The 102,330-nt window shown below is 39.2% G+C and overlaps 3 protein-coding genes across 9 annotated transcripts; 2 read left to right on the top strand and 1 right to left on the bottom strand.

The window, feature by feature from the left end:
• Positions 1–13,849: 13,849 nt before the first annotated feature.
• On the bottom strand, positions 13,850–50,071 carry TOR1AIP1 (torsin 1A interacting protein 1). Of its 4 annotated transcripts, XM_045811485.2 has the most exons (12): positions 49,242–50,065; positions 47,487–47,564; positions 43,821–43,880; positions 42,855–42,899; positions 31,810–31,851; positions 30,920–31,006; positions 28,369–28,425; positions 25,744–25,785; positions 25,162–25,230; positions 19,034–19,078; positions 18,610–18,666; positions 13,850–16,268 (listed from the first exon to the last, which is right to left on the bottom strand). In XM_045811485.2, the coding sequence occupies exons 1-12, from the start codon at positions 49,729–49,731 to the stop codon at positions 15,484–15,486; spliced, it is 1,857 nt and encodes a 618-aa protein (XP_045667441.2). In that variant the 5' UTR covers positions 49,732–50,065; the 3' UTR covers positions 13,850–15,483. The 4 variants fall into 4 exon arrangements, with proteins under 4 accessions (XP_045667441.2, XP_045667442.2, XP_045667443.2 ...); XM_045811486.2 differs by lacking the exon at positions 42,855–42,899 and having other exon boundaries at positions 49,242–50,069; XM_045811487.2 differs by lacking the exon at positions 19,034–19,078 and having other exon boundaries at positions 49,242–50,066.
• Positions 49,277–89,277, top strand: LOC123801456 (torsin-1A-interacting protein 2-like). 4 transcript variants are annotated; one of them, XM_045811492.2, is made up of 5 exons: positions 49,277–49,413; positions 77,125–77,303; positions 79,771–80,247; positions 82,721–82,822; positions 85,551–89,277. In XM_045811492.2, the coding sequence occupies exons 2-5, from the start codon at positions 77,270–77,272 to the stop codon at positions 86,306–86,308; spliced, it is 1,371 nt and encodes a 456-aa protein (XP_045667448.1). In that variant the 5' UTR covers positions 49,277–49,413; positions 77,125–77,269; the 3' UTR covers positions 86,309–89,277. The 4 variants fall into 4 exon arrangements, with proteins under 4 accessions (XP_045667448.1, XP_045667446.1, XP_045667447.1 ...); XM_045811490.2 differs by lacking the exon at positions 49,277–49,413 and adding an exon at positions 53,708–53,846; XM_045811491.2 differs by lacking the exon at positions 49,277–49,413 and adding an exon at positions 53,719–53,842.
• LOC123801457 (torsin-1A-interacting protein 2) lies at positions 66,797–69,092 on the top strand. Its single transcript, XM_045811494.2, has one exon. It carries the CDS (start codon positions 67,302–67,304, stop codon positions 67,695–67,697), a length of 396 nt encoding a protein of 131 aa, XP_045667450.1. The 5' UTR covers positions 66,797–67,301; the 3' UTR covers positions 67,698–69,092.
• Positions 89,278–102,330: the final 13,053 nt, after the last annotated feature.

The raw sequence follows: 102,330 nt of genomic DNA, 5'->3' as shown, positions 1-102,330 counted from the left end.
TGTAAGTTCAAGCCCCATGTTAGGGTAAAAAAAAATAAAAACAAACCTAAAAACCAATTTTTAAAAATGGCAGCCATTTGCCACAACATGGATAAAACTTGAGGACATTATGCTAAGTGAAGTAAATCGGACAGAGAAAGACAAATACTGTGTGATCAAAATATACACATATATCACATCGTTATGCTGTACACCTAAAACTAATACAACGTTATGTCAATTATATCCCCATAAAAAATAATTTAAATTTTTTTTAAATGGTAAGATGTTCTAATCACTAGCAATCAGGGAGAGACAAAATAAAACCATAATGAGAAACCATCTCACTCCCGCCAGATTGGCAAAAATTAAAAGGTCTGATAATACCACGTGTTGGCAATGACATGAAGCAATGGGAATTTTTATGCACTTCTGAGAGCTGTATAAATTGGTCTAATGATTTGGGAGAAGAGTTTGGAAATATGCAGTGAAGTTGAAGATGTGCCTATGACCCCACGATTTCACTGAAAGTGGTCCATGTTCTCAAACTCATTGTTGCTGGACCACAATAAGAAGAAGATCTTGTCCAAGTATATAAATCAAATGCATCACTAAGCACGCTTCAGGTGAGTGGACACTTTTTTTGAGGTAAGATTTTCTTGACCAAGGAGATGATATACTGATTTATATTCTGACCCAAGCTCCTTATCCCATCTCAGATTTGTATTAAATATCTAACTAACATAAAAAACGCAGGTGCACAGGAGATGAATACCAGAATTTTTACGGAAGCATTGTTTATAATAGAAAAAATAGAAAATAATACGTCCATCAGCAGGAGAATGGGTAAGCAAGCAGAGGAAAATTAAACACTGAAACACTAAATAGCAATGAAAATAAGTTAAAGAATAAATCTCGCAAATATAGTTTTAAAAAAGTGAATTGCAGGGGCGCCTGGGTACCTCAGCTGGTTAAGCACCTGCCTTTGGTTCCGGTCATGATCTGGAGTCCCCACAGGTTTAATCATCCTTACAGCCCGAGATGAAAACATGGCAAAAATTTGCCTGTGGTAAGAACACACTGGACCATCTCAGCAGAGTCTACTTGTTATTGGACAAACCTGTAGGTATAAGTCGATGCTTTAAAAACCGTATGTTTCTCATGCTTGGTGCCATTCAGTCAGTCCTGAGACCATGACGCAGTTCGCAGAAATGCCCTGAGATTTTGAGATTCTGTGAGAGAGCACATGATGAAGTCTACTGCTGCCAGAAATACATGATGTGGAATGTACCTGAAAGTTCTTTGAGGATTCAGTCATTCACAGTCACAGATAAAATACAGGAAGACAGCAAGCAGTGTTGGTCTACTCACTGAAAAAGAGGAACTTGGGATTTGAGCTCATTTGTGGCTCAGAATCTTGTTCTTCTTCAGTGTAAAAAGTTACCTGACCCTTGCAAAATGCCATATCTTGGAAGAAAAGAAATTCCAACAAAACAAGGTCTAGTAAAACTAAAACAGAGCCCTTTACTTCACTTCCTTTACTTATAGCCTCCTGAGTAAATATTAAAACAGATTGGTTCTGCTTTACTGCTAGGTAAAAGGTTTATCCTTATCTGGAAAAGTCAAGACATCACTCTTAAGAAAGAGATCAGAGAGATTTTCAATGAATTTAGCAGCAAACAAGCCTAAGTAAGCACAAACATATTTAGATGGTCTGGGAATTTATTTTCTAACATTAAAAAAGATCTTAAAACTCCATTCCGGGGGTGACTGAGTGGCTCAGTTGGTTAAGTGTCCAACTCTTGATTTTGGCTCAGGTTATGATCTGAGTTGTGAGACCTAGTGTCACTTCAGGCTCTGTGCTGAGTGTGGAGCCTGCTTAAGATGCTCTCTCCCCACAAAAAAGTTAAAAAAGAAAAAAAAAAAAACGATTCTCTCTCCCTCTGCCTCTCTTTCCCGTTCCTGCATGCACCCAGTCTCTCTGTCTCAAAAGAGAAAAAGAAAAAAAAAACACTCAAAATAATCTATAAATACAATTAATATTGATTTCGCACAAACCAGTTGTTGAGAATGAAATCCTTATGATAGAACACCTCAGGGTTTGTAAGGGCTTGAAACTCTCATATTGAGTAGAAGGGCATTGTTGATCCAACCTAGATCTGATTCTAAACCCTCTACTCACACTGACTTGCCCGGTGACTCTAGAACAAGGAATTTAACCTGGATGGACCTAATGTTAGTAGGGATTCTGATTTTAGGGTATGTATCTCTTTCTTAAGGTATAGGATATGGCTTAAGGATGTAATGGGACTGTAGGACAAACAGTTAATCATAGGTAGCATCTACACTTTTCTCCCAACCTGTTTTTGAGTTATTCATTCATAGTGGTTGGTAAAGGTAGCTAGAATTTAGGAAGTACATCCTGTATTGTATAACATGAAAAGGATAAACATGTCTTTCACAAAGGGCACGCCCCTTCTTCATGATCACACATAAAACAAACCTGTTTAGAAAACCCAGACTGGGGCGCCTGGGTGGTAGAGTTGGTTAAAGCGTCCCAGCCTTGATTTCAGCTCAGCTCATGATCTCTGAGTCCTGAGATCGAGCCTGCATTGGGTTCTGCACTCATTGTGGAGTCTGCTTGGGATTTTCCCTCCGCCCCTCCCCCTGCTCGTCCCCTCTCTCTCTTTAGTATTAAAAACCAAACCAAACCAAACAAAACCAAGACTCTTAGCTATAGAGAACAAACTGGTGGTTACCAGAGGGGAGGTGGGCAGGGGATGGGTGAAATAGGTGAAGAGATGTGATGTGAGCATTGAATAACTATATTGTACAACCAACTATATATTGTTCAATAACTATATTGTACACCTGACACTAATTTAACACTATGTTAATAGACTGGAATTTAAAAAATAAAAAAAAATAATGTAAATAAATAAAACCTGTTTAATGGAGTACTGCGCATTTAGTTCTAACAGTTAGTGAAAAACTCATAGAACGGATAGATGGATGAATTCATTCTACCAATGAAGTAGACTGGGAGAACTAGGTAAACATTTAAGAAAGAACAAAGTCCATTCCTTAAATATCTGGTTGTTCAGTTCAAAGTAGCTTTTCGGGGATTGAATTATCTGGAAAATTGCTTCAAATCCACACTTCACTTTTGATGGCTAATCCCTCCCTTACAATGAGTACTGAAGTGCTATTGGAATAGAGCCAAGCCATGGGGTTAGTGAGTGTCTTCCTTTTTCTATTTTTGATAAGGTCAAAAGCAAACTAGGATTTAGAACAAATCTGAGGCTGATTTTTTTTTAAATATAGAGGCTTAAAATCATAGATTAATTTGTTGTAGTAATTGTGAGACATCGGAACCAATGGGTATATCTCAAAAAACATTTTTAATAAAAGCGTTGTTGAGCGTAAAAAAGTCACTTGCTTCAACAATGTCTGCAGTCTAACTTTTATGTAAATAAAAATCAAAATAATTCTAGACATTTTCTCTAGGTATATATATATTTATATATTTATATTCAAGTATATAACTACATAAAAATAATAGACTCTGGTGTTTGGGAGTGGGTCTGAATTAGGTGAGGCTGACTTTTGGTCATCTTATTACTATGATTTGCTTTCATCTTCTTAGGATTCCACAACAAGATTTGCAAATGAGACAACCAGTATGCCTAAATCTAAGTCCCAAGTCTTTCCCATTTTCCTCAAATTAAGTTTTATACTTGTTAAGAACAAGAGCACTTCAGAAATGGGTGATTTTGAAATTTTTTAAGCTTTAAAAACTCTGTTTTCCTAATTTACCTCCATACACCTTCAAAGATTAGTCTCTTTTAATGTTGAGTGCCTTCTTTTTAGTATTTTCTCTGTTGGCATTTCTTTTAAACAGCTTAACTAACAAGCATGGTAATCCCTTTACTGTACAAGGGCAATCCCTTTTTCTCAGAACAATCTTAAAGAGAAGAGTGTCTCTTCTGAGAGCATCTCTCTGTTTCAATGCTGTTTTATGGACCAATAATACAAATGAAATAGGCAGTGGAACATCATAGACCAAGACAGCTGCCATTAAAAAAGAAATGCTGAAGAATATGTCAGAATAAGGTTACACGTAACCAAACCAGGTTATATTTTGCAAGGGGTGAACCACCCTATTTACAGGCTGTGGAAAGTTTTAAACTCTTGACAGGAGATTTTCTGCAGCCCTTTCAAAAATAGAAAAAGGCAGCTGGGTGCCCAGTGTGGAAGAAGACCCACAGGTTTTAATGGGGCTTATTGGCCACTAAAAAACACTCCTGGAATCCCAGGATTGGGTGCTCCCCACCTGTTGAAACAAGAAATGAGAACATGTGAGCATTTGGTTACAAATCCTACTGCCTGAACCAAACGTTATAAGGGGGCAAAAGCAGCTGGAGCTGTCTGACAGAAAAACTGACAGGCAGGAATAAATGATGAAGGGAGAGCTGGTTTTGGAATTACAAGTGATTGCATCGGTTAAGCATGAATGGAAAAATTTGCACAAACATACATACTGTTCTAACACATGCTGATAATTATTTTATGTATATAAGTGGTTATAACTAATACATATGCATTTTACATAACTAATTTTATATAACAAATACAACCTTTAGTAACCTCAGCTATTCACACACACTGTCTTGCTTAATGCTCACCAAAACCTGTGGAGTATCACCACAATCCCTCTCTCAGATGACGAAGCTGAAGCCTGGAGCCATGATGTGGCTTGCTTTTGGCCACAGGCTGAAGAGTGGAAGAGCTACGCGTGGAACCTCCATCTTCTGAGTCCAGAAGGCGTGCCTGCTCCACTACACAGTGTGGCTGCTCAAAGCAGTTGGAGTCTCTTTAGAAAGAACCCTGGAAGGGACACCTGGGTGGCTCAGTTGGTTGAGCGGCTGCCCTCGGCTCAGGTCATGATCCTGGGGTCCTGGGTTTGGCTCTTGCTCAACGAGGAAGCCTTTTTCTCCTTCTGCCTGTGGCTCCCTGCTTGTGTTCTCGTGCTCTCACTCTCCCTCTCTCTCTGAAAAAAAAGAGAAAGAAAGAAAGAAAGAAAGAAAGAAAGAAAGAAAGAAAGAAAGAAAGAAAGAAAGAAAGAGAAAGAAAAGAAAAAGAAAGAAAAGAAAAAAATCTTTAAAAAAATTTTAAAAAGAACACTGGGCTGTGGATTTCTGCATGTTGGTAGAACCAAGAAGATAGGAATGACTAAGGGAGAAATAGCTGGGTTTGCTGGGTTCGTGATTCCTCTCTTTGCCCAACTCTCTGGTAACCTTTTAACCATACCACACAAGTGAAAAAAGAAAGGATGTGTATATGTAATGTGTATATCTGTGGATGTTTATGTGCAGCTCTCTGCCCTAAATTAACCTGATCTCCCATCAGTAACCTCAATCCTGAGCTCAGGCCAAAATGAAGGCGAAATTTACAAATTCTCCATTTTGAAATGTAGTTAGAGTTCACATGCAGTTAATATTATCAAACTTTATTTTTGTCCTGTGATTATTAGTTTACTTCTAGCACAAGTATTTGATACTAGTATATATAAATACAAGTTTGTATTTGTGATTTTTAAAAAAGATTTATTTATTTATTTGAGAGAGAGAGAGAGCACAAGTGGGAGGGGCAGGGGGAGAGGGAGAGGGGAGAGAATCTCTTGCTGACTCCATGCTCAGCATGGAGCCCAACATGGACCTCAATCTCACAACAGCTGATATCATCACTTGAGCCAAAACCAAGAGTCAGTCGCTTAACCAATGGAACCACCCAGACCCTCCTGTTTTCGTGACTTTTGTCAGAAGTAGTAATACCAACTCTGCACGGAAAAGTTTGTGTTCATGAAGCAGACTATAAAAGACTTAAAAGATTTTGGAGATTAGGGCTAAAGTCAAAGTAACATTCTTGAAAGGATAACAAACAAGAACCACCCTCTCCCCTCATAATTTGTTCCCACAGAAATTACAGAATTTTCAGGGACAGTTCTGAGTTGAGTGGGAGTAGAAAGTATAGAATAATCCCTAAACCTTTCCTGTTCATGCCCACTTTACCAAAAATGATGTATGACACGCACCCACAGAATAACCATTAGGACACTGGATACTATCTGACATAATTTCGTATGGTTCTGTATTAGATACCTAATATATTTCTACTAAATAACCTAAACCTAATGTGGATACTTTTTTGAATCTGGGATAATTTATTTTTGAATCACCTCTTAAATTTCTCCCATGAAAAGCAACCATGACTTCCAACAAAAGCATTTTCATGTAATTGTTTACAGAAGATAATAACGGTTTTAAAAGTACAGTTAATACAAATTTACACCAATAAATGTCTTTTGGATCTGGAAAGCTGACCTAGTGATACGAATAGAAAAGTAGATTAGATTCCTGAAATAAATTTCTGGTTCCATCACTGACTCACTGTACATGCTTAAGTAAGTTACTTAATCTCTTGGTATCTTAGTTTCTCCACCTATAAAATGGGGGTGATAATGTTTGCTATTAGATAATGTCAGCAAAGTACTTGGAGAACCTCAGATGAAAGGCGCCACAAGTATTTTGCTATCTTAAGCATGACCTCATAGTGTCTGAAAAATGGACTTTACCAGGCTTGCTGATTATCCCAGCCCCTTAATTCCAAACTCTTCCTGTTCAGCTGCTTTCTGGCTTTACACATTTCTGTTTATATTCTTTACATATTTTGACTTCATTGTGCTGTTTGTATTGTTTCAAGGAGAGTTGATGCTTTGAGGAAAACATGATTTGGGTTTTTTGCTTGTTTGAACTCATGCTTATATTTAAGATTTGAAACAAACATAGAGCACCTAAACAACTTTCTAATTATGGGAGACAACCATAGCTATGTGAATTATATTGGCCTTATCCATCCATCCCACTTTGTTATTTATATTTTATTTAATATTAAAAGGTAATTTTTAGGATGCACATATATATTTATATTCCTCCCTGAACACTTTATGAAAGATTTAAGGCAGATGTTGAGACTGCTGTAAATTTTGATGTTTGTGCCACTTTCCTAGAGGAATGAGATAACATGATACAAAGGCAAAAGATTCGTTGCTTAGAACTAAATCTGAGCTCAACCTATAGTCCGATCATCTAATATGCATTGATCTCCTTGGGAAAAATGGCAAAGGTCAAATAGTTCCTTCAAGAATAACCACATGACTCAAAAAGCAGACCTGCTGATTCAATAACGATAGTACTTAGAGGTGAAGTCAGAGATAGAAAGTTGGCTACATTTCCTGAACAGAAAAACACTTCATCTCCTCCGTGTCTATCAACCTGCGTATCCAAGGCTAATACAAATATTTCAGAGGAGCAAAGCTCTGGTCTTTGGAACCTACCATCTAACGATAGGAAATCTAATTCTTTGGGACTCTTTCCAAAGAGAAAGATTTCATTGGAATTTGCCCACAAAGATGTTCTGTTTCAAACAGCAAGTATTGCACTACATAACCACGGTTTGAATCATCTGTTGAACAATGGACAGATCATGGACTGCCAGAGATAAGACTCTTTCAGAGGAGACATTGAACAAAATACTTTGGGCTTTACAATATTTTCAGGTATTAGAACCTTTGCCAATTTTATAGAACTGGCATTGGCAGAGATTTTAAATATCTAGTTCAATGCACATTCAAGTTAGGAAATCAGAGCCGCAGTCTGCCTTTGCTCTTAGAATGGTGTTCTTCCTAACAGAGCTTCAAACCTTTTTGCCAGATTTTGTCTCTATAGAGGGGTGTACATTTCATCAGGTAATGAAGTGATTCTGTAAGTCAGGCACTATGTTTCCCTAAATTATAACCATTATATGTTTATGGTTATAAGATACGGTTTAACATTTCACTTAAAAAGTAGATATTTTGGGGGTGCCTGGCTGGCTCAGTCAGCAGAGCATGTGACTCTTGATCTCAGGGTTGCAGTTTTGAGCCCCGTGTTGGGTGTAAGAGATTACTTAAAAATATATTTTTTTTAAAAAAGTAGATATTATGAGGGGATAGAATGTAGTATGGTGGTTAAGAAGGTAGGTTCTGGAGTCAGATGGTCTGAGCTCAAATTCTACCTCCAAAGTAAAACTTCATGTCTTTGTTTTCTCGTGTATAATAGGGAGATAGTAATAGTGTGTACTTCAAAAGTCTATGAAAATTGAATGAGATACCATATGTATGGTGCCAGTCATGGTGCTTGGCACAAGTTAAGTGCTCAAAAAAAACATTAGCTATCATTCCAAGTTTACAGTGTGGCACGGGTTCGGGTCTTTGAGAAGCAGACTCAGGCAAAATTTCGTGTGCTGGATGTTTACTAGGGAATGCCCTTGGGATGAATTTACACCAATGGAGAGGAGGCAAAGGAAGCAGGATGGGGGTGAGGGGGGAGTCACACTATAATACAGGTCCTATAGCCTCAGCTAACTACATGGGAAAACTCTGGAGTGAAAATGGTCCATCCAAATTGCATTGCGTTGGGCTGAGAAGCTGGAGCCTTTATATTCCCTTTATCAGTCATTGAATGTGTACCACTCTCCCCCTAACCTGGCATGACCTTGGGCAAAATGACTCTCTGCTGCTGAAGTAATCCATAAAGTGGTTGGTAGTGAAGGCTGTTCACTGACTGCATGCCCAGCATTTGGTTCTTTCTTTACGGAGATCTAGGTGGTACATCTTTGTGTTCCACACAGGGTAGTCTGTGCTTCACTTGGAAAAGAATCTCAACCAATTACAATCGCTTGAATAGAAGTGAGGTCTTTAAGGATAAAAGTGGGATAGTGAAGCTGAATAAGCCATGAAAGATCGGAGAAAGAGGTCTCTATGTGTGACAGAAAGCTTTCTCATTCTTTATAATTCCCCAGACTTTTAGAGAGGGTGGATTCTGGTTAATTAGAAGACCTTTAATGAACTGCGATGGGTTGTGGTTTGTGATGGAGATGTAAGCTAGGAACAAGCCCAAGTACTCAGCATGAGGGTCGCTCAGGAGGGTGGAAATAGAAGTCAGCCAGTTGATGTCACAAAGAAGAGAGGAGAATCAATAGTAAGAATTTAAGTGAACAGAAATGGCTTTGGAACCCTTTGGTGTCCTTGGCACTTTCTATGTGCTCTGCACAGATCAACTGACTTAATCCTCACAACACTATAAGATAGTATTTATATTATTTTCCCCATTTTAGAGAAGAGAAAACGGAGTCGGAGAGAAGTTAAGTAATTTGCCAATGTCATTGAATTGAGCTTGAGTAAGGTGTAGAGTTGGGAGTTGGACTCAGGCAGTCAGACTCCAGACTCCAGATTGTAGGGGGTGTGCTCTTAGTAAAACTTTCCCCTCTGTTTCTGTGCAATTACCAATGTTCCTGATGCAAACTCTTTCTCAGCAATTCAAAGAGGTGCCGTTTTGCATCAAGACTGAGAGAGGGCACACAGGCTGTGTGGTATGTAGGGACAGCTAACACCTAGGTTACATATAGGTATTTCGAAAGGATCAACTGTGACTCCACACTGCAGGTCTTTAGTTCCAGAAGCATGATGCAAGTATGAGTCAACAGGTAGGAGTGCATGATGACTGTCTCACCCTACTCAAAATTCTTCAGACTCTTAGTGTGTGCGACATTGAATTCCACAAAGCTGGGCAAGGAGGAAAGAAAGACAGGGGTTTAAAGGAGAGCCACATATTGCATGGAGCCTTGGGTGTTATACACAAACAATGAATCATGGAACACTAGCTCAAAAACCAATGATGTACTGTATGGTGACTAACATAATAAAAATAAATAAATAAAGGAGAGCCACAAATAAGAACCTACAAAATGGAAAACTACTCCAACCTGTATAGATCCTGAATAGATTGGGGGGAAATACCATATTTGTGGGTTCTAGAGACTATATACATAGTGGTTGACAATAGATGCTTTAAAGCCAGACCGCCTAAATGCAAGACTGCCTAAATTCCAATTTCTGTCTCACCACTTTTTCCTTGGGGGTTCTCGAGTGTCACTTTACCTTTCTGTGCTTCAGCTTCCTGTCTATTAAATTGGGATAACAGTACTACCTCACAGAGCTATCATGAGACTTGAACCCGTTAATACCTGTGAAGCACTTGAAATGGTGTTTGGAGCTTTAATAAACACTTAGTAAGTAGCTGACAAAAAATAGGAAAGGGTGATAGACAACTTAATACATATTCAAATATGAAAACCTTCATGTAGATCTTTTCCATCTATATGGTAGATGAAATGAGAAATCCACTTAAACTATGAGAGACTGAGATTTTTAAAAATTGCCTATGAAGAATAACTACTGAGTGAATGTTCTCTGTAAAGGGCTGCATAGCATGGAGAAGATTCTCAAGTTCAGCCTAAGAGTGGTACTCTCTAAAATTGCGGGGGGGGGGGACTTAAAAAATCAAATTTGAATCAGATACATAGTCTCCTACCACCGCACTTGCCCAAGACACAGCCTGAAAACTAAAGAAAGCTCAGTGCTCTTTTGAGGGACTTATAACACATTGATAATAGCCATTATATATTAAGATAGTACCTGAAGTCTTAATAACTGTTCTCTGTTTTCAGCATAAAACACACAGAAGCAATGGGAAGAAATCAGAACACATTTGTAGCAGAGCCACATAAAGGACTTGCTTAGGTCAAATTTATCTAGACACAGCCATGATCAAGACCCAGATTTTAAAATTTTAATAATGTTTCCATCATTTTATTTCATTTTTTAAGGTGAAAATGAAATGAAATAACCAGCATTGTGTCATATAAAAGTCTTTATAAATTTGTAGGTTTTTTTAGTTGTCTCTTAACCCTATCTGCCCACTTGCTGGCCTTCAGGAGAATACCATTCCCCATTCCCAACCCATGGTCCCTGTTAAAGGAGTGACCTAGGCAGCTATGTTTCATTATATACTCTTTTCAGGGATCATCCATACACTGGACTGAGCCAGTTAAATGCACCCTTTTGATGAGGTTAAGCCACAAAGGCGAGGTTACTAAGGTGAAGCAAGCCAGAAGTAGAGAGGCAGAGGGAATGGTGGTTGAGCTGTCCATCAACAGTCCTCTCGTTCCCAGTCTCCGGTCTTGGAGGCTGAAACGCATTCTTACAACACCCACCCCACCCCTCCTTTTCTCTTCTGGTTAGACAGGGTATTTTACAATCAAACAATTCCTGACTAAATACGTGTCTATATCTCTACTTCAAACTGCTAAAAGTCAACAAAGACACACAGAGATAAGAGTTTAGTCTACCACTGTGTACTCAGTATTTGGGGGAGAGAAGATATAGGGGCTAAGTTGAATGAAGAGGTATTTTTAGTACTACAGCACTTTGAAAAGTCCTCTATGAGGTATTTTCTCTAACATTACATTCAATTAACCACACCTTGTCATTTCTACCTAAATATTTTTTCTTCTCCGTCTTCTCTCCACACCTATAGCCATCTCTTATTTGGACTATACTACCCTCTTAGGCAATATGAGAAGATGTAAGGAAACTTGCTTTTAAAAGAAAACTCAAATTCCAAATCTCAGCATAAAGACCTCATGGCCTCCCAGTTTTGTCTCTTACCATTCACCTTCCCCTTGGGGACCCCTCACTAATAATCCTTGCTTCCACCAGAAAAGAACCAGTATCCTATGGCATCGGTCCTCTTCCTTAAATTACCCATAGCACTACTAAACTGGGGCTGAAGTAGTTATACAGCTTTAGAAAAAGGCTCAGGAATAACAGGAAAAAGCAAGTGAAGTGCTAAGATGCAACTTACCAATTTTAGGTAACTAGGTAGGGAGTGCATTTTTTATTCAACAAATATTTGAGCAGGCTGTGGTTACCACTGTGCATGTACTGATGACACTCTCTTGCTCCCAAGAGGCTTATGGTAGTGCAGAGTGTGCTAACTGCTGTGTCAGGTAATATATGATGAATGAGAACATAAAAAAGAGGCACCTAAACCAGGATTGGGGAAAGGAAACTAGTGAAGGTTTCAGTGAAGTTCTGCCTAAAAAACTGAGCCCTGAAGAACAAACAAGTAAGAATTAGCAAAGCATAAAATTGGAGAAAGGGAGAAGGCAAGAAATGAGGAACTATTCCAGATGTGTCTAAGAATGGGCAAGGGGTGCCTGGGTAGCGCAGTTGTTAGGCGTCTGCCTTCGGCTCAGGGCGTGATCCCGGCGTGCCAGGATCGAGTCCCACATTGGGCTCGGGCGCTGGGAGCCTGCTTCTTCCTCTCCCACTCCCCTGCTGTGTTCCCTCTCTCGCTGGCTGGAAAGAAAGAAGAAAGAAAGAAAGAAAGAAAGAAAGAAAGAAAGAAAGAAAGAAAGAAAGAAAGAAAGAAAGAAAGAAAGAAAGAAGAAAGAGAGAGAGAGAGAGAGAGAGAGAGAGAGAGAAAGAAAGAAAGAAAGAAAGAAAGAAAGAAAGAAAGAAAATCTTATATAAAAAAAAAAGAATGGGCAAAAGAGAAGGGTAAAATATGTAAATGGTGAGGGGTTCCTGCCTATTTATGCTCATTACAGACTATCTTCCCTACAATCCCCAAGAGCTTGCAAGCACACCAGGACTTCTCTGAATCCAGGCCAAAGAGAGAAAGATATTCAGGGCAGGACTTTCCTTTTAGTCGATGGCAACCTTCTCAGCTTGTTTTCCAACTCAGCGCTCACGTCTTCTTCCCAGGTGGCTAATGCCAATAGAATCCTCATACTGTTAAGATTTTACTCTATGACCTTGATAGAGACAATATAGCAGAACAGTCCATTACCATTCAATAGAAATGCTTCCTTATGTTGCCAACACAAGGGCCACTTTCCAAAGGGAAACTAGATTTTGTATCTTTAGGCATTAACTAATGGCATGAACTATGCAAACAAGCTACAATTCTCTTCATAGAATAAAAATCAAGTTCAATTCCAAACTTTGTTTTGCAAATTGGAGGTTTAGAAAACTTCCCTAAAGATAATATGAGAGTCACTGAAGGAAGGGAAGCAAATTAAGTTTCTAGAAATCTGTAAGACCAGTACTGTGCTGTGGTTTTCCCTGGGCCAGTGTTGCCACCCAAAGTCACAATGTGCCTAATTTCTAGAAACCCAAGCTCCTATTTTCAAGCGGATGACTTACTAAATTTTCCCTTCCAAAAGGGTAATAACATAAACAGAAAACAGAATGTTTTAGGCAGCATCGAAAATACGCATGTTCTCAGGGTGACTGGGTGGCTCAGTCAGTTAAGCGTCCAACTCGATCTCAGCTCAAGTCTTGATCTCAAGGTTGTGAGTTCAAGCCTGACACTGGGCTCCATGCTGGGCATGGAGTCAATTAATAGATAAATACATAAATAAATACATACATACATACATAAATTAAATTAAATTAAATACAGATGTTCTTGAGTATGCATTCTCAGCGGGGACAACTACTGGTTCTTGGAGGGCAAAAAATCTTACTCTTCTATGCATAAAGAACAAAAATATACAAAGTCCATAAACAGATATAGTATATGTGTGGTATTAGAATTTCAAGGGGATAGACAATTAGGGAAAAAAATATCTAAAAAGGCGCTTTAGTGAGGTGAGAAGGAAAAATTTGAGAAACAATGCTGCAGATACTTTTGTCAAGTCAGGAAAACTTAAATTAATTCCAATATAGTGATAATTCAAATACCTGCATGAAACAGAAAACCATGGTGATTATATTTTTAACCAATATTCTTGTGAATGGCTCTAGTTCTTTGGCCTTTGTTTCTCTTAGCAGAAGTTACTAAAATTGTTCAAGTGTAAAGAAAACTCTAGGATTAACTGGAAAAAAAATGTTTATGAATCATTAAGTTTACAACACACAGAGTACAAACAAAGAAAGTAAATTTATTTAAATTACTAAAATAGCCTCTAAAGTCATTTACAGATCACCTGCTACAATTATTTTTCCTGAAAGATATAAGTAACATTAATGTCTTTAAAATTATTTTGGTCAGTGAAACATTTAATAAAAACATTTTTTTTCTCCATATAATGTATGTGTATAAAATAAGCCTTTTCAAAAACTCTTGTTTTAGAATCCTCTATAAATCAGATGGCCTGACTTCTGACAGTCAGGAGCGAATTTCAATAAAGGGTATAAATTTGTGAATACTGTTTGTCCTAGTTGTAAGAAACCAGACCACACTCCATTACCAGGCATGGGATCCTCAAAAGGTGAATGATAAAGCCAATGACTGCCTCTAGTATTCTAAAAACAGTATTTTCATTCAAAGGTTTGTAGCCAATAAAAAACAAAACAAAACATGGTGGATCCGGAATCTTAAGATTTGAAGAAAAACAAAGCAGTCGACAGATGCGAAAGCTCAGTTACAGAAGCAAAGCGACCCCTGAAATGCAAGGGTAGCACGGGGACACACGATAGCACATTTCAACATTCTTCACATGTGGTACAGTTCCCTTTCTTTTTGGCTTGAGGCACTCTTACAAAATTTATCACGTGCATAGTAAATCTTTCCATTTGTCTTAAGAGTGTCATTAAAGGACTTAGGACTGCACGCAGAAAATCAAATCCTTCTCTGACAGTCCAGGAAAGCTGGCTGACCAATGGTTTACCAATTCCTGCAACTGTATTACTGAATTCAAAACAAAAGCTTCAGGATATGTCCAAAATAATCTGCTCTGAATTGACCACACCCTTCAGAGTCAAATGAACAAATAATGCTAAACCTTATAATATACATGCTTCAAAATCCTTGGGAGGACCAAAAATTTCTTAAAGGAAAAAAAGGACACGTGAAGAACAAACCCCAATAGAATTCACTGAGAATGGAGTTTATATGGCCTTGCCTGAGTGACCGAAGTCTCAGTGGCTTATTTTAAATTTCACCTTGAAGACTCCCCCCCCTTTTCCTTCCTCATTCCACAATTTCTCTTTTCCCTTGCTTCCTTCTCCCGCCCTCCAAAAACAAAGGAAAAAAAAAAAGTCCGAACACACACTCAGGTGACCTTTCATTACTCTTGTTCCTATAAGGGGAAGCTGACTAAGGAACTCGCACCTAAATGACGTAAGAGAACAAAATGGGAAAACCCACAGTTGTGTTTAGAGAGCTGCCTTACTAACAGCAAACTCTGTGAACAATCTAACTTAAAAAATTGAGAGGATTCATAGGAAGGAGCCCAATCCCCCCCAACCTGGTCTGGTCATACCATAGAAATAATGTTTCAACCCCGAATCTAAACAGATCCTCTCGGGACCGCATATAATCTATAGTCCTCAGAGATCATTAACACGGATCTCAATGGAAACAGGGAAATGATTCTCTCAAGGAACAGAGAATTGGGCTGAATAAATGATTCAGATGTTCCACGTTTACATAAGAAGTTAACTTCCTTTAAAAAGAAACCAGTTCTTTCAAAAAGAGCTCTGAGTCCCATCTCTGGCTATGAAGTCTGAAAAATTTTCAGAACTCGAAAAATGATTTTGTCTTCTGTCACCCTTTATAAGCAGATGCCACTTTTCAGGGCATTTTCAGGTTGGACAGGCAGGACCAAGTGAGAAATACGGCTCCAGAGCCCGCTCAATTTGTCTGGGTCCATATGTTTGTAGGAGTTGGGTGTGTCAGAGTTAGTGAACTTGACTTTGAGGAAATCTCTCACTTTTTCTTCAATTTCCTTTAGGCCTAGACTGGTCGAAAGCGTCTCTTCCTCCAACAAGACCGTCAGGACTAAGGCTACATCTTTGAAGGCGGCATTTTCATGGTCACAATACTTGTAGAAGATCAAGGTAGAGCCTGCAGGCAGGGACTCAAAGCGGTGCACCACAGCCGCGTTCTGGCCATTCTTGAATCCATTGCTCAGTTCCCAATCTACCTCCTGTTTGACAACATCACTGTCTTGAGTAGCTTTGCCCGCCCCATCGATCCGGATGGCACGGACGCTACGGAACGAAGAGTAGGCGTCAGCGATCTGTTCGCTTAGGCACCTGAGTGCTTCTTCAGCATCCCGAGCAGCAGTGAGCAGCAGGATAGCAGGCTGAGGCCGAGGCTGGGAGCTATTAAGATGTTTTTCCAGGAAAGTGAGGCTCCTCTTCCACAGCTTCTCATCTTGACCTTGATACTTATTCATAAGTTGTCTCATCTGGTTCTGGAACTCTTGAACAGCAGTGGTTTCTACCTCAGGACTAGGAGTGAACAAAAAACTCCCAACAGCCAAAGAAACTATCAGAACAGGTAGCCACCACCATGTCTTGATAAAAGATGCACTTTTGGGTTGTCCAGTCACTTCTGCTCAGGACAAAAAAAAAAAAAAAAGGAAATGACAGATTCAAATACCTTTTTCTTAGATTCAAGGACAAGTGACTTTTAAAATCAGTATTAATCTTCACAAACACTAGATAAAAGAGGAAGGAATTTAAAGAATAGAGCTAATAATCTACTTTCTTAAAGAAATGTTCATCACATGTATTTAAGAAAACCTCACGCCCAAAGGTTTTAGGTGTATAAGTATGCATGTGTCTCTTCAATGTCAAAATGACAAAAAGCTTTAGAGGAAAAAATAGAATTCAAAGATATGAAATGGCATAAGCAAGTCAGAAATAGTATAATTTATAAAGCAAAACTATTATTACTACTGCTAATATTTGGGAGGCAAACAATAAAAAAGTCACTTGATAAAGTATTTTTATATTTAGACACTCAGACTTCATACATCTTATTATCCAAGGTGGAATGTTCCTGAAGTATATAAAGGGATTAAAAAAGGATGCACTATTAAGTGAACATCTTCCATATATTATAATAGCTAGCTGTCCCTTTAATTACACTGATGCCCACATTTGTGGAATGCAAGTCAATACCAGTAAAATTGAGCCCAAAGTTATTATTGGCAATAATGATATCAATTTACATTTATCTAGTGCTTTTCAGTTTATAAGCACTTTCTCATATACCACTTCATTTAATAGGATAGCAACAGTAATACTTTTACACCTTCTATTTTATTTGTACTATGGACCTTTTAGAGCAATAGTTCTCAAAGTGTGATTTGTGGGTACCTTGAGGTCCTTCCAAGAACCCGTCCTTGAGATTAAAGCTAGTCTCCTGACACTAAGATGTTATGTGAAAATGATATCTTAGCACGGATCCCAGGGCAGTACTAATGCAGTCTTTGTACTCACAGCCATACATTTAAGGCTATCAGTGAAACTGTTTCATAAAGCAGTTAAAATTATTCATCTTATTAAAATTCAACTCGAGTACAAATCTCAATAGAGTATGTGAAGAACTGGGAAATATACATAAAGCACTTCTAATACCTAGCACACTGCAGTAGTTTTCTCAAGGAAAAGAATTTTGTGCAACTGAGTTGAGCTCAACTAGTACTTTTAAGAACAAGTGACAAACTATGGTTAGTCAGACTTGAGTATTTGGCAGACATTTTCTTGAAAATGAACAAAGTGAGTCTGTTGTTTCTAGGAAAATAACTGACAATATTTGTTGCCAATTATAAAATTCACAGTTTAAAGTGAAAATCAGTATTGTGGAAATATTGTATCTGCCACTATAAGCTTGACGGCTCCTGAATCCTTAAAGACTCTGTCTTAAGACTGGTGGTGATACTAACAAATGTGATCTTTTTATACTGTATTAGAAATGTGTCAACATTCAGAAGATCTACGTAACTTAGTGAATCAGTATTTTCCAAATGATCAGTATATGATACTGCATTCAAAGTACAAGAAAGACCAATGGATTTTAATGTAATAGAACACAAAAAGTTCACTAATTTGGTTTCAGATCTCACATTTAAAGTAACTTGTTGAGTTTTGGATAGTATCAAAAGAGAATATCCAAAATTATCTTTAGACTATTAAAAAATCTATATTATCTGTATAAAGCTGGATTTTTGTATATACTGCAACCGAACAATATATTGTAACAGACTGAATACAGAAGCAAATATGAGAATCCAGCTCTGTTTTATTAAGTCAGACATTAAAGAGATTAGAAAATATAAGCAATCTGTCACTATTGTTACTAAATGATTTAGAAATAGGTATTTAAAAAATTTTTCAATTTCAATTTCTAGGTAAATATGGGTAAGTATAGCCCATATTAAAATAAAAAAAGGCTCTTTAAGGTACTAATTTTGCTAGTAGAAAGTGATATTGAGACCAAAGTGAGAGTCACTGTGAAGTTATTTTCTTAGTACTCATTCGGGATAATAAATAGGCTTAGAGAATTAAAGAAACTTGCTGCAAGGCTGTAATAGAAAGTTAAGTGGTCCAATGTAATCCAAATACAGGTTTATGGACTCTAAAATCCATGGTAATCCTATTACATCACGCTATGTGCCATCTTTCTTTTGACTCACCAAGGTTCACCTGGTTATTGGTATTAGTAGTTCTGCTTATTAACTTTTACTTTTGGTCTTATAGCTAATTAAGTGAAGGGGAAAACCAGATGTTGTTTCATATAGTTTGTCCTTAAAGAATTTCACTGCTAGCAAAATATATACTTTTTCTTCATAAGTGCTTAAAATACAATTCTTCAAATTGCATTTAAAACAATTATGAATGACCAATTTTAGAAACTCACTTAATAAAAACTGAGTAGACAAACTTACGTTGGCTGGAGGTTGATGGAGACCAGTTTCCAAGCTCTGATTTCTGAATGTTGTCATCTAATGATAGGAGTAATAAAGACTATCAATTTATGGTTTATAATTTAAGCATTTCCAACAGAGAAAGAAAATATACATTCCACCAAGAGAATATAAGGCAGAAATCAGCCAGAAATAGAAGAAAAAGTGGAAGATCTAAGTGCCCATTAGACTGACAGCTCCTTGAGATTCAAGAGTTATTTCTTTCATAATTATTCACAGCGTGCCATGGGGTCTAGTATAAAGCATACTCCTAATACATTTGTTTTGTGAGAAAGCGTTAAAGTATTTGACCCAAATTATTTAATAGAAGTAGTGAAACTTATGGCACAAAGTTAAGAGAACAAAGAAAATAAGCACAACTAAAAGAAAAGAAAACATGTTATACCATCTGAAAAACTGCCATATATTGAACTCTTGCCTGAAGATGATGCTGTAAGAGGGAAAAAAGGACAAAATATAGATTATGGATTACTGAGCTACCTGGATAAGGGGTTTTAAGGTAAAATGCAATGTTAATCCTATTCTCTATCTCATACTGATACAAATATTTACTCTGGTGCCTCTGATCATTTCAAATATCAGTATTATTTTAAAAATTATATTAAAAACTCTTCACCATTTCTATTAATAGATAATTCTGTTTTATTTAGGTTTGTGGTTAAACCACAGATTCCAAAAATAATTTTCTCATGACTCCACCAAATCTCTATTTCTATCATTATTTTAGCAAACAAAAACTATCCTAACTCTTTACTTTTTGCCTCCATCCTTCTTGGCATGACCACTGATTTTAACATAAAAGAAAGAAGAAATGGAAGGACAGGGTTTAGAAGGCAGAGAGGCTGAGTTACTAATTCGTATGACCTACATTTACCAATACGGCCATCCATCATTTGCCTGGAGTTTTAGAACTTAAGTATCTATACATGACCTTCCTGATGTTTAGCAAGAGCTTTCATTTGAGAAACACTGGACTAAACTAGAGGTATAAAATTAGCACTGCTAAAATATAGAAATAGTCTTATTTCTGGTCATATGACCAAAAAAACCTCAAATGAGACAAAATGACATGAACCTTCATTCTAAAGGCATATTGTTTTACAATTACCGGTTTAGCCTAGGAAATTACATTATTTAGAAACTTCTAAGTTAGGTCATCAAAGTTAACAACTGTATTACTAAAACAAATGAACTATAATTACTAAAACAAACAAATAAATAAAACAAATAAAAATTCCATCAAGTCACGTTTATCTTGAATACCTTACTCTATGGTTGCAAAGATCAAATAAAATAATATACGATATTATAATAATATGTAATTATAATAATATAAAACTATAATACTGTAATACACATTGTTATACAAAAAGATCAAATGAGATAATTTTTTATATAACACCTAACTATAATATATAACTATATAATATATACTATACTTATCATATGTTATAGTTATTATGTAACAAATGTAATATCTACATAACTCAGAGAACATTTTAAATTTTAAAATTAAAAAAATTAAGAAAATAATCCCATTTACAATAGTATCAAAAAGAATAAAATACTTAGGAATAAACTTAACCAAGGAAGTGAAAGACTTATACACTGAAAACTATAAAACAATAATAAAAAATTAAAGCAGACACAACTAAATGGAAAGATACCCATGTTTGTGATTGGAGAATTAATATTCTTATAATGTCTATACTACCCAAAGCAATCTATAGATTCAGTACAATCCTCATAAAAATTCCAATGGCATTTTTTACAGAAATAGAAAACAATTTATATGGAAACACAAAAGATTCCAAATAGTCAAAGAAATTCTGAGTAAGAACAAAGCTGGGGGCATCACACTTCCTGACTTCAAGATACATTATAAAGCTAGAGTAATCAAAACAGTATGGTACTGGCATAAAAACAGACATAGAGACCAACAGAAGAGAACAGAGTTTAGAAATAAATCCATGCAGATATGGTCAACTGATATTATAGAATAATATCAAGAATAAACGATGGGGACAGTCTCCTGAATAAATGGTGCTGGGAAAACTGGATATCCACAAGCAAAAGAATGAAATTGGACCATACACAAAAAATCAAAACGGATTAAAGACTTAAACATAAGAACCAAAACTACAGGGGGCACCTTGATGGCTCAGTTGAGAAGCATGTGACAACTGATCCTGGGGTAGTGAGTTTGAGCCCCATGTTGGGTGTGGAGATTGCTTAAATAAAGCTAAAAAAAAAAAAAAAAAAAAAAAAACCCAAACCATAAAACTCCCAGGGAAAAAAAAGGGAAAAAGCTCCCTGACATTGGTCTTGGCAATGATTTCCTATATATGACACCAAAATCACAGGCAACAAAAGCAAAAATAGACCAGAGGATTATAGCACACTTAAAAAACGTGATAGGCTATGTGGTCAAAATCATAGTAAGATTCACCTCACACCCGTTAAGATGGCTATTACCCAAAAAACAAGAGCAAGGGTTGTACAGAGGTTTTAGAGAAAAGGGAACCCTTTTACACTGTAGGTAGGAATATAAGTTGCTATAGCCACTATGGAAAAGAGTACAAAGGCCCCTCAGAAATTGAAGAACGAAACTACCATATGATCCAGCAATCCCACTTTGGATATATACCCAAAGGAAATGAAATTAGCATCTTGAAGAGACAGCTTGTGCCCATGTTCACTGCAGTAATATTCACAATAGCCAAGACATGGAAACAACCTAAATGTCCGCTGACAGATGAATGGATAAAACAATGTGGCATAGACAGTTGATCCTTGAGCAATATAGGTTTGAACTGTGCAGGTCCACTTATATGTGGATTTTTTTTTTAAATCTATTTATTTATTTTAGAGAAAGAGAAAGAGAGAGCACAAGTAGGAGGAGGGACAGAGGGAGAAGCAGGCTCCCCGCAGAGCAGGGAGCTCAATGCAGGGCTCTATCCCAGGACCCTGGGATCATGACCTGAGCCGAAGGCAGATGCTCAACTGATCAGGCACCCCTATATGTGGATTTTTAAAAAATAAATACATTGGAAATTTTTTTGAAGATTTGCAACAGTTTGAAAAACCTCAGTCAAATTGCACAGCCTAGAAATATTTTAAAATATTAAGAAAAAGTTAGGTATTTCATGAATGCATAAAACATATGTAGATACTATTTCATCGTTTGCTACCATAAAATACAAATTACAAAAAGTTAAAATTTATCACAATTTACACACACAGACTTTACATGGTGCCATTCACAGCTGAAAGAAATGTAAAGAAACCTAAAGATGCAGTAGTAAATAGTAATTGCATAAAATTAATGGTAGTATATACTTTAATAATGCCATAGTTGTTACAGAAAAAGCCATCAAACCCAAAACAATAAATTCCTGCTGGAGAAAACTGTGTCCAGATGTGTATGACCTCACAGGATTTACAATATAGTCAATCAAGGAAATCATGAAAGAGATCATGAATATGACAAAAAAGGTAAGGGGTGAAGGGTTTCAAGATACGGACTTAGATTTCAAGATATACTAAAAAGCTGTAGTAATCAAAACAGTATGGTACTGACACAAAAACAGACATATAGATCAATGGAACAGAATAGAGCCCAGAAATAAACTCATGATTACATAGTCAATCTTCAACAAAGGAGGCAAGAATATGCAATGGGAAAAAGACAGTCTCTTCAACAAATAGTGTTGGGAAAACTGGACAGCTACATGCAGAATAAAACTGGACCACTTTCTTATACCATTATACAAAAATAAACTCAAAATGAATTTAGGACCTAAATATAAGAGCTGAAACCATAAAAATCCTGAAAAAGAGCACAGGCAGTAATGGCTCTGACATTGGCCATAGCAACATTTTTTCTAGGTAGGTCTCCTGAGGCAAGGGAAACAAAAGTAAAAATAAACTATTGGGACTCCACCAAAATAAAAAGCTTCTGCACAGCAAAGGAAACCCTCAACAAAACTAAAAGACAACCTACATAATGGGAGAAAATATTTGCAAATGACATATTTGATAAAGGATTAGTAACCAAAATAGAGAAAGAACTTCTATAACTCAACACAAACAAAAACAATCCAATTAAAAATAGGCAGAAGACATGAACTAGCTATTTCTACGAAGACGACACACAGATGGCAAAGAGACACACGAAAAGATGCTCAGTATCACTCATCACAGGAAAATGTAAATCAAAACCACAATGAGATTATCACTTCACACCTGTCAGAATGGTGAAAATCAAAAACAAAAGAAGCAAGTGTTGGCACAGATGTGGAGAAAAATAATCCTTGTGGTAGTGATGGTGGGAATGCAAACTGGTGCAGCCACTATGGAAAACAGTATCGAGGTTCCTCCAAAAATTAAAAATAGAACTACCCTATGATCCAGTAATTCCACTATTGGGTATTTACCCAAAGAATATGAAAACACTAATTTGAAAAGATACACACACCCCTATGTTTATTGCAGCATTATTTACAATAACCAAATTATGGAAGCAATCTAAGTGTCCATTGATCGGTGAATGGATAAAGAAGATGTGGGATATGTGTGTGTGTGTGTGTGTGTGTGTGTGTGTGTGTGTAAAAGAATGAAATCTTGCCATTTGCACATCATTGATGAATCTAGAGGGTGTAATGCCCAGTGAAATGAACAAGTCAGTCAGAGAAAGACAACTACCATATGACTTCACTCATATGTGGAATTTAACAAAGAAAGCAAACAAAGAAAAAAGAACAAACAAAAAACCAGACTCTTAAATATAGAGAACAAACTGATGGTTACCAGAGGGGCGGTGGGTGGGAGGATGGGTAAAATAGGTGAAGAGGAATAAGAGTACACTTACTGTGATAAGCTCTGAGTAATTGCTGAGTCACTATACTGTGCATGTGAAACTAGTATCACACTGTATGTTAATTATACTGGAATTTAAAAAAAAGATATGGATCTTAGAGAAACTCAAGAGCAAACAGACACACCAGAGGGATTAAAAGAAGATGACTTGATGGAGATGAGTGCTCCCACACTAAGGAAGAAGGCAGAGGACCCAGAAGAAGAAGTGCCAGAAAACAAACTGACATCAGATAATCTGGGAGAAGAGTTCTGATTATTCAAGACTGCCTTCAACTTCTTTTACGATGTGGGCCCTTTTCTGACAGAGGCACTGAAACTGAAGGAAAGGGTGGAAGAAAGTTGGTACCATACAGACATATTTTTTGAGACATGAGAAGGCAAAAAAAGTCAGACAGAAATTACATATTTTGGAACGTGCCTGCCTCTCTTGCCCCCCCTTCCACATTCTCCACCTTTTCAGCCTCTGCCACTCTTAACAGCAAGACCAACCTTCCCTCTTCCTCCTCAGCCTACTCAATGCAAAGAAGATGAGGCTGAAGACCTTTATGATGATGCACTTCCAATTAAGGAACAGTAATTAACCATCACGCTGTACAGCTAATGAATTTATCTGTTGTATGTGTATGAGCGTCTTTGTGTGAAAATCTAACTGTGTGGCAGGAACTGTAGGAGATGTTTTTGTGTCATCATCTTCTCCTAAGTACTCACTGTGTAGAACATTGTGTGCAAGACTTGTATGGAAGAGGATAGCTAATCCTCATATAGGCGTAAGATGAGTGATACTTCATATAAAATTAACAATGTCAGTTTTCTTACTTTCATAACTTTGCTTTCAAGGAAATAGGATACTGTATACCTCTCTCTCTCTAGTAACTGGAGAAACTGCCTATCAGCCTATCATCACAGGTAAACGTTTTTTAAGAAGTAACAATGTTTCCAATACTGTATTATGAAATGACTGTAATACTGTATGCTATAGAAATTTTATAATGACCCATTGATTAATGTACAGGACAGGCTACTATGAAGCAATCAACTACACTAGGGTCCCATAAAACAATCATACTGCTGCTTCTTCATTATCAATTTATGAATCATTATACCTGTAAATAAATACAAATTTCTTTTTCACATTATCTTCTCATTTTTAATGGTTAGTGTTAATAATACATATAAAATCTACTATGTTTTGTATCATATAAGACAACAGGGTTGTAGGTTCTGACAGACAATTCATTTTATGAGGAATCTAAAACAGTCAAATTCACAGAAGCAGAGAGTAGTAGAATGGTGGTTGCTGGGGGAAGGGGAAAATGAGGAGGTATTAAAGGGTACAGTTTCAGTTGTACAAGATGAGTAAGTCCTAGAAATCTACTGTAAAGCACAGTATCTATAGTTAACAATACTGTACTGTATTTCTCACACCACAATTTACGCTTTACATCCAGACCTTCTCCTGCTCCTCCAAACAGATGGAGATAACTAGTAATCATAGCTGTTCTTTATTAATGAAATCACAATCCATTTAAATGCCTATCTGAAGAACTAAATATTTTTGTATGTTGAATAATAAAGAAAAACAGAAAGCAAATAAACTTAATTATTTCAATAATAGGTAGAGATTTATCAACTTACTATGTATCCTAGCCCTCCTTCTTGTGGGTTGTTCAAACCATTCTTGAGGGGTTTTTTGATATCCCGAGCCTGAAGCAAATACATATATCAAGATATCATTTCACATACTTTGAAATGTATACAAATTTACAAGGTAAATTTATCAGAAAGGCAAAACACATCTGGGGAGGAAAACAACAAAAGCAATAGGTTCAGAAGTAAAAGATAATGTTAAAGGATCTACCAGTGAAAGGTGAACCATGACTTACAGCAAAATAAGCAGCAAATAAATATATAATCACCTAATAGACAAAACTATGTACAAGTCCTTTGTTCTGGTCTGAGAATGACTGAATTCAATAATACTTGAATTTGATTTCAATATTACTTAAGAAGAAAAAAGTTAACCATTTATTCTTGTAAAGAAGTTACTTTAGGTAAAATAGTCCTAAACACATTCCCATGTAATTACACATTTGGTACCAAAGTGTGGTGGGACTAAAAGGCAAAGAGGGTAAAATAATCTAAAACCCTAATTCAAATCCAAATTTGACAAAGTCAAAATTACTTGACTGATAAAAGAACAGACAACCAACCACTTACTTAGCACGGGAGGTTGCTTATCAAGAGTTAGGAAGTCTCGACCTAAAACAGAAAACAAAGATAGGGTCATACAATACGTGGAAGTAGGTACAGTGAAGATACTGCATAGACATTGTACTTGTATAATATGGATACTATAAACAAAAAAATCCCCACAAAAATCAAACCTTTCTTTCATCAGTCCCAAACATAGGTGATGCATCCATTCTTTCCCCTTTTCTAAACTTCAAAGTATTCAAGATTTGGATAATAATAAGTCAACTTTAGGATCAATACCATCAAAATAATGGCTGCGTGTACTGAATGCTTACCAGGTATGAAGTATAATTTTATTTAATTCTCACACTTCATGTGGTTGATACCATTATTCCTATTTACAAATAAGGGCACTGAAATTGATCATTTGCCCAAGATTACATATCTACAGGTAATAGGGCTGAGATATAAACCTAGGCAGTCCATATATGTTTATACTACATAAGCAACGTTGTGGGCATTGCAAAATAGTTATGAAGAGAAAGATGCTAATTTTTGTTTTGGGATGGTATCTAAGGACAATTGTAAAATGATACAATGGGATGATTAGAAATGATATTTCAAACAATCATAACAAAGTAAATTTCCAAATCTGCCCTAAAGAAATGAGTTATTTCTACCCACTGATACAAGTGTCACTATAAATTTTTCAGTTTTTTTCCTGCATACAAATGCAAAATATGCCAGCTGTAAAAGAAATAAAACATTCTAGAAATAATTAACTTAAAAATTCATAAATATTTATTAAGTGCCTACTATGTGCAGGAATACCATGGTGATTAAGACATATGAATATTCTTTCAGATTTGTTTTCGGTCTATACCAACAAAATACTTTTTAAAAAAAAGTAGACACATGCTTTTTAAAATGTCTTTCATGGTTTTTAAGAAGTACTTTTTTTTTTTTTTTAAGATTTATTTATTTATTTATTTGAGAGAGCGTATGTGCATGTGAGGGGGTGGGGAGGGAGTGGCATGGGAGGGGTGAGGACAGAAGTGGAAGGAGAGGAAAGAATCTCAAACCAACTCTGCGCTGAGTGCAGAGTCCAACATGCGGCTCAATCCTACAACCCTGAGATCATGACCTGAGCCGAAACCAAGATCAGACCCTTAACCAACTGAGCCACCCAGGCACCCCAAGAAGTACTTTTCAAAAAACGCCTCTGACTTAGGTTTGTATCTTATAATCAAGAATTTAACTGGATGGTTTATCTTTCTCAGTGACACATAAAATAAAGGCATCTTAGATTTAAGGATATATATCTTGATCACCTATTCATTAGTATACAAAGTACTCATTTTTCATAACTAAAAAGTATTCCACTGTATGCATGTAGCATAATTTATATAGGGAGATACTTTCAAGAGCTTCCAAAAATCAAAAATGTAGTATAACAAAGGGCAAAGATATAAGATGATTCAGCAAGTAATTTTCCACAAATGATTTATTTTTGTGTCTCAGTGGCTTTTGTTTTATCGCAGTTTTAAGTTCAAACCCAGAACCTTCTAAAAGCTAAATATAGATAAAATGAAATAAAGTGGAATTCTATAAACATAGTGATTACAAAACAGATTTCTAGAGACTTTTCCTTTAAAAACAATCTCATGGGGCGCCTGGGTGGCTCAGTCAGTTAAGTGTCTGCCTTCGGCTCAGGTCATGATTCCAGGTTCCCAGGATTGAGTCCCACATCCAGCTCCTTGCTCAGTGGGAACCCTGCTTCTCCCTCTGCTTGCCACTCCCCCTGCTTGTGCACGTGCTCTCTCTCTCTCTCTCTGACAAATAAAGAACTAAAATCTTTAAAAATAAATAAATAAATAATTCAAAAAAGGTGATGTGGAAAGGAAAAAAGTCCTTGAAGATTTTATATACAAAGATATTTTAGGCTGATTAATAATTAACTCAAATTCTGGGACTTGATTTAAAAATGAAAAAGAAAAAACAGTATCATTTCTGCTTAACCTAAGAAATACATATCCACTGCAGGTAATCTGCAAAATACAGAAGGGAAAAAAAAATGTCACCAATTATTTTACCATCCTGAACAAATCAGTGTTATTAGCATTTTAGTATCTTTCCAATCTTTTCTTTTGTTATATTTTCTCAACACTTTGTGAAAATTTTCAAGATTGTAAGTGACGCTGTAAGATTTTTATATACCTACCACCTAGCTTATCATTAACTTTTTACTATGCCTTGGTTTATTACTTATCCAACCTTCCAAACTTTTCCAATACAGCTCAAATCATACTACATATAAAATTTATATCCTTATTAGAATATGTCCATATAAATAGGCTCAAACTACATTAGTTAAATTAAACTAAAAACAGTCAACAAATTTATATGGGCAGCAAGGACATTCAACAAGTCACGGAATGCAGATTCTTGTTTTTTAAAATCAAATTCAAGCTTGAGTACAGAGATGAAGCAAATTCAAGATGCTGGATGAGTTGTTTAGCAATCACTAGACCTCTTTTTCAACACTTCATGGAAGTGCTGGAAATTGGAAAAGAGGATCTTCAAAAATAAAAACAGCATTTGACCACACACACAGGTAGACTTTGGAGTTTAAGACATGGCTTTACTTACTTTGTGATGACTGGCAAAATGATTCTGGATATTGACTTGACGATCTGGTGGTCTGATCTAAAAAAACAACAACAAAAGTAAATATAGTACCTTGTAAAGTACAGTATACTTTTAAATGCACATTTTATAAGAGAACAATGAGTAATCAAAGGAGCAAAGATAGTCAGTAAAACCCCAGGAATTCAACACATGGGTGCACAATTTATTTTTAAAATTAAAGTCATGTTGTATCTAAAAAATTAATTATCTCTTTGCCTAACCACTTTCTAAAGAAAAAAATGTAAGATATAGAACATGGCATGAGGCAAGGGAGATAATACAAGCTTTGGGCTGGGGAACATTTTGAAAGTTTATAATGGATCTTCTTGAAATCATTAATACCTCATTTTGCCTCAAAATTTTCTTGTAAGTGGCCAATACATTATATATTTTAGTCTACTCTTTAAAAAACGTGTTTTCATATAAAAATGGAAATCATAACTAAACCTGTTCAAAAGTGATCAGATTGTTATCTTGGAAGCAGGAGCATTTGACATATTCAGGGTGGTAGCTAAATATTTTTGTTACCGTATTCCTATTACTAAAAAAATTTGAGCATCAATCTCAAAAACATATACATGTATTACTGAAATAATATATAAACTAATGTGTTGCATTTATTATAAAATAAAAACAGACATTTTAAATGGATGAAATAAAATATAAATATATATGAAATTCTAATATTTTCTTCCTGCACTCCAATGGAACTTTTTTGTTTTTATTTAAATTCCAGTTAGTTAACATACGGTATAGTATTAGTTTCAGATGTACAATGAAGTTATTTAACACTTTCATACAATCCCCTGTGTTCATCACAGCAAGTGCACTCCTTAATCTACATCACCTGTTTCACCCATCCCCCAACCCACCTCCCCTCTGGTCAGACTGTTCTCTATAGTTAAGAGTCTGTTTCTCGGTTTGCGCCTCTCTCTCTCTTTTTGTCCCCTTTGCTCATTTGTTTCTTCTTGTACCTCTTCGGTGATAATGAGCCCAGAAAATAATCCAGGAAGATCTGTATTCTTTTTAATGTGCTCCCCTTTTTGTTCTTTAGCTAGAGTTTTCTTCTGCATATGGGTATGTGCTTCATTAAGAATTTATTAGAATTCTAAAGGGATCACAGAGCCTGCGGTTTATGTAGTTTTGAAGAGCTATATGCTGGTAGCAATGCCATCAAATTATTGGCTATATGAATGGCTTAATCAGTCTCTAATTTTTAGAGCTTTGTGTGTACATATACCAAAACTAATAAGAACACTTAATTTAAGGGTTTACTACATGACAGGTACTTTCTAGGTGCTTGCACATATGAATTAATTTAACCTCTTAACAACCCAGGTGAGGAAACTGAGGAACACAGAAGTTAAACAATGGCTTGAGGGCACCGACCCAGTAGTGGAGGAGTGAAACCCAGGGATTCTGGCTTCAGAGCCCATGTTCTTAACCACTATGCTAGAATGGTGCATATCTCCTTTGGGATTTCTGCATCAAGAAAGAACGGGGGGAAATGAGGAAGGGTGGGAAATACAGGGAATACCAAATGCCCATAAACCGGCTTATGAGCTTATTTTTAAAACGGAATGATGAAGTAAAACAGGAACTATGGAAATTCTCAAAAAGCGGTGAGGGGAAGTGGAGAATTAACTCTTTCATAGGACTAAAATATAAAATTATTCACTCTTTACAGAGTTTACAAATTGGTTTGGCACACTCTTAAGCCTCAATTGGTATTTTTTTTTCTCTTCAGTCAATTCTTTCCTTTAATAAAACACAAATTCACATGAACAATCATAAACTGTTATTACTGAGCTGGTGTGAATTTGAACAATCCAGAGATAAAAGCAATTACCCAGGTATATTAAAACTTCCTAAAAGCTAACTAACATTCCTGATAGTGTAATGAGTACCAATGCCAATGAAATTAGTTTCTCTATAACATTTAAAACATTTTTAAAAATATTTTATTTATTTATTTGAGAGAGAAGGAAAGAGAGCGAGTGTGTGCATACACATAGATACACACACACACACGAGTACACAAGGGGAGTGAGGGGCAGAGGGAGAGGGACAAGCAGACTCCCCGCTAAGAAAGGAACCCGACATGGGGCTTAATTCCAGGATGCTGGGATCATAATCGGAGCTCAAGTCAGATGCTTAACCTACTGAGTCACCCAGGCATCCCTCCCTATACCATTAAAAAAAAAAAAAAAAAACAAAAAAAAACTACAAATAACTCTTCTTTTGAGCACAAAAAATATCTTATATTCCATAAATATCAAAGTAAGCTAAAAAGTGACTTATTTAGATATTACATGGCATTACATTACTAATTAGATGTACACATGAAATCAGTAATTTTAATAAATATTAAATGGAACACAACCTTTTAAAAAGTCGTTTTTATAAAATACTTTGAAGTATTTTTTTAAAAAGCAAATTCACAAATACCTTTATATTTAAACTAAAAAGACAGCTCCTAGGATAAAATCATATGTATATAAAGCAATGTTACCTCCAAAATCAAGAGAATCCCCGGATCTGACCTTAGCAGTAGTAATATCACTGTCAGAGCTATCTTGATCATCCTGTTCAGTTTCTCCTAAAAAGAAGTAAATAATACACTAGTATAGTCTTTATTCTAAGGCTCTAAAGATCTAGATTAAAAAACAAGTAATTCAACACTAAAATGAAGCCTCTCTAATTATCAGATATAGAATTGCTATTTATTACGCTTATTATTCTGGATCACAAATTTTCATGTAAGCTAAAATTGAGCTCATTAATGTTCTCTGAGGCACATAATTGTATCTCAAACAAATATTCAGAGTAATATCTACAAGATTATATTCTGAGGCTTTACTGTAGTCAAACAGAAAACAAATGAGCAAAATAGTGGAAAAATTCTACCTTATGGGGGAACTACATTTGGTCTGTGTGTAAATTCAGACAAGATTAGAATATGCACACATTTATAAATGTCCATCTGTGTTTCTGCAAGGGGGATGTACACATACACCCATATGCAAACATTTCAGTATGCAGGTAATCTTAGATTATGGTGGGTTCTAAAACGGACTAAATTTTACTATACTATTTACAGACTGATTATGAGAATTTGGAAAAATGATTATTTTAATACCATAGTCAAAGCCGAGCATATGCCAGAATCTTCTTTTAGTAACTTTGCTTAAAATTATTAACTCAAACAAAAGATGCTTAAAATGCATATAGAATCGCTCACTCTATCCTATTTTACCTGCCTAATTATGAGTTCAGGTAAGCATGGATTTTTTTTTTTCTGAAGAAAAATACACTATTTTCTGCTCTCTCTTAAGTACCTGTCAAAATTACACCTCATGTAAATGGCGAAAAAAAGATTTAGAATATTTTAAAAGAGAATACCTCCTTCAGAAAAATTGACCTTCTGTTGGACACCGGTGGCTTCTAGAAAAGAAAAGCAGACATGTCATATACAACGTCAAAAGCTAAAGCTCAGGAATAAACAAGAGCACATAATTTAGGAAAGTGAATATAAAGACAGACCAACTAAGCTTTTTTTCTATTAAATCTTAAAAATATATATATTATTTCCCTCTAGGTTATTTCAGAAATAAGTCTGATACAAACTAGAATCAGGAAGAATTTATTTTTCCTTCAGCCACAGGTCCATTTGTACTCTAAAACGTAACCTGTTTGCGGAAAACATTAAATTTTCCAATGGCAAACATTCCAGTCCCTATATAGATGAACTGTATTCTCATTCTCCTTCTGCCAGATTCCCTACACTCTCAAGAAACCCGCCATCTTGGTATAACTGACGAACCAGTTCTTTATCGCACTGATATATCCAAAAAGGAAGAAAGAGGGAAAGAAACTCCAGCTCCAGCAAGTTCATGAACACCACTATTCCTCAGAGCCAGAGAATCTGGGCAAAGATAAATGAGCAAAATATATCAAACAAATTTTAAATGTAGTATTTGTACATGGGCTATTCTGAAAGATATTTATTAAAGGGAGATAAACCCAAATGTGGCATTGCATACCTGGGCTAAAATATTGAGTGATCATTTGAGAAGTAGCATGAATCAGACTGCTCACAAAGCTGAAATCTGTTTCTTTTCAGCTTTTCCTTCTAACGTTTTTAACCCCTATTTGCTTTTCAAAAGGGCAAACTACTGTGGAAGGCAAGTGCCAACACATTATATGGTGAATCTGGGAATCTTTTCTTCAGATCAGTTTAATTATATTAACGTAACACTGGTCAAACTACTTCTACCACAATAGTGGCAACTGTAAATCAATATGTGAAATATATTTGCCAATATTTTTGGTATAAGAAAAAACTAAATCTAACTACACATAATACTATGTTACTCTTAAAAAACTAGAATCTGGTATATTATATCCCCCCCCCTTTTTTTTGAAGATTTTATTTATTTATTTGACACAGAGAGAGCAAGAGAGGGAACACAAGCAAGGGGAGTATGAGAGGGAGAAGCAGGCCTCCCGCCGAGCTGGGAGCCCAATGCGGGGCTCAATCCCAGGACCCTGGGATCATGACCTGAGCTGAAGGCAGATGCTTAACGGCTGAGGCACCCAGGTGCCCCTATATTCCTTTTAATCTAGGATCTTTAAGGAGGCTGTCTTCTCAATTTTCTTTTTCAAGCAGAAAAATGGAAAGTCAAACTTGCCTTAGTGCTATTCTCTTAAAATTTTTTCATGAATATTTTCTTCATACAAAAAAGTTATCATTCCCTTTTTGGAGTTTTCTAAGCATGTAACTATTATTGTACTCATCTTTTGTACAGCAGTTTACTTTCTTTATTCATATAACTAATCCCAAAGCATGCAAACAAAAGATGTTTTAAGAATCAGTGGTTATGTCTTAAGTCGTTACGTTAATAATAGTTAAGCCCTTGATATTTGCATGCTGCTAGTTTTCAAAAAACCTTCATGTCTGCAATCTGATTGCCATAACGTCATAAAGGAATACTTTCCTAGGTAAGGCTCATAGCTATTAAGTGACTTTTCTAAGGGTGTCAGAACAGATGATGAAAAAAGGACTTGAACACAGGCTCTTCTGATTTCTAGTCTACCACCCACTACCACTGCATCAGTCTCGTTTATAATGGCATATAGTCAGCAATGATAGTTTTATAATTAATTCTTTTCTTTTAAAGAGTTTAAGATTCACAGCAAAATTGAGGGGAAGGTAGATAGATTTTCTCTATGGTCCCTGCCCCACACATACATAACCACCTCCACTATCAACATCCCCCACCAGAGTGGTCTATTTGTTGAAAAGTGGTGTCATTGATGGATCTACATTTACACATTATAATCACCCAAAGACCCCAACTTACAATTCACTCTTGGTGTTGCACATTCTGTGGGTTTAGACAAATGTATAATGACATGTATCCATCATTATGGCATCATGCAGTTATTTTCATGCCCTATAAAATCCTCTGTGCTCCATCCTCTTCATCTTTCCCCTACCACCACCACCACCACCACCACCACCACCAAATCCTTGACCACCACTATTGTCTCAATAGTTTTGCCTTTTCCGGAATGTCATATAGGTTCCTTCATGTCTTTTCATGGCTTGATAGCTCATTTCTTTTTAGCACTGAATAATTCTTCATTCTCTGGATGTTCCAGTTTATTTATCCATTCACCTACTGAAAGATGTGTTGGTTGCTTCCAAGTTTCGGCAATTATGAATAAAGCTGCTATAAACATGTGTGCAGGTTTTTGTGTAAATATTAAGTTTTCAACTCCTTTGGGTAAATATCAAGGAGTGTAATTGCTGGATCAACATAGTAAGAATGTGTTTAGTTTTGTAAGAAACCAGCCAACTGTCTTCAAAGTGTTTGTACCACTTTACATCCCCATAACAATAAATGAGTTCCTCTTACTCCACATTCTTGTTAGCATTAGGTGCTGCCAGTTTTCTGCATTTTAGCTATTCTAATAGGTATGTAGTGGTATCTTGTTTTAAACTGCATTTCCCTGATGACATATAATGTAGAGCATCTTTTCACATATTTGCTATCTGTGTATCTGTTGCTGAGGTGTCTGTTAAGGCTTTGGCTCATTTTCCAATCAGGTTGTTTTCTTATTGTTGAGTTCTAAGAGTTCTTTGTATATTTTGGATAACTGTCCTTTATTAGATGTATCATTTGCAAGTATTTGCTCTCAGTCTGTGGCTTGTCTTATTCTCTTGTCATTGTCTTTTGCAGAGCAGAAGTTTGTAACTTCAGTGGAAGTTCAGCTTACCAATTCTTTCATGGGTTGTGTTTTTGGTTTATATCTCAAGAGGCATCACCACATCCAAAGTCCTCTAGGTTTTCTCCTGGTATCTTCCAGGACTTTTCTCGTTTAAAAATTTGTATTTAGGTCTGTGATACATTTTAATTTTTGCAAAGGGTTTAAGGTCTGTGTCTACATTCTTTTTTTTTACATGTAGATCCAGTCGTTCCAGTACCATTTAAGACTCTCTTTGCCTCTATTGTCTTGCCCTTGTTCCTCTGTCAAAGATCAGTTGACTACACATGGGTCTATTTATGGGTTCTCTATTCTATTCTATTGATCTGTCTATTCTTTTACCAAGAATTACTGGAAGTTGAGCCCTCCTACTTTGTTCTTCCATACTGTATTGGCTATTCTGTGTCTTTTGACTCTCTATATAATTATTTTTTCAATATCTACAAGAGAAGTTGTTGGGGTTTTCATTGGGAATACACTGAATCTATAGATTAAGTTGAAAAGAACTGACATCTTGACAACACTGGGTCTTCCTATCCATAAATGTGGAATATCTCTCCATTTTTTAAAAGTAAATTCTTTGATTTTATTAATCAGTTTTGTAGTTTTTCTCATATAGACCTTGCACATAACTTCTTAGATTTATACCTAAGTATTTCATTTCGGGAGGGGATGCTATTGTAAATTGTACTGTTTTTAATTTCAAATTTCTCTTGTTCATTGCTGGTATGTAGAAGAGTGATTAGCTTTGGTATATTAAACTTGCATCCTGTAACATTGCTGTAATTCTTATTAGTTCCTATTTTTTTGTACATTCTTTTAGATTTTCTACATTGATGATGCTACCAGTTAACAAAGACAGTTTTCTTTCCTTCTTCCCAACCCGTATACCTTTCATCTCCTTTTGTCTTACTGCATTAGCTAGAATTTCCAGCACAATGTTGACAAGGAATGGTGAGCTGGGCCAACCTAAATATGCATTTAGGTTCCTTCATGTCTTTTCATGGCTTGATAGCTTATTTCTTTTTAGCACTGACACTAATACAAAAGCTTCCAGTTTCTCACCATTATGATGTTAGCTGTAAGACTTTTTGTAGTGCTATAAAGTTGAGAAAGATCCCCTCTATTACTAGTTTACTGAGAGTTTTTATCATGAATCAGTGTTGGATTCTGTCATATACTTTTTCTGCATCTTATCAATATGATCATGTAATTTTTCTTTTTTAGTTTGTTGATGTGATAGATTTTCAAATGTGAACCAGCCTTGCATACCTGGGACAAATCCTACTTAGTTGTCTTTTTTTTTTTTTTTTAAGACTTAAACAAAATTTTTAAGTAATCTCTACACCCAATGTGAAGCTCGAATTCACAACCCCCAGATCAAGAATTGCATGCTCTACCGACTGAGCCAGCCAGGTGTCCCTAATTCCTTTTGTAGTTTGGAGTCATCTTGCTAATATTTTGTGGAAGACTGTTGCATCTGTGTTCATGAGATATTGATCTGTAGTTGTTTTCTTGTTGTTTGTCTGGTTTTGGAATTAGGGGAATGCTGGCCTCACAGAATGAGTTGGGAAGTATTTCCTCTGCTTCTATCTATAGTAATTTGTGTCATTTTTTCTTAGTTTATCTCTTTCCTTCTTTCTTTTTTCCTTGGTTAGCCTGGCTAACCTTTTAAAAAGGCTTTGCCTTTTAAAAATAATTTTGCAAGGTACAGAATTCTAGTTTGGTCATTTTTTTCTCTCAACACTTAAAATCATTCATTTCACTCTCTTCTTGCTTGTATGGTTTCTGAAAAAAAGTTGGATGTAGCTCTTATCTTTGCTCCTTTACAGGTCAGGTGTTTTGTTCCTCTAGCTTCTTGCAGGTTTTATCTTTGATTTTCTGTAGTTTGAAAATGATGAACACGCAGGTGTTTTTTTTTTTTTTTTTTTTTTTTTTTTTGCATTTATTCTGCTTGGTGTTCTCTGAGCTTCCTGAATCTGTGATTTGGTGTCTGACATTAACTTGGGGAAAATTCTTAATCATTATTGCTTCAAGTATTTCTTCTGTTCCTTTTTTCTTCTTTTGGCACTCCCATTATGTGTGTTACACATTTTATAGCTGTACAGTCCTTGGGTGTTGTTTTTTCAGTCCTTGTTACTTTGGCTTTTGGTTGAGAATTCTAGTTTTTAAAATTAAGATATAAGTGACACATAACATTGTGTCAGTTTGTACAACATGTTGACTTGATACATTTATATACTGCATTAGCACTACTGCAGCATTAGTTAACACCTCTGCCACACCACGTTATCATTTATTTGAGTATTCTATCAATATGCTCTCTAGCACAGAAATTGTTTTCCTCAGCCATAACCAATCTAGTATGCCCATCAAAGGCATTCTTCATTTCCATTAGTGTTTTGTTTTTTTGCATCTCTAGCATTTCCTTCTGATTCTTAGGATTTCTATTTCTGTTTACATTGTCCATCTGTGTGTACTTGCTGTCTACTTTTCCCATTAGACTCTCTGGCATATTAACCATAGTTGTTTTAAATTTCTGGTCTTGTAACTCCAACATTCTTGCCATATCTGGTTCTGATGTTGGCTGTCTCTTCAAATTGTTTTCTGCCTTTTGGTATGTCTTTTTCCTTTTTGAGAGAGAGAACAAATGCATGCACACACACGTGTGAGGGGAAGATGAAGAGGGAGAGAATCTTAAGCAGGCTTCATGCCCAGTGCGGAGCCTGACACAGGGCTCTATCTCACGACCCTGAGATGATGACCTGAGCCGAAATCAGGCACCCCACCTTTAGGTATGTCTAGATACCAAATCTTAATCTCAAGATTTTGTCCTGATGGCTGAACATGAGGTACTGGGTAAAAGGAACTGGGTAAAAGGAACACAGGCCTTTAGTACACAGGCCTTTAGTAATGTGGTGATGAGGTCTGTGGGGAGGGAAAGGGCTCCATAGTCCTGTATGTCTTAGTCTTTCAGTGAGTTTATGCCTCTGAACTGTGAACTTCACAAGTGGTTCTCAATGTTTTTCTTTCATCCAGGTTGTCCAGAGTGGCCTGGAGTAGGGTATTTTCCTTCCCCTAGATCAGCTGGGCTCTGATGATACTCTAGTAGGTCAGGCTCCGGTTAACTAGATTGCCCTGAAGGCAGCCATGTTAAGAACAGAGTGCTCTGACATATTGCAAAATGATTCCTTTCCCCCTCTAAATGCCAAAGATGGGGGGATTCTTCTCTGTTACTTACTATGGGGATTTGGTTGAGCTCCTGGAAGTACATCTCACGGTACAGTGGGGGCTCTGCAATGACTAGGTCCCCTTGGCATTTTTCACTCTCAGACTTCTCCACATGGAGCCTCCTTCAATTCATCAGTAACAGCTCAGAACTGGTTCCTGCAGAGGTCTCCACTTTTGAGTCTTTGCTCTTGTTCCGGAAGCCATGATATCCTGTATTTGTCTCTCCACTCTGGGAGGCAGGGGTTTGCCCTGTGTTTTCTTCTTTCTCACAGATCCAAAAAGAGCTTTTGATTTTTCAGTTGTGTTTACTTGTTGTTAGGATGGTGTGGTGACTTCCAAGCTTCTTACATGTGGAATGGAAGGGAAACCAGAAATCTCTCTCAGTGATTTTTTTGAATAAATTAATGATGAAGAAAAGACAGAGGGCCGAACCCTTCTGAGGTTCCAACAACCTCTAAGTGTAACTCATTTACAATAGCAGCCTTGGTTCCATTTATATTAGGGCATTATGTTTCACATAATTTAAAAATTATTTGGTATAGTAAAACTTAAGGCTGAATTGATTTTAGAATCTGTGTATTTCTTCATTGAGCTACCAGTAAAAAAAATGAATAGTGCAGTTATCCTTCCCTTTTTGATCCTAATTTATTTCCGTGTACTTTTTAAACTCCAGGTAAATTTGTTCAGAGCCAATTCACCTAATAATTAATTAACCCCTCATATACAGGTTGCCTAAAATTCAATTTCCTTTATTTTGTTTATGTATGTATTGTCTAATTAGCCTGGGGAATTTAAGAATTTTTTTTTTTAACCAACTTATATAAGTGAGCTCCCCATTTATTTTTTGTATCATTTATTTGAAGTATTCAATATATCTTGGATTTTATCTATTTTTGAACACTTTTAAAACTTTGATTCTAGTCTTTAAAGGCCCTTTCTTGGGGTGCCTGGGTGGCACAGCGGTTAAGCGTCTGCCTTCAGCTCAGGGCGTGATCCCGGCGTTATGGGATCAAGCCCCACATCAGGCTCCTTCACTATGAGCCTGCTTCTTCCTCTCCCACTCCCCCTGCTTGTGTTCCCTCTCTCGCTGGCTGTCTCTATCTCTGTTGAATAAATAAATAAAATCTTTAAAAAAAAATAAATAAAGGCCCTTTCTTTAGAATTTTATGTTTCTAGCAATATTTATCAATAGTATTCAAGACATGAACAGTAACTTATTAAACAAGATTGTCTTGATAATACCACTAATATCATTGTGCCTTAGGCACAATCCAGTATGTTATGAATTAGATGTTCTAAATAATAATAAATCCTATCGGTTTCTTTGATTTGATAATAACCATCATTGTATCAGTCTACCCATTGTCTTGCCTATATTTACAATTTTTTTAAACACAGTTTTCATTTTACTAAATGAAGATCAAGAATTCCAAGTCTACTATTAGAATGTCATCCTAAAAGTTATTTAACATATCTCGGAGTCACAGCTAATCAGAGACTGTTGTCTTTAATGCAAAAGAGTTTAATTTCTCATATTGCACAGACTCTGAAGATAAACAGTCATGTCTATTACAAGACATTTACAAGTACCTGCAAATCTCTTTACCCATTCTGCTTGCTACTCATCCTTCAAAATTCAGGTCAAATGCCATTTCCTCCATGAAACCTCCCAACCTCTCCTGCAGAGTAGGGCACTTCTCCTCCAGGCTATCACATACACATACCACTATTTTAACACTTACAACATTCCAATAATTTTTCAACTTGTTTTTCTTTTCCATTAGATCATGCACTATAGAGCTAGAGAAAAAAATGTCATGGCTCTTTATAGGTTCTAGCATTTAGGCCACTCACTAATATATACATAGAAGGTTGTTAAAAATAAATGTACGTTTGGGGCACCTGGGTGGCTCAGTTGTTAAGCGTCTGCCTTCGGCTCAGGTCATGATCCCAGCGTTCTGGGATCGAGCCCCGCATCGGGCTCCCTGCTCAGCAAGAAGCCTGCTTCTCCCTCTCCCACTCCCCCTGCTTGTATTCCCTCTCTCTGTCAAATAAATAAATAAAATCTTTAAATAAATAAATAAATAAATGTTTGTTTAATAAATGAACAGATTTTTATATCACAGAATAAAAACTTTTAAGTTTAGGACTTCGTTAATACTTCTCACACCATGACAACATTACTTAACAACTCAAGGAGATAGTGTGAAATTAGTGCTTAATAATTAGGCTTCATACAAGGTTTTCTGTTTTCAACTTTCTAACCTAAGCTTCAAAGAATGTATATTTAAATACAATCTGATGATGAATCAGCAGCATCTAGGACTATATGAAAGTTTTAATTTCATTTCCCTCTTTTGTATTATCTTCCTTTATTTTAAACTCCTTGGCTTCTGCATGTAAAAGGTTAAAACACTTTTTTTTTAAAGGTATTATTCTTCCCTATGCTCATGAAGAATCTTTGAGAAATTAAACTCTTATTTGGAGCAGTAATACCCTTAATTAAAAAAAAAAGTTAAAATATTACAAAGCTGTGGCAAAGAAAAAAGAATAGGCTGGGTCAGAATACACCCGCCCACAGCTGGGGACATCTTGGCTGAGGGGGGGTAGAGCTTGGGCCTGGGGCTGGCAGCTTCACCACCCAGAGTCCCTAGGACTCACCATTCCCCCCCAACTGGTGTCACCCAAATGCACTGTGAGAACACGGCACAGGTCTTAGTCCAGACATTCTGGCCACTGACCTCAACTACTACATGGTCCACAAAGGGATGCCATTCCACCACGACCATAAGACCTCCAAGAAAGCCGTGTTCATGGCCACGACTAAGGGGGTTGCCCTCAACCAGTTACCTCTGAAGGAGCTACAGACCATCAGGCCCCTGTCCTTGGGCGACATGTGCTGCCTGTGGTACTACAGACACAGCGTGGAGCAGTAAGCTGCCTTGAGTGGCATGGCGGGCTCCAGTGTTGACTGGCAGATCGGCCAGGTGTGAGCACTGCTGCGGGCCCAGCAGGCCTAGAGCCCTCCCCACCCTGATTCCAAATAAAGTGGGCCCAAGAGGAAAAAAACAATGATAAAAGCTGTGGCACTTAGTAGACAAACGGCAATAATTAAAGGAGCTGTTAAGGAGGTACTACTTTTCCAATAATCTCAACCAATTAGGAAAAGGTACTTTCATCAGTCCTACGAACTTGTTTGTTGTAAGAATAGATCACTTACAACCATCTCTTCAGGTGGAAATCAACCACTAGTTGTATCACTTTCTTTTGCTTGGCTACAGTTTTTAAGGAAAATACAGGTATATTTGTATCATAGAGTTTTTATTTCTAGAGACTTATTGAATGCGTTGCTGTGAGAAGTGAAAGATATTCAAGTAAATAAAATGTTGCTTATTTTGTGCTTTGTCTGGGGACAAAGACAGGAAGATTTCATAAATGAGACTCTGGTGCTTCTCAAAGAGAAGACTAGATAGAATACCGGAGTCGTTGTGTCTCCTGTCTTCTTGTGCTGTCCATACAGGCTAATATGGACTGTTACAATGAATCTATGTCCAAGCAAGTATGTAACTCTCTGAATTTACTCTTAGAACAAACAAAAGTCACTTTGGGTAATTTGCGGGTTTTTATTCCTGACACTGGTATAAACCAGGGAGTGGTAAACTTTTTCCATAAAGGGCCAAATAGTAAATATTTGAGACTTTGCCAGACCACATGAGGTCTCTTTTCTTAGCTCATAGGCTGTACAAAAACAGGATTGCAGGTCAGATTTTACTCAGAGGCCGACTCCCCGCTTTAAGAGCGGTACCTTTAAGATTATTCAATGCCAATCACGCTTTTGAGAAAAGAGCCAGAATGGGGCAGCAGGAAGGAGAGTGTAAAAAACAGTTTGGGGATATCAATAATATTCAAGCTCCATGAATAGCTACTTTTAATACTCTAAGAGGTTCTAACATTACTATAAAAAAGGATCAGAGGATGCATTCATTAATCCTGCAGAAATTTTTCTTTAAGCTGGAAAGCAGTCCTTAAAAAGTTATTTCTTATTATAAAGTACTTATAAAAATAATTTCTAAATCTACAATAGAAAGTAAAAGTGCTGTATCGGAAACCAGGGATGTACTGTATGGTGACTAACATAATATAATAAAAATCATTTAAAAAAAAAAAGAGAAAGTAAAAGTGCTGGATCACTTCAGCTCCAACTTCTCTTCCAATTAAGAGACTATAACTTAAAAAAAAAATTTTTTTTAAGTTTTTAAATAGAGCACTTGAGAAATTCTGGTGGGTATGAGCACACATGATGAGTTTCATACTGTAAGGAACATTTTCAGTACCCAGACACTAAATCCTGAAGTCTCTAAGAAATCAGCTTAACTTAAGTGAAAGACGAATTTCAAAGAAGTTGCAACTATTTAAAAAAAAAAAAAAAAAGGAAGCTTCCTTCCTTTCGACTCATCTCTAAATTTAGAAAAATACTGTAACTTAAAACTAAGTCCAACCACAATCAATGTAGGTTCACTCTTGGTATCTCATGTCCTACACCTAGGCAAACACTGGAAAGCATTTAAACCAGTTCAACAAACACGGCAAAGGACACTGAACTTACTATGAAAAACATCACGAATTTACTTTCTAATTAAGAAAAAATGAGAACGCGTTGATATCCCCTTTTCTCTCAGGAGTGTGAATTTAACGCCTAATAAAAATTAAAATGTATTTGTTACTACATGTTCATATATGAATTTAAATAATATGACAAAAGACATAATTTCAGATAGAATAAAAACCAGGGCAATGAAGAAAGATCATGGCCACAGGAACAGTGTCCTGCAAGCTGAGACAATGAGCAAACTAAGAGTCTCAAGCCTGTGACTAAATGTGTATATTCCTGTATTCTGATAATCAAAACCCTCAGAAAACCCTATAAGAATTAGAGATAAACAAACCTAATTCACTCATTTTAGTATTTCCATTTGTTTTGTATGCCGAATCTGCAAGAGAGATAGCAAGAAAACGATTAGAGCTTAAAAGGAAATGCATCATATGGTTCTTTACCACAGGTTCATCATCAAAACCTTAACAGATCTTTATCATTATAATACTTAAAATAACAGTTATCCATCCATCAAAAACGAAAAAAAAATCCTAATTCTTTCCTAAAGCAAAGGACTGAGGAGTAGAAACCTAATGTGAAGATAAATAAGGTTCTTTTTTAGTTCCCATGATAAAGCACCCTTATGGGCTAACAAACTCTGAAAATGAAGCAGAAGTAGACTGCTTGGAATGACTTTACTAGTTTTCTTTCATAGTCATGAAATCAACTTAAGGGCAATGCTTTTTAGAGGTTTTAGTCAAAAAGAAATATAAACGAGGCAGAAAAATTTTATAGCCCTGAGCTATAAAGCCTCAGTCTTGATTTTTTTAGTAGCATTATGCTCGAAAGAATAAAAAGTCCCTGATCCTAGTTTAAAATCATCATGCTAACAAAAAGAATTACAGCAACATATAAGAACAACCTCTTAAAAAGAATGAGGAAGCCCTTTATAGATGTAAATGGAAAAATGTGTTACTATGTTAAGTAAAAAAAAAAAAACAAAACAGACAATAGGAAGGTGCAGAAAAGTGTGTTTATTGGGCTAATATTTGTGTTAAGAAGGGAGGAAAATATAATTTATACATGAATTTATACATGAATTTCCTTGTACCTCTAAAAAAATACCTAAGAAACTGAAAACATTAGTTGTCTCTGATGAGGAGACTGAGTGGGTGAAGGACAGAGAGGGTAGGGAGACTTTTCATCGCATATTTATAATAACTTTTAAATTTTGAACCATATGAATACATGTACTAACCTATTTAAAAATAAATTTATTTATAAAACAGTTAAACCAACAGACAAAACAATCTCTTACCAGATCTTGAACTTCTTAGAGGGGGTCTACATAGGCTGATTATAGGATCTTCACTCACCACTAATACAGACAGAGAAAACATTTAAAAAAATATGTCAAGCATACTAAATTTATTATACAATCATCTATTTATTCCACAAGGGTTTTTCTGAGCCTTTCATTAAGTATGAGTATATAATAGTGAACTATAGACAAGTTTCCTGCCATAAAAAATTTATGAACATGATGGAAAAATATGCAGTTTTTCTCAACAGACCATATTTATTATAAAAAGAAAAGAATACCAAAATAAAATACCAAATAAAATTCTTCTAATATTCCCAATTAAGAACCAAAATTTGCACTGTAGCACCCACGCAATTATTTATTCCATTTGGGGCTTACCCTCATTACGGATTATTCCCAGCATATTTTAATTTTTGGGTTAACTTCCTGAGAGTTAATATAGTCCCTCCAATTATTTAACCTTGTGTGTACTCAGGAAATGCAAACTCTAATTTTAAATAAAATGTTAACATTAGCCAGGGTTTGCTCAGACTGTCTATGGTTCAATGGCATAGGGTTAATGGAGAAGCCAATCCCATTACATAAAATGTTAACCTAGAAAAACCAAGGTATGTTTTCTCAAAGAGCCCCAAACGGCGTAATCTAAAGTCCAATATATATCTAAATTTCGATTATACTATCTTTGTTTCATTTGCCTCTATAAAAAACATTGTTTGGCTCTGTATGATAACTGTGAAAACCATTTTGAACTGGCTATCACTGGTCCCCTCCATTATACTGATTGCCTACGTTTGTTTTTACAAAACTGACCTAACCCAATTTCCCCTTTAAAGTATCTAGAAGAGAAACTTTGAAGGGTCAGTCACCCGTTTGTTCAAAAAATACTTAGCATGTTTCTGTGCATCTTAAAGACAGAGAGATGTAGAAAAGTGATTAAACTGATTTTATGTAGCTGAAAAAAAGCAGAACTAAGATCAATAAGAGAAAGTTACAGCAAAGCAGATTTTAGTTCATTACTTAAACAAATAAATTATTGTTGCTGTCTCCAAAATAGAACAGATAGTGAGGGAATGATTTCCATGTCAGTGAAAATGATCAGGCACTATATGAATGGATGTTGACAAAGGGATATCTGCACTGATAGAAATTTTGAGAAGATGACTCCCCTAAATCTTCCAGCTCTAAGATTTATGAAATATCTACCTTAGTTGCTAGCACTTCATACATCAGGTATTTAGAACTTAAAGAAATAACTTTAAAAATAAATCTTGTACATGTTCATAATCCCATCATTACAACTTTCCTCTTTTCCTCTTCTGCATTCCCTCCCTTTTCAGGTTTTGTTAAAACCTAAAGCTCAACTTAATCTACAGGTGTCATTACTATTTTAGTTCCATCTTTTAAGTGTATGCTCTATAACGTACATAGCCTTATATAAGATACTTGAAGGAGACAGAGTACCGAAGAGAGGTATCAGAGAATGAAATAGCAAGTACCCTTCTTTTGTAACGATCTTCGTCCCTTGCTTGCTTTTGCTCACCACTGCACCCCCAGCATCTAGCATGGGGACTGGCATAAAGTAGGCGCTGAATAAATATCTGGAGAATGAATGAATGCTCGGCAACCAAAGAATCAAATGTTTGTGACAAAATAGTAGGCATTAAAAAATAATTATCTATGAATATTTAGCTAGAAACCACAACTGTTACAACAAAATAATCTATTTAACTATAGGAAAAATAAATGAAATTCTCCTAATATAATTTCACATTGTAAAATTAGCATACATGGACTGAACTGAATGAACAACCCAGTGGCTATTTTAATGTGAAAATAATTCAATTCTGGAACTTCAAACAATAAGAGTTCAAACTGTATCCCGGTTCTAAACTAATATAATCAACAGTTACCATAACTTAGAAGTAACAGAATGACAAATGATATAGTTGTCTTTATTAGGTTGTTGTAGAATGTGGCCCCTTGGTTTAGGTCTTTATTTTTTTTTAAGATTTACTTATTTACTAGAGAGAGAGAGAGAAAGAGAGCATGCGTGCAAGTGAGGGAAGGGACAGAGGGACAGAATCTTTAAGTAGATTACCAGCTGAGCAAGGAGCTCTATGTGGGGCTCAATCTCACCACCCAAGAGATCATGACCCAAGCTGAAACCAAGAGTTGGACGCTTAACTGACTGAGCCACCCAGGAGCTCCTCAAAGGATTTTTCTAAGAGAGTTTATAATCTTAATACAGTAACATAGGCATTGAATATAAAGGGTGTGTTTATCTGGAATTAAACTTGAACCTTATTCTAAATTGAGAACAGGTCAAATTATAAAGCAAAATCTCTTTTAAGATTTATTTATTTATTTGAGAGAGAGAGAGACAAAGTGCATGTGCGTGCATGCACAGGAGGAGCAGAGGGAGGGGGAGGGAGTCTCAAGCAGATCCCATGCTGAGCAGGGAGCCCGATGTGGGGCTCAATCGCAGGACCTTGAGATCATGATTTGAGCTGAAATCAAGAGTCTGACGCTCAACTGACTAAGCCACCCGGGCACCACAAAGCATAACCTTATCAGAAGCAATGGATAAGGAAACAAGGCAGGATAAGAGTTAAAAAAAAAAAAAAAAGTCAGGGATAGTTAATTTCATAGTTACCATTACTTACAGTTGTGGACTTTCCTAATATCAAAAAAAAGCAAACCCAGGACAACTGGAACTAAAAACCGAAGGATACTAAACATTAATAACTGAACTAAATCCTTTCCCCTGCTTTTCAAAATAGTTTAAACAGTTTTTAAACCTCAAGTAGACTATCAATATAGCCTACTTCTATGTTACATTGATACTAAGATACAAATATTTTTACACTTTAACATCTCTGAAATTGGGATGCATCACACCATCTATGGCATATTACAGTTTAACTGGCAGCATTTCTTCCTTCTAGGTAGTACATACAACAATGACGGTGATCTTAAAACTGAGGACATTTTAGATTTGATGAAACATTGACTGTATCATGTCATGATTTTACTATCCAGACTATTTAATCCATTTTATTTTATTTTGTTTATTTATTTTTTAAATGGGTACCATGCCCAACATGGGGCTTGAACTCACGACCCTGAGATCAAGAGTCCCATGCTTTACTGACTGAGCCAGCTAGGCACCCCCCACTTAATTCATTTTAAATGGAAAGTAGTGTAACATATTCATGCACACCACACTTAACGAACTTCACTGAGTAGCTAATTATGACACAGGAGAGTGACAATGAGGTACTTGGGGAAAATGAAAAGGCTATGGAGAAGACAAACCTGGGTATGAATTTTGGTTCCATCATGTATCGTGTAATCACAGGGAAGAGCCTTAGCTTCTCTGAGCTCCAGTTTCCTCACCTATAAAACGGGTACATCTATTCTGCAGAGTTATGCGAATGAATGACCATATACAAAGTGGATGGTAATTAGTAGTTACTCAAGTATCCATCCCATTTTTTCTTGACATATGCCTGTATGGCTTACTCCAATAAACAATCTACAGAGCAGATTCACTGAACCTCTGAGTAAGTTATGATTTGGGACCCTTGATGAACCAGGCTATAATGTGTACATAAAAAAAAAGTTGGCAGATAAGGCAAAAAACAAAATCACTTTTCTTACCTGGGGTTTCTTGGGCTCTCTGGATAGTTTTCTTTGGGACGGTTTGGCTTAAAATAGTTCGTGAAGATGGTTCATCCTCTAAAGAACAGACATGACATTTGTCAAAATTCAGTATATATGACATGGGTACAGATTATGCACCTTAACAGCAATATATAAGCAGAAATGCAAGTAATTCATTTCTTTAGAAATGTGTAATTAGGTCTACCAAAACTTAGGAATTTGGGAAGAACTACTCTTAAGGCAATACAAAAATAAACTATTCACCTTTGATGCTTTACAATAAAAAGTATATTAATTTAGGAATTCAAAAGATGGGCCAGAGTTTCAGAAATGATGTGGAAGAAAGCAGAAGTGTGAAAAATGTTTAGATGCGTATACATTTACTAAAATAGAAGTAAATCCTTTATGTATTTAAAAAAAAAAAAAGCTTATATAACTGCATTAGGCTCCGTGGCAGAGTCAATACAATGTAACCTATTTACTGCCTACCACGTGCAAAGCTTCTTCAGATATTGAAGGAGATAAAATTAACCTAAATTCAAAGATGATGGGATCTTTGTCTTCAGGAAGTTTCTAATCTTAGAAGTAAAACCAAGTGGGCTAAACTGTCTTGAGGAGCTACACCCCAGAGCAACTTAGATCTCTTTAACATAAAGTTTTCAAAATCAACGCATCTTCAAATGTGTCAGCACTTCATGTGTCCGCAGGTACAAGCGTTACCTATGACTCTGCTCTTAGCAGAAAATCCACCTCCTTTTGGCATCTATCAATGGGCTACCACTAACTGTGTAATCCCATTGTGATTCAAACCCCTGGATTTTTAGCTCATAGGTGCCTTACACGGGGCTAACACGAAACTTCACCTGTGACTCAGTGTTAGATGGCGGAGAAGGCGGTGGGTGGGAGAGGGTGGCTTAAGGGAGTTGCTTCACCTGTGACTTACCTAAAAATATACTCTCGCGTTGCCAACATCCTTTCGGCCCATTTGGAGGAAAACTAAGTTTTGTTGAGCTACTTAACCAATAAGATTACACCGAGGGCCCCCAACGTGGCGAATTTTTGCACAGACCACCATACTTGAGAAAGAGCTCAAGTTTATCAGGCATTAGGGATCTTCAAGCTCGGGATAACGGCCTTACCCCACCTCGGTGTAAGTATTTGGGTGGGGTCTCCAGTCAATTCACCAACTACCCTATCCTTCCAAACGCCCACTCACCAAATTTCCCCTCCCTCTCCCCCCACCCGGTGACGATGGAAAAGGACTGAAAGGTTACATCAGAACCACAACTTTCAGCTGGGAACTTCTGGCCTCTCAGAGAGGAAATGGAAGTGGCCTTGGTAGCAAAATCCACAGGACAGAGGGAACCGAAGTGAAACCGAGCCTTTAGTGTTTCGATGTCCCGCCAGCCACCCAACTCGCCGTCCCCCCCTGAAGGCCTGCAGAAAGAGGCAATTCGGAACCCCCCAGGTCGATACCCAAGGATGCGCAGAGGTCCCCGCTCAGGTCGCTCCGCGCTACTGCCTTTCCAATCCTCCCGCCTGAGCCTCTTCCCCGCCTGCGGTCGGGGAGGACCCCGCGTGGGGGCGCCCGTCCCCCCCGCGCCGCGGAGCCACTGGAGCCCGGGCGGGGACGAGCTGCGCGGGGACGCACGCCCGCCCGCCCGCCCGGCACGCGCACACGCTCCGCTTGCGCCCGCGCGCTGCGCTCGCTCCCTGGCTCGCGGCTGAGACTGTTACCTCCGGCGGCCTCACCTTCAGAAGAAGGAGAGTCCCGTAACCCTCTCCTGGCCGTAACCGGAGACGGCTGGAGCAGGGGCTGCTGTGGCTGCGGCTGCTGCTGCTGCTGCTGCAGGCGGGTACTCCTTCGCGTGTGCATCTCCTCGGCTCCCTGGAGTCGCGGTTGCCTCCGCTGCCGAGACCGAAGGTAGTAGGCGCTTTCTCTCACTTCCTCTTTCCCAGAATCAGGCCGGAACTCTTCTAGCGGGACTCGTCTTCTCGCCGGGGACTTTTCTTTGGCCACCCGGGGCTCGAAGTCGCCGTACACTTCTGGCGGCTCTTCTGAGAACCTCACTTCCCGCCGGCCGTGGCGCGACGGCGAAGGAGTTCCGTACGCAGGCGCGTCACTGCCGCCGCCATTTTGAGGGGCGAGCCGGCGCCTTCCCTCCCGTAGGGGGGCCCGGGGTGTGACGTACATCCCCCATCCTTCCCTGCCCGGCGCCGCCCGCCACCCGTCGCCCGCCATAGTTGTTGACGTAGCTTGAGTCGATCGCGAAGGTGGTTTTGGGGTCCCTAGATTCTCCAGCCGTTGATGGCGACGACTTCTCGGGGTGTTGGGCGGTGGTCGCGGAGGTCAGGGAGGCAGTTGAGAGTCGCTGGGGCCGCCGCCTGCGTCGTCCCTGCTGTGCTGCGAACCCGCCTCTGGGCCCATGGTGTGTCCTGAGGGCTGTGGGAGAGGCAGTGCCTATGCCGGGTCAGCTGTTGCGGGTCACTCCCGCCTCCTGGCTGAAGGCACCAAAGAGGAGGAGAAGAGGGAGTACGACGTCGCTGTCCTTGGCCTTGGGGGAAGGAGGGAGGGAGGGGACGACGGAGAAGGGACAACTGGCTGAGCAAATTGCCTCTCCTAAACCAGCTGCTCGTGGCAACTGTTGCCCGCACGCAGGACACGAAGGTGCTGGCCCCCGGTTCCGAGTCCCTGGGAAAGGCCGAGCGAAAGTCGGGTGAAGTTTCTGTCCTCGCCCCCAGGCTGTTGCGCAGTTTTCCTGGAACCTTTTTGATAGACTGCTACCTTAGTCCTGCTTTTCCAAGTGTTTCTAGTAGGAGTGAGGGTTTAAAGATACTTCTGCAAGTGCCATCTTTTCTTGCAAAAATTTTTAGTTTTCAGCTCCTGATGAAGGCAGTTAGCTAGTTTTACATTTTAAGTCACCTGTTGAGTGCAGAATCGAATCTACAGGCACACGCTCGGGTGGATTTCCATTTGCAGAATTTATGCAGTCTTATTCCTGGCTCACATGTAAAAGCTCCGTTCCAGTAGCACTGTTCAGAAACCTTGTTAGTGCCGTGTTATGGACATTGAAAAATAAATAGTTTTATTAAATAAGAGCAATATAATTTTAACTTGTGATCCATTATTTTGATTTTGATTTTGGGTATGGTTTGATCTACTGAATTTGACTTAGGGTTTCCTGCATTTAGTTTACCGAATAAGAAAACATGGTAATAGCTATTTGTTTCACTTCTCTATACCATCTTAACAGATGTGGCTGATCTGCAGATATTTAGCCAAATTTAGACATGGAGGTGGTCAATATTTGGGAGAAAGATTAATGTTACCTCAAACATACACACTTGCCTCCTTGGAGTTCTAGAATTGATTTTAGTGAGTAGATTTAAGATAAAATTGTAATTTTGGGACCCGTTACAATGAATGACTCTGAAAACGTTGAAGATGTTTCAGGTATTTTAAATCACCTTAGAATATTTTTAAGCGACTCATTTGCTTAAACTGGGCAAAAATTTCAATTTAATGAAATTTTCAGGTGTATTATGTTTTCACTAATAGTTGATAAATTTGGCCGCTGACACAATTAACATGCTTTGGAGTCACTTAGGTTTTAGTCTGTTAGGAGCTTAGTTTAGTTTTGTTTACAGTATGCAACATAGCCAAAGAAACTGGAGGAAGAATAACAAAGGAGATGCTACTTATTTCTTAAGCATTTATTTTAAGGGAAAATTAAAAGTGTATTCTCCTTTGTCAGCTTGGGTTAAATGATAGAGTATTTGGAAAATTTGTGGGACTTAATTCTCAGATAAAATGCTGAAAAAATTGATACTTGGTAATACCTGGTTTTTATTTGATTTAAGTAATGATTTCTCTATAAGGTGCCTATTATATTGCTCATTATTAACATAATAAAAGTTTCATAATGCAATTATTAAAGGATATAAAATTTTATAGTATTAATATACAAAGTTCACATTATGAACATTAATGCATATTAAGTACCTCTGTAAAACATTTATCAGTACAGTATCTATTCAGAAACTTGTATATAGACTTTTAAAGTTAGGTTTGGGGACATATTAAAAAAATGACAAGAGGTTTTACATATTATTGAACAATCAGATAAGATGATCTTCATATTATTGAATAATAAGTTCTGTTATACAAAATGCTTATAGAGGCTTAGGAAAGAAACTAATGGCTTTGGCTTTCCAAATAAATTGGGAATCTTAAAATCAGAGGCGTGGTAACTTTAATGTTAACACATACATTTGCTTAGGATTTTCCCTTTTGTGTAGGTAATAATACATATTCCTAGCTCTGCCATACTTGCCTCCCACACCTAGCAACCTTACAGATACCAACTTTCATCACTAACTGTGAGGTAAAGCTAAACTCTTGTCAAACCAGATTTTCTGCTGTAGATGTTTTCCAAACTATAAGGGTGGCCCAAAAGAGGTGACATTAGAGGCAGTAGATTCATAGCCAATAGTGTAAGGGACTTGTGAGGTCACCAATACCAAGAAGGGGCAGGAGCTCTGGATGTCAGACAATTACTTCGGGAATTTGAGATATATAGAGGAATTCAGTGGATCACAAGAGAAGACAGGTAAGAGAAGAAATGATTACAACAAGGAATTTAATTCATACATTTATCAAACATCTGTGTTCCCACACAATAGATGTTTGATAAATGTATGAATTAATGTGTATTCTTTACCTTTAGGTAACTTGCCATTTATTAGGGGAAAGACATATACTAAAAATTATAATTCAGATTAAATGACTGGATTAATTGGTATACCTAGCTGTTATGCCTAGGTCTAGAAATCTAGTGTTGTTGACACTGGATTTCTAAAGCAGCTATTCTAAAGGAAATATTTTAAAATAATGTAATTTTTGTATGTAAGTTTTTTGTTTAGGGTAAGCAGAAATCCAGTTACTGAGAAAGCATCTATCAATTCATTGTGCATAATCACATTTCTGGTCAGATAGGAAAAGAACTTTATATCTTAGTAGAAATACAACATTGTTATTTTTAATAAGTTAAAAATGATTAAAATATTAAGAGAAACTAAAGAAGTAGTAGCTAACTCCATTTATTCCCCATTCTCACAAGTGATAGGAAAAATATTTTAAAGACAATACAAATGAAAGTGTCTAGCTGGAAATTAAGAAAAATTAAATTCAACAAAGTGAATGGGATATAATATTCTTCCACTATTCTTTGTTGAATTAGAAATTGCAGTCAAATACTAAACAGCATTAAGCAAGTATTAAATCTTGTGATTTCTGCAGAAAGAGAATGATAGATGAAGGCACCAAAAATCACCACTACATGAAGAATCATTAACCAAATAAATATTTGAATTTTTTCTTTGTACTAGACAGCCCCTGTTCTAGGTGCTGGGTATATAGCAGTGAAAGAATAGACCAAAAGACAACCGTCCCTGCCTTGGAATTTACATTCTCTGGGAGTCAGATAAAAATCTAAGTAAAATAGTATATTGGTCAGAAATGTTACGGGAAAAAATGAGGAAAGGGAAAGCAAGTAAGCTTTAAGAGGGATTTCTTCTGTGTTGTTTTGAGTTGGTGTTGGTCAGGAACAGGAATTTTAGACTTTCTTGACTGCCCCTGACCGATCATGTGTTCTAGGGTAAATTGTTGCCATGTCTCAATCTTCACATTTGTAAAATTAATCAAAATAATAGCTATTTTTTATTTATCATTTACTGCTGTCATTTAACAGATACCGTTACGTTCATTAATTAGCACGTTTACTCACAATAACCTTATGAGGTATGTATGTAAGAGCCTTGTCCCCATTTGACACGAGCAAACTGAGGTTTGGATTAAGCAACTCGAGGACACACACCTAGTAAAGGTAGAGACCGGGTTCGAAGTCACTTCTGATTGGTGCTTGCCGTTACTGGGTAGTGCCCCTCACTGAGTCTATTCCACGGGTTGTTCCAGCCTGTAAATTCATAAAGGCTAGAGTTGGTGGTGGTTTTGCAGAGATGCGGGCCTTCTTGTGGAACTGCAGGGGAAGCGAACCCGGGCGGTTCTGTTGCGCGCACTCACCACGCCCCTCGCCTGGGCTCCCGTGGGTGGGTGGGGAGTGGAGGGGGGTGGTGCGCACTGGGTTGTTGGAGGGGCGGGCCGACTACCAGTCCCAGCATTCCGCGGGCTCCTCCCCTCCCCGCGGAGGTCATGTCACGTGGACAGGGACTGGGAAGACGTTTTGATCCGCCGCGTCCGAGGAGGGGTGCAGCCTGGCGTCGTGGAGCAGAAAGAACACCCGAAGGGCTCCCCTGACGTTGACAGTTGACAGTTTAAGACCCTACTAGAATTTGTAAGTAAGTAAATTGTATATGCAACTTTTCCATATGCTAATATTTGATCTGATATCTTCTTTGGAAAGATTTTTTCCTAAATGATCCTTCCCCACCCCCACCTCCCTACTGCAAAAAACCTTAAACGGAGCAGTTTGGGAGCATATTTTTGTTTTGGAGTAAAAGAAGAGAAATCAAATCTTATAAACATTAAACAGATTAATGTAGGAATAAATGTGTTGTGTGGACTTTTAGACGAGAGGCAGAATTCCTATAAGACTCAAAATATAAACGGGAAATCGTCCAGCGCAGGTGGCGATTATTCCCTTTACCTGCGTGCCTAAGAGGATCTCATTATTCGTCATCTTTATTCTTATAAAATAGTACTCTCCTCACACCTTTTTTAGCCATAATGGTGCTAAAAAGGGCGAAGTTTGAAGTTTTGGTTAAGACCGTAAAATTATTTTGTTTACGTATTTTATTTATATATATATATATTTACGTATTTTATTTATATATATATATATATATATTCTCAGCTGCATTTAATACCCATTGTGGAAGTTTACCCCTTTTTCCTTCCTTCAAGAAGGTGTATAGTATTCTATCAGTAGTGCTTGTTAGACTTTATACATAGATACAGGAGTTATCTTGATCTGGTTCTGCATACTGCTTTTGTTTCAGTTTTACCTGTCTTTAGGTCTTAAAACATTTTATTTTGGATCTGTATGAGAAATCCTCTCCTTTCTCTATTTTTTTTAAGAATTGGGACTGTGATGGAGGGGCAGGGAAAAGAATCAGGGCCATGAAATCTATCCATATTTATCACTTTTATTTTTTAAGCACATGATTAGCATATACATGGCCAGTGGAAAATCATTTGTTGAAAAAAGGAACTTCATGGTAGAAGAACTGACAGTGTTCTTGGAAGCGTCCTGTGTGGATTACAACGGTTTGAAAACTGACATTTGCTGCGGAAACTTTAAGTGAGATCTCTCCTCAGTAATTCTGATTATGTTGAAGGCAGAGACCAGGACTTGATTACCAGTTTTACTGCTGGTTCATCACATAACCATGAGTGACTCAACTGAAGCGCTATTTCATTTATCTTGTTGTTAGCATAGAGATAATACTAGCCTGAGAGCTCCTGTAACTTATGAATAGAGGAACTTAAAAATTTAGCTAATAATATCTGAGAATTTGGGGGCATTTTAATAATGTTTTGTGTCTTGTATGTAATTTGTTTTTGCCAAAGAAGTTATTTTAAACCATATACCTTGGAAATCCACATTTCTCTGAAATGCCACTTGAATTTCCGGGAGGGAAGTTTGCTCGGAGAAGCCTTATCTGCTTTCTGCTGTTTCTCATTTTGCATGAAGAATCTAATTGTGTTAAAGTTTGTTAGTAGTCTACATCTCGTGACTGTTGTGTCTCACAAGACATGAGTCTGTATAGTGACTATACTGTAATGTAAGTTTTGCACACCAAATCAAGCTTTTTGTAAATAAAGAATGATGTCCCCAACATTGGTCGTAAATATAGAGTTTAGAGTTAGAGCCGAGTTTGAATTCCTGTTCTGTCAGTGTGATTTGGGCGGGTTGCTGTATTGTTCCTTTCCTCATCTGTAAAGTGGAAAGTCATAGGGTTATTTGGAGTATTAAATGGTATAGTTTAAGGACTCAATAGATGGAAACTTAATAGGGCTACTTTCCTCTTTACTAACACTGAAAGAATCGGTCTTTGATTTTGATAATCAGAATAGAAAGGAAGAAAATTCACCTATAATTCTACTACCTCAACAGATTAAATTGTTTTTTTTTTTTTAATAAACTCTCATTTAGTCCTTGACCATAGGTATACGTAATATAAATGTAATAATATTTTTGCAAAAAGTCAAATTTTAAAGTTTGGTTTGTTAACTTCCAAGAGTTTTGTTTTAGATATATAAATAGAGCCGTCTGGGTCTGCCTTTATTCTGATCTACCAGTGGAGAAACAGCAGAACTTTCCATTAGCACAGTTTCCACTTGCTCTCCCCATTCCAAAAAATAAAACCTCTAGTAGCAGTGTTACTTAATAGTTCAAATAATAATAGTTTTTGAGGGCTTCTTTTGTGCCCTCGTAGTGGCAAATGTGGCACATTATCTCTTTAACCCTCACAGTGCCTCTTTTATGTAGGTAATTTCTTTTTGTGGTTAAGAAAACAAAGGCACAGAGGTACGTTCAACGACTGCTCAGGCCCAGGCAGCTGACTTTAGAGGTGCTGCAAGGAATTTATTTGTGCAGCTTCAGTGTATGGATGTTAAGTCACATATGTAGGCAGGAATTGATCCTGGAGGCTGACTTAGAACTTCTTTTTATACAAGTGTAACAATATTTGTAACTACTGTAACCACCTTAAAAATTTTTTTATAGGAAAATAGTGAAGAATAGGGAAGTGTTGACTGAACAGATGAAGCATTCATTTATGGTTTTATTAGTTGTGTCAGTAAAAGTATGATTTATATACAAGGTGAGTTATTAAGAGTACTTTTTAAAATTAAATATAGGGCCTGCAGTGAAGGAAAACTTCTTCAAAGCAGTGTTTCTCAAACTTTACAGTGAAGCCTTAGAATCATTTGGCAAACCTCTTAAAACCTAGCCTGCACCAGCCTCTCCAAGATTCTGGGTAAAGTAGGTCTGGCGCGGGGCACAAGAATTTGCATTTCTCCTATGCTCCAAGATGGTGCTAATGATTTCCAGCTAATGAGTTTAGTAAGGAAACAAATATTAGTGGTGGCTGTCCAAATTGTTGGTTTGACAGTGAAACTTTGGTTTTTAAGGACTGTCCTTTGCCAAAAGGACCAAGGATTTTTTTTGAAACACAGTTGATTCCAGGGCTGAAGCAGGAAGCCTGGAACATCTTGTAGTGCTTGAAATTAAGGAAATGCTCAAAAAAGTTTGGGGGCTTGTTGAAAGGACGCAGGAATCAACTTGAAGGAGCTTCTAATGGCCAAAGTTGGAACAATTTGAACAACAAAATTGGATTTTAAGGCATGGAATAAAATAAGTGTCCATGTTGAATGGATATAGTTGAATAAACAAATGGGAGAAGGGACAGCTCTTCCTTACTGAAGAAGTCCCGTGAATGAATGAAAACAAGAAATAGAAAGTCATCAGGCAAACAGCACTGTAGTAATTATTGCAGACAAAATCCACCTGTAATACTAGTGGATGGAGGTTTGAGGAAAATCTGGATATTTGCATGGTTTGAAAATACCTCTCTTTAAGATAATTATTAGTTGCAAAAACTAGTAACTTGGCAGTGGAGATACCATCCATATGAACCCAATGATTGAAGTTAACATCACTGGTAGTAGGACATGGACATCATGAATTCAGTGATACAATGCAGTTAGAAGGATACGATATCATTTCTGTGGTGTTACTCCTGCCAAAAATGCAATCTGTTCATCTTTCTAATCATGGGAAAACAGTAATACAAACCCAAATTGAGGATCATTCTACAAAGTAAGTGACCGTTACTTTTCAGAAGTGTCAAGGTCCAGAAGACTAAGTAAGTTCACAAAAGACAAAAGAAACTGTAAAGACTAAGAGACTGTCACAGTTTAGAGATTCAGGAGAATTAACAACTAAATGCAATATGAAATCCCAGATTGGATCTGGAACAGAAAAAGGACATTAATGGAGAAACTGGTGAAATTTGAACAGTCTGTAGTTTAGCTAACTGATTTGTACCAGTGTTAGTTTCTTGTTTGTTTGTTTGTTTTTATTTTATTTATTTATGAGAGAGAATAATACTGGCATATTAGACAATAAATATAGTGCAGAGGAGTGGGCAAGACTTAGAAACTTAGTTTTAAATACAGACACAAATAGCTGGTGTAAGTAGAAGTACCTGAACTTGGCAGTGGGTCCCACTATTGAAAGCTGTGTATTAACCTTAAAGTTTTTACTGCTGATATTTGAAATTGAAACTGTAGATAGAATTTGAGCCATGACTTTTGGTCCATTAGGGCAAGGTCAATTGAAATGTATGAATAAATATCTAAAGCAGTTGTTCCCTTTTAGGGTATGCTAGCAATCCACACATACACCTGTTTTGTCTGTCAGTTCATGGAGTGAGAGGAGAACATTTCGGCAGCTGTTTTCTAACTCAGGATCATTTTTTTTTTGTTTGGCTCATGTGTTCTTCATAAGAGGGAACAGTGTATGTGGTAAGTCGTGCTGAAGATTGTCATCCGTATGTCTTCTCTCACTGATTTCAGGACTGCCAAATTAGAAATAGCTCCTCACAAAACAGTCTGAAGACTTTCTAAGGAGCATTTATTTTCATAATGTATTTTTAACAAAATTATTTTAGATTATGTGAATTTACAAAGAAGATTCCTGTTTATCCCCATGCTCCTTAATCTCCTGTCATATAAATTCGAAACTACTTACAAAATATGAAATTTGAATAGTTTGACTTTGTGTATGAAATTTACCAGAGAAATGGTCTCATATAAAAAATAGATATTTTTGATTATTGGTTAACCTTTAGAATATAATACTCCATGAAAGAAAATAATTAAAATGGGAACTCAGGGTTTAAAGCATTTATATTTTTTCTATGTATCTGTCTTCTGGTTTTATATATTATATGAGGAGTTAGCGGAGTACAAATTCTAAGGGATATGTTTGCCTGGAAAAGTCACCCCAATCCTGACTCAGTCTGAGACTTACATTATCCTACCATAAAAAGAACAAGAGAATTTTTGTCTGTCAAAGGCAGATTTGAGCTTGCTTACTAACATCCACTCAGGAAATAGCAAAGAACGAAATAGAATCAGAGTATTTAGAGAAGATAGTTATTTAATATGTATTAAGCTGCCATTATTAGTAGACAAAAATTTCAGTGGATTAGCGTTGCATTTTCATTTTGCAGTTAAAGTGCTATTTTCTAAATTTCTCCTAAGTTTTGGGAAGAATCTTAAATTTACTGTAGTTCTTTACACACAAAAAAACCTGATTTATGTTTTCTTTCTGTATAGCATTTGTGCAGTAGAGAAACTCTTTTAAACTTTAGTTTTTACCCACTGTTGCTGGTTAAAAGGTTTGAAAACCTTGCTGCTTCTTTGGGCCTTCCAGAATTTCCTATGAACTCTACATGCGGTCTTTTAGTATCTATCTGAAGGCCTTTAGCCTTTCACCCAAAGCATTGTTTCCAATCTGGATTCCTGGATGTCTGGAAGTGCTGTAAGACTTTTCTCTATGTAGCCACACAGTACTTGGCATTGAGCCAACTACGTGGTTGGTTTTCTCAGTAACTTAAACAATTATGTTTAATAATCAATAGAGAAATGGTGGTTTCTCAAGGTATTTTCAGCATTTCCACAAGCCTAATGGTAATCATATATTTACTTTAAATCAACTGCTTTTAATGTAAGCTAATAACAAGTTGAGGAAGGAAACAAATCCAGAATATCTAAATCTTTCCAATTTTATGACAGAGGCATTTTGAATATTTATCTGTAGTTAAAATACTGAAAATTCCTAAACCAGGGCTAGTAACAGTAATTATCTTCGTTCTTTGTTAGAAGTTTTGATTGGCAGATTGACATTAGCAGATGTCTGATTAATAAAAATGAGAAAATGAAATTATTACAAGAATGCCGGTTGTTTGCACATCCTTCCAAAATGAGATCTGAGGAGGGTGTGCTGGAATAAAAATTAAATTTGGTAGTAAAATGATTAGGAACCATTAACAACCTAATGGTTTTTGGGAGTCTAAAAGTATCTATTCTCTTTCCAGAAAAAAAGTACATGTGTACGTAAAAAATCTTGATGTAATTTCAGGGGATTCAGGACTCCGTAAACCTATCCTAGATCTTTTTGTGTGGAAGTGGAAAATTGTGGTAGGTGATTTTCTCCACCCCCACCTCTGAAGAGTAGCAAACACCGCTGAAGAGTAGCAAACAGCTTGCGAAGGGGCTTTTTAAGCTTAACAGTTGCTGCTTCAAAAAGGCGGTATCTTTAGTAGCTGAGAGTACAAGCTCTGGAACCAGTCTGCCTGGACTCAGATACTGATTGCTTTGCAGTGACCTGTGACCTTTGCAAGTTGCTTAACCTCTGTTTCCTTAACTATAAAATTGATTATTGTAAGGATTACGTTAGTTCATACATGTAAAGTGCTTAAAACGGGTAGTGGTACTTGGTGTTCTTGTTAGTAAGCATTATTATCTCACAGACAAAGGATTACTGGGGACTACCAGGCCACGTGAGGTACTCTGGGCTACAGCTTACTTGGAGGGAGGGTTCCTTTTTCTAATTTAGTACAAAGGCACCATGTGAAATAAAATCCTTGCACACTGATACATGCCTTTCTGGGAATATGCCTAGATAAACTTTCTTTTCCATGCCAGCATTAGGTAGGCTTCTTTTATTTCTATGAAGAGATAGTTGCTTACAATTTTATGAGAAAAATGAAGATCTACATCCTTCCATTTTTTAAAAAAAGATTGTATTATTTATTTGAGAGAGGGAAGGAGCACAAACCGGGGAGGGGGGAGTGGCAGGGGAGAGGCAGAAGTCCGCTCCCCATTGATCAGGGAGCCCAATGTGGGGCTCCATCCCCAGACCCTGGTATCATGACCTGAGCTTAACCGACTGAACCACCCAGGTACCCCGATGTATAGCCTTCTGTAGGCTCTTTTTTCCTCCGTATGTTAGTTACCCTCTGGGCAAAGTAACTACTGCTGCTCTTCTTGTCTACACTGTGGAATTTTGGTTTTCCTAAATCTCTTTTTCTAACTCATTGCTATTTCCACTCTACTCTTTTTTAAAATTATAACATATTGAATACAGATTGTGTAAACCATTAGGACTTACGATACAATGAACATTGTACCTCCACTGAGTTAAAAAAAAATCTTTAAAAAAACTTTTTTTATTTAAATTCAATTAACTAACACAGTGTATTATTAGTTTCAGAGGTAGAGTTTAGTGATTTATCAGTCTTATATAACACCCAGTGCTCATTGTATCACATGCCCTCCTTGATGTCCATCACTCAGTTACCCCATCTACCCCACCCCCCAAAATTATCTTTGGTGCTTTGTATGCCTTCCCCAATCCTATTCCCTTTCCTCTCCCATCAAAAGTAATGATCGTCCTTGTGCTTACCTTCTTTTCTTTATAGTTTTATTGAATATTCCTAAAAAATATATTGAAACTTTACATAAAAGGAAACTGTATAAGTGTGTGTGTGAGGAAGGGGGTGTTCTGCTACTTTTTATTTTTTTAGCTTAATATTCTTGAGTTTCGTCTGTGTCTGTATGTACAGTATTCCATTGTACAGCCATAATGAGGTGTTTTTTTTCCCCCACCACTACAGTAAAGCAAATATCTCAATAAAGGGAATCAGTCAATTTTTTGGTTTCCAGTGTATAGAAATTATATTTACACTATACTATAGTACATTAATTGTGCAATAGCATTATGTTTTTTAAAATGTATATACTGTAATTTTAAAAGTAATTTATTGCGGGGCGCCTGGGTGGCTCAGTCATTAAGCGTCTGCCTTCGGCTCAGGGCGTGATCCTGGAGGTCTGGGATCGAGCCCCACGTCGGGCTCTTCCGCTGGGAGCCTGCTTCTTCCTCTCCCACTCCCCCTGCTTGTGTTCCCTCTCTCGCTGGCTGTCTCTCTCTCTCTGTCAAATGAATAAATATAATCTTTAAAAAAAATAATTTATTGCTAAAAATGCTATCCATTATCTGAGCTTTTAGTGAGTGATAATCTTTTTGCTGGTGCAGGGTCTTAGCTTGATGTTGGTGGCTGTTGACTATCCAGGGTGGTGGGTGCTGAAGGCTGGGTGGCTGCAGCAATTTCGTAAAATGAGACAGCAGTGAAGTTCGCTGCATCAGTTGAGCCTTCCTTTCATGAATGATTTCTCTGTAACATGCGATCCTGTTTGACAGCATTTTATCCACAGAACTTTTTTTAAAATTGGAGTCAGTCCTCTTAAACCCTGCCACTGCTTTATAACAAAGTTATGTAATACTCTTAATTTTTTGTTGTCATTTCAACAGTCTTCACAGCATCTTCACCAGGAATAGATTCCATCTCAAGAAACTACTTTTTTTGTTCATCCATAAGAACCAACTCCACATCCATTAAAGTTTTATTATGAAATTATAGCAATTCACTCACATCTTCAGGTTTGACTCCTAATTCTAATTCTCTTGTGATTTCCACCACATCTGCAGTTACTTCTTCCACTGAAGTCTTGAATCCCTCAGTCATCTATAAGGATTGGAATCAGTTTCTTCCAGAATCCTGTTAATGTTGATTTCAGCCTTTTCTCGTGAATCAGGAATGTTCTTAATGGCATCTAAAATGGTGAATTATTTCCAAAAAGTTTTCAGTTTACTTTCAGGGAAATCATTCTCTATGGCAGCCGTAGCCATATTTCTGAAATAATAAGACTTGAAAGTCTAAATTACTCCTTGATCCGTGGGCTGCAGAATGGGCATTGTGTTAGCAGGCACAAAAGCAACGTTAATCTCATTGGCCATCTCCCTCAGAGCCCTTGGATGACCAGGTGCATTGTTAATGAGCAGTAATACTTTGAAAGAAAGCTCCTTCTGAGCAGTAGGTCTCAACAGTGAGCTTAAAATATTCAATAAACCATGTTGTAAACAGATGTGCTGTCATTGAGGCTTTGTTTTTCCATTTATAGAGCACTGGCAGAGTAGATTTAGCATCATTCTTAAGGGCCCTAGGATTTTTGGAATGGTCAGTGAGCAATGGCTTCAACTTAAAGTCACTTCTGCATTAGCCTCTAACAAGAGGAGGCCTGTCCTTTGAAGCCAGGCACTGATTTCTTCTCTCTAGCTCTGAAAGTCCCAGATGGCGTCTTACTCCAATAGAAGGCTGCTTTAATCTACATTGCAAACCTGCTGTTAGTGTAACCACCTTCATTAAGTAAGTTAGCTCGATCTTCCGGATGACTTGCTGCAGCTTCTACACCAGCGCTTGCTGCTTCACCTCGCACTGTTACGTTATGGAGAGGCTTTTTTCCTTAAACCTCGTAAACCAACCTCTGCTAGCTTCACACTTCTGCTGCTGCTTCCTCACGTGTCCCAGACTGCGTAGAATTCAAGAAAGTAAGGATTTTGTTCTGGATTAGGCTTTGGCTTAAGGGAATGTTGAGGCTGGTTTGATCTTCGTTCCAGACGGTTTAAACTTTCTCCATATCAGCAAGAACGCTGTTTCACTTCATTATCATTTGTGTGTTCACTGGAGCAGCACTTTTAATTTCCCTCAAGAACTTTTCCTTCACATTCACAACGCAGCTGTTTGGTGCAAGAGGCCTTGTTTTCAGCCTATCAGCTTCAGACATGCCTTTCACAGTAAGCGTAATCATTTCTAGCTTTTGATTTAAAGTGAGAGGCGTGGGGCACCTGGGTGGCGCAGTCGTTGGGCTTCTGCCTTCGGCTCAGGGCGTGATCCCAGCGTTCTGGGTTCGAGCCCCACATCAGGCTCTTCCGCTGGGAGCCTGCTTCTTCCTCTCCCACTCCGCCTGCTGTGTTCCCTCTCTCGCTGGCTGTCTCTGTCGAATAAATAGGTAAAATCTTTAAAAAAAATAAGAAAAAGTGAGAGGCGTGCAGCTCTTCCTCTCACTTGAACATTAAGAGGCCATCGTAGAGTTATTAATTGGCCTAATTTCAATATTGTTGTGTGTCCGAATAGGGAGGCCCAAGGAGAAGGAGAGAGATGGGGGAACAGCCAGTCAGTGGAGGAATCAGAACACACACAACATTTACCAAGTTCACTGTCTTACATGGGCATGGTCTTGGATACCCTAAAACGATAACATCTGTAACATCAAAGATCACTGATCATAGATTACCATAGCAAATATAATTAATAATGGCAAAGTTTGAAATACTGTGAGAATTTCCAAAATAAAACAGAGACACAAAGCAAGCAAATGCTGTTGGAAAAATGATGCCAACAGACTTGCTTGATGCAGGGTTGCCACAAGCCTTCAATTTTTAAAAATACAGTATCTGAGAAGCACAGTAAAGGAAAGTGCGATAAAACGAGGTATGCCTATACCTCGATTTATTTATCCATTTTACTGTTCATGGCCATTTTGGCTGTTTCGTTGTTGCATGCAGTACTACCATGAATACTTTCATTCATGTGTTTAAGCACAAATGTGCAAATTTTCTACGGTATATACTTAAGAGTGGAATTACTGAGTTACAGGAAACGGATATCTTTAGCTTTACTAGATAATACCAAATTAATTCCAGAAGTGGTTGTTCTAATTTATGCTTCTGTGGTATAAGGATTCAAATTATTTTTTTTGTTCTTTTTATGCTTATTGGGCTTGTACAACAGTAAATTAAGACAAAAAGCACTGTTCTCAGGGAGTGTATATTTTCGTAGAAACAAATAGCTAAAATATTTAATATATCAAAATGGAAATTATAAAGCAAGGAGAAGAGGATGTTATCTTGGCTGCTCTTGGATCCATATGGGAATTAGAGATTAAGGAGATGAAGTACAACCAGGAAGCATTGGGATTTGTTTAGTGGTCAGCATAAACAGAGATAGAGGTATGATGAAATTGGTCGGTCCTGATGCCTTCAAGCCATAACAGTGGTGAAGCTGTGAGTGGGGGTGGGAGTGAAGTTTAAGGATCGTGCCAGGAGCATTTTCAGGAGGGCCTCTCCACTCATCTATTAGTGGTAAGGCTAAGGAATGATCGAGGAGGCTGGTGATAAGTAATCTTATTCTGAGCACTTAGTGCTTTGGGGTCCCCTTCTGACTCTTGCCCATAGTGGTTTAGAGGACCAGAGGAGGGACTGTCTTGTCTGAAACATAGGCAACACTAGAGTTCTCTTAATTCGGGAATACGTGGAGCTCTGATGCTTGTTTGCTATTGAAGTTGGAGAAATGAAAGGTGGGGGAAGGGTGGATTTATTCTGAGTATTTGGAGCTTTAGGGCTCCCTCTTGACTCTGCCAGTGGAAATGTGGAATCCTGGGGGTGGGGTGGTTTTGCCTGGAGTATGTATAACCCCAGTCATCAAACTTGTTAATTTTTGCCAGTCTGGTGGATGTGAAATAGTATCTTGTTGTGATTTCAATTGCATATCCCCTTTTCACTCTAAAAATCCAAAATTCTTTCTTTTCAATGTTAGACTTAGCCATATAACTTTACTACTAACTTTTATGTTGAACCCCATGGTTGTGTGGGTTTTATTCATCATCTATATGTTCCATGTACTAAACATTCAGGATTTCCCAGTTTAACAACTGAAACTTTTACTGTGGTGGCTCTTGTCAGTAGACTCTCACGGAAATCTGTTATGCCCTGTATTGTCACCACAAAGGTTATTGAGTCAGGAACCCTGCCATACCTTCTGTTAACTTTGCTTAAAGAGCTGAGTTGGTAGCCCACACCTGTACATTGTTACCTAACCTCAAAAAATACTTCAGTGTACCCTCACTGACTCTGGCTCACCTCATCCTGGGCTCTCATCAGAATAGGAGCCCTGTGTTGCAGCACTGTGTGCGGCTCTTCGGTTGCCTTTTACATTTGCCATTTTAAAATCTGAGAATCACAGCTACTGTTGATAGTCTGTAAGGAAAATGCTTTGGCTGACCACAACTAAGGCTGTCATTCCTCTGCTTTTCAGGCCAAATCTTTATACAGTTTTAGCACTCACGCCTTCCCCAGTGTCTCTACGTGCTCTCACAGGATCAAGCCTCAGAATTCACAAAAAGAACACTGGAGAAAAGCAAGGTATATGTCGTATTCTGATATGTAGCACTCTCTAGGTGGCTCTGTAGTTGTTCATACATTTGAGAACCCCACCTTTTATACCTGTTATATTCAGTGTTGTGAAGGAGTATAAAAATGATGATAACATATGCAAATTCCAACTGATTTTCTAAATATTTTCCGGGAATTGCTCAGAACTATTGCTCAAGACTATACCTTACTTGCTTTCTTAAAAATATAATGTGCATAAACCTATAAAGATAGATGTGGGTAATGAGACATACCCCTCTTGGTTTCTTTTTCAGTCTTCAAAAGAATTTCCTCCCAACTTCCTAGAGTTAGCTATTTAGAATATTTCCTAATGATTTTGGAAGCATTTTCCTGAATGGAGTAAAGTCTGTTATAGAAAAGCTGTCACCATTGTTAATGTTATCCCACACATTATAGGAATACCATATATGGTACCCGTTTCACAGAAAAGGTACACAAGAAATCTCAGAGTTTTACTAGATTAAACATGATTATACAGACTTTACTATTACTGGAGAGCAGAAGGAGTTAGAAAAAAGAAATACAATCCTAAAAATACTACGCTAGTACAAAATTTTTTTTTAAGATTTTATTTTTTTATTTGAGAGGGAAAGAGAGAGAGAGAGCACACATACATGAGCAGAGGATGGAGAAGCAGACTCCCTGCTGAGCAGGAAGCCTGATGTGGGGCTCAATCCCAGGACCCTGGGATCATGACCTGAGCTGAACGCAGACGCTTAACGAACTGAGCCACCCAGGCGTCCCAAGCTATTGTGAATCTTAAGTGAACTAGAACCCTTCCTAGTGCCCAAAATAAGCATAAGAATAAATCCCAGTGGATAAACTGGTATGAACCCCTATGAAATTGTCATGAAGAGATCCACAAGACAATTTTCATCCTCCTTGACTGGCCCAAATGATTTCCAAATGCATGTTTCTAATAATATTGTGAGCAACTCATAGCCCATATGAGTCGTCTGAAGTTTTATCATTTACAGGTATATGAAGCATTCCTAGACACTTCAGCCAAGTGAGCATCAACTACTTCTCTGTGACTGGGTCCTGATTAAGGTCCTCGCAAGAGAGACTTCATTGGATCCACGCTCAAGAGGACTCTACCAGGTTTTCCTGACCCCCTACATCGCTGTAAAGTGCCAAGGCCTTAAGACTTGGGTACGTGTATTACAACGGCAAGTGCCAGCGCCCACAAAAGACCCATTGGACCTGTCAGCTCCTCTGTTTCACCAAGCAGACATAATAACTTACCAGCAAAGCAGAGTAAGCCAAGTGCCTCTGCATGACACCACCAGCTGATAACACACAAGAAAAAATAACCAATTTAGACTAGAGCCCTATCTTTTCTTGAGAAACTGGGATTTGAAGGAGCTGTTTTGAGATCTGTGCTGCTAGTGAGTGACTGATAACATTATAGACTGAATCGGTCCCCTGAGTTCAGAGACTGAGTTGCAATTGAGTGAAAAATAGACAACGAAATCTTGAAGAATTGCACGGAGGTGCAAGCCAAATTTAACTCCGGTCGCCAAGTATTGTTGGTTGGACTGAGAAATTGCAAAACCAGACCTGTAATAGGCCTGGTTATTTGGGTATCTCTCTTTGTCATTGTTGCCTTTTACTGTTACATTGCTTTCTGTGTTAATCTCTCTAGGCCCAGATGTTCTCGGATAATTCACATTGCCCGGACTGTGGACAACAGTGGTTCCCTAGTTTAGAACTAGGACATTGGTTGTACCAGACTGAACTTGTTGAAAATGAATGTTACCAAGTATTCTTAGACCGTATTAACAGAGCTGATTATTGCCCTGAGTGTTACCCTGATAATCCTGCTAATAGAAGCCTTGTTCTTCCTTGGTCTTTCCCACTTGAGTGGGCTCCCCAAAATCTTACTAGATGGACCTTTGAAAAAGCTTGCCACCCATTTCTTCTGGGTCCTCCACTGGTTAGAAAAAGGATACATGACTCTAGAGTAGCTGGCTTTAACCCTGCATTGCAGTTAATCTTGACCAGAACAGACAAAACCTTGAACAAAAAACTTGGCCAAAACAAGTAACTTCTTAAGCAATCAAAATCATGGAGACTCTAGAGTTTGTACCAGTAGCCCAAGGAAGAATGGGAGAATGACTCCTTTCTAAATCTGATCTAGACTGTCACTACGTTGGGGAACTGCTTAAATTGTTGGATCTGCTCCCATCGTCTGCACATATTATTTTGTTCAGCATGGAATTTAATCAGTATTCCAGCCAATTTTTCATCTAGAACCAGTCTAATCTATGTTCCCTATGTTTTGGAATTAACTTTCCCATCCTAAAAAACTCCACAGCCTTATGGACATGACAGGATAGTCCTGGAGGAGAGGCCCTGTACTGTGTGTACCATAATGATACTTCTAGTGGGAAAGCATCTTTGTAGCTGGATTATAGATTATTCCAGTAAAACAGCTAGATATTTTAATAAGAAACCATTGTTCTAAATTGCATCTCTTATACATTAACCAGTGGTAATATCTATATGGGATACACACAAACATCCAGAAGTGCCACTGTCTTTACTTACTTCACTCTACATAAGCAGAGGCTATCCTGTTTTTGTGGCGACTGAATTTAGAATGTCCTCCCCTAGAAATTGAAAAGTACTTGTACTATGAGATAGGTGACAAAAGGAGTTATCAAGCTTGACTCCATAGACACTATGAACCGTCTACAAGAAGCATCTTTCTGAGAACGAAGAATGTCTTGCTGGACATTGACCACATTCTGGCCTTCATTTGTTGATGAGAATCACGGAACTAGAGTATAGGAGAAACTTAGAAAAATCTGTTGAAAACATCTCAGAGGCCACTGAACAATTTTTAAATTCCACTTAAGATACTAGATAATCCAGTGCTTGTGTAGCAGCTCAACAATGTTCCTAAGGTCCCAGGTTCTTTCTGTTCCTCCCCACTGGGATCCTTATCATGGTGGCTTTTTGTCCTCATAGTTGTTTCCTCAGTGAGTATAGTGTGGCTGTTGCTGTTCAGACATTTCATTCCCAATCAAAGGCTGGAAGTAGGAAGCAAAAGCTTTTTCCTTTCAAGTGTGTGTCTTTTATTTGGGGAAAAAAGTCTTTCTCAAAAGTCCCTCACATATTTCTTCTCACATCTCATTAGAAGGTACTGGTTCACAAGCCTGGGAAGCCTGGCAAAGGGGAATGGGGTTAGCAGTGCCTGGGTGGGGTACATTGTCTCCCCTAAAAAATCATGGCTCTTTTAGGAAGGGAGAAGGGAGGAATGAATGGCTGTTGGTATGCAACAAATCATGCCTGCCACATGTTGTGAAACCTAAAGTTATTTGTTCATCTGTATAAAGGATGTACCCCAGAGATCTACCCTGTATCTGCCTTTTGTCTATCGCAATGGAACTTCTCTCCTGTTACCTTGTTGAATAAACTGTGTGGACTGCTAAACTGAGTGAAGACTAGTTAGTTTATCATTAACTCTTGGTTAAGAACTCCTTTACTGTCCTAAAGCTCTTTCTAAAAAGTGAAAATTAGAGGTATTGCTTTTGATCAATATTATTGGTCCTTAAATTTTTTCAAACACATACTGACATTCTACATATGTGCAATGTTAAGTATCAGCAAAATGTTTTAACCAAAGATTGTTTTAACCAGTCCCTCCTTTAAATAGTTAAGAAAAAGTAAATGGATTTGTACTGTTGATTTCCAAATCAGTACCTGGATGAGCTTGTCAGAACATGCAGATTTCTTGATCTTAGAGAAATTTTGATTCCTTAGGTTGTTCACAGGGCCCGGGAATCTGCATTTCTAAATAATGGTGCAGGAGATTGTTATGCAGGGGCTCTGTGGATACTTTGAGAAGTACAGTAGCAGCACCTCTGTGGTGTTTAGTTGTCTGGCTTCAAAGGATGAGAACCGAGTACTCCTAATACTGCAAGGTAGTGACAGTTATTGTAGTTTGCTAGTGCCACATAAGGAGGTTTCATGTCAGACTGCAGCTAGGTCACTGGATATTTCAGATTATAACTCAGTCACATATTTCTCATTAACATAATCAGGACTGTTGTAGTTCTGTGTGGTGTCATTATAAGCTTTGTGAGTATATGGACAGGAGAAAGGAATCAAAAATATTAAATATTACATTAAGAATACTTTGCCTTCAGACATGATTATATTATCACATACCTGTTATGTGGTCACCTCTCAGAGATAACATGGCAGAGTTCATAAAATTGAGCAAAGAAGAAAATTCAGAGAACGTTGTAACTCTTCAGCTGAAGTCTTCTTAGTATGACTTTACTTGGCTTAAAATATTCTAAAATGCTCCAATTCATAATTATGAATAGTGAATTTTAAAGTATAAATGTGTTCCTAAAATTAAGTCTCACAACAAATGATCTGGAGGGTTACCCACTGTTTTAGATTATATGAGCCATAATAATCTTCATACTGTGGCAGAGTTGATACTGTCATTACTTATACATATTGGTGGCCATTTTTAAATGACTTTTATAACTACTTACAGTTATTTTATGCCGGACCTGGGAGTGGAAGGTTAAGAGACACGTGCTGGGGTCCTTGAGAAGGATATAATCTACTAAAGAGGAGGCTATCCTGGGCTGGGGGTGACTGAGCCAAGATTCATCTCTAAGTGATAGGAGAAGAAATAAGCCCAGGCAAGCAGGCAGGCATAAAAGAATTCCATGGAATCCAAAGAGTATGTGGCAATCAGCATGATACACTTATCTGTAAGAGTGAGATGAGCCATTTCCCTTCTGTTTCTTCAGTCTTCCCTGACAGCCCTTGATTCTCCATGGAATTCTGAGAACGCAGCTCAAAAACTGCTTATTATACAGGAAAAATAATGGCCTTGCAGCCAGCTGACCTGTGTTTGTCTTCAAATTCTGGGACTGTTAAATGACTTTGGACATTTTAACCTCTCTCTATCCAGTGTATCTGTCACATAGTAGTGCAGTAATAACCTACTTTATACTGTGTGGGGTTTGAATGTGATAATATATGCCAATCATATGGCACATACTAAGTCTTTAGGACTAGAAAAGGTACAGGAGAATGAGGTAGAAATTAGAACTAGGGGTAAAGTAGAGTTTTAGTTTTAGAACAGGGATTAAAGCCAGTTGTTAGAGCTTGATGCTGAATTATTGAAAACTTCTGAAGTCCCTTCCGGTGAAGGATCAGATGAATCTTGGTACTGAGGTTGAGTCTGTAGTTGAGTTGAGTCAAATGGTCTTAGGTTTAAAGGTTAAGAAGTGTACAGGGGTGAATGACCCCAAGCAATTCCTTGTCACATTTTTTAGGCCCATTTATAGTCATAATTATGGTAGATGTGATTGCTGTGTGATTTACTACGTCACCTGAGACTTTCCATCGAAATAAGACTTTCCAACACCGAAATAAGCTATTTGAGAAAAGTTGAAGGTTAGTTCATGTGTAGATTCAACCAGGTCATATGAGCTAGAGCCACAATTCAAAACTACATACAGGTTGCTGTGTAGTATGTTTACTCTAGGCGTATTTTTGTTTTTTGTTTGTTTTTTAGTGTCATGGTTAAAACCTTGGGTCCCTCAGTCAGTTTGAGTTCCAATCCTGAGTCTCCCTTTACTAGTTGTGTGTTTTTGGGTAAGGTTCTTAACCTTTGTGTATGTCCGTATCCTTGTCTGTAAAATGGTAAGAATATTAATGGTCCAGACATCCTAAGACTATTGTGAAGATTAAATTAGTTAATACATGAAGTGCTTTGGATGCTACTTGGCATAAACAAGGCGCTCAATAAATGTTACTTATTATTTTTGTTGTGTATGTTTTGTATGTTGTCTCTACAGCAGAATTATAAATTGTTTGAGGGCCAAGAGATCTGCTTCTTATCCCTAGAACCTAAAATGACACCATTCACTAAAATAAAAGTGTTTAAAAATAGGAAAAAGATGTATGTACTTATTGGCCCCTGACTGCTATACATTTGTCTTGATGGCATTTATATCTAAATCACCATCTTGGATTGACTGATTCTCTTTTGTCTTTCTTAGCCGCTTAACTTCTGAATCTCTCTCTCTCTCTCTCTCTTTTTTTTTTTTATTTACCACTTAGAGGGGCCTGGGTGGCTCAGTCCATTAAGCATCTAACTCTTGGTTTTGGCTCAGGTAATGATCTCGGGGTTGTGAGATCAAGCCCCACGTTGGGATTCTCTCTCTTTCTGTCCCCCATTCATGCTCACTCACTCTGCACTCCCTCTTTCCTAAATAAATAAATAAATAATAAATAAATCCTTAAAAAAAAATGATCACTTAGTGTTGCAGATTCCAGTGCTTCCTGGTACCTGCCCCTTCTCTCTACCCCAGGTCTCCCCTAGGTCTCTGTCCCATCCTTCCCTCCTACCTGGTCCCCATGGTGGAACCAGAGGTTTTCAGGATGAGTAGAGGTTGGGTGAAGTCCTGCTGCTCTCCTACTCCTGATTTTGTTCTCACGGGCAGCTTTTTCTTGTGTTGTCTCCTCCCAGCTGGTTGTGACAGAATGCCCGGGAGGCTGTGGTTGAAGCGTACCTCTGTGACATAAATTCATTGCTTGTAAGCTCAAAGAGTTAGCATTACAGACCCTGCCTTTTGATTCTTTTCTTTTCCTCACAGAGGCTAATACATTTTATTACTCATTTAAAAAAAGTATTAACTACATCAAACATACAGAAAAGTCCAGAAGATAACATTCACCAGTTTCCCAGATCTAAAATATATTAACATTTTGCTACATTTGCCTCAGTTTTTTTTTTTAAAGATACTTGACAGAGTTGGAACCCATTGTTGTCCTCATCCTATTCCTGTCTTTCCATCAGCAGAAGCAAGCACCAAATGGAAGTTGATGTGTATCCTTTCCGTTCATGTGTTTTTTATTTTATATGTATTTTTAAACAATGGTACAGAGCAATAAAAGAGAATTGACTGCTTTCAAAATGTTATTATTCAGTAACATAGCAGTAACATAAGATGTAATATGCACCAGTTTGTAGAGCTGCCCTTAACGACGCTTGGTTTGTTGGAGTCCGCTGAACTTGGTTGTATTGCTGCAGTGCAAAGGTCCGGCAGTGTACCAGTCAATGAACACATACCAAGTTGTCAAAGCATTGCCATTGCTACAGTGAGACGGAACAGAAAGGATGCATCTTAAAAAAGCACAAGGCAATCACATTGGCAGAGGAAGTAGGCAAATTTGTGTCCCTACTTAGAGAAGTCCCAGGATATGGAAAGGAAGGCATCCCTCAGTGTGCCCTCTGTTGCATTCTCCATAAAGGGAGAATAAAACTATTGCTTTATCCTGTTTAAAGCCCTCATATAGAGACTTAAAGTAAAATGATACAAGTTTTGCTGCAGGTTTCAGGGTCACAGGGAAGTGCAAATAGCTGCCAGTGATGCTGTGTTTCACTGAAGTGGCAAAATGAATCATAGCCATATACGGGGCACCGAAAACCAACATTTCACAATTAAACTTGTAAGGGATTTGCTGAAAGAAAATATCTTTTGTGCCATACGAAGCACATTGGGTCTTCATCAGTTCCTTTTTGCAAAAGATACCATCAAAGGGATCTTTTTTTCGGACGTGATTATGGAAGGGTTTTTCCTACAGCTGCAAAACGTCTCCAGCATTCCCATTTTCCATCAGGATGAGGCTCTGCCTCACTTCCAGTAATCAGGCAGAGGTTCGTAATGTATGCATTTCCTCATGTGGATTGGACAGTGCTCAAAAGGTTGACCTGCTTCGGGAATAGTGGCCTCAAGATCTCCCAGCTGCCCCACCATGTGACTTCTTGGGAGGATGTGTCAAGAACCTCGGTGTTTATACCACTTCTTCCTTGTAGCCTTGAGGGAATACCATTTCAGCTATGAACAGTGATCTGTTACAAAGGGCCTGAATGAAATGGGCTGCAGGAATGTGTGCCTCGTGACAAGAAAGGTATATACTGAGCATTTGTAAGATTATAGAAAGATCTGTGATGGTTCCTTTTGCAGTGTTTCTTGGCTGCATTCTGGTTAGCAAGTAATACATTTTTAAAAGCATTCAGTTCTGTTTGTTGAAAATAAAGTTTATTGAGGGTGTTCTATGTGCAATAAAATGTACAGATTTTAAGTTTGATGACAAATGTAACCACCACCTCAATAAAGATATGAGATACTTTCCTGACCCCAAAAGCTTTCCTCATGCCCTTTTCCAGTCAGGAGGCCTTCCCCCAGGAGCCACTGACCTGTTTTCTGTCACCACAGACCATAGACAAATAACCATTTGCCTACTCTAGAACTTCATATAAAGGAAATCATTTGGCATAATACTCCTCTATGTGTGACTTCTTTTCACTTACACTTTTTAGATCTATCCATGTGGTGGTTTGTATCAGTAGTTCATATTTATGCCATTTGTTCACTTCTTTTGAATCACTAGTATAAATTTGTTTTTTTTTTTTTAAAGATTTTATTTATTTATTTGACAGAGATAGAGACAGCCAGCGAGAGAGGGAACACAGGCAGGGGGAGTGGGAAAGGAAGAAGCAGGCTCATAGTGGAGGAGCCTGATGTGGGGCTCGATCCCGTAACGCCGGGATCATGCCCTGAGCCAAAGGCAGACGCTTAACTGCTGTGCCACCCAGGTGCCCCTGTTTCTTGAATTGTATGTAAAAGTTATAATACTGTTAGAAATTTTTGAGATCTGTAATTCATTTTTTTTAATTGCCACATACAATATTACATTGTAAGAATATACCACAATTTTTAAAAATCCACTTCCTTATTGGACATTTAGGTGGTTTTCTCATTTTTTCCTCATTTTAAGCAATGCTGCCACAAACATTGGTGGGCGCTTGAGGGAAAGTTTCTCGAAGGCATATATCTAAAAGTGCAGTTGACAATTTGTAGACCATGCGTGTCGTAACTGTACCAGAACTGCCATATTGCTCTCCAAAGTTGTAGTAACAGTTTACCTCATTGCCAGTAGGACTTTTCTGTATATCCAAATCCTCACCAACACCTGGTATTGCCCGACACAAATTTTTGCCAGTCGATGGTTGTAAAATGCTATTGTATGTCATTAATTTGTTTTGCATTTCCTTGGCCACTCTTACTGATTTCATTAGAATGTTAGGTTTCCTCTTCGTTTTAACAATTTGTTAAAACTGTTAAACTCTTTTGCCCACTTAAACTGTTTTCATAGCATTATCTGTCTTCAGAGTCTTTATGTATTCTGGATATTAATCCCCTGCTGATTATATGTGTTGCTGATATTTTTCTAGCCAGTAAATTTATGTTTTAATTTGATTTTGAGGATTTGTATGGAAATTAACATTTAAAATGTGATCACATTTGTCAAATTTTCCCTTTATGGTTTGTGTATTTTATATCTTGTTTAAGAGAACCTTAAGATTATAAAGATATTCAGTATTCTCTTCTAAAAATTCAAAATTTTGCTCTTTACACTTAGGTCTTTAATCTGGAATTGATTTTTGTGTCAGGTGGCAGGTAGAAGTCTAATTTTTTTCCCATTTAAATTGTCACTTGTCCTCAAAGTACTCATTAATCCATTCTTTCCCTTTTGTCTCTTAGCCAATTTCCGTTATGTATGTGTGCATATATTTCTTGACTCTGTTCTGTATATTCTCTTTGTTCTTGTACCATTGCCCTATCATATTTATGTACTATAAGTTTATAATAAGTCTTGGTAGATTTGGCAAAGATAGCCCCCCTCCCTTAGAATTATCTTTTTATTTTTCCTTCAGAACTATCTTAACTCTAATCCTTTACTGCTCTTTGTGAATTTTAGGGTTAGCTTGTCCGTTCTCTAAGAAACATATAACAATCCAAAAATTGTCTTGCAATTTTGTTTCAATATACAATGAATCTATAGATTTATTTGGAAAGAATTGGCATCAGTGGTTCAGAGTCTTACGTCTATGCACATGATGTATTTCTCTGCTTGGGTCTTTTTTATGTCCTTCAATAAAGTTTTATGCTTTTCTTCCTAAAGTTCTTTTTTTAAATACAGCTTTATTGAGGTATAACTTACATACCATAAAATGCACCCCACTTTAAAGTTCTTGCATATCTGTTGTTAGATTTATTACCAGGTGTCTTTTAGTTTTTAATATGAAATTCCTTATAGTTATTATGAATAGCATCTTTGCTTTCTAAAATTTTTGTCACTGGTGCATAGGAAAGTTTTACCCATAGTTTTCTTGGTTTGGGCTGGTAGAAAAAAATTGTTTTAAGAAATCTGAAAAAGACGGAGGACTTTTTATTTTCTACCATGAACTAGGATAGGAGAGAAGCCCTCATTGCAACATATGATGGTAATGAAAAGGAGAGTTGGAAGCCCAATCTCAGGAGATTGAAGAACATAGAAGAGTGACCAGTAACTCTCCAAATCTGAGACACGTTCTGAATGTTCACACCACCAGAAAGGAGGCCTGTCTCTAACTCCTCCCTTCCCTTCACGTTTACAATTGGCACCACTCTATACATTCATACATTTATTTATTCATATACTTTGTAATTAAAATAGGGAGTTCTTACTTTGCACTGGGCATTATACCAGGCATTTGGAATTAAAATTTTTAACTTGTAAAATTGAATTTTGCGGAAGAGTGCTGTGAAAAAGACATAAAGTTAGCTGGCTAGCCTCTCAGCTAGGCCATCAAAAATGTAACCCTTTCCAAACCTCTTTCACATATACTTTTGTATTTAATCCTCATAGCAGTCCTTAATCATTTTTACAGATAAGGAAAGTTAAGTAACTTTAGGTATTATTATTCCTGACAAAAAATGTGATTTAACTATAAAGTGATAGAATATTTTATTGATTATGAATTGCCTCTGATTTTGATTCCTTTTGTATATAGTTCCTAATTTATACATTGGTCTTCTTTGAGCACCACCTGGAAAGGCATTGAAGAAATCTAAAAAGAATACTGTGAGAGAACCACGAAGAAGGCAGTGACAAAACTCCAAATGTTTATTTCCTACTCCCGATACCAAGGCAGCTGCCTTAGTTTGTAGGTGTTCTCCCTGTGCATTGTTACTTAGTAACGATAAGTGAAAGCTGCTGATAGGCTCAGAGATTTATGTGGGACAGAAATTGAAGAATAAATGGAATCTGCAGTGATTAACTACAGTGACTTAATTTCTACTCTTAGAATTACTTTTTATTTCATTTTCAAAGACATTTTCTGTAAGATTCTGGTCATTTAGCTTTTTCCATCCTTTCAACACACTGGAATGTATTAGGAGATTATGGTATCCGTGCAAGGATAATCTGAAGCTTTTTTCTATTTGTAGGTCCTCACCAAAGCCAGAAAGCATTTCTCCTTCACTAGAAAAGTTTCAAAGACGAACTATTACTCAGACTAAACATATTGAATAAATAAAGCTGAAATTGGCATTTCTTCCATGTATGAATAAAAAGTTCATTTACTTTTTTTCATTTTATTTTAGTCACTGTGTAAATGCCTTGTTTCCTGGGTCCACGGGAAGCATGAGTCTGTTGGGACTTGGGACAAGAAGAAAACAAGACATCTTCACAAGAAAAACCAGACACTAACAAAAAGTATCCCAAAGTCTGAAGAGCTAGAACACAAACATGGCCGACAGAGGACTTAGGGATCCTGCCGAGGGTAAGATTAGTCTGTACAGCACTGGTCTGTCCAGGTTTGTGCTGTAGGAATCTAGATCCATGCTAAGAGAAGATCTCAGATGACGGAAACCTGAGGTTTGGAAGTAAAAAAGTTAGCTTAATCGATTAGTTTGTTAGGATTATTCTTACGCTTTTGTATTTACTGAAGTCCACCACAATACCAGACCCGAATTATAAGGAAAATTAATGTTTTAGAGACTGCAGTAGTACAAACCTGTAGTATTGGGAAAATACATGCATCTTAGAAAGAGACAGTAGACTGATTTTTAGAGCTATATTTTAAAAATCAAGAAAACTGATATGCCATCTATTTAGAGATGTTTCAATTATAGGAAAGATGAAATTTATTTATTTATTTATTTATTTATTTATTTATTTATTTTTAAAGATTTTATTTATTTATTTGACAGAGAGAGAGGCAGCCAGCGAGAGGAGGAATACAAGGAAGGGGGAGTGGGAGAGGAAGAAGCAGGCTCCCTGCGGAGGAGCCTGATGTGGGGCTCGATCCCAGAACTCTGGGATCACGCCCTGGGCCTAAGGCAGACGCTTAACGACTGCGCCACCCAGGTGCCCCGGAAAGATGAAATTTAAATTCTTCATCTTGCTTGTATATATATGTAGGAGATATAAAATACACAAAATATGAAGTAGATTTAAGAAGAGGGCAAATTTACTTAAACCTTTTTTATTAAGGATATTTCAGAATACATAAAAGTAGAGCACTATAATGAATTCCCACATACTCAACATCAAAGTCCTTTTTTTAAAAAAGTTTTTATTTCAATTCCAGTTAAAATACAATGTAAAATTAGTTTCAGGCATATACAGTATAGTGATTTCAACATCTGAATTTCAATTTTAACCTATATAATGCTGGCCCTTTTTTTTTTTAAGATTTTATTTATTTATTTGTCAGAGAGGGAGCCTGCGTGTGCGCGCAGAAGCAGGGGAACAGCAGGCGGAGGGAGAAGAAGGCTCCCTGCCAAGCAAGGAGCCCAATGCTGGACTTGATCCTAGGACCCCAGGATCATGACCTAAGCCCAAGGCAAATGCTTAACCTAAACTGAGCCACCCAGGCATCCCTATAATGCTGATCTTGTTGCCTGCCTTGGAGTATTTAAATGCAAATCCAAGGCATTATATCATTTTGTTTGTACATACTTTAGTTTACATCTCTTAAAGATGGATTTTTTAAAAAAGTAACCAAAATAGCATATCACACCTGAAAAATATATTAATAGTTATTCCTTAATATCATATTTAATCAGTATGCACATTTCCCCACTTGTCTCAAATCTTTTTTTTTCTCCCTAATTTTTTTCTCCACAGTTGGGGTTTTGGTTTTGGTTTTGATTTTTGTTCATAGTGGGCCACTCACAGCATTTGATTAATACATTTCTTAGGTTGCCTTTTTAAGCTTTATTATAGAAAATGTCAGATATACATTAGAGTGGAGAAGGAGACGAGATGAATCCCATGTACCCATCAAATGGATTCATCTGCTGTCAACATATTTCATCTATAGTCTTGCTTCTTTCACCCATATTCTTGAATTGAGGCAAATTCTGGACATCGTGTAAAAAAGATGCTTTAAAAATTATCACACTATATCATACTTAAAAGATGAATAGTAATTCCTTTGTTATCAGCAAATATCTGGCATTTAAATTATCTGATTATCTCATAAATATTTCTTCAACAATTTATTCAACACTAGATCTAAACAGTGTGGTCACACATTGCATTTGGTTGATATATTTCTTCTCTTTAAGTTTCCCTTAATAGGTCACCCTTCCTTTTTTTTCTTTTCTTGCTGTTATTAAAGAAAGTCTCTTGTCCCTTTGAATTTCTCACATTTTGGGTTTTACCTATTATATGTCTGAGGCATGATTTAATATATTCCTCTATCTGTGTATTTCACGGAAATTGGTAATTAGAATCTTGATCAGATACCAATTCATTTGCTTGGCAAGAATACTTCATAGGTGGTATAGTGTACTTCCCCTTGCATTGAATTGGGAGGTTAATGATGTCTGGTATTCCCTCTTTCTGTGATGTTAAGATTGATCAGTTGGCTCAGCAGTTTTGTCAGTCTGGTCCATTCATTATAAAATTTCTCATCGGCTTTTTGCATAGTGGCTTTAGTTGCTGTTGACGATGATTTCCTAGATTCATTATTGCATTAGGGAAGAAGATGTATTCAATACAACCAAAAATTGGTTCTGTCATTCAAAATAGTTTAACATTAGTATTATTAGATTTATTAATACATAATAAGTTTGTCTTAATCACCTTTAGCGGAAATCAAGAGAAATAATGTTTAGGAAGAGTGCCTTGTAAACTCAAAATCTATACATGTATTACTTATTATGAATCAGGGACCTTGTTAAACTGCAAAAAAATAGGGAATTTTTTTCAATAAAAATTACAAATTTTTATCTCAATAGCCTCTCAAAAGGATTTGAAAAATGACCCGTCAATAAGTTCTCAGGCACAGGAGACCACAGTCCCAGCAAGTACTGCTGAAGAAGCTCAGACCCCAGACCCTGCCTCTGGCCTTAACGAAGTCCACCAAGAGGTAGAAATAATACATCAAGGAAGTGCAGACACAGATGATCGATCAGAAAGTCCAGATGGGACAGATCATGGGGACTGTCTAAAGGATAAAACAGAACGTGAGAACAGCCAGAGTTCTCAGGAAGAACAGAACCCACCAGAACCCACCTGTTCTCCAAGTGACGGGGTAGGAAGAGAAGACGCACTCTTAGGGAGCAGCTCTGCAGCTCTGCCCAAGGAAGTGGGCAGCGGACCTGGAGTTTCACCGGAGCCACCTGCCATAGACCCTCAGGAGGCCCAGACCCCTGAGCACTCCCCTGCAGCGCCGGAGAGCCAGGGTACTGTGAGGAGGCGACTGCCGACACCAGGTGAACTAGCCCCTTGGACTTCTGTTTTGTATTGCTCTGTTACTGAGAACACAGCATAGGTCGGGGTCCTTCTTTTTAGAAAACTTCTCTTCATAGGATCAAGGCCTTTGGGCTTGGCTCAAGGTCAGTTAAAGAGATATGACTGAGCTGAAATTAGAGTGAGGTTTCTCATCTCCTTGACTAGCTCATTACACTACTTAAGTAGCGTCCAACACATAAACTGCATTTTTAAACTCTTTTTATAGTTTATAGTAAGCATCCTGTCTTCTCTTATGAAGATGATAGTCGCAGTGGCTAAGGCCTTAACTGGAACACAAAAGAGACATGAATTCTAGTTGTGGCCCTACCATTTGCTAACTTGGGTGACCCTGGGCAAGTCTCTTAACTCCTTGGTACTTCAGTTTCCTATTTGTAGAATGAAAAAGTTGGATAAGAGCTATCCAGCTGGTCTCTCCCAGCTCTCACTGTCTATAATTCCATGTGTTGATTTGTATTTTATTAAGTACTCAGAAGAGCTCAGTGTAAAATGCCTATTTGCCAAGTGCAAAGGGATATAAAATGTAAGACATTCTGTTCATCAGGGACTCGACTAAGGGCTGGAAATTCATGTTTCACTATAAATCAGTGGCTGATCTCAAATATTGTTTCATTCACTAATCATTAGAATAGTCTGTAACTTCAGTGAAGGCGGCAAGGACTATGCCTCTGTCATTCGTTGTGTTTCTCTGGCCCCTGGCACAGAGAAGCAACTTTATGAATAGTTGTTACATAAATGAATGACTGTGACTTGTATGAACTATTATCTTCCGTCAGATTTTCACCAGTATGCAGGTTCACTGAGTAGAGGAAGAAAATATTGTTTTAAAAATGCAGGCTGTGTATGGGAAGCAACTTAATATAGCGGAATGGGCTGACCTAGCTGATGAGAAACCTTGTTCTTTTTTTTTTTTTTTTTTAATAATGATTTTTTATTATATTATGTTAGTCACCATACAGTACATCCCCGGTTTTCGATGTAAGGCTCGATGATTCATTAGTTGTGTATAACACCCAGTGCACCATGCAATACGTGCCCTCCTTACTACCCATCACCGGTCTATCCCATTCCCCTACCCCCCTCCCCTCTGTATCCCTCAGTTTGGAGAAACCTTGTTCTAATCTCAGCTAGGCCACATCTCTTTATGTGACCGTGGGCAAGGCCCTTAACATCCCTAGACCTTTTGCCATGATAGGTAAGGGGGGGTTCGGTAGGGGATCATTAACGATCCTTTCATATTTTGTGATATGATATTTTAAAGCCCTATTTTTTCGGGTGTGCTGTGACTAAATTCATGGCCCTTTCTAGGTGGAGATGATCTTATTTCTTTATGTTAATAGAGTATACCGTTCAAATTATTTTTCCAGTAAGCACACATCTCAACTGTAGAGTGACGTAGAGTGCTACAAAATACTGCCCTCCTTTTCACCCACACATTTTAAGATTGATATCTCACCCCACACCTACATTTTAAAAAAAATATATTTTATTTATTTATTTGACAGAGAGACAGACAGCCAGTGAGAGAGGGAACGCAAGCAGGGGGAGTGGGAGAGGAAGAAGCAGGCTCCCAGCAGAGGAGCCTGATGTGGGGCTCGATCCCAGAACGCCGGGGTCACGCCCTGAGCCGAAAGCAGACGCTTAACGACTGAGCTACCTAGGCGCCCCCACACCTACATTTTTATGTCATTCATTAATTTTTTTTAACTTTGTATTCCTTGCTTTTTATCGTTCCTTCATAAGAGGTTCAAACTTGCTTTTGGAAGCTGTTTTGTAACTGTACAGTAATCTCTCCTGTCTCTAAACTTAGATTCTCTGTTTTTGTATACTTGGGGTCTTGAGAAGCCACATGACTTGAACCCTGGAATTAGAGTGCCATTGCCTTGTGATGTTGAGTCTTGTGTTCAGCTAACACTTCTTTTTTTAAAAAGTGTTTTATTATGTGTGCTTTATTTATTTATTTTTAACAACGGTCATTTATTTATTTAAAGTAGGCTATACTATGCCCAATGTAGGGCTCGAAGTCATGACCCTGAGGTCAAAAGTTGCATGCTCTCCCAACTGAGCCAGCAAGGTGTCGCCAGCTAACACTTCTTCAATCCCTTTTTAATTTTGTACATTTTCTCAAAACACATTGTAGATAGGTTTGGCTGCAATATTAGGATGCTTGTTTCTTTGTCTTTGATGTGAGGGCCAGTGAGGAATAGTGAATGTAGCAACAGTAACCTTACATGAATTTCACAGCACTTCATTTTATTCTTCTGAGTAAAAGAAATAGCCTTAAGGAAGAGACAGGAAAAAGTTAGCTTTGTATAAGAAGATTTTAGAAGTATAGAAATCCTCTCAACCTAATAACTCTTTGGTCTAGTAAGAGATTTAAAGTATATGATACCCCATTAGTGTATTGTCTGAAAATAATATTCCTTTTCTCCCCAGTGACTGAAAGTCATCAGCAAGAAACACAAGAGTTGGAAGAAAACAAAGAGAATGCACCGGCTACTGTAAGAAAGACGAATAAGAAGGATTTTTTGAGTTATGGTGAGAATAAAATTGGTCTTATTGCCATGTTGATTCACATAGTAAATCCTCAGAGAAAACACGTAGAAAACTAGCAGATTTAAACAGTTGTGACATTGTTTTGTATTATATTGTTTTGTTTTGTTTTAATTCCAGTATAGGTAACTTACAGTGTTACATTAGTCTCGGGTGTACAATATAGTGATTCAGCAACTCCATATACCACCCTGTGCTCATCACAGCAAGTGCCCTCCCTAATCCCCATCACCTATTTCACCCATTCTCCCCACCCTCTCCCCTCTAGTAATCATCAGTTTGTTCTCTATAGTTAAGAGTCTGTGATTTTGGTTTGTCTCTTTTTTTCTTCCTTGCTCATTTGTCTTGTTTCTTAAATTCCACATGAGTGAAATCATACGGTATTTGTCTTTCTCTGACTAATTTCACTTAGCATTACACTCTCTAGATCCATCCATGTTGTTGCAAATGGCAAGATTTCATTTTTTTGGCTGAATAATATTCCATCGTGTGTATATATACACCACATTTTTATCCATTCATCTATTGATGGACACTTGGGCTGCTGCCATAATTTGGCTATTGTAAATAATGCTGCAATAAACATAGGGATGCGTGTATCTCTTTGAGTGAGTGTTTTTGTATTTTTTGTGTAAATACCCAGTAGTACAATTACTGTATAGTAGAGTAGTTCTATTTTTAACTTTTGAGGACCCCGCATACCGTTTCCACAGTGGCTGCACCAGTTTGCATTCCCGCCAGCAGTGCAGGAAGGTTCCCCTTTCTCCACATCCTCACCTCCCTCACCTGTTGTTTCTGACGATGTTGATCTTAGCCGTTTGGACAGGTGTGAGGTGATAGCTATTTGTACTTTCGATCTGCAGTTCCCTGATGATGAATGATGGTGAGCATCTTTTCATGTGTCTGTTGGCCATCTGGATGTCTTCTTTGGAGAAACGTTAGCTCATTTCTTCTGCCCATTGTTTTAATTTGATTATTTGCTTTTTGGGGTGTTAATTTGTGTAAGCCTTTTATAAATTTTTGATACTAACCCTTTATCAGATATGTCCTTTGCAGATATCTTCTCCCGTTCAGCAGGTTGCCTTTTAGTTCTGTTGATTGTTTCCTTCGCCGTGCAGGAGCTTTGTATTTGGATGTAGTCCCGATAGGTTAGTTTTGCTTTTATTTCCCTTGCTTTAGGGGGGACATACCTAGGAAAATGTGACTACAGTCTATTGCAGATTACTACCTGTGTTCTTTTCTAGGATTTTACGGTTTTATAGTTTTAGGTCTCACATTTAGGTCTTTAATCATTTTGAACTTGTTTTTGTGTATGGTGTAAGAAAGTGTTCTAGTTTTGTTCTTTTGCATGTAGCTGTCCAGTTTTCCCAACACCATTTGTTGAAGAGACTATTTTTCCCCCATTGGATTTTCTTTCCTGCTTTGTCAAAGACTACTTGACCATACAGTCATGGGCTTATTTCTGGGCTCTATTCTGTTCCATTGATCTGTGTGGCTGTTTTTATACCAGTACCATACTGTTTGATCACTACAGCTTTGTAATATACCTGGAAGTCTGGAATTGAAATACCTCCAGCTTTGCTTTTCTTTTTAAAAATTGCTCTGGCTCTTCAGGGCCTTTTGTGTTCCATATATATTTTAGGATTATTTGTTCTAGTTCTGTGAAAAATACTGTTGATATTATTGATAGGGGTTGCATTGAATGTGTAGATTGCTTTGGGTAGAACAGCCATTTTAGTAATATTTGTTCTTCCAGTCCATGAACATCACATGTCTTTCCATTTCTTGGTGTCATCTTCAGTTTCTGTCATCAGTGCTCCTTAGTGTTCAGAGTCCATGTCTTTCACCTGTTGGGTTAGGTTTATTGCAAAGTATCTTACTATTTTTGGTGTGTAAATGGGATTGTTTTCTTGATTCCTCTTTCTGCTGCTTCATTATTAGTGTATACAAATTCAACAGATTTCTGCACATTGATTTTATATCCAGCAACTTTATTCAATTCATTTATGGGTTCTAGTAGTTTTTTGGTGGTGTCTTTAGGGTTTTCTCTATAGAGTATCATGTCATCTGCAAATAGTGAAAGTTTTACTTCTTACCAATTTGGAAGCCTTTTGTTTCTCTTTGGTGTCTAATTACCGTGGCTTGTTTTAGTATGTTTTTTAAAAATGTTTGATAATAAGTACTAGTGCAATAGAGCAATAGAGTTTTAAGGACTTTTCATGTAGGGGCCCTGGCAGATGTTCCGCCATCCTTAACAAAATGGGAACTCCCGTAGGAGGAAAGTCTTTTCGTAAATATAGAAACTAAAACTGCTTTTTAATTACAGAGTATTTATTAACTTCTCAAGTGGCATATTTACATTTTGATCCTTAGGGAAATAATGGCTTATTGTAGGTCACAGGTACTTGGAGAAGGTGGAAGACTACCCTGGTCATTCATTTCCAAATCACATCATTAGTTACAGCAGTAAAGACAAAAACTGAGCTTTCACCTTTCAACAAAAATAGAATATGTTCAAATAATTAAATCTAAGAAATTAGAGAATAAGTATTTCTGGTAGACCTTAATATCTCAAACTTTATAGGATACAGGCAAAAGAAACTCACCACAACTAGTAAAATCTGACAGTATCTCTAACTCATTTCAGTTTACCACAGGTTTTATTCCTGATCCACATTCTAATTTTGTGTTTTGTTTTCCCATTCTCTGACAGGCCCCATCTTTCTTGGCTTGGTTATGACTATTGTTTTGCTACATTGTGTTAATAGCTACTATTCCTCTCCAGCCCAGCAAGTGCCCAAAAATCCAGCTTTGGAAGCCTTTTTGGCTCAGTTCAGCCAATTGAAGGCTAAATTCCCGGGCCAGAGTTCCTTCTTGTGGCAGAGAGGACGTAAATTTCTCCAAAAGCACCTCAATGCTTCAAACCCCACTGAGCCAGCCACCATCATATTTACAGCAGCTCAAGAGGGAAGAGAGACCCTGAAGTGCCTGAGTCACCTCGTTGCGGATGCCTACACCTCCTCCCAGAAAGTCTCTGCCATTCAGATTGACGGGGCTGGAAGAACCTTGGAGGACAGTGACACGGTCAAGCACTTGGTTGACATGGAGCTGAGCTCGGGCTTTGAGAATGGCCAGAAGGCGGCTGTGGTGCACCACTTTGAGTCCCTGCCTGCAGGCTCTACCTTGATCTTCTACAAGTATTGTGACCATGAAAATGCCGCCTTCAAAGATGTGGCCCTGGTCCTCACTGTTCTCCTGGAGGAGGAAACATTAGAAGCAAGTGTTGGCCCGAGGGAAACTGAGGAAAAAGTGAGAGATTTACTCTGGGCCAAGTTTACCAACTCTGACACTCCCCGCTCCTTCAACCACATGGACTCAGACAAACTGAGTGGGCTCTGGAGCCGCATTTCACACCTTGTGCTGCCCGTCCAGCCTGTGAGGAACATTGAGGATCAGGGGTGCCTTTTATAAGCTAAGCACAGAGGTGGTTTCTGAAGGCATGGATTTATTAAAAAGTCAGTTTAAAACCTGTTTCTGTGGAAGGAGGTTGATGAAAAGCCTGGAAAACACAAATGAGCTTATTTTAGGAAAAAAAATTTCATTTTTTTAACTTTTGTACTATCTTTCTAAGTTTGACAAAACTTGACCTTTTTTCCTGGCCTTTCAAGAAAATCAGGTTTAAAATATGCGTAGAATATATAACTGAAGCTTTTTTTCTAATCCAAAAATATAGCCACAGAATCATTGCATGAGAAGATAAAATCTTCTCCGAATGACTACGGAGTGATTTTTGTTTTCTTGATAAGGAGCCTTTTGGCTAGTGTTTAGACTTGGACTAGAGCAATGACTGTTAGGAAGTGATGGTAATTTAAAAACTGTTTTTTCTATCACATATTAAATATTTTTTAAACTGACATTAATAACCTAGTAATGGGATTACATCTTATACTAATTTGCATTTTTGAATAGTATGAGAAGAAATATGAATTCAAATACTTAGCTGTATGTAAGGCACTGTGCTTTTATTCCGTTAATGGGCTGAGATAAAAGCCGCTGTCCTCAAGAGATGTTCTTAAGAATTGGAAACAAGGGGGAAGTTGTTCATCATCTTTGGAAATGAAGATGTTCCAATGGACCATATCTTTTCTTCAGCTTTCTTGAATGTTTTAGAGCAGTGGTTTCTAAGCTGTGTCTACTGACAGCCCTCCCCTTTTTATCGGAGCAGTTCTGCTTTTGACTGCTTTATAGAGTGGGAGTCTCCATAAGATTCCATTGGAACAAAGAGTTCCACTGATATTGAAATTTGAAAATCACTGATTAAGTGAAAAAAAATCTTAGAAGATAGAAAAATGAGTAGGAAAATAATGAATGTATTAAAACGTACGAGTTGGAAGAAGATGAGATAGAGGTTTATTGTAGAGACATGCTATTTTTGAAGGATAAAGACCTACAGATGAAAAGAGTGTATAAGCTAGTATTTGCTTAGCATATTTCTAATGCTGTTGTTAATATCTGTTAGTCATCATTTCTGTCTCCCCTGAATGGAATTTTATAATTGTCTAGGATGAGAGCTTTGAGTGCCATTTAAGCAGAACAGATTTTAATAACTAATTGAATAGTAGGTTTTGTATGGGTACAGTAGCATAACTGCACCATGCTGTTTACTTGTTACACAGTGATGGAACATTACATAATGCAGCTCATTTCTCAACTAGATGGTCAGAAATACCGTTAGGTTAACAATTAAAGAAATGCAGGAGAGATTATACTTCGTAAAAGGAAGCAGACATGGCAAGTAGATTCTAAGAGGTTTTAATGACCAATATGAGTTGTTGAACCATGTTCTGTGATCGTAAGAAAGATTGAGAACAGTGTTTGTGGAGACCGTAGTTGTTGATTTGCATTGCAGCTCTGAAGGCAGAGCTCTGCTAAAGTTATCTTGACCTAATGAAGGGTCTGTTCCAAGGCATGGCATACCTGAGAACTATCACCATGATCCTGGAATGTTGCAACTAGGTGTTGGCCTCTCTGCTGTTGTGGGAGCAGAATATGTATATATATAATGTATATGTGTGTGTATGTGTGTATATCTTCCTGGTGTTTCCAAAACCCTTCCATCCTTTAATCATGTGACTTCCTTCTTGCTTTAAGCATTTTGATGATTAAAGCATGAAGGAAGTCACATGTTTAAAAAACATGGAAGGATTTTTTGAAACAGTAGGAAGATACAGGGATCTTTATTGATCCCTAAAAAGAGATTACAGAGACATGGGAGAAGAATCTATTGGAAAATTCCTGTCACAGGAAAAACAGGTAGATCTGTTCTAACCAGGGCCTTAACTGGTGTTCAGTTGAGTGTAGGGACATACCTGAAAGAACTATTTACATTTGCGACTTTGTGAAGGAATCTCTCCAATAGATGTGAGGAAAGACCTGCCTGAACAAAAAGACAAAGCATAGTGAGTATCCTATCAGTATCAACCCAATATAAAATCAGAGAAAATTGAAGAAAAATTTATATACCATATTTGAATTTTTTTCTGTATTTGTAGATCTCAGGTGCCAGCTAGCGTTATGTCACACAAAACCAATGGTGCCTTGTAGAATTGTTCTGCTGGCCTGCTGACCTGTGCTACCTCAGATCTGTGAAGCACCAGTATGAAATGTGTGTCTCTATCTCATCTATCAGTGTTTCAGATCACCAACGAAACAAATGTTTTTGGTTCTTCATTCAGTTGAATATGGTTTTTCATCATTTCCTTTCAATATAATTTAGAAAAAGATTTTAAAATGGCACTTTCTTTTTTTAATGTTTAGCCTTTGTTAAAAATCACGTTTCCTTCCATGTATAAGTGCAATCAACTGAAACTATTGTCAGTTTTCTATCCACTATTTCAAAACTTATTTTAAAAAGAAGCAGTATATTAGCTTTGGGTCTATTCATGAATAAAATGATTATTTTTAAAGCATAAAACTTTATATTTTTTAAATGTAAAATAATTAAAATTTATTATCAAATGTCTTCTTAATTTTTATTCAATTGTTTTGTTTTTTCAAGTTTCCAGATTTTCTTTTGTGTATCTGATAGTTCATCTTGCATTATTTCCGCAGTTTGTTTTTTTGACTTAGAATAGGGACTTGTAGGCATATGATACCGTGCATGATACCATACTTCAGTGTTTAATTGTTATCCTAGAAAAACTCTAATTACGTTCTACATTAAGAAGAATTGCTTCTTGAGTGATACCAGACCTGTAGAAGAAATTGGTCTAGAATCTGTCTCTGGACTTTTGAGTTTTTTCTCTTGTGAGGTAAATTTGAGTTTCCCAGTTCATTTTCAGGGGTTGGCAGAGAAGTTCCAGGGGTGTTCCTATCACTAAAGGTAGTAATGCTATTGTTTCTATTTGTATTTTTTAAATTAATAAAATAGTTTAAATGTATTTCCTTTGAAAGCCTGCAAGCTTTGTGGTAAGGCTCAGCAAGCCTGGGGCCTATCATCCTCCAGCTAATGACCCAGTTGAACCTGCAGAGCTGGCCTGGGTATGTTCCAACGACAGACCCCCCAAGGGGCTTGATTTCTATAGAAGCTTGGGACCCCATCAGACAGCACATCAAAACGGGGATTGACTGTTTCCAGTTTTAAGATGCAGCCTCAACAATTTTCGTGGGTGGGCTCCCACCGGACAAGGCTATCCAGGTGGTTGGAGACCCGCCTGAGCTCCATAGGTCTGCAGGTCATGGTAGGCAGAGGCATGGAACAGGCCAAGTGTAGGGAGAGGCCAGATTTCACAAATAGGCCATGGGGGCATTTGCCTTATTTCAAGCCCTCACCTCAACAAATATACATATTCCCCCTGAAGGCAAAGCTGGAGGAAGCTGAGCCGCCTGGCCGGGGCAGGGCCGGTGGGCTAGCTGGGCGATCCTGCACTGAGAGACGCCTGGGAACTTAGATTCCTGTAAGTCCTGGATCCCATCAAGCAGACAGTCAGAATGAGAACTTGAGGTTACTGGGTTAGAGCCTGAACTCCACAGGCCCCGGGCGCTCTAGCTGCCCGAGTTTGGCCAACAGCGTGTACTGTGCATGTATGGGCAGTGCAGTTCAGGGAAACCATGGAACTTGCAAGTGGCGAGTGTCAGGAGAGGCCGGGCCTAAAATTCAGGCTCTTGGGGCACCATGGCATCTGCCTGATTCCAAGTCCTAAGCTACACAGTTGCACATACTTCCCCTGAAGGAGAGGCTTGGAGGACTGTACCACCTTGCCAAGGCGGGTTCGATGGCTGGCCTGGGTAGCCTCCGTAAGAGATAATGGGAGCCTGGATTGCCGGAGAGACCCGAAACCACACCAGGCAACAGCAAATGGGGACTTGCTCCAGTATGAAGCAACCGGCTAAGAAAGATTTTAGGGGGCAGGCTCCCTCCACCATGGAGGCTGTACAGATGGTTAGAGACCAAGCAGGCGCTCCTCGGGGCTGGAGGGCCTCCACTGCCCCAGGCAGGTTGCGGGGTGTGAACTGTGGACGCAAGGGCCCCCGCACAGTGCCGGGAGATGGCTGCTCCCACAGTGGGTCGTTGAGAGCACAAGACCTCTGCCTTAATCTACACTCACACACATTGGCAAAGCTGGAGACACCTGGACTGCGTGCCAAGGGGCATGGGCAGACTGGCTGGGAAGGCCTTCACTAAGACCCTTCTCCAGCTTGATTGCTGGAGAAACCCAGGATACCATTAGGCATCCAGTCCAGATTGGGACTGTGGCCAGTTTAAAGCTGTCGCCTCAGAAAGATTTCAAGGGGCGCTCCCTCTGCCCCAGAGGCTGTGCCGCTGGTTGGGAAGGACTGCTGGTAGTGTCTGTGCTGATTAGGGCAGTCAAGGACCTGGAGCTGGGCGGTGTCAGGAGAACCAGATCTCAAGGGGGATCTCTTGGGGATCCATGGCATCTAACTAATCTGGATAAATGTGAACATTCCCCCTGAAGGCAACGCTGGAGTGTAGATTGCCTTGCCAGGGCTGGATTTCAAGGCCTGGTCAGGGTACCTTCCAAAAAGAGACCTGGGAGACTTGATGACAGCAGAGGTCCAGGATCCCAACAGCCAGCCAGTCCACATGGGGCCTGTCACACATTTGAGCTGATGCCTCAGAGCGATCTTCAGGTGGGCTCCCTCCACCCTTGAGGCTATGCAGGTGGCTAGGGAGGGGCCTGAGCTCCACAGTCCCGAAGAGTTCTGGCTGCCCAAATTTGGCTGACAGGGCCCATACTGTGTACGCGCAGTTCATGGCAGTCAAGGTCACCAAGGACCTGGCACAGGGTAAGTGTAAGGATAGGCCAGGCATGGCAGCAGGCTACCAAGGTCCAAGACATCTGCCTGATTCCAAGCCCTAACCTACACAGATATACGTATTCCCTGCAAAGGCTGCACTGGGGATTCTGGATTGCTTTGTCAGGCCTGGGGGGCGGGGGCGTGGTGGGGAGTGGGAAGTGGGGCTGGCCTGTGTATCCTCCAATAAGAGACACCTGGGAGCTTTGATTGTTGCACAAGCCTGGGACCCCAGCAGGCAGTAAGTCCAAACGGGACAGGCTCACCCATTTCGGTAGCTGTCTCAGAGTGCTAAATGGTGGGCGGGCTCACTCTACACCTGAAACTACGTGAAAGTGGTTGGGGATGGGCCATGGCTCCCAGAGGCCCAGGATGCCAAGTAGCGGTGGCTGATGGGGTATATACTGCATACATGCAGATCATACGGATCAGAGAATCCAGGGACCAGGATTGGGCAACGTCAGGAGAATCTCGGGTCCAGAGTTGGCTCTTGGGGGTCCATGGTATCTTCCTACTTCCAAGCCTTATCATACACAAATGGACATACTTCCCTTGAAGATAAAACTATATGAATCTGGACTGCCCTACCAGGATTGGTTCTGGCCAACGCGCTGGGGGTCTTCTTCCTTAAGAGACACCTGGAGCCTTGATAGCTGGAAAAGCCAGGAACTCCATCTGGCCGCCAGTGTGAATGAGGACAGAATGTTGCCAGTATAAAGCCACTTCCTTACAAGGATTTTCAAAGGGTGGTCTCCCTCCAACCAGGATGTTATATACGTGGTTGGGGACCAGTCTGAGCTCCACAGACCAGGAGGGGCCCCCACTTGCTCAAGACTGCTGAAAGAGGGCCGACTGCCCATGTGTGGGCCCCACAGGTCAGGGAAGCCTGGCCCTTGACGGGCAACATTGGGAGAAGCCTGGTAAGGAGAGCAGGCTGTGAGAACGCAAGGCCTCTGTCGAATTGCCAGCCTCAGCTCACACAAGTTCGCATATTACCCCTGAAGGCAGAGCTGCAGGAGTCAGGACTGCCTTACCAGGGTGTGGCAGCGGGCACGGATGGCCTGGGTGTCCTTCACTAAGGGACACCTGTGAACCTTGATGACTGATCCACCCAGTACCCCAAAGGAATAATAAAGTGCAAATAGGGACTTCCTGTTGCCAGTGTAATACTCCAGCTCAGAAAGGCTTCGGAGGGTGGGCTCCTTACGCCCCAGAGGCAATGCCATTGGTGGGGTCCTGGCTTAAGCTCCACAGGCCTGGGGTGCAAAGGCAGCCAGAGGCCAGCTGTCAGTGTGTGTGTGCACACGAGCCGATCGCGATGGTCACTGTAGCCAACGAGCCAGCAGTGCGAGGGGAATTCAGGTATCAAGAGCAGGCTCTTGTGCTTGACTAGGCAACTGCCTGAGTCCAAGTCCTAACCCAGGCTAATGTACCTCTTCCCTCTGAATGCCTAACTGGAGTCATCTGCAGTGCCTTGCCAGGGTCGGATCAGCCAAACTGGCCAGGGCCGCCTCCACTAAGGGTCACCTGGGAGCCCTGATTGCTGCAGAAGCCCGGGACCCCAGTGGACAGTGAGTCCGGGTGGGCACCGACTTGCTCGTTTCAGCAGCCTCCACAGAGCAATGTCCCGAGGGGGCGGTGGGCTCCCTCCATCCTTGAGGCTATGCAGGTAGTAGGGGGTGGGCTCTAGCTCCACAGGCCTGGGGGGCTCCGGCTGCCCAAGAGCGGCTGACGTGATAGGAAACGAGCATGCATAGGAAAGGTCAATCATCGTTGTCAGGGACCTGGGACAAGGCAAGTGTCAGGGGAGGCCGGGTCAGAAGAGAGGGCCCTTACGGGTTCGGAACTTCGGCCTCATTGCAAGGCTTACCTACCGTTGTGGAATATTGCCCCCCGCCTCTCCCCCAGTCACAGCTGGAGGGTTTTCTACTCCGTCGTGAGGAAGAGGCTGGCCAGGCAGGACAGGGTACCCATCGATTAGGAGTCACCTGGGAGTCCTAGTTCCCTATGAAGCCAGGGACCCCATAGGGCAGCGAGACTACATGGGGACCGACTGTTACCCGTTTTTTGGCTGCTGCCACCCCAGAGCGATTTTCGCTAGGGGGGGCTGCCTCCGTGCAGGAGCTGTGCAGGTGAGTGTGGCCCAGCGGGGGGCGGGGGGCTGCTAGGCCAGCTTACAGGTGTGTGCTGCACATAGGCTGACGGCGCCGATCAGGGGAGCTAAGGGACTGAATGAGGCTCTTGGGGTGACAGGGCAACGGCCTGACGCTCAGCCCAGCCTACACAAGTGTGCATATTCCCGCTGAAGACCTCACTGGGGTCGTGCAGCTGCCTGGCCAGGGCTGGTGTGTGCAAGCCAGGGTCGCCTCCAGTGCGAGACACCTGGAGCCCTGGCTGCTGCAGAAGCCAGGGACCCCAGCGGACAGGAAGACCACATGACATTGATTATCACCCACTGCAGGGGCTGCCGCAGTGAGGCCTGGGGGGTGGGCTCTCTCCATCCTTGCTGCTGTGCACATGGCTGGGGGTGGGCCCTACTCCACAGGCGTGGAGAGCCCCGCTTGCCTGAGAGTGGCTGACAGATTGGAACGGTGCATGCACGGGACACGCAGGTCGGGGTGGCCAAGGACCTGGACCAGGGTGAGTGTTAGGAGAGGCCTGGTCACAGGACCCAATTATTGGTAGTACCTGGCATCTGCCTGATTCCAAGTCCCACTCTACACAAACGTGTATATTCCGTGTGGAGGCTGAGCTGGAGGAACGTGAGGAGTGCTCAGGTTCTTTCAATCAGAGCCACCCAGGAGCCGGACCCGCTGTCGGAGCCTCACCTCCCCAGCCCGCCAGTCTAAACGGGAACTGACTGTGGCTGGTTTAAAGCTGCCGCCTCACAGAGATTTTCGGGTGGTAGGCTTTCCACCCGGTGGCTGAGGTCAGGCTGGAACTCCACAGGCCTGGAGTGGCCCTGTAGGCCAAAGCCAGCTGAGAGACGTCAGACTGCACGTGAGTAAACCTCGTAGGTCAGAGAGCCAGGCGTCTCGAACAGTGCAATGTCGGGAGAGGCCTGGTCAGGCAGGGCTATGGGGGATAACTGGCATCGTCCTGATCCTACTCCCTCACCTACACGAACGGGTATTTTCCCCTGAAAGCAGAGCTGGGCTCACCCGGGCTGCCTTGCCAGGCCCGGATCTGGTGGGCTGGCTGCATCACCGATAAGGGACACCTGGCAGCCTACCTGCCTTTGCAGACCAGGCCCCATCAGGCAGCCAGTCCTCCAGGGGCCTGACTGTAGCCCGTTTCAGTGGTGCCTCACTCTGATTTTCCGGGGGGGGGGGGTGGTCTACCTCCACCCTTGAGACAATGCAGGTGGTTGGGCCTGGTTCCTAGCTCCACAGGCCTGGGGCGCCCTGGCTACCCAGTGGCGGGTGAGGGGACGTGCAGGTCAGGCTTGCCAGGGACCTAAAATAGAGCAAGCATCAGCAGAGGCCGAGGTCTGGGAGAGGAGCTGTGGGGGTCCAGAGGTTTGGCCTAATCACAAGGCTTACCTACATTGTGTAATATCCCTACAAAGGCCCAGATGGAGGTTTTACAACTCCCTCATGAAGGAGGGGCTGGGCAGGCAGGACAGAGTAGCTCTTGATTGGGAGACAGCTGGGAGGCCTGGTTCCTTGTGAAACCTGGGACCCCATCAGGCAGCAAGTCCATATGCAGATTTACTGTCTCCCATTTGTAGCTGTTTGTTAAGAGCAATTTTCCAATGAGCTGCTTCCCTGCCATAGACCATGCAGCCGGTTGGGGGCTGGCGGTAATTTCATAAGCTGGGAGGGCGAGGTCAGCCGAAGGCCAACTTCCCGGGTGTATGCTGTACATGCGTGGGCTGTGGAGCTCAGTGGAGCCAGTGATCTCGAGCCAGTGTTGGGTGAGGCCCGGTCCGAGGAGGAGGCCGTCGAGGGTAGAAGGCATTGGCCTGACACACAAGGCCTATCTAATGAGGCCGGTCCGAGGAGGAGGCCGTCGAGGGTAGAAGGCATTGGCCTGACACACAAGGCCTATCTACCCAGGGTGGAATATTTCCCTTGAAGGCAGAGCTGGAGGTTTCTCAGCTGGGTCAGGCAGGGCCCAGGCTGGCAGGAAAGTCTATTTTCCATTTGGGGACCCCTGAGAATGCTGGGTTTTAGAGAAGCTTGGAACCCCATGAGGCAGCAAGTCCACATAGGGACTGACCGTCGCCCATTTGCCACTATGGGCTCCGAGTGGTTGTCTTCAGGTGGGCCTCCTGCGCCATGGGGATGATCAGATGGCGGCCATCCTGCCTGAGCTCTGGAGCCAGACAGCCTTCACAGCCTGAGAAATGCTGACAGAGCGTGGACTGCACCTGGGCGGGCAGTGTGGGTCTAGAGAGCCAGTGACTGGGGCAGGGCCATGTCGGGTGAGGCCAGGTCACAAGAGGGGTTACTGGGAGTACATGAGGCATCTGATTAATTGTAAGGCTTAAGCTACACGGATGTGCGTACTGCCCTGCGGCCATGCTGGAGGACCCTGGACTGCCTTGCCAGGGGGAGGCTGGGCAGGACGGCGGGGGTACCCTCTGACAAGAGACAACTGGAGAAGCCTGGGACCCCATCAAGCGGCCAGTTCATATGGGGACTGACAGTCACCAGTTTAAAGCTGTCGCCTCAAAAAGATTTCAGAGCATGGGCTCCCTCTCCCAAAAGGCCGACCAGGTAGTTGGGGTCCAGGTGTAGCCCCACAGGCCTGGAGTGCCCCCTGCAGCCCGAGGCTGGATGCCACAGGGTGGGCTGGGCACACACAGTTTGCACAGCTCAGGATAGCTAGGGATCTAGAATAGGGCATTGTCTGGGGAGGCAGATTCCCAGGCTGGGACTTTGGGGTCCCTGAACAAATCCCAAAACTTCATCTACACAAATGCACATGCCCCCCCGCCTTGAAGGCAGAGTTGGGGGAATCTGGCCTGCCTGGCCAGCACTGCATTCGGAGGACACCTCAGAGACACCTAGAACCGTGACTTCAACAGAAGCCCGGAACCCCCATTAGGCAACCAGGCCACATGGGGTCTGACTGCCGCCCCTTTAAAGCTGCTGCTTTGGGGCGCCTGGGTGGCTCAGTCAGTTGAGCATCTGCCTTCAGCTCAGGTCATGATCCCAGGGTCCTGGGATCGAGTCCTACGTCCCTCTGCCCTTCCCCCTGCTGGTGCTCTCTCTCTCTCTCTCTCTCTCTCTCTCTCAAGTAAATAGAATCTTTAAAAAAAAAATGAAGCTGCTGCATTAGGAAGATACTCAGTGGGTGGGTTATCGCCGCCATGGAGGTTCTGCAGACGGCTGGGACGTCCGAGTTCCGTAGGCTTGAGGGCCTTGGTGCTCCAGTCTGGCTCATGGGATGTGTGTTGCTCGTAGGGGGGCTATGCAGGACAGGGAAGGCAGGATTTTGGAACTGCGGAAGTGTAAGGAGAGTCTAGGACTGAAAGTGGGCTCTTGATTGTCTGTGACATCTGCCTGATTCCAAGCCCTAATCTACACAAGTGTTCTTATCCTTTTCTGAGGACTGAGCGGGAAGGATCTGGACACCTTGGCCAGGGTGGAGCCTCGTGGGCTCTGGGCATCCTTCACCTGGGAGTCTAGGGGCATCTGGGTGGCTCAGTTGGTTGAGCGTCTGACTCTTGATTTTGGCTCAGGTTGTGGTCTTGGGGTCGAGCTCCATGCTCAGCGAGGAGTCTCTTTCAGATTCTCTCTCTCCTTGGCCTTCCCCACTCTCTCTCAAATAAAGAAATATAAAATCTTAAAAAAAAAAAAAGACACCTGGGCATCTTGATTATTGGTAAGCTTGAGACCCCATTAGGCAGCCAGTCTGTCACCAGTTTAAAAGTGCCACCTCAGATGATTTTGGGGGGTGTGGGATCCCTCATCCTGGAGGTTATGCACATGGTTGGGGATGGTCCAGGCTCCACAGGCTTGAAGGGTTTGACTGCCCTTGGCCAGCCAAGGAAGCATATCCGGTACATGATTGAGCCTTGCAGCTCATCGTAGCCAGAAACCTATTACAGGAAAAGTGTTGAGTGAGGGCAGGCCACTGAGGCAGCTAGTGGTACAGGGCATCCGAGTAATTCCGGGCCCTAAACACAAATGCCCATTTTCCTTCTGAAGACTGTTTCCTTGGGGGAGGCAAATTAATGCTCTGAGTTTGTCTTCCTCAACAATTTAACACAATACAATGTATTTGTGAATTTCACCAGCATATAGGATGTCTTTTCATAAACCATAAAGACATAACCCAAACCAATGATAGATTAATCACACTATCCTTCCAGCAAAGGGGAGATGAAAGGAATAAAGTCCAACTTTAGCTGAGGTGCGCCTTTATATGAGTTGGCATTGGGAGAGCCAGCTTAGCCAACTGGGAGCTGACTTCCAGTGGCCCCTGCAAAAGTAGACATCCTGTGTTGACGGGGCACGGAGCACATTGCTAGGGAACACAGGGGATGGGCAAGAGAATCTTCCAGGAGCCGCAGCATGGCTTTTGCCGCTGCTAGTAAAAAAAGCCGCCTTTACTGCTGCAGGACCCAACCGGCCCATGGTTTTCAGGTTGTTATTTCAGATCAGCAGATTGTAGCCTTGCCCAGACCAAGCGCTGCTGGACCGTCCTCACAGACTCTCAGTATGTGCAGTCTAAATGTCCCCTTGCCATAGTTACTTCTCCATCCGTTTTTGACAAACCCCAGTGGAGCCATTCAGTAGCTGACCGACTGAGCTCTTATTCATGAGGACAGATGAGATGATGACATCCTGACACAACTTACTTCGGGTTAGTATTGTTGATGCAAAATGAAGGAACCTTCTAGAATTCCTTAAAAAAAAGAGTTTTGTTGGAGCGCAAGTTAGGACAGCTGCTGCTCAGGATACACAGTCTTCACAAAGATCCGGGAAAGGAACGGTTGGTGCGGGGTTATATACGTTGTTTTCATAAAAAGTTACAAATTATTAGACAAAGGACATTTCATGAAGTTGCAGACCTTAAGTTTCTAGTATACAAAGGGCTGAATGACTTGTGGAAATCTTGTGGAAACCAAGGAACTTTCTTCCTTTTTCTTATCTTTTGTGTTCAGAATGTTCCTTTTTGGTTACTTTCTTTAATGAAGCAGATGAACAATGCGTGCTCAGGGGAGACATTAGAGCCCGTGCTTTGAGGCTTTGCCAAGTCACTGTGATCATGTTAAATGTTAAGGTATATGGGGCGCCTGGGTGGCGCAGTCGTTAAGCGTCTGCCTTCGGCTCAGGGCGTGATCCTGGTGTTCTGGGATCGAGCCCCGCATCAGGCTCCTCCCCTAGGAGCCTGCTTCTTCCTCTCCCACTCGCCCTGCTTGTGTTCCCTCTCTTGCTGGCTGTCTCTGTCAAATAAATAAATAAAATCTTAAAAATAAATAAATAAATAAATAAATAAATAAATAAATAAATGTATGTTAAAGTATAGCTTCCCTGGGAGCCCAGGAGCACGGCCCACAAACATTAAAAGTCGAAAATTTCAGGGTACCTGGGTGGTGTAGTCAATTAAGTGCCTGACTCTTGGTTTCAGCTCAGGTCACCATCTCAGGGTCCTGGAATCAAGCCCTTTACCAGGCTCCCTGCTCAGCAGGGCATCTGCTTCTCTCTCTGCCTGCCACTCGCCCTGCTTGTGTTCTCTCTCTCTGTCAAATAAACAGATAAAAATTTAAAAAATAAATAAATAAAAATAAAAGGTTGAGGGTTTCCTTAATCAATATCGAAACAATTTTACCTCTAATGTATGATTTACATTGATTAGATATTTTTATAAAACAAAACATCTTTCTTTCTTCCTTCCTTTCTTCCTTCTTCCTTTCTTCCTTCTTCCTTTCTTCCTGAATCTCCACACCCAATATGGGGCTCGAACTCATGACCCTGAGATCAAGAGCCACATACTCCACCAACAGCTAGCCAGGCACCCCTATATTTATTAGATTAATTTTAGGATGTTTAATGTGAAATATTTCTCTGGTTATTTTAATAATTCCTTTATCTTCCATTGACCTCAAGTATCTTTTTCCTTCTGTTGACACATTCATTATCTGTTCTATTTTTACACATCCTATCATGTTGTGTTCCTTATTTTTTCCTGACTCCAATAGGCTAGCATGAGATTTGCCTTAGCACATATTATCCAGTCCAGTTTCCATGTTATGCATAACTGGTGGAGGAGACACCAGGGCCATAACCACAGGTCCTTATATCATAGGTATGTATATCCAAAGGCCCAGCAGTCATAAAGGTATTCTGGTTCCATTGCAACAACGTATCCTTAGGAATGTGTCCTCCTTCTATCATAAGGGGGCTTTCTGTGGACTGTAGACTCTACTCTCCCTTTCAATATTGGGGAACTGCGAAAGTGTGGTACCCAATGTCATGTTTCATCCTTCACGTGTCAATATCTGATTTCACAGCTGCCCAAGGAATCACAACCATTAGGGATGTGTGGTATCTACTTCACTTCTGGTTGGGTTGTCTATGATCTCAGGCAACCAATACTGCCCTGAGATTATAGCTTTTTTAAGATTTCATATACCAACCAATCTTAACTTCCACATTGACAATCTACACTTAGAGAAACATATTTTATGGTGGTTTTTTTTTTAGTGTTTCATTATTTTTAGTATTTTCTCTGACTGCTTTATGTCAAATTTCCGTTGCTCTATTTACTTCCATGTGAAATTCATCTATGTTTTGTAACGTATTGCTAATTTTATCCATCTGCGTACACCATGTTGACAAAGCTGCCATGCCTGTGGCGTTCAGTTGAGATTGTTTGGTTTCAAAATTTTTTAAACCAAATATGATTTGATCAATTTGAAATTGAGAAAAAGTGGCTGTCAATTTTCCTCCAGTTAAACCTCCTACTAGTCCAATAAGGATCTATAAGTGTTTCTTTCCTTTATTTTTATTTTTTAAAGATTTTATTTATTCATTTGAGAGAGAGAGACGGAGACAGAGAGAGCACAAACAGGGGGAAAGGCATGGAGAGAGGGAGAAGCAGCCTCCCCACTGAGCAGGGAGCCCAATGTGGGAATCGATCCCAGGACCACGGGATCATAACCTGAGCTGAAGGCAGCCACTTAACTATCTGAGCCACCCACGCGCCCCTAAGTGTTTCTTTGCTTTTAGCAAAACTGGTTTGGGCATAGAGTGTAAATTGGGCATAAGTGAAAGTGTATAAAACTGAGCAGAATTTGGGGATCTATGTCTGGCTTGAAAGTCCTCTATATTAAATTTCAAGGTATAGACTGCTACTGTAGGTTCCAGTACAACCGGGAGAGGTTTTATTAACGTGGGTTCCCATATTCTTGGGGTGGAGATCTGTGGTGTGCGAAGCCTGATGCATACCACGGCCGGTGATGATGTGTGCTCCGTGCTACATTTCCTATGTGTCATCCATACACTTTACAGGGTGTCCCTGTTCTTTTAAAGTCTGGGTAGAGTGACTAAGGATCTATTCTTATTTTTCTAATAGTGGATATGGATTAAAGAGTATATAAATGATCCATTTTTCCCCTATTTATATTTAGAGATCTAATTGCCCATTCTGCATAATCAGCAGCTACTCTTCTACAGTGAAATGCTAGAACACAGAGTAAATTGGGAATGAGGTTGAGATCATTTTCATGGAGTCCCTTGCCCCGTGTGCGATACTGCACGTGATTCAGCAAGATAAGGGAGAAGTACAAAAGTCACTACCTGGTCGTCTTGGTATCTGTGCTGGGTTATACTACCAGAAGCCAGTTAGTAGTTCACGCCGATCTTTACCCTCCACATCAGTACCCTTTGGGGGTGTTAGAGCACCAGGTGCTATAAATTTCCCCAGTACTATAGATGTCATGATGTTTTTTTAATCAATACTTTTCCTTTTGGGGGTGTCTGGGTGGCTCAGTTGGTTAAGCCTCTGACTCCTGAGTTTGGCACAGGTAATGATCTCAGAGTCGTAAGATCGAGCCCCACATCGGGCTCCACGCTCAGCATGGAGCCTGCTTAGCCTCAGCATGGAGCCTGCTTAGGATTTTCTCTCTCCTTTTCCCTCTGCCTCTCAATCAATGCTCATTGTCTCGCTCTCTCTCAAAACAAAAACAAAAACAAAAACAAAGTTTTTCCTTTTAAGTTAGATTCGGGAGGATTAATTTAGATTAGCTAATTAGTGCTAATTCTTATCTCTGTGGATGCCTGCAAACGAAGCCAGTAGGCATTTTTCCTTGTTCAGGATCCTTGTTGATTCTTGCAGAGATTAAAGTGGAGGTTTGTGCTGCTTAGTCCGCTTCTCCACCAGCTGAAGGAGTAGACGGTGCTAATAAAGAAGGGTGGAGTGGGGAGGGTGGGCTTGGTGATGCTGGTGGTGTTGGTGATGCCGAGTCCTCATTTGCAATAAGGTGACCAGGACGGGGATCTGTGAAGGAAGTAGAGGCTGTCACAGACAGTGGGCTTGAATCTGGACCAGAAGGTGGCATTTCACTTTGAAACAGCGGCACACGGCTATTGCCGGCCCTGTCAGAACGTCCGTAGCTGCAGTGGGTATGGTGGCTAATAGTGAACAGTAGGCAGCGTGCTGCATTGACTTAGGACTACTATGGAATATTCAGGAATATTTAGGAATTTTCAGGAGTTAGGAATAGGAATATTAAGAGTTCACGATGCAAAGTAGACTCATGCCTGCAACATCAAGGTAGTGTCCTGTACATTTTTAATTCTTTTTCTTTTTTTTTTTTTTAAGATTTTATTTATTCAACAGAGATAGAGACAGCCAACGAGAGAGGGAACACAAGCAGGGGGAGCCTGATGTGGGGCTCGATCCCAGAACACCGGGATCCCGCCCTGAGCCGAAGGCAGACGCCCAACCGCTGTGCCACCCAGGCGCCCCTTAATTCTTTTTCTTGTTGTTGTTCTTGCCACTCAAGAAAACCTGCTGTTGTTATGGCCTAAGCATAATTGCCCTGCATCATGCTAGGCTGAATATAAGGCATCTACTGTAAAAGCTGGTGTATTTTGTGCCGGAAATTTTTATAGCGGCATCATATTGTTTTCTTTAACTGATGTAATATGCTTTTTCCTTTGGTCCCCCAGCAGGTGTTATTAGTAGCACGTGCTACTAATAAAGAGCAACCAGTACTT

Source organism: Ursus americanus, chromosome 2 (genome assembly GCF_024610735.1).
Source record: "Ursus americanus isolate L20-20 chromosome 2, mUrsAme1.1.p, whole genome shotgun sequence".
Lineage (NCBI taxonomy): Eukaryota > Metazoa > Chordata > Mammalia > Carnivora > Ursidae > Ursus > Ursus americanus.
The sequence above is the reverse complement of the archived record's forward strand: the minus strand, read 5'-3'. Positions and strand labels throughout refer to the sequence as shown.

Excerpts from the sequence above, each read along its gene's own strand:
- LOC123801457 (XM_045811494.2), top strand. The coding sequence starts at position 67,302 with ATGTTCTCGGATAATTCACATTGCCCGGACTGTGGACAACAGTGGTTC.
- LOC123801456 (XM_045811492.2), top strand. The coding sequence starts at position 77,270 with ATGGCCGACAGAGGACTTAGGGATCCTGCCGAGG. Across the intron at positions 80,248-82,720 it reads GAGGCGACTGCCGACACCAG|TGACTGAAAGTCATCAGCAA; the intron begins GTGAACTAGCCC and ends TTTTCTCCCCAG. Across the intron at positions 82,823-85,550 it reads GAAGGATTTTTTGAGTTATG|GCCCCATCTTTCTTGGCTTG; the intron begins GTGAGAATAAAA and ends ATTCTCTGACAG.
- TOR1AIP1 (XM_045811485.2), bottom strand. The coding sequence starts at position 49,731 with ATGGCGGGCGACGGGTGGCGGGCGGCGCCGGGCAGGGAAGGATGGGGG. Across the intron at positions 42,900-43,820 it reads TCTAAGAAGTTCAAGATCTG|ATTCGGCATACAAAACAAAT; the intron begins GTAAGAGATTGT and ends TCTCTCTTGCAG. Across the intron at positions 31,007-31,809 it reads GGTCAATTTTTCTGAAGGAG|GAGAAACTGAACAGGATGAT; the intron begins GTATTCTCTTTT and ends ACTTCTTTTTAG.